The sequence below is a fragment of the Choristoneura fumiferana genome, chromosome 23 (genome assembly GCF_025370935.1).
Source record: "Choristoneura fumiferana chromosome 23, NRCan_CFum_1, whole genome shotgun sequence".
In the NCBI taxonomy this organism is placed as follows: domain Eukaryota; kingdom Metazoa; phylum Arthropoda; class Insecta; order Lepidoptera; family Tortricidae; genus Choristoneura; species Choristoneura fumiferana.
The window spans coordinates 14,851,829-14,996,007 of record NC_133494.1 but is presented as its reverse complement, the minus strand read 5'-3'; the positions used below and the strand labels follow the sequence as shown (position 1 = coordinate 14,996,007).

Below are 144,179 nucleotides of genomic sequence, written 5' to 3'. Positions count from 1 at the left end.
ATTCACAAAATTACTCTAATGAGGGCTATCGCGAATGAATTCGCCACTAGCGGCGCTAGTGTAGCGTGAGGTCTCCGAAATGTCAAATCTCATAGTTTTTGAGTGAGCTACGCGGGTTTATTTTTAATTAGAAAAATTTTGTGAATATTTTGTAATATCTATAAAATGAAATCTAAATATGAAAATCGAAGTACATGTTGTATTGTTTCTCTCATACTCCTCTTGAATTCTACTGGCGTGAGCGGGACGGCATAATATAAGGCGAAGGGTCTGGGTGGATATTTCGTCCGTTCGGACAGGCTAAAGTCAGGGACCATGTCGCCTCGTCATCAGTTTATGCTTGTATTTATTATTATTATTTTAAATCTAGTGTAAGTATATTTTATTTCCATGTCAATTCAATAAAACTTCTTCAGTATTTCTTTCAATGTTGCTCGAAAATACTATTTTGAATGTGGCGAAGAGCTATACCTATACTTACTGCATTTTAAATAAGTACAATAAGACTAACCTAAGCTGAACAACTTAGAAATAATGTAGTTTATAAACCCGCTCGCTCTTGTAATTTCAAAGTTCAAAATCTCAAAAACGGCTGAACCGATTTTTATCAAACATAGTTAAGAATCACCACAAAGAACTATTTGTGTACCGAATTTAATCTCAATCGGTTCTGCGGTTTAGATAGAGTTAGACGTGAACACACATTTCAGCATAACTTGGTCACAGGTAACCTGTGCTATGTTAAGCATTCAATTTCTGCTATTCATGCGGAAATGAGAACAGCAAGGGAGATAAGGTAGTTGGCAGAGGGTTGCGCATTGATCACATTCTAGGGTTGTCTGGAGGCGGATGTGGATGTTTCAGTTATTGTTTCCTGGATGTTGAATGTTGCAATTTAATTTGGTACAATTATGAAAAAAGAGGGTTTTGTTAATTCAATTTGAGTGTCAAATAATACGAGTACATATATCTTCTATACGAAAAGCTAGGATCCGGATGCATTGCAACTATGGCATGCATTGAGGGTTGGCGCGCTAGTAATTACCTACTTACCCTGCTTCGGGCAAACTACCAGCTGCCTACCCCTGCAGGGGGTAGCTGCAGGGGGTGGGGGGCAAGTTGATATGGAGAATGAGAAAAAGTATGAAATGTCGGTAAAGCTTTTGTAGTACGAGCCTTACATCTACGGTGATTGTAATAACTTTGGTTTTGTTGCTTTGCATTTGGCATCCTTTTAGGGAGGGGGGGGGGTGCTGCTCCTAGGCGACGCCTTTGTGTCTACCCTGGAATGAGGGCTATCGTTTTTTGTCTTACTAGATGGCGCCACTGTTGCGTGAGGTTTTTAGGTGTGGCTTTCAAAGTCTGTTATTACGGGCGTAAAGTTTAGATTAAAATCATATTTAATACACCTTAAAACCGTACAATAAAAATATCGAGCAACCACAGAGTTGCGTAGTCCCGTTTTGTTCGGAAAAAAGGGAGGACAAAAGTTTCCGTAAGACAAAACTGTCTCATAACGCATAATTCCCATAATTAATTTCAGGTAATGCAACATATTCACAAAATTATTCTAATTATAAATAAACCCGCGTAGCTCACCCAAAAACTATGAGATTTGACATTTGGGAGACCTCACGCTACACTAGCGCCTCTAGCGGCGAATTCATACGCGATAGCCCTCATTGACTCACTGCACGTCAATGGTAACAAACAAAACACACACACACATACACATGCACACACATACTCACAAACTTTCGAATTTGTAATATTAGTAGGGCTATTGTTATATATATTGTTATATACCTATATTTGCATCGGTAAATAAAGCCGGAGCCTCACTATTATCGACCGGTTGCGGCGCCAATCTGGCGGGGTCGCACTCGTGTCTCTAGTGCAAGTTTTTGACACAGGAAAGCGTCTTGAACGCGCTTGTATTAGCATCTCACTTTTTGCATTTCATCTAAACCAGGGTTACTCAAAGTGGGGTACGCGAACCCCTATTCGACGGTAGGGGGTACGCGGCAAGGTTTACGTGACTCCAAAAACCACCAGGCTGCAAGACTAGCAAGATGATTAAGATTGGTTTTGGAGTCTTTTTTATTTTTAGTTTCTCCAACAGTCAATTTTATTACTTTATTTGGGGGGGGGGGGGGGGGTTCGCTATCGTCCAGAAACTTTAACAGGGGTACGTGGAGCCATAAGTTTGAGAAACCCTGATCTAAACTTCTGCATTACGCTGAGCCAGGATCCGATTCACAACCGCAACGACACATACTTTCCTTCGTGTTGTTTATTTTTGTACTTAATAATACTATTGTTGTCTTGTGTTGTGGATAAATGTAGGTAGGTATTTTTTTCTTACTTCTATCTAAAAAATGAAAAGAAATGAAAAAAAGTTTTTATCCCGGAAAAATGCACAGTTCCCGAGGAACAGCGCGAGATAACCGAATTCCACGCGGGCGAAGCCGCGGGCAAAAGCTAGTTCTATATAATTGTTAAGTTTTTCATACAAAAAGTGACAATTATGTAGATGCACTTGTAACTTTTATTAAATAGGAGCCAGCTACTGAAGACCAAATAGCTGGCAGCTATCTCTTTAAGGAATGCAATTTAGTTTTAAGTTTTTTATGTAGGTAGGTGTAAATATGTTATGTTTGGGATAGTTTTATTTTATAATAGTACATTGTGTCTTAAGGGCGGTAAATAAGGAATTACGAACGAGAGTCTATTAGAAGCCCGAAGTCGAAGACTGAGGGCTTTAATGAGTCGATGTTCGTAATTCTAGTACCGCCCGTGCGACATACAATGTTTTTCATCACATTTGCGAGTAATTTTTTATTTCTAAAAGAAAAAATATAATTGTTCCAAATATTGGCGATACCTTAGGCTGCGCTCTTGGCAGCGCTGCATGCCCTCCCCCTCCCGCAGCATGTGCCTGAGCCGCGTGTGCGTGTGGGCCTGCAGCAGCGCGCGCAGCACCATCAGTACGGGCACTGACTCATTTACCGACCTTGGGCTTCATGACAAGAAAATTTGTACGCGCAATGACTCATTTACCGACCACGGGTTTCATGACAAGCACATTAAGGTCGAGGGTTTTATTTGGGGGATTGCAAGCAAGGTAGCCTGCATGTTACGACACTGTTTACGAGCAAGTGTGATGAAAAAATATATATATTCGAAATTACCAATGACCATAAGGCTGGTGCATTTCTCGCCCAACGTTCTTATTGGGATCACCACGGGATCACGCACGATACAGCGCGAAAATGCAGCCAGCAGGGCTACTACGAAACTCGAAACTCGAAGTTCGTGTCGTGCGGTCCCTCTGACACTTACACTATTTAATACGAGAGCGAGAGGGACGGTACGATACAAACTTCGAGTTTCGAGTTTCGTAGTAGCTAGCCAGCCTTGTGGTCACTCTTCCGCAGGGACAAGACTTGGGGGAGTTGTATTATTGTTAAGTTATTTTTAGGATAGCTTAGTATAAGTACTTCAATTGTACTGTTACCATTTTAATTTAATTTAAGTATTATTCCTACTGTATTCAATGAATAGAATTAAAATATTATAAAAAAGTTACTTTTTCAACTCAATATAAAAAAACTGCCTACTGTACTTTTAGAGAGCATACACGAATGAGAGGAGTATTTCTTAATTTTCGAAAAATGACGGAAGTCCTCTTTTTTTATTTTTGCCGTCTGCAAGCTGTAACTTATTATTACCTAGTTCAAACGTTTAATTTTTTTCACTAATTTTTACGTCCGCAAATTACTCCAAGCTGGCGAACCGAAATTGCCCCGAAACAAAAACATCAAATGGCAAACATTTCCTCCCAATTTTCGGACAACAGCGATGACATAATTGCCAGGGGTCTATTATTGAGATCAAGTGCTCGGAAATATTATCGAATGGTAAAAATTTATGTTTTTTTTTAACTATATAGAGGGTTATTTTCTATTACTTGATAAGCTTTGTAAATACGATAATTTTTTATTTACTTTTTTTAGATTTATTTGCAGAAAGGATTTTTAAACATCGTACCTACCTATCGTTTAAAATAAATGTTTCATCGGAACCTTATCAGTTTTAATTGTATTCATGGAGCAAACCGTATGAACTTTTAGCTTTTTTTTTGGCTTATTTATCGGCATACTTAAAGTATTTCATTCTTCAATATACAGTGTCTCTACCCCGTGGAAAAAGATGAATAGAACATGTTGCTTAGAGTATTTCTAACCTACGTAGAAAGCTTCATAGCAAACGCCACAGCAATCAACGGAGAAATTACAGATTTACATTTACTTAGGAACATAAATTAATTTGAAAAACTTTTTTATTCATCTAATCAAATAATTTACAATAGAATATTCCTGAGAAGTAACTTTACTCGAGATTTCGGTCATTGCCCAGAGAGTAGAGACAAATTTTATGATTTAAAATTCGGGTTTTGTTCCGCGTACCTACATTTTAGGAAGCTCGATATTTCAGCACAGTTGTATGCGCATGAGCAATGAAACATTGTGAGTAGAGACAAGTTGTATAAAAATACTCCTTATCAAATGTAGGTAATTGAAATTGGTGCAGTGGTCTTTTCGTTAACTCCTTTTGCCTCTAGCGGCGAATTCATACGCGATAGCCCTCATTTCAGAGTGACAATTACTTTCGCTCGATCTGAAGTATCGCCCCCCAGGAAGCTGTCGGCTCACCTGCGCAGGCGCAAGGTGGCGCGCGGGCCACCTGTGGGCTAGGCCACGCGTGGGCATCAGGTGGCTAAGACGTTGCTAGTAGAATTAGGGGGGTCGTAACGCTTTTTAAGCGTTTACTTAATAATACTGTCTCAAGAACACATTTCAAAAACGGCCACAGTGAGTGTTCATGCGGCAAATATTCAATACTGGTGCTTCGCGCACGTAAACCATTAGATTCAGCAGTTGAATTGAAATTCTTGAATTATACCTACAGTCAAGGGCAAAGATATCGACACGGCCAAAGTTACAAAAATATGTATACACGACTTTATGCACTTAACATTAAGGCCATGTATACTTTAACACGACGATTAATGCATTAATAATGGCCATGATGATACATATTTTTGCAACTTTGCCCGTGTCGATATCTTTGCCCTTGACTGTACATCCAATTAAAATTTTCATAGGATTTCCCAAAAAATCCAATCGAGATTTTACCCCGTTCCCGTTTGAATATCAGGATCAAAGGTAGCCTTTCTGTATTCTGATATATTATTTTAAAAAGTTTTATTAAAATGCATTTAATAGGTTTTTTTACGTGATTCAAATATCCATACAAACTTTTGCATTTGTAATATTATCGGGATAAAGTTTTTATCGATTATTCGACCCGCTAAGTTGTGATAGTTCTCCTTTTTTTACATTTTTCATTCAAGCCAACGGTTTTGCTAGCAGAGGATAGGAAGGCAGTTCTTGACTCTAATAAAAATTGACACTTTAAAGCTTACTTTACAAATTAATTCATAAGCCAGTATTATAAAAACCTATCTAACGATACTCTACAGTCTACACCTTTGCCAATACTAAGACAGTATTTGATGATGAATATAATGTAGAGAGCTATGCATGTTTTACCATTTTTAAGCTGACAATTAACTCGGCTTCTTGGACCCCTCAGAGGACCATAGACACAAATAGTTTAACCAGAAATTCAGCCGCCTACTTAAAATACTGGCTGCCATCTGTGTCATTTGTTGACACAATGTCTGCAAGATGAATAAAAAAGTATAACTAACGACTTGCGGCAGACTGCACATGTGTGATCCGTGCCTCGAGAAAACAAGACTTCTGAAAAAAAGTTGAAAAACTACTTGAACTTGCGACTGACAGTCTACGGCATTTCAGTTCAATTTGAAATGGGTGTTTTACCCCATTTTTTTGCAGCTTTTTTTGCAGTGGATCCTGAGCTGTTAACTGTAAATTTAAGCTAAATATTTCGTGTCATTAGGTGAAGCCATGTTTTTGCTGCTGTTCAAACGAAATTCACTCGATTTTAGACCCGTTTTTATCAAGAATAAGAGTTATTCACGAATGCCTGTCCTAGTTATAAGTTTGCCGAACGCGCGGTAACATTTTGACCCCACAAACATTAGTTTAAAATTATTTGCCGAAATGTCAACATTTCTTTTGTCGGAAACCATTTTACTTAACTAACCTCCTGTTAATTAATTTTACAACAATCAGCTGTAGTGGTAATGAAGTTTTATTTCCTTTACTTACGCAAAATGATTTTTTTTTAAAATAATAACCATTTCTTAACGGCAGCGTTTTTTATGTTAGAGAGGCCAGACAAACGAACTGTAGGTTGATGTTAAGTGACCACCACTGTCCATAGACACCCGCACTGACCCGCAGCGCTTTACCGCGATGCCAGTGCATTGTCGGCCCTATAAAAGTCGGCGTTTATAAAAGTTGAAAAAATAGTAATATGAAGATTAGATATACTAATATACAATACAATCGTAATGTTAACATCACTCGGGACTCGTTGGTTTTCTTCGTTTTCCTGAAAATTCAAATGAAATAGAAAAATAATACCGATCTTTTGTTTAGATAGATAGATAGATAGATATAATCTTTATTCTTCAAAACAAAGACATGGCTTAGTAGCTAAAGAGTAATAAAACTAACAATTAAATAAAAACATAAATTAAATAACAATTAAACAGATCAGACACATAAATGAGAAGCCATGTGATGCACTGAAGAACAGGCGCTGGCTCAGCATTGTGCTGCGGTAAGCCGCAGCGCTGGTATTCTGCCAGTACCCATACTGAGTAAGGACGCCGACCAACGTGATAAACTCAGCCCAATCTCGTCATCAAATGAGTTTCGAGTTCCGAACGAAATTAACAAACTAGTTATACCAGTATCGTTATCTTTTCCTCGGTTGCCTAAATTTTTTACGTCATTGATGTCAAAATATGACAAAGTTGGTTATCACTAAGTGTCAAGTGCTACGTTCGAGGACACACTTAGCTTATGTTTTTCTCACTGTCGAGCTGCCTGGGTCGAATTTAACGAGAATGAACTATAATTTAATTATACACAATAGAATTCTCCGAGTGTAGAAATAGTTTCAAACATTTACACTTATAAGGTCATACAAATATTATTTGCAGCATGCAATCATTAAAAAAGTCGTGTTATGCCTAAAATGAGAATAGACAAATAAATAGCAATTAAAGATGTAGGTAGTGAATAATGTTTTGCCGTCGTGTTTTGTCGGAAAATTTCGTATTTTTCTTGCTTTTTAAACTGGCTTACTGAAGTTTACTGGAGCTAATTGAGGAAGCAATATAAATAAGAACATATTAAATGATATTGAAGCGGATAACTCACGTCTTAAACCGAGTTTAGCTCGACATGTTTCGGGCTATTTCGTAGCCCTTCTTCTCAGGAGCACGCGACTCGGCGGCTGCCGCAACACGCACACTACGCGCCACCGCTCTGCTCGCGCGACACCAAAATACGAACATATCCGACAAAATACAATCGAAAAACATTATTCAATAGATCTATAATAGCTAATTTGCTATTCTTGGAAAAAGCTATCTCTATGTGTTTACAAATTTACAATACAATACTCTCTATTTCTATTATTCTATGACTCTTTATTTTACACTAGAAATATGTGTTTATTCATTGCAACGTAATTTTTTTCGAAGCTGATGGCCCTGGTAACTCAACAAAAAATCCTTCCCATAATTTTTTTTCTTTAGCACAGAAAAAAGTAGTCAAGTTTGATTAACAAATCGGACATGGTGTTAAAAGTTTATTTCTACACGTAAAACGTTAATTAGAACGAACCCACCGCGTGCAATGATTGGTTTTCATCATTACCTCTTAAAATACCTGTGGTTGATGCCGTCTATAATGTATTGAGAATTCAACTTTGTGAAAAGAAAAACTGGGTTGAATGTAGAATACAGTGGAGATGGTGTTTAGGACTTTGAAACACTGTTTTCTTTACTTTAGAGATGGCGCTTGGATTTGTGCTGTTATATTTGGTGAATAATGCTAGCGTTTGTCGATTGAACATATAAATGACATAATTGGAGTATTGCCTCTCGAAACGTAAGTGGAAAATTTATGATAGAAACAAAAAACCGGTCAAGGGAGCGTTCAAGTAACGCAATTTTTGGAGATTTTTGAGGACATTATAGTATATGAAACTACCGTGAGACTCACTCATATTAAATATAATGACCCGGATAACTCACGTCTTAAATCGAGTTTAGCTCGACATGTTTCGGGCTAATCCGTAGCCCTTCGTCTTCGGAGCAACGCGACTCAGCGGCTGCTGCAACACGCGCTAAACTCGATTTAAGACGTGAGTTATCCGGGTCATTATATTTAATATGACATTATAGTATGTACTTGTTACAAAAAAACTGTGACGTAACGCGTTATTTGAACCCAGTACAGAAAACACAGGTACCTATGTAGAAATTTTCCAATGCAAGTATTAGCGGCCTTATTGCTACAGAGCGATCTGTTCCGGGCAACCTTTACAACAGACAGAAGTAATTAATAGATTTTATATAGCAGGTGGTACAATTTACAGTACCTAGATCCTAGATTAGAGAAATATCAAGAACATATCATAAACCATTCATTCATTCATTCATTCGGTCAGTTCTCCTGTGACTTGGCCCGCTTACTTGTGCCCGCGACGGGCCAATTTCACAGATTCGTCACCGATTAGCACGCGTCAGCTAGTACCGCTGCATCGCATTGGCTCAATCAATGCAATAATGAGGCCATATTGTCAGACGCAGTGTTTTTGAAACTCTATTGGTCGCTAGCCCCAGGGTCCTTTAATTATAGTAGAAACACGATCATTTGAACTATTTGGGACACAGATTAGTATGGATAATCGAAACGTGGATTTTTGAAGCCAGATCATAGTCATTACCTTTTTATATAAAAACAATACAGTTTTATAAACATATTAAAATTATAATATGTTTTGAAACAATCTTTCGCGCATTCAGTTAACTGTTTGGATATTTGAGGATTCACCCGATAGGTGTTTCGATAGTCGAGAATCGAAATTCAACTGTACTAGAAGAAGTTATCCCGTAGCTACACCTAATGCGGTTGTAGTGGTCAATTTCCGCTGGTGCAACTGCAGCGATCGCAGTGGCGCCGTGCTGGCGCCGCGAATGCATCTCGACCGCTCTGTGTGTTCCCAACCTACTCCCCTGTATGTGTGAATGTTACCACAGCAGAATAATGTTTCTTTTTTACATTGCGGCCTTACGTAAGGACGCGATAGATTGGTACCACGATACTCAATGCAGCCGGTAAAAATCGACGATCGTCATACAATTTACGATAATTTAGCGACAGCGCGATTCTGAAGCGTTATCATAATATTTATCAACTTTAGGTAAATAGAAACTACGATGCAGGAAAAGTTTGCTGACCAGAGAGACAGCTCAGCGAATTAATTTTGAAACCACAATACAAGAAAATAGCATTCCTAACAATGGAAGAATTTGAATTTGATTACAACTATTACAAGTAGAGCAGCAGAAAATTAAAGCTTTGATTAACCTTGTCAGTTGACTTGGTTTGGTTGATGGGATCGGGCTGTCAAAATTTTATTTGAGTTGAAGTTTTGTAACACAGGTTTTTGCCAATTTCGAACAGTATTTTCGAATGATGTGATCTCAAAAACCGACCCTCTTAAAGCACAAACCTTATTCACACTAGTTTTGCATGACGACATAAAATTAACGATAGCTAGATCTTATCGTAAATAAAATGAAATAACTTATCAAGTTATCACATTAAACTTTAATTCATTCATCTCCAATATCGTTCACTTTGTCATTCAACAGTCACTCTAGATTGATGAATGCGACATGAGTGACAAATTGCGCTCGGCGATGCATTCCAAATTTAAAAAGCCCGGTGCCGTAGCACCTTTACCTTAAGCTAGGCGGCCATCTTGAAACGATAACTTTTTAAATGTTTTTGTAAATTGGCACTGGCATGCAAGGACACGGCCAAAGTCGCAGTTTAATATGTGAAAAGCAGATGCAAACGTTCCATGATCCATTATTATTATTTTATACCATAAGTCTTAGGTACACGCAGACGCAGCTGTTTTATCTAAATGTTGTTGTTATCCTTTAATAGGCTTTCGCGAAATAATACTTTATTTAATAGACGAATGATTATGGAAGGACTGCTTCGTTTATGGTTGAGCGAAAGATATATTATCAAGTTTATACGTGTGTATAAGTATAAGTACAGTCACTTTTAAGTGACTCAAAATGTAAAAGATCCTTTATAGGAGTCGCTTCTTTTAATTATGAAAGAATATAAGAAACAGGTTTGTTATCTATAATTCATGACAGATAAACAACGCACAGTCTAATTCACTGAAACTAGAGACTTGACATTTGGTGCACATATTCCTTGAGGATCACATAGGTGAACCAAAAAGGGATTTTCAATTGTTCCCAGGTAGGTATATGGAGCCAGCCGCTGTTTTAAACAAAGCCTCGAGCATATGTAATTCTACATATTCTAAGCTGCATTGCATTGTCATGTGATCTACCCATGTCCCAAATTGCAGCTCAATTAGGTATGTACATCTCTGCACTACAAGTAAGTCTGAATTAACTTGAAAGATTTCAAACGAACAACTCTTAATATTTTTTTTTATTCGGCTGGATGGCAAACGAGCAAAGAGGGTCGTCTGATGGTTAGAGAACACCATCGCCCATAAACATCAGCAACACTAGGGGTATTGCAGATTCGTTGCCAACCTAGAGGCCTAAGATGGGATACCTCAAGTGCCAGTAATTTCACCGGCTGTCTTACTCTCCACGCCGAAACACAACAGTGCAAGCAGTGCTGCTGCTTCACGGAAGGATTAGCGAGCAAGATGGTGGTAGCAATCCGGGCAGACCTTGCACAAGGTCCTACCACCTGCAAAATCGCAAGTTTTTGTAAAAATAACTATACCTATAATATGTTTTTAATGCAAGTTTGTTGTTGACAGTTCTTGTATTGTCATCTTTATACTACATACTTAGCCGCCGTTTCCACCAGAGATGTGTGAGGAACATGTTTCAGAGAAGGGGGGGGGGGGGGCGACGCTCGATTTTTCAGGAAATTTTACACTTTTAAGTTGAATATTTCCCAAACAAATTACTGAATCGAAAAACCGTCTTAGTAAACCCCTAATTATGAAAAGTTAATTAATTAAAAGACCTATCCAACGATACCCTATACTATAGGGTTGGATAAGAAAAAAAAAACACCCCCACTTTACGTCTATGGTACAATAAAAAAATGATTTTTTTTTTTCATTTTTTTATTGTACCATTTTGTCGGCATTTTTTACATATACATATATCCGTGCAAAATTACAGCTTTCTAGCATTGATAGTCTAGTCCCTGAGCAAAGCCGCGGACGGACAGACAGACAGACAGACAGACATGGCGAACTATAAGGGTTCCGTTTTTGCCATATTGGCTCCGGAACCCTAAAAACTATGGAATACCGCATTGAAAAGAATTTTTCACCTCAGCACCTCAAACAGGCAGGTTTTGCTATGAGAAATCAGTGAGCAAAATCGCATTTTGCTCACTCCGTGAGACAAAGTAACTTTTTAATTATTTTTTTTAAATGCTGAGTACAGTGTTGGGTCTACTCACTGAATTCCAAATATTTGAACTTTACTTTGATCTGTCATTTCACTTCAACTCGAAAAAAGCAAGAGATAGGATCAAATTTGTCGATTACAAACTTAAATTAAATTTTTGGTATTAAAAATATATCGAAGTGTTTCCAAAATGTAAATTTTCCCGATCTTTTAATAAAGTATGCAACCTCGTTGCACGAAAGCCGCTTCTCTTGTTTTTTTTATAAAAGAATTCCGTATACTGCCTCTACAGTATAATTATTATTTGTTAAATTGAATGATTTTTTAACAAATCTATTTATGTTTATGTATAGAAATCTTAATAAAAATCATATTTTAAGGTTAAATTGTTCAACCTTTTCAATTACCCGAGATGAGGCTTTTGCAGTATTAAAAAATAAGTGTGACATTAGTACAAGAAGTTAAGATTGCATGTTATGAGTATGCGATTTGTATTGTAGCTACTGGACTCCTTTTATGGTTTTAAAAGTAATTATTATATTTGATAATAATCGGATTCTATTTAAAAAAAATGTGTTTGTTTTGTAAACAGGTAGGTATATGTGGTTTTATTCTTATGTTACATTTAAATTATGTTCTCGCTGCTGAGGTGAAAAATTGTATGTGTCACACGAGACCAAAGTTTTTGCATCTCGTTATTTCAATCCCTTGCTGATCTCAGGATTCTAACCTAGAATCACTCGCTGACGCTCGTGATTCAATTATAGAATCCTTCGCTTACTCGGGATTCAAAAATCAACACTCGCAACAAAAAACAACTTTGCTCTCTTGTTGCACAAATAACTATTGTTATTAAACTGCGGTATAAGTAAATATATTTGTCGTGTGCAAAACTTGATAAAAATCAATCTAAAAGCTAATGGTTCATTAGGTTCGTCCCGTCCTCTCGTCAGCTGTCTTTTCGCCTGAGCAGTGGCCGGCGCACCTGCACAGATTTTTTAGCCAGACGAACTTTTTTAAACTTTTTCGTAACCGACACCTGGCCAATTTGCCTAGATACACCTTTATGGGCCGTTCGGGACACCCGGCAAAAGAATGTCCATCTGAAGCAATTTATATAAAAAGCGCTTCAATGAATATTTTGCAATATCTGAAATTAATTATGGCAAATATGCGTTCCGGGGCAATGAATGTCTGTGTTTTGAGACAGTTTTGTCTTTCGGAAACCTTTTCCCTCCCTTTTTTCCGAACAAAACGGGGACTATGCAACACTGTGGCATGCTCGATATTTTTATGGTACGGTTTTAAGGTGTTTTAAATATGATTTTAATCTAAACTTTGTTTTCACGCCCGTAATAACAGACTTTGAAAGCCATACTTAAGAACCTCACGCAACAGTGCGCCATCAGTGAGACAAAAAACGATAGCCCTCATTGATTAAGGTGCATGTTCAATTTATGATACGTCGTACAATTTAAATTTAAAGTAGTGACATTAATTTCAGCAATAATACATCTCGTCTTGCCTGATATGGCTCACACAGTCGAGTAATTGACTATCGAATTAACTATTTGCTGGATGACAAAAAATGAGGCAACACATAGTCTACTATGTTGCCAGTAGGTACATTACTTGTGCGGTGTTTTAATTATTTCGACAATGATCGTTGACAATGCCACAGAATAGGTAAGTAATACGATGATATTGGAGTTAATAACCAACAAAAAGTTGTGAAAACCTCCGACTTTGTCACTTCAAAGCTCAATATCTCAAAAACGGCTAAACCGATTTTAATAAAACATGTCTAAGAACCATCGCTAGAAAAATTCAAATAAAGGAAACTGCATTCAAATCGGTAAACCCGTTTAAGAGCTACAGTGCCACAGACAGACAGACATACATAGCGACTTATTATAATAACACCCCTCTTTTTGCGTCGGGGGTTAAAAAGGATCTTATTATACCTAGCCTAGTTTCATATAGACGAACGGATAGGCCTAGTGGTTAGAGAACCTGACTACTAGTTAATCGTTGGCCTCTCAAGCAGATAGAAGCCGGTTCGAGCCCTGGCTGGTACAGTCAAGGAAATTAATTTACGTCCCAGGGTGGAACCTTTTCATAATAACTTTAGTCTGGATTTCTTTAGCATCTGATAAAAATACATTACTTAAATGCTGTATTCCATACATTTATATGGAATGTCAATATGACATTAGTAGCACAAAGTTCCACCCTGAGTAGTGATTTAATTTTCTTGACTGCACATCTGAGTTTTTCTGAATTTATCTGCGAAATTACATTTGTAACCTGATGATGGTACCTGACCATAAGCTTTACGGTGAAAGAAAACATCGCAAGTAAGCCTGCACACACCCAAGAAGAAATTTAATGGTGTGCGTGAATTTCACAATCCGCACTGAGTGTGCGTGGGAACTACGGCTCTTGCCTTCTCATACTGAGAGGAGGTCTCTGCCCAGCAGTGGGACGTGTTTAGAGGGGGGATGATGATGAACCTTCTTTTTGGAATAGTTAATCATTTTTAGGGTTCCGTAACCAAAGGGTAGAAACAGGACCCTATACTAAGACTCCGCCGTCCGTCCGTTCGTCCGTCTCTCACCAGGCTGTATCTCATGAACCGTGATAGCTAGACAGTTGACATTTTCACAGATTATGTATTTCTGTTGCCGCTATAACAGCGAATAATAAAAACAGAATAAAATAAATATTTAAGGGGGTATATTGTATAACAACATGACATGAGTTCGTGTGAGCTAACTTTGGGGGCGGCAGACGTGAGCTTGCCTTCGGAATCCAAAAGTTTAATGGTAACTTGACCTGAAATGTAAATTTCAGAATTAAATTATTATTATTATAATTATTATTATTTTTAATTTATGACGGTGGAAGCAGTCTACACTTCCACTGAACGTAGATTATAGTTAGAGTTTAGTTTTGTAACTAAGGGACCCCATACATCCCTGTATTATTATTATTATTTTGTATTTTCTTTTATTTCATTGTATACTGTAGTTTTTAAGTATTTTATTTGTAATTATTTTATGTTGAAAAAATGACTTTCTGCCAAGTTTCTTGCGGCGCATTCTTCTTGGCAATGATGGTCTTTCCGAAAGCGCTGGTAGTTTTAAAAAATGACGTGTAAAAGTGCCCATTGCGGCCTATTTACTGAATAAATGATTTTGATTTTGATTTTTTTTTTTTTTCAATCGTGTTTTTTCTAATGTCTACTGTTGTATAGATAACGGTACGGAACCCTTCGTGCGCAAGTCCGACTCGCACTTGGCTGCTTTTTAATTTACTTTAACTTGCTGATTCTCAGAGCTATGCCGTTGACCCGATAACTTTAGTTCTGTCTCCGATAGAAGTACCGACTACACTGCTATTACCGGCGAAAACCTGTATTTGGCTTTCTGCATCTATTGTTATTTTTAATCTGTATGTTTAAAGCTGTTGGTTCTCCAGAATAAATAAATAAATAAATAAATTTATGGCCATTTAAGCGAACATAAGCACTATTTACGGCCATAACTTATTTGACTGTTGATATACGTTATTTAATTACGAATCAACTGTTTCATGACTTTTAAATTGTGGCAAACGTTCCAAAGGTGTTCTTGAAGACAAAGATACTGAAACCAACTTAGAAATGCACCTCGAAAATTGCATAGCAAACCGAATTAGTCTCTAAGTCTTACTAATAAGGAGCATTGTGTTTGTAGGTGACTGTAGCGCGCGTGTGCGGTGTTTAGGGCGTGTATACACCTGTCTGAATCCACCTGTATGACAGTTGCATCACACCTTGATACATTAGTCTTAGGTAATTCGTATTACAATAATAACGACGGGTATAGGTCACAAGTTTTTGTTAGTTAATTGGTGGCGCGACCCCTTCAGGTGCGGTGTGGGCGCACCTTTAGAAACCGTCTGAAAGTTTTTCGAAGGCAGGCTAAAAACCAAAGGTCGGACAAGTGCGTTTCTAACTTTGCTATACAAAGGTCTCTTCAGGCCCTCAATAAGCTAGACACCATAAATTTCACATACCTACTTTTTATGACCTGTCAAAACGCCTTTACCCATATATTTTGTATTATAAATACTAAACCGTGACGCTGCTTAGCCTTAGCCAACCCAAATGACTATATTTTTATTTAAAAGCTAAGCTAAGCTTTTGTTGGGATCTGCGTCTATCTTTTTCTTTTGGAAGTAATATTTTTTTAATTCCTGCTTTCGTATTCCGGATTAAATAAAGGAACTAAAAATATAATTTTACACTGAATAGTAAATTAATCTGGTTAACAGAGCTACAATAAAGTGCGTTCACTTCAATTTATTTCGATTTCATTTAATGCGTGATTTGTTATTATTATTTATTGTTGGCTGTGTGACCTATGGATTTGTCTGGAATAAATTTCATTTTATTTCATTAACGTCGCATTCGATCGAGTAGTTCGGTGTCAACTATCCTGCTGGTGTAAACAGTCCCGTGTTCATTTATTTACGGCATTTCGCGCTAATTCAATAGCTCGCGTTGCGCTTGCGCGTGCGCAGATGCCCCGCACCTGCGGCCAGGTGCGCGGCTGACACAGTTCTAGCGCTAGATATAGGTTACCTGCGGGTGGATGTGGTTTAGGTCACAGCCGGAGTAAAGGTGATTTTCCACCGGCGAGGCGAGACGAGGCGGGGCGAGACGAGAATTGAAAGTATGCATTCTCGCGCGCCCGCCGCGAGCCGCCGCGGGCGCCACCTTACAAATTTTAATTCTCGTCTCGCCTTGCCGGTGGAAAATCACCTTAGGGCTGTGTACACAAAACTGCGATGCGATGCGATGCGAATTTGCAACGCAAAAAGTTGCCTCAGAGCCGACTAACAACAAGCGACGTGCGAGCTCGCAGGTTTTTGCGATGCGACGTCGCATCGCAGTTTTGTGTACAGGCCCTAAGAGCCTTAAGCCGGGGTTATATTAGAGCCACGCCGCGTGTCGCAACGCGTGGGATTGCAATCGGTTACATACATTTTGTATGAACGTGGTTACATTAGCACAGCCCCGCGTGTCGCCGAGCGAGCTGACGCCACGCAGACCGCTCGATTTCGATCGGCGTGGGCTAGGTGATGGGGGAAGTGACGCGTTGGCTCGCTCCGCGCTAGTATAATCACCACGTGGCTACGCGCATTCATACAAATTAATCAGCACGCGCGGCGACACGATACTGTAGTATAATCACAGCCCGTTGAGTCAGGCAGCGTTGCGACACGCGGCGTGGCTCTAATATAACCCCGGCTTTAACCCTGCCGGTATCAGGCCCTCTACTACGAAGTGCAAAATTCGAACTTAGTATCTTGCCGACCCGCTGGCGCTAATATCCTATCCTACTAATATTATAAATGCGAAAGTTTGTGAGTGAGTGAGTGAGTATGTTTGTTACTCTTTCACGCTGAAACGGCTAAACGGATTTGGATGAAATTTGGTATGTAGATAGCTGAACATCTGGAATAAAACATAGGCTACTTTTTATCCCGATATTCCCACGGGATAGGGATAAAATCTTGAAATATCAACCGCTGGGCTTAGAGTCATGAAATTTGATAAGTAGGTAGCTGGACGTTTGAAATAACACATAGGCTACTTTTTATCCCACGGGATAGGGATAAAATCTTGAACTAATAACCGCTGGGCTTAGAGCCCTGAAATTTGGTATGTAGATAGCTGAACATCTGGAATAAAACATAGGCTACTTTTTATCCCGATATTCCCACGGGATAGGGATAAAATCTCGAAATAACAACCGCTGGGCTTAGAGTCATGAAATTTGATAAGTAGGTAGCTGGACGTTTGAAATAACACATAGGCTACTTTTTATCCCACGGGATAGGGATAAAATCTTGAACTAATAACCGCTGGGCTTAGAGACCTGAAATTTGGTATGTAGATAGCTGGAAATTATGGAATAAAACATAGCCTACTTTTTATTCCGATATTCCCACGGGATAGGGATAAAATCTGGAAACAACGAAATAACAACCGCTGGGTTTATAGTCATGAAATCTGGTAAGAACCACACCGATTAGTTTACGCGTGCGAAGCCGCGGGTAAAAGCTAGTTATTTAATACGAGAGTGAGAGGGGGACACGATACGCACTTCGAATTTCGTAGTAGCCCCGCAGGTGCTTGGACCGTGTCTGCATACGTGGGGGTATTACGAAGTTCAGAAATCGAAGATCGTATCGTACCATCCTCTCATCATCAGCCGGAAGACGTCCACTGCTGAACAAAGGCCGCCCCCTTAGAACGCCACTTGCATTGCATTTATTTATTAAATCCCTACTTAAAAATGCGAAAGTAAATCTGTCTGTCTGTCTGTTACGCTTTCACGTCAAAACCACTGAACCGATTTTGATGAAATTTGGTATATAGGTATTTTGAACCCCAAGGATCAACATAGGATACTTTTTACTCCGGTAGAGGGCACCACCGCGCGATAACCTAGATCCGCGCAGACGAAGTCGCGGGCATAAGCTAGTTTATTATAAAATAGGTTTCATTTTGTTATCAGACCGGCGCAGATCTTTTCAAGTTCGGATCTTAGACCAATGCGAGTTAAATCAAACCTTGCATTTGATGATCAGAGGCACCCTCTATGGTCCTTTTAACCAAACCAGGAAATCGTATAAAAATGGCCATAATATAATATATGGTATCCTTACCACATATCTCTCTGGACCACGGTGTATTAACTTGTTAAGTAGGTGGTAAGTACTGTCGGATGGGCAACTCCACCTTCCCAGGCAGCCCTATACTATATACCAGGCGTTTTCAACTTTCAACGGCACACTTTTCGTTCATCAAAGTTTCATAGTACACCAGTAAAAAACATCCAAGTGCGAGTCGGACTGGTGCGTAGTATAGGCTTATTTATAGGGTCGTGTTGACACCTTTAGGTACGAATCGCACACGCCACGCGTCAGTTTTTTTCCTATTGTTTTCTCATTAAAATAGCTATTCATGATTTCAATGCAACATACACTTCCCGGCAATCGCGGCACACTTGAAAATATTGAAAACTAGCTTATGCCCGCGACTACGTCTGCGCGGATCTAGGTTATCGCGCGGTGGCGCTCTCTACCGGAATAAAAGGTATCCTATGTTGGTCCTTGGGGTTCAAACTACCTATATACCAAATTTCATCAAAGTCGGTTCTGTGGTTTCGAAGTGAAAGGGTAACAGACAGACAGACAGACAGACAGACAGACAGAGTTACTTTCTTTCGCATTTATAATATTATAGTAGGGATATGCGGCATAGCGGTTGAAAACCTTTGCTATATACGCTCAAAAACATTTATCTTCCTTCGTATAGTCGGGTAAATATTTTGCCTTAAGAAGGCAGTATATCTAATACCTGGTATTTTGTATTACATACTTTAGTATAAGTACACTACGAAAACTGAGCAAAAAATGTATGTCTGTATAACCAATATGAAATATGGTTGCAGAGTGAATTTAATAAATATAAAGTACCCCATAAGTGATAAGTTATTGGTATATTTTAGGAATAAGATATATTTTAACTCCATCCTCAATTTTATTTACACTTGTATTTATAGATTGGAACGTAAAAAATACTGTAAAACCTCTCTTATAAGCTTGAGGATGAATGGAGCTTAGTACTACTTACTGCAAAATTTTATTGGCGTATAAACCATCGTATATTTTGTAAGACAACATTCTAATAAATGTTTAAAGAATCCCGCAATGTACGTCGAGTGGTTGGTGTATTGTGAGTTGTCGCTAGTAACTGGGTAAAGGGGAAGGGTATTTTCTGAACACCTGATCGGTAGCACAGGTGTCACTATCGGTTATTTCCTGCTGTAGGTAACTCTTATCAAAAGATACGTCTCGAGATATTCTGTACATCAAAAATTTCACTGTTCAATGTCGTAGTTAGATGTAGGTACATATAAAAACACAGATTTACATACAAAATAAGTAGGTTAATAAGAAAAAATAAAAGAATTTACAGAAATAACTTAATTATTAATTTATTGGTATATAATAAATAAATATCACGGGACAATTCACACAAATTGACCTAGTCCCAAAGTAAGCTTAGTAAAGCTTGTGTTATGGGTACTAAGCAACGGATAAATATAATTATATAGATAGATACATACTTAAATACATATTAAACACCCAAGGCCCGAGAACAAACATTCGTATTTTTCATACAAATATCTGCCCCGACACGGGAATCGAACCCAGGACCTCAAGCTTCGTAGTCAGGTTCTCTAACCACTAGGCCATCTGGTCGTCAAATTATTATTATTAATATATTTATTAATATCTTCTAATTACCATTCGACAAAGCGATATGGTAATTAGACTAAGTGCACAAATCTGGATAAATTATGATAGCCATAGGTACTCCTTCATCTGTGCACTTAAGTGTAATTACCGTGTCACTGGTACGTAAAGAGCGGCATCGGCACGGTAATTAGACTGGTGCACAGAAATGGGAATAACCATAGTGTTGTTGTTAATTTAAAATGAATCTGGGTTTTAAGGCTAAAATAAATATTTTTTTACGTACTAGATTCGCGTCTTGGAATTATTGTTTTATAATGTCATTCCCTATTTGGCCAGGGGATCCGATAACTTATAACACTATACATATTCGTTTGTGTATCTTCAGACTGGTCCTGCTGTCTGCGCTCGCGCAGGCCGTGCCATTTGCCAAAGTTCGTTGCGGCATGTGTCGCCGCCTAGGGTGACTTATACGCATAAGGATACAATAGGCACATAGTTAAGTTATTTTAGGGTATTTTTTGCGTTTGTTTCTTAATTTAAGTTGTTATTTTATTTGATGAGTAATAAAAAAGAAATTGTCACCCCGGGTACCAGCAGCTTCGTTAGCGAGCCCTGGGGCAAAAAAGAAGTGGCAAATATAGGTAAAGAAATTAGAATTGGCAACACATTTTACAGATATAAAATGTCAAGAAGTCGAACGCAAGAGGACGAAAAATTCCTTACAGTCAACCGTTAAAAAAAACAGTTATCTGTGGGGAAAAAAATCCCCGGTGATAGCTAGTTATCTGGAAGGAATGAATTTTCTTTGCAGATAACCGTTAAAAACAGTTATCTGTGGGGAAAATAAAATATAAATATTATTATATAAATATTATATAAATATTTATTTATTTATTTAAGTATTTAACTAGTTATACTGGAAGAAAAAAATTCTTCACAGATTACCAGTTATCTAGCCATGGTTATCTGTAAGGAACAAGGGCACCCGACAGCAACTTATGTCAAATAATTTGGTCAATTTCTATTTACAACTACATATTATATAATATACCTATGTATTAAATAGTAAGGTAGATGTCCAAAATTGCTGGACACTGTTCCAGTAGTGGCCATCCTCAAGTCATTAGCAACAGAGGTGACAGTGGAGATTAAACAGAACAATCTCCGTGTATGTAGATGCAAAATTACGCAATTATCCGGGATAAAAACTATCCTATCCTATCCCAGGGACTCAAAATAACAAATAAGTAAACAAACTTACAAACTTTCGCATTTATAATATTATATTGGGATGGGTTCGAAATTAGCGGTAAAAGCACCCGTAGCACGAAACAACCTGCATTCCCTTTAATCAGCTGTTAGTAATTACATTTAAATTGGCGTAGACATCTGTTAGCAAAGGTCAGGTGGCGTTCGTTTTGACACAAAATAATGTAAAAAATTACATAAAATATACTTAAGTAATGCCCGGTTCACATTATTCCAGTAAAATCGTCGCGATACATTGCGGGGTCACAATCCAAACGAGTTACACAAGATCGATCGAGCACCCTGCGGTCATGCTACTGGAACGGTTTACTGGAATAATGTGAACCGGGCATAACACAGAGGTTGATAACGTCACTACTTTTAAAAAACCTACACAAAACACTACTTTTAAAAAACCTACGAGATTTTTTCAAAGTAGTGAAGATATACAAGGTGTTAATTAAATAACTGAAAACCAGAAAGTAATTTGCTCAGAATCGAGAGTAGAATCGATTACACTATGTTTTAAATTAGGTTGTGTTTGTGTTTTAAAATCCTTTTTTATTGTGCCCAGTCTAAAAGTTACGACTGCAACATGCGCCAATTAAATATTTTAGCGAGGTTGCATACTATTTCGATAATTTAATACTGGCCGTTTTGCTGTCAATGTGTGATTTTCTTCTAAAAACGTCAAAGCGCAACTGACAAGTACAAATTAAAAGTTTAGTGTAGACTTAGAAATGAAGTAGAATTACTGACTAAGCGAAACACATGAATATCTTTTAAAATAATGATGGTATTCAAAAATAAATGCAATCAACTGACTTAAAATGAAAAAATATTTTTTGTAAAATATTTTGTGTCACTCTGAAGATGAGCTCTGGTTGAGTTCGAAACGCGTCAGTGTAGTGTGGTGGTGGTGATAGATGGGTTTGTGATTTGTGTGTGTTCTTACAGTGTGGAGGTGGAGGAACTGCATGAACACGCATATTTTGCATAAGCTTAGCTATCGTAAGGTCGCGGGTGAGCAAGGAAATTATTTTAGTTCATTACTATTTTTAAATGTACCACTAAATATCCAGCTACGTACATTCTTGTATATACTCGTACTGTACCTAAAATAATCTACATAGAGGTTCGTTTGACAAACGCTAGAGTTACAAGATATTGGCACCTGATAGTAGTATAATTAAACCGTTGCAAATAAGAATGGGAGGTTTATTTGAAAGCATAACGGATAAGGTGGCAGGTTGGCACACCCGGTGTCACCTGTGTAGCACGTGCTGCGTCTGACTATAAATAACTTGCACCGGTAGCACACTAGTTTTTGTCAGGTAGGTACATGAAGAAGTTGTCCTTTTCGCACACGCTGACAAAGGGATCGGCTCCGACCAATAAAGGGGACTTATTTTCAATTTTTCCCAGATATTTCAGGTTATTGAGTTAGATTGAATGAACGCCCCTTTAAAGGTTTTTCATTAGACTCTTTGGATAGAAATAAACTCCAAATGCTTGCATAACTCTCCCTTAGCGTCCAAAGTCCGAGGTCGGCTCAATTGGAGCCCCCTTAGCATACAAAGCAGAAATTGCTCGCCTCTCCGGTAAGTCGTAAAAGCTAGATAGCTAGTTGTAGTTGTGTGGCTGGCAGCAACAGTCCGTTCGAAAAAAAAGACTCGTATTAAGTACCTATTCAAGACTCGAGAACAAGCATTCTTATTTTTCATACATAATAGGTATATCTTCCCCGATCCCCGACTTATGATCGAACCCAGGTCCTCAAGTTCAGTAGTCAAGTTTGGCCACTAGGCTATCCGGTCGTCAATAAGGTAAATAAAGGGTTTACATACATGAATCATCATCATATCTGAATTATTACGTCCACTGTAGGACATAGGGCTGTTGGATGATGAAGGTATTTCAATATATTCCTCATGACATTACACGAGCATAGACGTGTTTTTATATCAAAGGCCACTTTATTAAAAAACCCGTAAATACATAATAACACGTCCGGCAACGAACTGGCCTCTAATTACGGCGCGGCGCGGGCGCCGATTGATTCCGCTGTCGCTGCGTATTTATTGCTCAGGCGGGTGCGCTGGGAAAGATTTGTGGGGATGGTTTAGGGTTATTATTCGATTCAATTTACGTGGGCACATTTTTGTTGACACGGTAGAAGATTCTGTTACAGTTTCCAGGTTATCTAGTGGAAGCACAAGACGTCTAAAAAATAATCTAAGATGTCATCAAATTCTACAGCCCATTCATAAAAAAATGTGACCACGAAATTGAGGTGGTTGACACGTTCGAATTTTGACTCTACATATCAAAATGCATAAAGTTTGAAATGAAATGATAATTTATTTGCTGAACATGCGAAAGCCGTGGTGGCCTAGTGATTTAACCTATCGCCTCTCAAGCAGAGGTTCGTGGGTTCAAACCCCGGCCCGCGCAATTACATTTGAAATTTACCACGAAGGAAAACATGTACACACCTGTAAAGTAATTCAATGGTAGGTGTAAAGTTCCCAATCCGGACTGGACCCGCGTGGGAACAACGGCCCAAGCCCTCTCATTCTGAGAGGAGGCCTGTGCCCAGCAGTGGGACGTAAATATGCTGGGATGATGATGATGCGAGTAAACAGATAGACAATCATAATATTCCACTTATTTGGTAGGTGGTTTGAAAGGTATAAAGGACTAAATTAGTCCCCAAGACAGAGTTCCCAGAGTTTACCTATTTTGGGGGTGCCTATATATGATAGAGAGAGAGAGAGAGAGAGAGAGAGAACACTCTTGTTGGTGTATTCGATGAATTGCTCCACTTCTCTCTACTCAAAGCTGCTTAACTTACTTTAATTATTGAGTAATAGCCTGTTGCCCGCGACTCTGTCCTCGTAGAATTCGTTTATCGCTATTCCGCGGAAATTAAAAAAAAATCCGGGATAAAAATTATCCTACTGTCTATCCCTGGGACTCAAAACTATCTGTATACTGAATTTCATCTAAATCGGTTCAGCGGTTTAGATGTGAAGACGTAACAAACAAACAAACTTACAAACTTCCGCATTTATAATATTAGTGGGATTGATGAAGATATCGCTATAATCGAGTGTACTTAAAAGTCCATATCAGGACAAAATGTACACTTATGCGTTGTAGCTATTTATGTACCTATACCGTCCTTGACATTTAAGACCTTATCCCCTAAATCCAACGTCACATCGGCGCAGGCGCCGCGAGTTTGACTGATGATTTAGTGGCCGACCCCGCGCCCTTTTTGTGCCTGCGTCTCACCTCCGATTGTTAATGTATCACCGTACACCTGTGGCGTTTTAAATGGTCCATTGGGGCAGAGGACTTATAAGATTCCTTTATAATTTTTATCGGATGTGTATTATTTATTACGGTGCTGCCTAACAGTGGCGTGAATGGCACAGTGCACACACACTCGCTCACTCACTCAAATAATATAACTAAATTGTAAGAATATTATTATGTTACCCGTGACTCCGTCCGGGTAGAATTCGGTTTTCACTATCGCGCTGGAACTATGAAATTTTCCGGGATAAAAACTATCCTATGTCCTTCCCCGGGACTCAAACTATCTGCAGGGCTACTACGAAACTCGAAACTCGAAGTTCGTGTCGTACCGTTCCTCTCGCTCTCGTATTAAATAGTATAAGTGTCAGAGGGACCGCACGACACAAACTTTGAGTTTCGGGTTTCGTAGTAGCCCTGCTGTATAGCGAATTTCATCTAAATCGGCTCAGCGGTTTACACGCGATGAAGTACCAAACAAACAAACAAATAAATAAACAAACATACTTACAAACTTTCGTGTTTATTATATTAGTAGGATTGTTCACTAGACTTAATGCTGCAAACCACGGCCTTTTAGAAAACACTATATATTTGACGGTTTTAGTTAACAAGTGGTTAAATTAGTTGATGAGTGGTAAAACAGGCCAGTAGACTTTCATTAGCCCCTTATTTCGTTAACTTTTTGTTGTTTCTGTTATCTTAGTGACAGATTTCTATGACGCTGGCTCTGTTTATTTAGTTCGACTAAAGAGGGACGGAATCACAGATCAGTCAATTAAAATATCAGGAATAATTGAAGATTAGTGCAACATGACCTGAATGTGTAAAAATACAGAAATGCCATAAGACATCATACCCCTTTTTACCAAAGGTTAAAAACTGAGGTGCTATTTCCTCAAATATTCGACTCCCAAAAATCCCACGCCTCAAAACTAGAGACCCACCAAGCCACCAAACTCCAAACACGAACCACCGGAATTTCAACACAACCCCTAACTAAATAAAGTCTGGTGGTACGGAGTAACGTTGTGATTTAAGTTGTTTTGTACCGGTTAAGTTCGTGACCCTTCACCTACTGTTGACGCTCTCGGCTCTCAAATTGGTCGGAGCCAAACAGCAGTGGACAAACACACAAACAACCAACGGGTAACACGTTGGTGTGTGACCAGTAAATACACCAAAACGTTCCCAGGACTGCCCTGCCCACGTAAAATAGGTTAACTTAGTAGTAAGTAGTGGAATTATGAGCGACGCCCAAATACATAAAACTAGTTATTAGAGAGGAAACTTTGAGTATTTTTGTGCATCAAAGAAAGCAAACAAGTAAATGATCATTTTCTTGTTCGTTTACCATAGATCTCTAGATCTATGATCTATCATAGATATAAATCGAGAAGAATGTGTTACCAATTGGGGGGACAAATCATTTTTTTTTAGGTCGGTATCCCCTCGATTTTTTTTGACATAGGTACACACTAGACGGCTTGCGAGGTCTTTTCAACAGTTAACACATGCTACATATATGGTAAAGCATACAAACTATTATTTTACACAAAAGATCGAGCGTCTTTTACCTTTACTAATAATTTTATAGCCGCCTATATCATCCATATATCTACGCACTGCTAAAGTCCCAGATTTTTAATATGTTCATATAATTTCTTACTTGCCGCCGGTGTGATCTGTTATCCATTGCAGAATTTCCTTACCGTAGGGATTTCGCAAAATCTCTCCTCATTCCATATATTCATCATAAAGAGAGGCATGTGAAGTTTCAGCTTTCTATGTTTTAGGCTCCGTTTCCACCAGAGATGTGCGAGGAATGTGTTCTCCATGAACCAATTGAAACGCTTAATTTACCTCGCCTCGCTCCGCTGAGCTGTTTCCACCAGAGATGTGCTGTGCGAGGATAGGTAAACGAAGCGTGTCTATTGGTAAATGATAAACACATTCCTCGCAACACATCCTCGCACATCTCTGGTGGAAACTCGCCCTACACGGATGATGAGTCAATCAAGAAATCTTACATAAGCTATACTTAACCAAAAGGCTTATTTGCTAGCTGGCGCGGGTGCACTTCGCGGGCGCACATCTGCGTGCAGCAGGGCTACTACGAAACTCGAAACTCGAAGTTCGTGTCGTGCTGTCCCTCTGACACTTATACTATTTAATACGAGAGCGAGAGGGACGGTCCGATACGAACTTCGAGTTTCGAGTTTTGTAGTAGCCCTGCAGGTAAAATCCGTCGCAAGCGACGCACGCAGTTAGCGCTGCTCATACTACCTACTGGTATTTTCCAGTAAGCGTCCCGTCGCCCCGCTCCATGCAAACCGCGGCAGCTAGCGTAGGCTAAGGTAGTTCAGTGTTAACAAACCCTAAGGGCTTTTTTAACACTGAACTCTAACCTTAATAAAGGTTCGATAACAAATCGACTCTTAACCATAAGCTAATATGTCCAAATGCAATTCAAAAATAGACTTTATGTTAAAGGCATTAGGATCATGGCGTGTAGTTTGTTAAATAAATGTTTGGGGAGGTTAGCGTGCGCAAGCGCGAGATGATAGCGCGTAGGCGCGTGCTGGGATAGAAGCTTCTTGAGCCTTTTGGTCGAAATATTAAACACCGGTATAGTATAAGTAATACGTATATTTTTTACAACCAGCTAAAGTTGTATTTATTGGGAAAAACACTTATTGTGTCCTACAAAAAATGAACAATTTTTTTGTGTAATTGTGACAGATGGGAAGCATTTTTTTACCGGTTAGTCATTTAATTTAGAAGTTCATAAATATCAAAAAGTTTGATGTACCTAATAAGATTTTTCTCAATAAAAAAATTATTGGCACTTTTTGGTACGGTCATTTTTTTTTGAGAATTTATTCAATAAAGAAAACTGTCATTCATTAGACTGGAGTATTACACTGGATTGTATTACCCCCTGAAGTTCTTAATATCGTTATTCCGGACATGACTTTATAATGGGTTTTATTTTACGCTGTGCAATAATAGTAATTTACATTTTTTTTACCTTAGAAAGCTACGAGCGTTAGTACCTACTTTGTATCTAGTTTATTGACATGGACCTCCGTGAAGTAATGCTTTAATCAATCAATAAATTAATAGGGAAATTCACAAAGCTCTGCGCAGGGCGCCCCCTACACTAACACAAACTGTAAAGAAACTGCCATGACAATGCCAGTTTTCTTTATAGTTTGTCACCATGACGGATCGTGACATATTTATTAGTAACAAAATAAAATGATATTTACATCGATAGTAGGATAGAGCTCTAATTCCAAACAAATAATTTAAATAATAAGATAATATGGCATTCTACGGATATTTAGATTAAAAGACATTTAGGACATTCAAAAACCATTTACGGTTTGTGCTAGTGCTGCATTCTGACGGCAGAACATTGCAGTAATATTCCCTATATATTAAATAGTATCAAGAACATTTATTCTACCTAATTGCGTACATGGGAAATGGATCTGCCTTAAGATATACCTGTTACATTTTTAACAGCAACTATTTTAGTGACCTCAGCGTGGTGCGAGAAGCAGATAAGTACAAATTTTGATATATTTTCATCCCACCATACCTACAATATTTCCGAGATAATAAATCTACGAGTTGTCCAACATACTCGTAAAGTGCATTAAAAATATAAGTATTGTACCTAATGTATAAAAACATATTTCCGATATAATATGTAATCACAAACAGCCTAATTTTTTTTTACCAATATTATATAATTATATTGTATTACTATTGTACTAAAACACATTAAATGAATAGATAACAAGACAACGAGATGTATGAAGGTGAACTCTTCCAGTAAATTGTTATTTATGTACGATGTACATTTTATACTAAATATTATAATAATATTATTTATATAAAGATACTCGTAGCCGGGATGAATAGTTTAATATGTTTTTTTGTATCTTTAAAGGATGCCTTAACATTTTTATTTTCCTATTTTCTTATCAAGTAGGCACAGTCAAGGGCATAAACCAAGTTACCAAGGCTTTAAAAATATCCATACATCTTTATGCCACTAACCCTAAGGTCGATGTATACTTATACATATAAATGACGCTCTAGCTGTATAGATATTTATGCCCTCGACTGCACATGTAAAGTAAAGGAGCTATATAACAACTCCGCTCTGCTACACTACAACACAAAATCTTAATTTTACAACCTACCAATTTTCCATATTCATGACTTACATCTTTTTGCTTTACGACGGGCAAACAGAAGTGATCGAGTGGGCGGTCCCAACCGTGGGACCCGTGGGAACCTATCCTGTAACCGGCCACCGAATAAGTGGGCATCATGGACAATGGTCTTGTTGACAAGTTTACGAACTGTAAAAATACAGTTAAGTTTGGTTATACGTCTTTACTATATTGGGTAACAAGTAACTATTGTGCTTTACTTTTCCTTCCTATTTCTACCGTTTTCCTATTCTTGATATGTTTGTTAGGTAGGTACCATCAGCCAAATAAGTGGTGTATCAATTTTTAATCAAGTTTCTATCAAATGAATATGTCGCTAAAGTCGAACTTTCAAGTTGACAGACACGTCTATTGGCATTATTGTTTTATGACATGCAAACGATTATCAACTTCAGAGCGGTAGACCACATATTTGGCTGATGGTACGGGAAATGATAAGCTAATTTCTCTGCATTTCTGACATCCCTATTTGTAGGTATTCACACAGATATTAAAAAATAATGATATTATGTAATAAATTAAAAATTGAACAACCCGACTGCCTTAAAAAAGTAAAAAGAAGTAAACAAATCTAATGTTCTCTCTAGAACTCTAACTCTTTTTGTGTAACTTTTGTCTAAAGCTCTACGCTGTCTAGGTGTTCTAATTACATAAACATTACTTAATATAGAACTCTGTTAAGCAACTTAAAGTTCAGCAGTCGTGACCCATTGGCCATTACTTAAGAGTTATAGACCACTAGAGTTATCCAAACTGAGACAGATTGTCTGGTCTTTTGTAGATATTTTTTTAAGTTGGGAGTTGTTTTCTTCTTTTTAGTTTTTTTTAAGGGAGTCAGGTTTTTGATTTTTATTTAGGTAAAGTACCTAAACCTACACCTGCAATATCTGCTACAGCGGAGCGTGCAAAAACATCTGACATGTCCTACCGGCTCTAGAAGTAGAGTCGAATGTCTGTACGCTTTGTTTGTGTCTGGTATTGATGCTGGTGAATGATCTTCCGGATGGGTCTCGTGTAAACTATAAAAGATATTTGAATTGGATTAGTATTTTTCTACTAATTAACATTCTCGTTTACCTATACTTAGAAGAGATCATAAAGTGACATTATCTCGTACACCCTTATTAATCTATTAGCATCAATTAGTCGGTTTGTCAGTCCGTCACTTCCTCCGCGACGGTTATATGCAGAAGCACACCATCAATGTTTTGCATTAGTTTCTTATACAAATTCTGCTTTAAAATTGAATTTGGAAAAGGTATTTCTGCAGTAGGTAGTTGGTAATAGTTTTTCAAGTATAATGGATTGAGATTGACAAATATTTCGGTTCATATAGTGCGTGTGAAGTTCTCAATTCGCAATGGGCCCGCGTGGGAAGTACAGCCCAAATCCTCTCAGTTTGACAGAGATGGCCCCGTAAAAATATAAAATTATGATTTTTTAAACTCGTTGCGATAATTTTTTATTTATTTATTTAGTTTACATTATCATCACTTACAGTATCATTACAGGAGTTAAACCTAAGGCGATAAAGAATATTTTATGTCTTTATGATACAGTGGGAGCATACGAGCTATAGATACTTTTTTGATGGTATAATTTTGTGAATACACTCGCAACGCAATGAGAAGAAGTAGGGCAGGTAACAATACGCATTGCGCCGTTTTTTTGATAAAATAAATCTTATTTTAGTCTAGCCTAAAGCGATATTTATCCAAATAATAAAGTTTTGTTTTTTATGAGCAAATATCCAGTTTTATGTGTTCGATGTTTTGTCTACATCGAATAAATAAAATATAAATATAAATTTACTTACATACAAAACATCGAATAAATAAAACTGGATATTTGCTCATAAATAATAAAACTTCATTATTTGGATAAATATTGCTTTATGCTAGACTAAGATAAGATTTATTTTTATCAAAAAATAAACGGCGCAATACGTATCTATACGTACCTGCCTTGTAACGTTTGTATGTAAATTTATAATTTGTAATTACAATTTATTCACTTGACTTAAATTTCAGTACGGATAGTTTCAATGACACAGGAACTGCAGTAAACAAAAGCATATTCAGGAAAAGAGCTTGTAATATTTTTTTTAACAAATAATTATTCTGGCTTGGTTCCCAATGGCATATCGCCGACATACCTTTTACTCGCCGCTTCCTTATTCTATGACAGGATGTCAAAATTACTGGCCGCCTCCGAACCAGTGTCGGTGCTTCTTATCTCGACTTGTCTATTACTTAGCATACTTTATTTATGTCCCCAATGTCTCCATCGATATTCATATTTGTAGTTTAGTTTGTACTGTTACTGTAGCTTATTCAACAAGCTTGTTTTGATTTATCTGGAAAAACAAAGAAGCTAAAATCAACTGAATTCATAACCTCTTTTTATTGAAGTCTAGCCAAAATTATTCGCTCGTGTATATCAACACCTGTCAGTTACATTAAAGTACTATGATTTTACTAAGTTCATACGTGAACCACCAAAGAATGAATCTGTGCCATATTTACCTAATGTTTTAGACTTAGCCATTGGAATTTTAGGATTTTACGTCTTTACATTACATCCCAAGCCCGCCCGAGGGAATCTCAAGATAAAAACTAGTTTAGTGAATCCAGAGAAATAACCTACACGTAGAGCGTCAAAGATTTTCGTGACAAAAAATCTATCTTCATGCTTTCATAAACTTCACTTTTTACAGATCACCGTGAATGGCGCTCTTTGTACTTTTTGTTCATGGATTTTAGTTTGTATTTAGATATTAAAGCACCAACTAAATTTTGATATTAAAGCTAATAATAATAATAAAATAAAATAAAGCTCCCTCTTGCAAACGCCACCCACGTTCATTATATAAGATCTTCGCATTGTATAAATAGATGCATCAGCGAACCAATTTCCACTCAACACACGCAATTTTCTAGCTTACAGGATACTTTTTTGGTTGAAAAACCGAATAGAAAACACAAACCTTTATTTATTATCGAATCCAATCGCAGCATTAAAAATTTAGAAACCATATAACTGACAATACGCCATTACCGCCATCTTGTTTTTTTACCCGCCATGCACCGTTCTAATGGCAGCTCGAAAGTTCAGGGGTCACCATTTTTTGGCAATCACCCGCGTTTCTTCTCGTTACTGGACACGACAAACGATAATTTAGAACAGATTAAGAACATCATGTTCTTAAAAGATAAAAATAACTAGTCATTGTGTCTGGTTATGGGAGGTAACGGCAGGTTTTTGTTGACGTCAAAAAAGGAGGTTTTATGTTTATCTAATATTATAAATCTGAAAGTCTGTGAGTCTGTACAGGATGATTCGGGAGATGTGAGCAGTGAGCAGATGGGATAGGTACTAAGTTACGAAATTCGAAAATCGAAGCTCGTATCGTACCGTCCCTCTCACCCGTATTAAATAATATTAGCGTCAGCTGGATGGTGAACCTATCCAACGATACCCCACACTATAGGGTTGGATGAGAAAAAAAAAACCACCCCCACTTTACATCTATGGGAGGTTCACTAAGAAAAAAATATTTTTAGTTTTTTACTGTACCATTTTGTCGGCATAGTTTACATATATATCCGTGCAAAATTGCAGCTTTCTAGCATTGATTGATTGATTGACAGACAGACAGACAGACAGACAGACATGGCGAAACTATAAGGGTTCCGTTTTTGCCATTTTGGCTCCGGAACCCTAAAAATGAAAGAATTTTCTTTACCGCCAAATTACGACAGTCCGGTCGGTTACGTTACGGGTTGTTCCATAGTAGAATAAAAAACATTAAAAAAGGATTCATGTGTCTTTGACTCGATCGTTTTGACAGGTGACACTCTTTACCGGCTTTATTGTTTTTTATTCTGGACTATGGAACAACCCGTAACCGACCGAACTATCGTAATTTGGCGGTTAAGAAAACTCTATCATTTTTTAAAATCAATTGATGCTACTTAAAAATGTGATATTTTTTTCTGTTAATTATAAAGGTTACTCATATCAATAAAAAAAGTTTTAAGCGTTTCAAAAATTTTCATCCATTCCCCATTGGCAAATTCCGCGATAAATGTGTAATTCTACTTAAATATATGATTGTGCATGATCCATCTCGATTTGGAGTTGTCTAAAAATTCTATATTATTTTTATACACACCTAAGTAAGTTATTAAAAACCAATTCCGATATTTTTCATTTTTCGTTTTGCTCATATTTCGGTTTCTAGATGTTTTACCGAACAACGGAAAACCCACTAGACACTGGCAAAATTGTCCTCCGATAAACAGCCATATTAAAAAAATATATATCAGTGTTTGAGTCGTTAGTTCTCATAAACCTCTTTTCCCAAGCTGGTTAGCAAGCAGTTAACACATTCAGACACAATTGTAGTATGCGATAGAGATTCATACTCGATACCATCTATTTGGAGCGCAGGATTCGGTCACGTTTTGGTACAGTCGGCGTAAGAAGCGTTTTCATTGATTTTTCTCAATGTATTAAGTTTTATAAAACTTCCTTTTCTTTTAATAAAAATAAAAAACACAAAAATTCAATAAGAATAATGTGATTTTTAGGGTTCCGTAGTCAACTAGGTAGGCTGTCCGTGTCTGTCTGTCCGCGGCTAATCTCAGAGACCGTTAGTACTAGAAAACTGTAATTTGGCATGAATATACATATCAGTCACGCCGACAAAAAAGTAAAAAAAAAATTTTTTTTAGGGTACTTCCCATACACGTAAAGTGAGGATGATTTTTTTCCACTTCCACCCTATATTGTGGAATATCGTTGGATAGGTATTTAAAAATGAACAAGGGATTGCAAACCCCATTTTTTGAACCGTCTAAAAATATGAAAAAAATCACGGAAGTTACACAAACAACTTTATAGGAAAATTATTTTCAACTTAATCAGTTGATTAGTTTTTAAGTTTTTGTAAAAAATGATTTCTGAGGCAAAGTTAAGTTAAGGGAAGGTCGGGAACTACGGAACCCTACACTGAACATGGCCCGAGATGCTCTTGACCGGTTTTTTAGGTTACAATTACAATACAGTTGATGAAGAAAGATGAAGCCCGTCAAAGTTCGGAAGCGGGGCCCGTGACATCACGCGGAAATTTAAGTGGCTATTTTCATCATATTTTTTTAAATTGACAAAATAAAAAAATACTTGGCCAGTATTTTATAACAATCTAAGGCTGCGTTTCAACCAAAGATAGAAATAGAAATATAAATATTTATTTGCTATTCGCACAAAACATAATAAAAATACATTAAAGAAAGAAAAAAAAAACAACAATATGCGAAATCGCGAAGCGATCCCAGCTCAGCATAGTGTTGGCCGTGTAGGCCAACGCTGGTCTTCCGCTGTGACCGCTTGGTGACTTCACGGAAGATGTGCGTGCAATGAGTTTTTCATGAACCAATAAAAACTCTTCATTATCCTCGTATAGCACATCTCTGGTGGAAACAGCTGAGTGGAGCGAGGCTAGGTAAATGAAGCGTTTCTATTTGTTCATGAGAAACACATCCCTCGCAACACGTCCTCGCACATCTCTGGTGGAGACGGAGCCTAATTGACGGGCTAATAAGAAATTTTTAGGGGACTAGCCTGTTACAATACAAGACGAATTTTATTAGTTATTAATTAGCAATAAATTGGACGTGTTTTGCCGACGGTACCGAGGCGTGTCGGCTCCACTGTGGGAATGTCTGCTCGTGAATCGCCCGTGGCTTATGACAATTTGCATTTTTTTGCCGACCATACCGATGGGATCGTTTAGCTGGGCGCAAGATACAGGCATAGGCATTATTTTATTTTATTACTAGCTTTTATTTAGTTTCACCTTTCCCGTTATCTGTCTGTCTGTCTGTAATCAAATCTTGCAAGCTAAATTCGACCAACTTCCAGTAGTTGGATTGACTTGATATTTGGTACACTAGTAACTTGCGTGACAATACAATAATCTGATAGTTGACATCCTGGTCGTCCTGTCAGGATCGTCTCCACTGGACGGAACTCTTTAACGGTTAATGGCATCGACTTGAAATTTGGTATGCAAATGTAGTTTGGGTGACAATACAAGTATACAATTAATAAAACATAGTCTCAGCAAAAAAGGCTTGTATTAAAAATGACTTTACCAAAAACTTATTTAAAAATCACCTCACTTAAGCTTACCAATAGCAAGTACGCAGTAAGTAACAATACAAATAGTGGTTGAAATGTCAAGATTTTATTAATCCCAATTTCCAGACAATTTTTGGTCCTTTTATCTTGTTTCTATACTCTTGTTTCTGATGTTTTATCATTCGTTCAAAGGTTAACCGGAAGAGATCCATTAAGGGATAAGTTCACCTTAGTATATCTCTTTCTGTTGTTAAACTTATTTTCATACAATAGAAAATTAAGAAATTTCATCCAAATCCGTTCAGCCGTTTTAGCGTGAGAGTAACAAACTTATAATATAAACATTCGCACTTTCTCATTTATAATATTAGCAAGATTACTAACGCACATTATATATGTCGAAAAATAAAAGCAAAAAAACACAAATCTCACTCATATTAAATGAGATAGAGCAAGAGGGCTTGGGCCATACTAACTATATACTACTTACTAATTATATACTACTACAAAACGTAGCGTAGCGTCTGCATTTCCAGCATCAAAAAACATACATAAATAAAATAAATAAATAAATATCACGGGACAATTCACACCAATTGACCTAGTCCCAAAGTAAGCTTAGCAAAGCTTGTGTTAAGGGTACTAAGCAACGGATAAATATAATTATATAGATTCATACATAAATACATATTAAACACCCAAGACCCGACATTCGTATTTTCCATACAAATATCAGCCCCGACACGGGAATCGAACCCGGGACCTCAAGCTTCGTAGTCAGGTTCTCTAACCAATAAGCCATCTGGTCGTACATATAAAGCTTTTGTTATGTTTAAGCATATTTTGGAACTTTTCGTGCATATTTGATGTTGCTTAGTACCCATAACACAAGCTTTGCTAAGCTTACTTTGGGACTAGGTCAATTGGTGTGAATTGTCCCGTGATATTTATTTATTTATTTTATTTCAAGTTTTTATGTTTAAACCGCTTGAAATGTCCCTGTTGATAAGCCTCTTATAACTTGCGCCTCGCTTGCTTTGCCCCGCGGCACCGTCCGCTCGGCTTTCTTTGCCCGCTAACTTGTCTACCACTAATTGCGCCTGCGCATTGCGTGCGCCAAAACAACAGTTATGTGATCTACTGCTCTGACAGTCATAGTTCTGGCCGCTGTCAAAATGATGTCCTAATCTTAGTAGCATTGTACACGCGACAGGAAATTATGGTGTTGTGTCTTCAATTTGGTGTTTTATTGCGAGAAGTTTTGTGGTATAATTATAAGTGGAGAGCTAGCCGGTAGTAATTGGGATTGGTAAGGTTCCTTAAGTCTACCCGCAAAACCCTCCTCGTCCATCACTAGATTATATACTCAGCCTATACCCTTCATACAAAATTACCGATTCTGTATACATTTGAGGGCCAGATTTTTTGCCGCTCTGTATACATATAAGGGATATTATGGAGCTCCGTATCCGTAACCGAAACTATCGGATATCCGAAATAAAAAACTATCCGTAACCGTAACCGAATCCGATATAAAAATTTCGGATAGTTTCGGATAGGGGCGGAGTCTAAATGCGACATGTTGTGACGTTTTTGCTTTTGCCCGGCCGAGCTGACAGAACAGCCGCGCGCGTCTTCTGCATCTATTGTTTATTATTTCTTGTGTTGCAGGTGGTAGGACCTTGTGCAAGGTCCGCCCAGATTGCTACCACCATTTTGCTCGCTAATCCTGCCGTGAAGCAGCACTGCTTACACTGTTGTGTTTCGGCGTGGAGAGTATAAGACAGCCGGTGAAATTACTGGCACTTGAGGTATTGAGGCCTCTACTCGTAGGTTGGCAACGCATCTGCAATACCCCTGGTGTTGCAGATGTATATGGGCGGTGGTGATCTCTTACCATCAGGAGACCCAATCGCTCGTTTGCCATCCAGTCGAATAAAAAGAAGTCTATTGCTAAGTCGTACTTTACGACTCGTAACTTTTACAATTAGTTATATCGAAAATACAAACTGAGACATGGATGCACAGAAAAACCAGAAAAAGAGACCAGCGCTGGGAATCGAACCCAGGTCCTCAGCAATCCGTGCTGCGTGCTAAATTCCTAAATTCCTGTCCAGCGGTGGTGTAGGGGTTATAGCACGCAGCACGGATTGCTGAGGACCTGGGTTCGATCCAGCGCTGGTCTCTTTTTCTGGTTTTCTGTGCATCCATGTCTCAGTTTGTATTTTCGATATGGTTTCACGGGATACCCGTAAAAGTAACAAATTTGGAGTTGAAATAAAAAATACAAAAAGACTCCAAATAACCAATCACAATTAGTTATAGTCAAGCCATTGATATTCTTATTTGTATTTTAGTAGGTACATGTCCTTAAAAATCCAACATCCGTAACCGTAACCGAATCCGATATTATGTTTGATTTATATCCGTATCCATATCCAGATCCGAAATGTTATATCCATAACATCCCTGTTATATTAATGTTTGCCGACCGGATAGCCCAATAGAAATGCATCATTTACCTATCCTTGCACAGCACAACGAACTAAAAACCTGCCAAGTGCGAGTCGAACTCGCGCACGAAGGGTTCCGTACAATTATCTATACAACATTAGACATTAGCAAAAAAATCAAGTTTTTTGTATGGGAGCCGTTTAAATATTTATTTTATTTTAATTAAATTATTTATTTTTAAAATGATTATGCAACTAAAGATTCTGTGAATATTTCAAGCGTCTAACTGTTGCCGTTATCAATATCAAGCAAAAAACGGCAAAACAATCACGTTTGTTGTATGGGAGCCCCCCTTAAATATTTATTTATTTATTCTGTTTTTAGTATTTATTGTTATAGCGGCCACAGTAATGCATAACCTGTGAAATTTTCAAGTATCTAGCTATTACGATTGAAGAGATAGAGCCCTGTGTAAGACGGACGGACAGACAGACAGCGGAATCTCAGTAATGGGTTCCGCAGGCACCCTTTGGGTACGGAACCCTAAAAAGCGAGCTAAAGGCCTGATGATTGCGGAAGTCTAATAACCGTTGTTGAAGGTACGGGGACTTCTGTACATACAAGTCAGACAAACATCTATTCATGGATATCGAAAATTGCTGCCCAAACAACTGTTAAACGTCGCTCATTCCACCAACGATTTCTTGCATTTTAGCCCGTTACTTTCGTGTCATTATTTCATTAATAGCCTTTCTAATGCCTTACGTCTTTATAGCCTGCAGGCGAAGTCACGCAGTAAATTTACTTGGAGAAATCAATATCATAACACCTAAAATATTGTCCAGCGTAACCTGTAATCATCGTGGCGGGTGACCTATGAGTGAACTTTGGTGGAACAATTATGAGGTGTTCGCGATCCATTGCTGCGTAAAGTCGGTTTCGAAACAATCGGTGTCGCGTTGTTTTGAGATGGGATAAAAAGATTATGATGGCACTATAGTATAGTGACTATACAGTCGGTTAAGAAGCCCTATTTATCAATGAACATGTTTAATCAAGTTGATTGGCAGGAGTATGTTCTTGACAGAGACGGAAAGAAACCGAGGCCTTTGTCCAGCAGAGAAACTTAAGTAATAACATAGATAAGTTTTGGTTAAAAGTATTTTTGTAATACAAGCTATTTTAGTTGACTATATTGGCATTGTCACCCAACCCCAGCACATATGAAAGAAAGAAAGAAAGAAAGTTTTATTTTGGCTCCATAAGTACCACCTAAGACTAAGACTAAAACTATGTTACTTGGTGACACGGCAGGATACCAAAAAGGGTCTCCACTCAGCATGTGTTGCCGCACATTATGTGCAGTAACGCTGGTTTTCTGTGGAGCCCAAACGTTAAATAAACATGTATGCATGAGCCAGTTCCTTATATGTATAACACAGTTAAAAAATCTAATTAATGAACATGTATAAGCGACTGGCAAGAGTAACTGGGCAGAGACAGAAAGAAGGCGAGGACTTTATTCAACAGAGGGACCTTAGCTATAATAGTTAATATTCATTAAAAAGTTAAGGTTAAAAGAAATTGGTTACTGGAATTGTCATGTAACAACCATCATTATGTGTACCAAATTTCAATTCAATCCGACCACTAAAGTAGATCAAAATTGCGAAAAACAAGAGCCAAGTAAAACAAGACCAGGATAAAAGTAAAAAGTTTTGTAACTTTTTTGAAATTATTTAAGCATATTCTTTTATATTTAAGGTTCTTTGCATGAATATTTAGTACTATATATAGCACATTTCCATATTCGGCAGTTATTCTTACCATTGATTTGTTCTTTCTAAAGTACAATAGGAGTCACGCGGTAAATGTCTTAATATATTTCTCAGCAGCAATGTACACGTTCCAGTTGGTTAAAATACTTTTTTTTTTCTATTTTTCCTCAGCAGAGAGTAGATCTCTGTGAGAACAGCCTGTGGCGACACTTACACGCATAAAGTCTGTACTTAGTTTTTTTAGCCATCACGTGTGTTGGATAATTTGTATACGTTGCTATTACGAGTACGTACGTGAAAGGGCATAAGGTACGTATTAGCCATTCTTGTAGACGTATGGGTTATTTGAGTACTTAAAATAGTACATTTGAGTTGGGTTTGGAAATACTTGGGGAAATTACGGAGCATGTTTAGCTGGTGTACCTATCTCTCAACGCTGATATCAACACAATGTCATGTCATGGTCGTTTTAAATGTTTATTTAGATACAGAGAGATCCGTTAATTACTATGACGTCATATTATTTACTATGACGACCATAGAAAGTCCATACATTTTTTTTCTACAAAGAGAGATGGAATGTATACCTACTTCATTCGCTCGTATCTTCCATGTTTCTCAACAGATATTGCGATGAACTCCTTCATTTTATTTTCCAGTTTAGTGTACTTTTTTATTAAATAAATAAATAAATAAATAAATAAATAAATATAATGACCCGGATAACTCACGTCCTTAATCGAGTTTAGCTCGACATGTTTCGGGCTAATCCGTAGCCCTTCGTGACGAAGGGCTACGGATTAGTCCGAAACATGTCGAGCTAAACTCGATTTAAGACGTGAGTTATCCGGGTCATTATTTTTAATATGAGTGAGTCTCACGGAAGTTTCATGTACTTTTTTTATTTATTTTTTTATTCTACTGGATGGAAAACGAGCAAGTGGGTCTCCTGATGGTAAGAGATCACCACCGCCCATAAACATCTGCAACACCAGGGGTATTGCAGATGCGTTGCCAACCTAGAGGCCTAAGATGGGATACCTCAAGTGCCAGTAATTTCACCGGCTGTCTTACTCTCCACGCCGAAACACAACAGTGAGCACTCACAATCCGGGCGGACCTTGCACAAGGTCCTACCATCTGCAAAATAAGTGAAAATAGTGTGATTAAATAGCTGGTTCTTGGCGTATGTTCGTATTATTTATACGTAGTCATTCACTTCATTCAAGGATTCAAGATATTAAAAAGAGATCTAATCAAATATTTTACACCATTTTTAACTTAACAATTAGAAGTACCTATTCATAAAATTCATTATCTCTTATAAGTACCCCCATTAAATTCTGTAAGACTCAGTTTTCTCATATAACGTTTCCGATTAAAATCTAACAAGTAACTAGGCGGCACAACGCGAGTTACGCGCAACCGGTAACTACCGACTTTTAACGATTAACTATCGGTTTTTATCGATAATGTATCGATAATCGATAGGTCGTGATTTGTGTTTCCGCTACCGTTTTGTGTGGCACTCGGGTGCTTATTACGGTGAGATAAGTCGTTATTAAGTGTTTATTTATAGAGCGAATGCTGGTTCGTTGGCCATTTTGGCGTCTAATTTCAAATTTAGGGGTCTATGTGCCTAAACTGAACCTTGACTGTTTTAATTTTTAAAGCGTAACATGTTTCAATTTTGACTTCGTGCAATGAATTCCAGCTGCAATCCGTCTGAGAAATGGACACAGGATTGGATGGAAGGCAACCCAACGTTGAAGCTTTGAAGGTTGGAGTTTCTAGAATGGAGATTCCCGTGTGGGTAAAGATGATGGTGTCAAATGTGAGTGCAAATATCTCGAAGACCTGTATAGACTAAAAAACGTATTTCATCTTATAAATCTCTAATCAATCACTATTTAGAAAGTCATTAGTTTACCTGATCTTGAAACGAATGATCTAACTATTATTTTACCATTAAATGCATTGATATTTCTCTGAATTAAGACTGGATTTTCTATACTTAGGTCACATCACTGTTAGTTCTATTCACCACACAGGTAGGCGCGACGAGCACTCGTACATTTATCTTATATCCATTATCACAAACTTTCGCGTTTATAATATTAGCAAGATTCGTATAAAAAACTAAATCTTCACCTCTCCAACGCTAACAGCTACCTAATTTAATCCAGCTTAAACGTAATTGAGTACAAATCTACGAGCTTGCAGGATAATGGCTTGGAGTGCTTGCGTGGTAATACCGAACAGCCGAAGGCACATTCACACGGTCAACCAGTACCAACATGTACTGTTCCAGGGGGAATACCGGATATCATACAAAATTTTCAACGCTGTAGAAGGCTTTCGCATTTACCCCCGCTTATACAAGGTGTTAATAAAATAACGGAAAACCTCAGACACCCCAAAAATATTTTTTCATTTTAAGTCAGTTCATTGCAATTATTTTTGAATACCTTAATTATTTTAAAAGATATTCGTGTGTTTTGCTGAGTTAGTAATTCTACTTCATTTGTAACTCTACACTCATAATTTGTGTTTATCAGTTGCGCTTTGCCGTTTAGAAGAAAATCGCACATTGACAGCAAACCGGCCAGTATTAAATTATCGAAATAGTATGCAACCTGCTAAAACATTTAATGGACGCCTGTTGCAGTCGTAACTTTTAGACTGGGCACAATAAAAAAGGGATTGAAAAACACAAACACAACCTAATTTAAAACATAGCAAACTACTTTTTGGTTTTCAGTTATTTAATTAACACCTTGTATAAATAAATGGCCTTCGGTACAACTCTACTGGGTGATGCGGGAGACGTAAGCAGGATCAACCCTACATCCTGAGTTATTGTAGTAGATCGTTCTCAAACATATGAATTATATTTTTTTTGCGTTTGGCCACAATCACGCCTGATGGAAAGCGAGGATGAGGCCTACGATGGAGCACGCTTAGTAAATGCTCATTCACCCTAGACTTGAAAGCGGCCAACGAATTCCACTCCTTTGCTGTGCGGTTGATGAAGGAAGAGCGAAAATGCTTTGTTCCACTCTTCTGCAAAAAAGACTCTTGCGACAAAAATCCGCATCGCAGGCGACGCCGATGAGTTCTATATTTAAGTAAAACTCCCACACCTTTAATTGCAGAGTGGCCATGCACTTAGTAAATAATTTAATAATTATTGTTTTAAAAATTAATAAAAATACGTTAAACTCTCTAATTATTGGTTCGATATGGCAGCCTTAACTAACAGAATCCGGTAGGGTTGGTCCTGCTCACGGTGTGCTCACGTCTCCCGAATCAGCCTGTAGTTTGATGTAGGGGTTATTTTCCGGACTATTATAGTATAGGGGTTATTTTACGAATTTTAGTATTAATTAGAAACTATCCATTATTTTTATAACCAAGTATTTAAGTGCTTACATTTGATGTAGTGTTCCTTAGAACCTAGGTAGTGTTTGCAGCCGAAAATAAAATTAAAAACCCGGCTGAAAATTCAGAGGCCTTATATTTACACACTTTACCACTTCCTTCTGTCACATGTCATAAAACGAGGATAGAAAGAGACGGTGAATGCGATCGTGGACGTCAACGTGTTAGACAATACGCCCTCTGGTCGTTATAAAAGGGAATAAGCGGAAACAAAGCAGGTGCGACGCATCCAAAGAACTACTGTTTCTATGTCTAATGCAATTTTTTTCTTTTAATTAGAGCATCTGCTTTGTAACGGTTTTAATAGTCCCGTGCATGTATAGGTTGCACTTTGCGAAATATGCACTACATATCTAGTTATGTAAAAGAAAACTTATAAATATAACCAACAAAAAGTTGGAATACCCCCACAAAGTTCAATATCTCAAAAATGGCTGAACCGATTTTGATGAAACATGTCTAAGAATCATTGCTAAAAAACCTGCTTTCAAATAAAAAAAAACCGCATTAAAATCGATCCAAGCGTTTAAGAGCTACGGTGCCACAGACAGACAGAAACTTATAACACCCCTCTTTTTGCGTCGGGGGTTCAAAATTAAACTTGTGAACAAGACACATTGACGTATGCAAGCGATAAAGATTTTCGGATGATTGGTCGGGATCGAAAATCGAACACTAACTTTTTAAATTCCCAGGTGAGCACAGGCCCAGGCGGAATGCTGCCTGCGGCGCGTTCACACGCCTTGCCGCAGATGGCCAGCCCCGAAGACAGCACGATCGTGTGTAGCTGCCTTTATTAAGCGGTTGAGATCTTGAATCATGGTTCCGTATAGTGCGATTTTTGCGATATTTCCATCATGTTGTTAATTGATTATTATTAAATAAGTAAATATAGGTAAGGTTATGGTTTAGTTAACTAAATGTTAATCCAGGTTTCAGTGGTGCCACAGTTAGTAAACAATAAAACCTTTTTATGGTCTCTTATCTAGATCAACGGAAACTTAATAACTGAAACCAAAGCCAAGTCAAAAGGAAATCCCTCAAACTGGAGTTAAAACTATCATACCCCTTGTTCGGTTTGCTCTACCTGAATTCCAAAGTTTTAAAACTTATTTAGAGTATCTACTCTATTGTATGCTAATATTTGCACGTAATTAAGGGTAGTGCCGCTAAAAATAATGTATGTGAAAATTTTCCCACAAAAATAATAATTGTGGAGGACCCTAGAAGGCCATCGCTCCTGATTATCCTGGCCACTTGTGCTACCGATCGCCACATTCCGAACAAATTAGAATTGGAATTGCATTTGAATTTGGAACGCTCGCGTGACGGCGCAGGCTACCGATTACCGAATTCTTTTGTAATGCCAGTGACCACGATTGCAACTTTCAAAATGGCTGCGGGATAGTTACCCCTTTTCCTTTTTTAAATAACGAAAATGGGGGTTTCTTGGTAGGCGAAATATCGCTAGATGGCGTTAGTATCGTGATGTTGACGGTAGTGTCACTGCGTGCGATTGACTCAAATAAATAACTATTTACCTACTATTTACCTACCAATCACAATCGTTACACAAATGTCAAAGTTGCCAAACGGACCACAGGATACAGCGCAAACTAGCCTGAGGGCCTACTCCGAAGTTCGAAAATCTTAGTTCGTATTGTACCGTCCCTCTCGCTCTCGTATTAAATAGTATAAGTGTCAGAGGGACCGAACGACACGAACTTCGATTTCCGAATTTCGTAGTAGCCCTGCTGTCATAGAAGCCCGCATTATGTGTTTAGATATATTTACTGACTGACTCATATGGTCACATGATCAAGGTAGTAATTAGTCTAGGTTTTATTAAATTTTCTGTAGGTAGGTACATTTATTTATGCCAGTACTTTTATGTACTGACTAGCTTTTGCCCGCGGCTCCGCCCACGTGGTATTCGGTTATCGCGCGCTGTTCCCTCGGGAACTGTGCATTTTTCCGGGGTAAAAAGTAGCCTATGTCACTCTCGGGCCCATAAACTATCTCTATGCCAAAAAATACTCCGATCCGTCGCTCCGTTACGGCGTGAAAGACGGACAAACATACACACAAACACACACACTTTCGCATTTATAATATTAGTATGAATTTACTGAATAAATACCTTGAACATAGGCGTTTCGCTGACTTTAACCTAGTCCTGTGAATAAGTTCTGTAAGTTCATAATAGAGTTGCTATGACTCATTATGAACGATTATATACGGCACTGGAGTAAAGTCAAGTGAACGCTAATGTGCGTTTGAGGTGGTTTGAGGCACTAAATGAACGGCGCGTGGCGAAAGTTCTGTCGTTAATTAGATACGGTTAATTTTATACTGCATTGCACATATTTGTATCGTTGTAGGCATAAAATATAATCTACATTTGCCATCTACTTCCGTGTTAACACAAATAAACGAAGCGATCTAAGCTTAGACTTTTTGTAGCCCGTTAAAGCGTTCCAATCCAATGCTGGAAAAGGCTTCCCAATTTCTTCGCCATTCGTTCCTGTCGAGTCGAGAGCATGCTTCTGCCACTCTTACTTGATGCATCCAAGTTCTCCCGCCATCTCCTCTTAGGTCAGCCTTTGTTTCGATGGTCATCACATCACAGCATTCCACGGAACCCATGGATAGCAATTAGGGCCCAGCTTAGAATAAAGTAAAAAAACATAAGCTTTAGATGCAAAAGCGTGTTTCACAAAAGAAAATAATCAAGTCTAATTTATCGGAACAAAAGCTCTTCTAAAATGTAATTACACAACCTATCATGTGAAAGTGTGGAAACTGGTGTAAACTGATCTGTTGATATGGATCATGCAATTCCGAAGATAACCGAGCAGAGCGGTCATTGTTAAAACATCCCACGATTTGGGGAAAATCGTTGCGTAAGGAGCTATTTGTTATTCGAAAGCGTATTTTTCCACAATACCATAAACTACCAATAACCGTCCAATTAGGTAAGTCCAACTTCGAGAAGGAGGTCAATCGTCGAATCCAACTCGGATGGGCAGCGTTTGGGAAACTCCGCAAAGTCTTCTCGTCCAAAATTCCTTAGTGCCTTAAGACGAAAGTCTATAACCAATATGTGTTGCCAGTGATGACATATGGATCCGAGACGTGGTGCTTTACTTTGGGCCTTATAAATAGGCTCAGAGTTGCTCAGCGAGCTATGGAGAGAGCTATGCTTGTGGTTTCTCTACGGGATCGAATCAGAAATGAGGAGATACGTAGATGAACAAGGGTCACCGACATAGCCAAGCGAATTAGCTCGTTGAAGTGGCAATGGGCGGGCCATATAGCACGGAGAGCGGATGGCCGTTGGGGCCGAAAAGTTCTCGAGTGGAGACCGCGGATCGGCAAGCGCAGCGTAGGACGTCCACCAACAAGATGGACGGATGACCTGGTTAAAGTTGCGGGTTCACGGTGGATGCAGGCCGCTGCCAACCGAAGCAACTGGAGGTCTGTGGGTGAGGCCTATGTCCAATAGTGGACGTCCTACGGCTGAGATGATGATGATGATGACCATAAATTATTCGAATCATTTGATTTTTGTTGTCACAGAAACTTCTATAATGAATTCGCTTGTCGAGCAATGCGTGGCGCGCAGTGAGAGCAGGCAGCGCCATAAGTGGCACCCCCACGCACTCAGGTACCTATGAGTACGCGTGTGTTGTGTGTGTGTGTGTGTGTGTGTGTGTGTGTGTGTGTGTGTGTGTGTGTGTGTGTGTGTGTGTGTGTGTGTGTGTGTGTGTGTGTTTTTGCCTTCATGGTACCGGACACTACCTATAAAGCAAACAATTCGCTCGCTCTACCCTAAGGCCGGCTCTATTGGGTCACCCCGGGTTAGAAAGACGACTAAGAAATGTAATACGTTTGCTTGCTTTGTTCTACAGAGAGACAGCAATATTTCCACGTGACTTTTTCCGCAATAGCCAGAGTTCGTTAAATGCGACCAAAATTCATTGAAGTGCTAGGTTTGTCATAATAAAATTGTCACACGTCATTTCAATCGATTTTCCTCGCATTTTACGTTCCCTGGAAATAACTGCTGGTTTTTTTCTGGCTAACACCAATCTAAATTTTCCACGAATTACTGAATCCAAAAGCGCTCATCATCCCAATTAAACAAGCAACAAAAAGCGATCGTTCGCACAATGCAATTCAAGCACAATAAGTGTTCAAAGGGTTCCGCTGTCAAAACACAAGTGTTCGCTCTTTTTTTGCCCTTTGCAGGTGCGATGGCAAAAAAGTTTATGGCGGCGCCTGCGCTGCGGTTTGGAGGCTCGGGAAGCTAAATCGTGGGCATTTTTAGCTGGAATAAATGGTATGTGTGAATATGTTTGGGTTTGCTCAATTTTTTTAGCTTTGAAGAAGCGCTCACAAATTTATAACGCATTATTTAGATGTTGCCGGCGGCTCCTTCCGCGTTTCGTTTATCGCTATCCCGCGGGAACTATGCAATTTTCCGGGGTAAAATCTATCCTATGTCCTTCCGCAGGACTCAAACTATCTGTATACCGAATTTCATCAAAATCGGTGCAGCGGCTTAGACATGAAACGGTAACAAAACCCTCCTTCAGGGATAAGTCCGCCTTTGTACTTAGCACTTTCCTTTTTGTGTAACATTTTTGTATTTCGTTTTTGTACAATAAAGAGTATAAACAAGTAAACAAACAAACAGACTTACAAACTTTCGTATTTATAATATAAGTGGATTTTTATGACATCTTTGATTTTTTTAATGTTTTTAGATAAGATAGCACCTATAATTTATTTCAATAAATAAGAAAAGGTTAGAATACAGTCACTCAAATATTCCGCCCCGCGTTGTACCAGGCACAAGGGTGACGATGGATCTTTGCACCAGAAATGACCCAAAGCGAGGGTCAAGAGATGGATTTTTCAAATAGGTACCTTATGAAAATGCATCGAGCACTTCCTTCATCAGATATTTATGGGTCCATATCGGCTCGCATGCCTACTTATTGGAAGTCCGAATGTAATGTTTGTCAGAACGATCGTTTGTCATAACTCTTTTTTCTCTGAATCCAATGATTGTTCAGAATTGTTATAAAACAAACGTAACCTAAAAAGCCGTGGTGGCCTAGTGGTTTGACCTATCGTCTCTCAAGCAGAGGGTCGTGGGATCAAACCCCGGCTCGCACCTCTAAGTTTTTCGAAATTCATGTGCGGAATTACATTTGAAATTTACCACAAGCTTTGCGGTGAAGGAAAACATCGTGAGGAAACCTGCACAAATCTGCGAAGCAATTCAATGGTGTGTGTGAAGTGCCCAATCCGCACTGGGCCCGCGTGGGAACTATGGCCCAAGCCCTCTTGTTCTGAGAGGAGGCCTGTGCCCAGCAGTGGGACGTATATAGGCTGGGATGATGATGATGATGAAACGTAACCTAACCTTTAGTTTTCTATGAGATCATTTAAAAAAATCAGAAAAATGTAAGGTTCCAGTGGGAATAAAATTATGAGAAACGATGATTCGTACAAAAATTACGGTATGAATAGCGAAGAGGATGCGAACTTTGGCGCTACCGATATTTATGCACTCTTTGTTGCGTCAGATATTAATGCTGGTGACTGTACGCTTCAAAAATAAACGGTTATTTGTACTGCAGGTACTTTCAACACACTTGTTAGGTAAGTACCTACTCGCATTAAAAAAAAGTCTACATTGACACTTTAATTGAAGTGGGATAAGCGATATCGCAAACGATCTCAAAAGCAATTTTACTTCGAAAAAGTCTCAAGTCCAAACCCTATTTAAAGGACTTAAGTCGTTTTCATTTCAACAGAAGTGTCATCCCTCGTCATTTTTTTAGCACCTGTCTTTTCCCGGATTGAATTTCTCTAGTCATGCGCGACTAATATGCGTTACTTTACCGTTAGGGGTATTTAGGGTTTTTATTTTACACCTGTTTAGGGGTTCGAGGTTCGAAGCGATTTGCTATTACGTAGGTGTACGCAACGTTTGTGCTTTTTTTTTATTGTGCCCAATCTAAAAGTTACGAATACAACTGCGCCAATTTAATATTTTAGTGAATACTATTAAGAAAATTTAATACTGGCCGTTTTGCTGTCAGTTTGTTTTTTTTCTAAAAACTTCGAAGCGCAACTGACAAATACAAATTATGAGAGTAGAGTTCGAAATCATGTACAATTACTGACTTAGCAAAACACATGTTTTTTTTTTGAAATAACCAATATATTCCAAAATATGTAAATGCAAACAACTAGGTACTTACCTGACTTAAAGTGAATAAATATTTTTGGGGTGTCTAGCAGGTTTTCAGTTATTTAATTAACACATTGTATAAATTATCCATTTTGTTATGAGTGTTAACACAATAAATCGTAATAATTTTTACAATTTTGATCCCCAGCGAGCAAACAAGGCGGTCACGAATCGGCGGCGATCGATAAAGCGCCGAGCGCGCCGAAGCGCCACTCTTGCGCAGGTCGGTGTAACGCGACCCAACGGGTTTGATATTTGCGATTTATATTAAAAATTAATTTGAGAAGATTTGACTTTTTAGTATAATACATTTATTATTTTAGCCATCAAAAATATTATACATTCATATAAGTAAGGTAAATATCCGAGCAACGATTGAGTAACACACTAATGCCCGCCCAATAGATGGCGCCCTGCTGTCGCCTCTATTGCCAATGACATAAAATTGAAGAAGGCAACTATTGAGACAGTGATGAGTTTTCGTACGTTTACCTTATGTTCTGTATTCAAGTAGGTAATAGTAACAATCTGGTTTAAAAAACATTAAATTAAAAGAAATTTTGATTTAACGTAATGAATGGTGAGGTACATATTTATTTTTAAATAGGGTTACTTTCTGAGTATTTATTTAAGTAGGTAATTTCATGTATGTGATCCCTTGTAGATAAATATTAATAAGACTTAAAACAGATAATGACTGAAAAAATAGTTTTATTTCTTACAAGACTTGACTCGCGACTTCGCTTGCACGAACCATTAGGTCTGGCATTTGAATTAAAGTTCGAAGATTCTCATTTTGGTAGGTAGAAGGTAATAGTAGGTAGGTAGAAGGTCCTCATTTTGGTATATAAAATTCTTTATACTACAGGTATTCGCCCGTGCAAACTTTGTAATTTTTACACCATCGATAGAAAGTATCATGTAATTTATCGAATCAGACATTAGTGAATTTGCGGAGGTCCATATTAATTGACTATGAACAATTAGATACTTGTCCTCTTGTTCTGAGAGGAAGCCTGTGCCCAGCAGTGGGACGTATATAGGCTGGGATGGATGGATGGGATGGAATTAGATACTTTGCTCACCCGCGACCAAAGGCAAAACCGCCGAACCCCGCCGCCGGCACCGCCGCGGGTGAGCAAAGTTATTGTTTATTTATATTATAGTTGAAAATATCAAGATCATCTACTCCAAGTTGCCTCTGCGCAGACGGCTGGAATGCACTGCGCAGGGCTGTCACCGGCCTAAGTCAACACGAACACATTCGAAACAAAAAGTGACCACTCAACAAAATCCGTATGTCAATCTTGACGCGAGTTCGGAAAGTGTACAATAAAATGAACACAATTTTGAGTTATTTCGTGTTACTTTTGAACGTGAACGTTTTATACTATTCTGTGCGTAAAAAATGGTGTCAAATATTGACGTGTGATTTGGGTATTTGTAAAGCTTTGGCGGCGTAGTTTTGCACACAGCGTGTTTTGTTTTCTTGGTTGATAATAATAAAATAAAGAATATATTATGAATAGAATACGCTCTGCAACAAATTGTTTTTGATGACTGGATTAGCCTAGTTAGTGGTTAAAAATCTTGTCGGGGAGCAAGAACTCCGATCATCACCGCCATAAAACAAACGAAAAGACGTGCTCTGTCTGTACCCCACAGAAAAACCAACCACAAATCAACTTGATTTTTAATTCCATCGCAGAAATATTAATTACGAGTTGAATGTTGGTCACGTATAGATGACCGTGGCGTGTGAGGCATTCCATTGGCTGTCACGGCTGGATGACTGGCGGTGAAGAGGTTAAAGTAGGATATGGTAGTTAAGACTGTGTCTATTTGGGACGAAAATATTATTTCGAATTAAAAAAAACGAAGTAAATGTCAACTTAACTTGATTACCAATATGTTTCAAAATCTGATATAAAAAAATAAGTGGAGATCGCCTTGGTTAAATAGTATAGGTATATATCCAACCGTGTTTGTTTGGTTTTTATGCGATTGAATGATAGTGACAACCCTATTGCTGCGCATAGCGACAGCGGCGCCGACGCATCTCGCCCAACTATTGTTTCACTCGACCTAATCTTAGTCAACTTGCTACCTGTTGTAGCCTCACAAAATATACTTACAGACCGACAAAAAAAGTAGCAAAATCAGTGTTTTTATCAGAAAATTCGAAGCATTTTATATAAAAAATGTACGATTGATGACGTCATTCATGTCATGATTACTGGTAACTAAACTGCATTGATGGAAATATGCATGCAAACAATTGTTCAAAAAAGACGAGCTTTCTCTTTCACTTTCTTTCAGATAGATATCTTCACTGATTTTCTTTTAGTTTTTTTATTGATTAAAAAAAAAAAACAAAATTGGGCACCGACAAAATGCTTGATTTTAATTAATTTAATTATTAATCAAAAATGTGATTGAACATTTAAATAAATATGAGATATCGGTTTTAATTTTGAACACCATATAAAATGTGTCACGAGAATTAAAATCATACTATAGCAGTAGGTGCTTACTGTCGTATGCATAGCTACTCGAATTTAAGTGCAACAAGTATGTAGCACCTAAACAGGCCCCCTACAGGGGTCATATATTGACATTTCGTCTGCGTAGGTTTAATGTGCGAAAAGCATACGCCTTTCATGCAGACGAAAAAAAAGTTGCCATCCTGGAACCGTTTTTAAAGTCAAGGTAGATACTGGCCATTAACACACGCCACAGATAACACAAGCCGCGGGTCAATATCACACTTCATATAATCCCGCATCAATGACTCATTGTTCTTAAGTTTACTCTACCCGTTAGCAGGAGGCCCAACGGAAGCAGATTTAGAGACTAATTTACAACTTCCGCTGCTTCAATTTGAAAATAGAATTTGTTTATTTCCAGCCATCGATGCCCTTTGCATGGTCAATGTTGGGAAGGGAATCTTGAAGAGGTTAGAAGCGATTTGGTTGCTGGCGAACATCGACATCAACAGTTATACCTACATAGCATAAAATTTGCAGAAAACATCAAGGTTTTATCACAAATGCGTCTTATCGTAATAACAAAAGTTAGTAAATAACTACGGAGATTCAGAGCGCTTTAATTTGAAGAGGTAAATTTTTAAAAGAAGCTAATGGAAGCTAATGGAATTAATATGGAGTGGGCATTTGCTCCGTTGCATGAACTAAAAAAGTAAACATGATGACGATCCGGTACTCAAGAGGTGGTTTGAGGAGCAGAGGCCGGAAAGTGGGAAGATGGGAAGACGAACTAAAAAAGACCTTGGGTCCTCTTTGGCGAAGAGTGGCTGCAGATAGAAAACAGTGGAAGGCGTAGAGCAAAGAGACATCCCTACCGTGAATATGACAACTAAAATTAAATAGAATTTAAGACAAAACTTTGTCGATGTTCATAATCCCAGCACCGCCCATGTGACATACAATGTTCTTCGTCACAATTTCTGAGTAAATTATATTTGTAAGACAAAAAATATATTTTTTACAAAATGTGTCGATACCGTTGGCGCAGCTCGAAGGCAGCAGATGCTCCTTCCCCCGCAGCAGGGTACTGAGCAATTAGTAGGTACATACCTTTAGGCGTAATACGCAAAAACAGGGGGGGGGGGGTAATTTGTCATCCCCCTTCTACACACTACGGGAGCAAGCTTCGCCTCATTATGAGAGCGCCTGGACTGTAATTCCACACATCGTTACTCTCACAATTGAATTAATTTTTTTGTCCTGCGTCATATTTGCTATATTGAATTCTTGCATACATCTGCTGGGCTACTACGAAACTCGAAGTTCGTATCGTACCGTCCCTCTCGCTCTCGTATTAAATAGTATAAGTGTCAAAGGGACCGCACGACACGAACTTCGAGTTTCGAGTTTCGTAGTAGCCCAGCTGTCTGTAAAGTCAATAATAAATTTATGGTAAAAACTCGTTAAAATTTCAAAAGAACTTCGCACATGCGTCACTCTGAATGGAAGCCTGTTCGTTGTATTCGTTGTTGGTGTTGCCAATTAACGATGCCGCCCGAATTCACGCAAATGAGCAGAAACTCAGGAATTAACGTGTATAATTGCCCTCATTCCGGACTAGTACCTTTCCTTGATATTAATTGAAACGGCAACGAGCAAATGATAAGGTGATCGTTTCTAATTTAATTCCGATGTTTATATCCTCTCGTTTTTAGCCCGCGGAACTTTTGTGCAGTCCTCCTGTTTATTCGTCTATCTATCTACAGCAGTCCTTGTTGCGTTCGTCTTCGAACGTAGGCCTCCTCTTCACGTTTCCACGTCTGTCTGTCCCCTGCCACCTTCATCTAGTTAGTGCCGGCTTGCTGCCGGATGCCATCCGTCCATCTTTAAGGAGGTCTTCCCAAGACGGTCATCCATAGAGTGTTTGGATGTTATACGTGACGATGTAAAGTTGCTGTTGTTTGCGGCAATTGGTCAACTCCCAGGGATTCCTTTTCGCACTCCTGCCCTGTGTCTACTGGCCACAAAGTTGTCAAACGAGCTCGCGATACTAGCGCCATCTAGCCTGTCACAGAAACGCAAGCAAAGCGAAGGGCAAGGGCATATTAGGCAAAGCTCTGCGCAGGGGGCGACACTAGCGCAAACCTACATGCATGACAACGTCAGTTCTCTTTATATTTTGTCGCCAAGACAGATTACCACAGAGTATAGTACCTATAAATCATGATATACATATTTATTAGTAACAAAATAACATGATATTTACATCGATGGTAACGATAGAGCTTTATTTTCAAAAAAATAATTGAAATAATATGATATCATGGCATTTAAGATAGGTACCTACTCAAAAAACTGTTTACGGTTTTGTGCTAATGCTGCACTCTGACGGCAGAAAGTTGCAGTAAAATATTCCCTATAAACACGGAATGGAATGGAATTTGTGTTTTAATGAAATTTAATGTAGTAAATACAATTAAATTTATTTTTAATTTAATACAGTGCTCTGGCAGATAAATTCTGACGTTCCGGCCAGGAGCGTCGTCGTGGGAGGGAATTCTTCAACGGTTTATGGCATCGACTTAAAACTTGGTATGGATATGCAGTTTAGACGACAATGCAAGTAGGTACAATTAGAAAAAACAGTCAGCTAAAAATCTTCTACTTCTTAAAAATATTATTTGATAGAAACTTGTTATGAAATAATATACCTATTATTCAATGTTATTTTATTTCTTTTCTTATATGTATATAACTTACAACTTTATATCTAAAGTAGGTACTCTAGGTATATACTTACATATCTTTTCCGATCTTATAAAAAAATATTTATAGGCTTTATACGTATTTCCAATGAGTTTTAATTTTTTTTTAGTCAAAAACATCAAGTCATCTTGAAAATAAAAATATCGTTAATTTTATTAAACCTAACCTTGAAAATATTCTTACACCGCATCAACATTCCTTTTCAACGTATTTATTTCATAAAAATAAGTTGAATTCGGTTACTTGATGGGTGCAAGTCGACGCATAACGGATTCTGGCCCTATACTTACTACGAACTGCAAAATTCGAACTTCGTATCTTGCCATCCCACTGACGCTTATATTATTTAATACGAGAGTGACAGGGACGGTATGATACAAACTTCGATATTTGAACTTCGTAGTAGCCGCCCGTACTTGATTGTAATCCGCTTTACGCCCAAACAGCGCTCAGCTGCTGACATCACAGATGTCCTGCGCAAATTAATTGGAAATGTCAAGTGCACCGGGGCCATCTTGTCCCCCATTCTTTATTTTTTATCCACGCACGTGGCTCTTATTGCCAGACAGCTGGGCGAGCACTCAATTTTTGCCCGCAATTTGACATTTGACATCGTGTAGGCGTTTCGATCGAAATATTTAGAAACTTACTATAAATACTTGGAATACGATTGAAGTCTAGTTGAAATAGAACAAGGTAACATCAGTTTGATCAGGAAGGACCAATCTTTAAATTCACGTCACTCGAAAATAAAAAAGTGGTAATTTCGTGATACATAGTAGAGAACGATTATTTTAAAACTTTCATTCCATTTGACTATCGGTGGCTGATTAGCACAAGTCCTTTGCCACGCATCTTCGCACGTAAAATAAGGAAAGAAAAGGAGGTTCTCAATTCGGTTGTATGTTTTTTATAATCCACTATTCGTTGCCCGCGACTTCGTCTGTTTAGAATTCATCTATCGCATGTTTATCGCAATCTCGCGGGAACTATGCAATTAAATGAATTAAAACTATAATAATGCCCTTCGATGGGACTCAAACTATATGTGTAGCTTACTGAATTTCATATAACCGGTTCAGCGGTTTAGACGTGATCAGGTAAGAAGCAAACAGACTGACTTACAAACTTTTGCGTTTATAATATTAGTGGGATGCATTATTTGCCCAAAACGTGGTTAATAAATGCAAAAGATAAGCCTGACTCCAGCCTGGCCTATTTACGTAATTAATTCGACCGTCTGTTTCCGGTAATTAGTTCTACGATCGGGGTTGAAATTCGTTTTTATACAAATTTTATTGAACACCTTTCTTCGGAGTCCACCTGATGCGCAGCTGATGATAAACTAAACGATAGTACACCTTGACGTTTCGTTCCGGATGATAAAGGGTATCGTGTCTGGATCGATTTTGTGGTGGCTGCGGACACCGCCGATTAAGCGGACCACAGAGATGGTTCAAGTTTATTGGATACACCATTTTGCTGTAGACGTCACGCGATATCGTATTTTAAATTAGCTGTGCAAGCGACTTCGTCTGCGTGAAATTTTACATTTATCTTTATTCAATTCACAATTTCAGCTCATTTAGACTCCAAGTGCCTGCCAAGCACCAGCAGATGTTCCTGCGCTCCGACTTCTGGCCGGAGGGTGTGGTGTTCCGTCGTTTTAGGTTAGAGACGAAGACGACGTTCAAAAACCCTAACTAGTTTTTTTCATGTTATTCTTGAGTTTTATTTAATATTGCATTTTTAGTGTATAATTTGAATTTTAAAGTGCATTGGTTTTTTAACTGTAATGCTGTAATTTTTTATTGATAAATAAATAAATCTCACTCCGTTTGTTTAAGGCCGCTTTTAGATGTCCGTTGTTTTCAACGTCCGTGCTTTTTGCGGTGTTGTATGGTTTCGTCGCCGGACAAGTGTCCGGTGCATGTACGGCCGGCCTCACACAGCCGGAATAGCTCTCTGTATCCATAATCTGAATTCAAAATATGAATTCCGGAACATTGCCTCACACGTGTCTTAATAAATCAGATTAATCAGTAGTCGGTACACATTTCTACGACGGATCCACAAGTCGCAACACGTCTTTACTGTACAAATTGTACTGACAATTGAGACAATTCATAATCTGATTTCAATATGTGTGCGCGGTCATTTAAAATATATATGGAAAGCCGTGCGTTCTGAAATCATAATCTTGAAAAATTTAGAATCGGAATTCGTAACGCTCGTCAGCGATTCTGAGTTTGTGAGTTTGAGTTTGATTTCTGAATTCATATTATGAATTCAGAGAGCTATTTCGGCTGTGGTATGTGAGGCTGGCCTTAGGTACTGTTTATTCCAATTATATCGAGTCGTCCATCCCATCACGTCGAAACGAAAACGAGGTAGATACAGTCGTTACTTACAACCATTAAATGCCAAATGCGCGCAGCCATTTCGCATCCTCCCATCTGGTCATAACGCCTCATCCGCTAAACAAAAGGCAAACACATGCGTCTGGGCAGTGATATCATCGAACTCATCGCTCCCATATGCAGATTGTTTGGCCTGTAAACACCTGCACGGCTACTCAAGAACACCAAGCTGTCCTCTTTTAAATAATGCTATGTGAAAGAGACACCAGAGTGACAAAAGATCGGCGTGTCATGATGAATTTTATCCTGAATAATAATCCTATCGATTAGTATAGGTAATAAAATAGCGAGTGTTTGTTTTTTTTAATTTTAGTTGGTTTATCCCGGGTGAAGCAAGCGAGTTTTAGAAAACCTTGGAATGCAGTTTTGTTTATTTTTAAAAATAAAGGAATTAAGTTAACTAAAATGAGCCAACTTAAGGATTTAAGGTTGTTTCCCTCCAGGGCCCAACTTATTTTTCCACACTGTATAAGTAAGTGGGAGGTATAACATTTATCAACCGCAGTTTAGTAACTCCGATGGTATTAACCTTACCACCTGTTGAAATACTCTGAATACATTTTAAGACATCTTCAGTAAACTAAAAATAACACCATGCTACTGGATATTAGACTAACACTGTTATTTTGAGGATGAACTCTGGTCGAGTTCGAAATGCGTAGTAGTGTGGTGGTGGTGCTGGTTTGGTTTATGTGATATGTATGTGTTCTTACAGTATGGAGGTTGAAGAACTGCATGAACACACATGTGTCGCATTGACAATAGCTATCATAACGTCGCAGGTGATCAAAGTAATTGTTTGTAGTTCATTGATATGTACCTCCGCAAAGTAACGCCTGGTTCAATAAATTATCAACGTCTTTAGTAGTCTGTGTAATTTCAAATTCTCTTTCTCGCAGACTGTACCTACTTGTAACGCAATAATTCCCAAAAAAATCGCACGCTTATTTATCCCCCTCCGATACCTCCGGCGCGTGCGCGGACCCCCGGACCGCGCGTGTGGCGGCCATGTGCCGGCCACGTGGCGCCATCTATTGTGCGCCACTCGTTATTTTTGGAGTTGTGGCTTTAGATGGGGTTTCGAGGGGGTTTTGTTTTGTTCGATTCGTTTTTGTATTTTTCGAAACACCTTCACTCGCAGTAAATTATTTGTATGAAAATTTTAGGAAAAAACTATTATTATTATTTTTTATTAGTATTTTCCTAAATTGTTTGCATATTTAAATTATTTATTTATTTGAATTGTTTGCAATAAAGTATTCAGTATTGAGTAGGTATTTGCTGATTTTTATTAAATATCGCCAGAAATTTGGAAATAATTCCGATCCGCATTAACGAATTTGAAGGGATTCAAATAGCAAACTTACTTGTGTTAAAAATAAAGTTGTGTTAAATACTTGTGATATCATTTAATAATATTGTAAATCTGTTTAAAAAAAATATACCTCGTTGAGTTTCTGGCCGGATTCTTCTCAACAGAAGTTTTTCCGAATTCATAAGTGCTTGTTATAGCCTAAATTGAATAAAGATATTTTGACTTTGAAATATTCAAAAATCACAATAAAAATAATTTTCAACATTCAGGATACAATAATAACAAGTATGTATTTAAGTACGGAAATTATTTTAAAAGTGGGTACATACCTAGCACTAAGTACTAATTTTTCTTGGTTTTTATTTCGGTTGTGTATGTTGCACAGCACATAGTACAGAATATTGCTAATCTTGCAATCTATTTTGCCTCTGAACGAAATTATAATGAATGACCAATTAACACTGTCCACGATCGTTTGGTCGAACATAAAGTAACTAAGTTGTTTATAATAAACATGAAATAACTTTTACGTGAAATTGTGACTGTGTCCAACATAACTTACAACTACAACTTTTAAAACTCCTCAAACTTTTAACTAAAGACTTTACAATTTTTCATTTTTTTTTGTTAATGCTTGCGTTTGTCCACAACTAGAATAGTAAGTAATGCAACCTTAAATTGGACACGCTGGCCTATTCATTAAATCTCTATCTGAGGGCCTACCCCGAAATTCGAAAATCGAAGTTCGTATCGTACCGTTCCTCTGACTCTCGTATTAAATAGTATAAGCGTCAGAGGGACGGAACGACACGAACTGCGATTTTCGAATGTCGTAGTAGCCCCGCTGTATACCCAACCCTGTCTATATCTGTGTTGCCTTTTTGTAACATAAATCATTTCTTAAGTTTTAATACTAGGTAAAAATTCAATTTACTAAATTAGAAGCCAGGTGTGGTAAACCCGACACCAAGACAATATCGGTATAAATAAACAGATACACGCAAATAGACACCAGATGGCGTGGATATCCTGCGGGAACAGATTGCCGGTAATTATAGCTTGTAAGTGCTCGCGCGTTGCCCACTTGAGGGATTTAGTTGAAACGTGAGGTATTGATTTAGTTCCTTGAAGCGTAAAGCATTGGCTTTAAGCAGATAAGGATTTACTGAAGTGATAGTGGCCGTTTTTGCATTATAATAAATTGACTTATTTACATTTTTGAAAAATTACTTTCTGCCAAGTTCCTTGCGGTGCATTCTTTTTGGCAATGAAGGTGTTTCCGAAAGCGCTGGGAGTATAAAAAATTACATGTAAAAGAGCCCTATTTGTGGCCTACTTACTGAATAAATGTTTTGATTTAGATTTTACATTCGACTGGACTTAACCCGCGGCTTCGCGCGTAATCCATTAGGTCAGGTGGTACGAAATTCCAGGAATTTACTAAATTCCACTTGGATGAAATCTCTAAAAATCACATCGTGGTTTTCATTGACGTTGCGTTAAAAAAAACTATCCCTTATTTCATAACTCTAAACCCAGTTGAAATTTCGAGATTTTCTCCCGATCCCTACCTGATATACACGACCTTACGATCTTACGATCCAAGTGCCATCAGTTCTTAGAACAATGTGCCTCATGTACTGCAATTTGCTGTGATATTACTAGGTACTTTAGTTCTGACGAACTCTTCAGTTTTTGACTTGACTCCTAGGCTTGGCTGTTTGATCATCATTGTTAGTGCATCATTGTCTCATTGAATGATTAATCGAAATATTAAATATACCTACATTTTGGTTCAGATGTATTTTGCCAAACTACTGATCTCGCTGTTTGCAATAAGCTCTCGAGTGCTGGTTACTGTCCTAGTAATTGTCATCGTTAATTTTAGGTAGGTACATACAAGAGGTGATAGCGGGTGTCATCTTTTGGGTATTAGCATGTGGAACAATGGGACATTTACCTTATTATGCATTTTAGAATTATAGGAATCCGATTTGACACCAAAAAACCACAAAATCAAAAAGTTTTGACTATGTTAAAAATATTTCTTCGTTCAACGCTCCTTAAGTTCACACCGCCGTATATATAGAAATTAAAAATAATTCCGGTCAAGTGTTGCCAGCCTGCCGCAGACAAATTTGGAGCCCAGGCTTCCGTTCGCCGCGGTTGGTAGCAGGACTAACAGGGGGTGGCAACATTTTTATGGGTGTTATTTTATAATGAAAACTTTTTTTGTTGGTGAATTATCGTTTCAGTCATAAAAAAATTGCTTGTAATAGTATAGTAGTAGTAGTATATATCTACATAGATATATACTGAGCGGCACAAAATTTGGCCCACTCTCCATACTAAATTACCTATAACTGCATACATTTGAGGGCCAAATTTTCGGTCAGTGTATATTGCTGTAGGTACAAAGTAGTACTTTTTATTGTATTATTATTTATTACAATTGTTACTCTCCATACTGTGTTTCAAAATATCTAAAAATACGATTTGGCAATACAATTATGTAGGAAATACAAAACATATATTCGTTGTTTAGAGTATATGCAATCACACATTATGAATATTTGTAAAATAAATCACAAATCGTAAACAACTAATACCTAGCACAAATAATACCTAGGTAAAACACAGTCTGCTTTACTTACACGAATATGCAAACTATAGTTGTCTCTTTTCTTCATCCAGAGCCTCACATATACAGTTACTTCCGAAACTCTACGACATCATTCTAGGCTACTATGTTTAGAAAGTGAAGTGGGTGTAGTTCTGAACATTGTGAACGTTCATTGGGCGGCAGAGTATCTTTACATCTTGTGAGAATACAATTGAAGTCTAAAGCTTTGCGGTTATTAAAACTACATTAACATAAAGTTATATGGCTCAATTGAAACTTTTTGATTGTTTTTCATTGGCACACCATATCGTTTTACACAGCAACATCGGAATAATTTAGTATTTGGTTTGTTTCTTCTTCTTCTTAATCTTTATTTAGTGTTGTTTAAGTACATATTGCAAATAAAATGACCTAGAAAGCTTTGTATTTCGCAATAATAAATTTATTAATAAACAAACAAATAATATATAAGTACAATAATTAACAGAAATAAATTAAAAAAGAACTAAAACTAATTTACTCTAATCCTAAAAAATCTATATTTACAAATATCACCCATGTTGTTGCTATTTGTATTTGTTTATTTTATATTTAGTTTTAGGTATTTTAAGGTTTTACATATGTACCTATAAATATTTGGGTATAGCTATTGTTTTGATCAATTGTAATTTTTCTATTTGTCAAAGGTTTACTGACAGAGACCCTTCCAAAATAACTCCGCTTTTACACTTAGTATTTTTCTGTTTGTAACCTATCTACTACACTATTAACATAAAAAAAAACATGACGCTTTGATTTTAAAAACAGGCCCTCTTGTAATGTAATGGCCAAAGGTTACCCACCACACGTCTTCAGGATGTCGGACTTCCGAAACAACTGTTCGTTACAGACAATGAGTGATGTCTCCCTCTAAATATCGCGGTTGTCGTAAACAGGAACATCTGTTTACTTTTCAACGTAAAGTATTGCTTTGAAGACGTGGGGTGCACTTTCCATAGGAGCGGAGGCGTGCAAAATCAACCATCGTTCATAATTAGCTGAATTCCACACCAGATCTTACGTAGCGGGGAGAGATATCGCTGACCTTTGGCTGCATAGGAGGGTGAAACCTTTTCATAATACATTTTACTATATGATTTCTTTGGCAAATGTATGGGTGTCAACATTAAATTAGTACCACGAAGGTTCCAGCCTGTAGGTACAAATCCTCACCTCTGTCAAAATAAAATAAGTAAAAATAAATTAAAAATAATAAAGTCGTTATTTATTAGTAAATGTTTATTCTGTCAAATCCGTATCAATTGCTTACTTTGGAAAATCTCTATACACCTGTTTTCTGTACTGCATACTATCCTTCTAAGTTCTAGCATTAGACAATATTATGTAGTATTTTCAAATATGAAATAAAAGCGAAGCTGGCCATTATTAATCAAATAGGTAATTCGTAAATCGGCTAATTCCATCGTTAAGTTACTAAAAATGTTAACTCCGTTAAATGTATCGATTTAAATGGCAGTTAACGTGAAACCGCATTGACAGAAATTGCATCTTATATAAATAAATAATAAATAATAATAAATAAATATCACGGGACAATTCACACCAATTGACCTAGTCCCAAAGTAAGCTTAGCAAAGCTTGTGTTATGGGTACTAAGCAACGGATAAATATAATTATATAGATAGATACATACTTAAATACATATTAAACACCCAAGACCCGAGAACAAACATTCGTATTTTTCATACAAATATCTGCCCCGACACGGGAATCGAACCCGGGACCTCAAGCTTCGTAGTCAGGTTCTCTAACCACTAGGCCATCTGGTCGTATATGGCGTTGCATTAGTGATTCACTTTGAACGTGTCATTAGAGTTAATAACAACAATTATTTAGTAATTGCAAATTTAAATTCAAACAGTCCGAGCTTAATTGTCATTTTTTGCAGCATACTGCGTTTTTGTGTCTTTTTTTTTTGGTAAATATAGGTACATAACGATTAGGTAACGGACTTGTTTCCGTAAAGTTAACGGAAGTTAATGTGTCCGCTAAAAATGTTTAAAACTTGACCTTAACGTTAACGATTGACGGATTAACGGGGTTTTGTCCTGCTTCGAGTTAAGCTTATACTTTTCTATTCATACGACCTTTAGTTTAACATTTCGTTTCATTGACTCGATATACAAATGTAACTACTAAACATCAGACGATTGTAACTGCGACCTAATTATCATAATAAATTATTGATAATATTTTAATAGCATGTTAATAACTGTTGTATTATGAGTTGTCTCAATCGTAAACAATTTAACTACTTCAATTAATTCAGATATTAATATTATCAGTACTTACTATGTTTCGAAACTAGAATAGTAATAAAAGGAATGGCGCCAACAAACTACGTACTCACTCGAAGACCGATAAAACTATGACTTCAGAGTAAATAGAAGTTAAATAACATTTTTCGCGTAAGATGCTTCAATATGGCAACTATGTATTTCGATTTTAAAAGCGTAGTTTATATTCATCAATTTCCTACTATTTTACGCCATACGAGGGTAAAGAAGGAAATGTAATAATTTAATTTTGCATTGTTTTGAAGGAACTAAATACTTATCTCTAAACATATTCAAGTAAGTAGCAATTACAAAGTAACCACCTCAACCACCTGTTTAAAATTCGAACATCCCCACACCCACGTGGCCCCGGATGAGTGACATTTAAGATTTTAATAATTTACGGCAGTTTGTCCCACGGGGCTTGGGTCACAAGATGACGAGAAACATAATTTATTTGTCTATGACGGCGCCATTTTGTTTTAATTAGGGTGTTAATAGTAGCAGGTAATTATTTAAATGTGACATGTCAAAATGTCACTACTTGATACTTTTTATACAGTTGAAGTAAGTAGTAATTGCAAGTTGCAACCTAACTATTTGTAGTTTTTCGTTAAATTTGGCGTTGTATATACATTTAAGAAGTAATATGTCACTGGCAATATAAGTTAGGACAATAAACTCTCAAATACGCTCTATCGGCTTTCCGCTTTGCTATCCTATCAATATTACTGTCGGTGCCTATATTATCGAAAATGTGACATGTGAATGTCGCTACTGATCTTTTTATACAGGTGTCATAAATTGAGGTAATTGTAAGTTGCAACCTAATTATTATTTGGACTATTATCCTCATTTCCGTCACAGCTACGACAGGCACGGCGTAGTAATACAGTACAATTTATTATTTTATGAAATTTACATTTTTTAATTGATTTTTATTTTATTGTATGTATTGCTGGTGGCTGGTTTTCTAATTAGCCAAAAAAAATCGTGATCTTAACACGTATTGTCGCGTAATTCAGACAAAAGCGCCTGATGGCTGTACTTTGTACAATGAGAGAAAAGTACTATACTTACTGAATGCAAAAACAGTTAATATGTAGACTTTTTATTATTATTACCTATATAGATAGGCAAAGATAAGGAGACCCCACATTCACTATTTAATTCACATTTGTAGACACCTACATTCATCCATCACATTTAATTGTCACCATTGTCTGCTTGTTTTTATTGACGACCAACGCTCTAAATTTAAAAGTTTCGGTACCTACTTATAGGTTTCTTTGGTATGGAATATATTTTTAATTAGTCAATAGCAATTTATTTAGCGGCATAATAGACTAGTAAACTAAACGTGGGACCAATTTGGAACTAATTATATTCGGCATCCGGTTCATTGGCTGTCAACTTGTCGCTTCCTTCGACTTTTTGCCGTGGAGATGTGTTACAGTTTAGTGGAAAGATTATGAGTAAATAAGTGACAGCAAGATTTGAGGACAGAATTGTGTGGATGCGGCTTTGTCGGGATAATTATTATAACATCGCTTTTACCCGTGATTTCGCTCGTGTGGTTCATTAGGTGTGGCAGTCGAATTGGAATTCGTATTATTAAATTCCCATGGGGATTCCCAAAACTTACTTTGTTTTAAGTTATATGAAGAACCATGCAAAATTTCATGCGGTTTAGATTGTGGGATTTCATCCCGATCCCGTAAGAATATTGGCATAAAAATTTGCCTATGTGATCCGATCACTAGACTTAAGCTTGAGATATTGAAATGTTATAGGTACACATTTCGATCCTGTGGGAACATTGAGACAAAAAATAGCCTACTTATGTGTAATGCCCAAGATCAATTATATGTACACAACATTTCATCCAAAACCCCCCATTTAAGCGCGAGTAAGAGAACGTTTTCAGATTATCCGATCCGATATCGGTATCAGACGCCGATACGATATCGGGGCAAGTAAAATGTATGAAATATGTACATGTTACATATTGTACGGCCCGACATCGGATATCGGAGCCGACACCGATATGTTGGCGGCACCATTCGATGCCCGTGGGCTGCCGGACGATAATGTTTCCATGTGTGCTATAAGTTTATCTAAATTGTCTCTGTGTTTGTGCACTAAGCTATCGATCAAATGGCCGTATCGGAATGATTTTGTCGGAAATATGTGAAAACAGCACATGGTGTCGGCTATCGGGTGTCGACCATCGTCGTCCGATACCGATATTGGATCGGATAATCATAAACGCTCTAACAATCACACTCACACACACAAACTAACACATTCGTAATATTGGTGGTATTAAACCATTTACCAAGAATATCGTTATTAACATACCACCACCGGAAACAGCCCGTGCGTTGACATGTGTCGCCTGCGCATGTGTTGCCAGCGGAATTTGCCGAAAAATTGATGACGTCATTAGTAACGCGGAGGATTTTTTTGCACTGGCAATTTTGGACCGCACAGGAGCGGTTCAAAAAGTTGATGCGTTTGTCGTTTTGGTTGTAAGTACCTAATGATGGTGAGAATTATGATTGTTTCGACTTGTTAATGTAATTCTATTTGATCTGAATTTGTATCATCAGCCAAATAAGTGGTCTATCAATTTTTAAACAAATTCCTATCAAATGAATATGTCGCTAAAGTCGAAATTTAAAGTTGACAGACACGCCTATTGGGGTTATTGTTTTATGACGTGCAAACGATTATCAACTTTAGGGTGGTAGACCACATTTTTTGTTGATGGTACCCACCTAATGAAAAATGCAAAAAGTACATTTTGAATGAAAAAAAAAGACGTGAACAAAAAATCCTTTACCAATCAAAATAATAATGAAATCAAATGTAGCCACGACGTACATTGCCTTTCTCCGAATTCTCAATTAGAGATGACAATGTGCTTTTTCTACCTCTATATTCTCGTAACCGTACACCTGTAGGCAATTTGGATGAAAAAAGTAATCGGTTCAGAATCACACCTTTTAAGTAAAAAAATAAAGTACCGACCTTCACACACTGCGTTGCAGCGCTAGAAATGTCTTAGAGTGGACATTACTTACTAATCTTTGACAAAGAGATTTTTAGTCACCATCCAAATTTTGACTGTCGTTCAGTGTCGTTAGTAAAATACTAAACTTTATTAATTTTCTTTTTTACACTTTATTTTATTAAAGTAGGTACTAGTGACTCATTTGCTCGTAAGTCTCAAATAAGAAAAAACAATAAAGAAACTGGCATTAAGTAAGATAAGCTGGCATTAATAAGAGAACCCCAAAAGACGAATACAGACAGACGAAAAAGTATTCTTTCTTTGTATTTTGAACCCGGATAACGGACTTTGCTTTTTAATGTTCTGTAAAAGTTTAATAATAGTAACACAGACACAATTAATTTACGTGTCATAAATAAACATATGTATTACAATACAAATTTAATAATGGTTTCCTAGTTGAAAATTCAGATTTGAGATAATCTATCAATTAGTTTAATTTTCGATTAACAAAACTTAATTCAAGAGTCATCTTTAACTTTTAGTCTTTACTTCTATCGGTTCTATGGGTCCCTACATGCCTACCTTCCGCCTACCAGTAAGAACAATTCTTGTTTAAAATCTATTGTTTTAATAAATACCAATATTTCTACAATAAAAGTACGAATAAAGAATACTGAATAGAATTCTCAGAGTGCTTCGTGATTGTTACCACTAGTGTTTCCTTTTTGTTATTTATAAGGCCATTTTACTCGTTGGAATTTCTACTCATTCTAAAGTCTTCTTTCTTAATGATTTATCCGGCCAAATTCAAAATATTATAACTCAATTTTTTAGGTATTAAAACGGATTATTTATAAGTATTGAACCTGATACTACTATGTCAGTTAGCCGTCCGACAGTTTCAGATTTTCCCGAATTCCTTATTCATGGAGTTTTTAGAGATTCCCAGGGGTTAGAATGCAAACCTGCGAGATAAATTTAGTCTGTACCTATACTCAAGTAACGAGACTGACTGACAGACAACGTGCAGCATGAACCGCTGGAGCTAAAGACTTCATATGAAACGTACCTACATATTATAGCGCACACATTTTACAGCGCATTGGTGTTTTAACTGTAATGCTGTAATTTTTCGTTGACAAATAAATAAATAAATGAATATTCTTTGGGTCTCCCCACATCTATCGACACAGAATCGGCTTAAGCCGACCCAAAAACGACCTCTTTTTTAATCAAACAGACCAAGTCACAAAACCTATTAATCTCACGAAACGTGTGGTTTGCCGAAATAAAGTTTCAATTTATTAAAAAAAGGCAAGTTAAATAATATCTATCTAAAGGAGTGAGCTACATTATAAGTCTACTATCGTTAAAAAATATAATATAGACCATCCCAGAAAACTTAAGGTAGGTATCCAATAGTACCTGACTGGCTTAAAATTACTGGCATCATGTAGACAGCACTAGCATGTGTCCAAGCGAGGGCAGTATTACTATATAGATATTTTTTTTTTTTTTTTTTTATTTCACTGGATGGCAAACAAGCAAATGGGTCTCCTGATGGTAAGAGATCACCACCGCCCATAAACATCTGCAACACCAGGGGTATTTCAGACGCGTTGCCAACCTAGAGGCCTAAGATGGGATACCTCACGTGCCAGTAATTTCACCGGCTGTCTTACTCTCCACGCCGAAACACAACAGTGTAAGCACTGCTGCTTCACGGCAGGATTAGCGAGCAAGATGGTGGTAGCAATCCGGGCGGACCTTGCACAAGGTCCTACCACCTGAGATATATTAGCTTGTTATCCTGGCTTTAAACACTAGCCCCGTGTATTCCGGGCATAAGTCGGCCTCCGAAGCGCTACTATTTTACTTTTATCCTACCATAAAGTGGTTTAGTATAACAATCCCATTGGCCCCATTGCACAAAGCTTTGCAGGTGTGTGCACAAAAAAAGGAAAGGATTCCACCCACCTGCGCGGGCGCCGAGGTGGCAGGTTGTGACTTATGTTACAGTTTTGTTCAATACCTTTCAACCTTTACCTCTGAACTAAAGGATGAGATACGCACTCTTACTTATGGGCTATGTGGCACTTTTAATGCTAACCCATTTTAAATAAGTTTTTGTCAATAATTTCATATTTTATACGAGCTTTTTTTGCTGACTATACTTTTTGTTGACTGTACTTTCATTGTCATCTAAATTACATTTCCGTACGAAACAAGTCAATACCTAATCGTTGACGATTTCCGTCCTGCGAAGTCGATCCTGGCCAGACTACCAGGGTGTTACTTACTGCCAGATTATTGTATTATCACCAGATTTATATAAGTATGCATTTCAAGTCAATCCGACTACTGGAAGTAGGTCAACTTTAACTTACAAGATTTGACCCGCACATACATACCTACATAGATTGAAAGTTAAATAAGAAAGAAAAAAAGAATAAATTTATTTGACAAAATTCGGCACAGCAAAAAAAACAATTAAAATTAAGACAACCTTATTACATACTCTTACATACTAAAAAAGAAAGAAAAAAAGACATTGTGCCGAAAGAAGCAAAAAGGGCCATACTCAGCGTGTTGCCCCGGCAAGCCGCAGCGCTGGTTTTCAAATATCTTTAAAAAATCTTGTAAAATCAAATGTTTGGTCAAATGTGTGTTTTTGTTTTTTTATTTTATTTTTAGTATCCCAATTTGAACGACTTCCTCTGAAAGTTCATTATTATTTTAATATTATTTATTTACGTCCAAAGGAAAAATTAAACCCTTATAGGGTGATGGCACCAGTCATGGACAAGAACCAATAAGAAACTTTTTCGTTAACCCAAATTTACAGAAAATTACCCTACTTTTTATCAAACTAATAAGACTAACGTTCAGATAACTGCTGATCGTGACCTATAAGGCCTTGAATAGTTGCTGTCTATTACTAGGTACTACTGTCTTTAACATGTCCATGATTGGTGCCGTCACCATAAGATTTTTTCTTTGGGGTACAAAGTAGATCGTGAACTTTGACGTAGTAGGTATCATTATATTTACGAAACATTATATCTTTGACGTCAACCTGATTTAAGTACAAGTAGGTACGAGTATATATAGAGATATTTGAAAAGGAAAATTCCAGGTTTATTAATTACAGGTTATCTAACGCAAATATCTTATCTTTGCACACTCTCCTTTTGAACTTTGACGGTCAAGGTTCAATTTTGTTCAGCAGATTGCAAGATGTGCCATTGCCTTGATCGGGATTGGTGGATATTATCAGTTGAGATTTTCGACCCTTATGCAAAGTACAAAGAGTATAGGTACATAAGAGCACGAATATGGTAAATAAGCAGTGGTGATTGTTATCCACTAGGTAACCTGCGTGCTCGCTGGCCCCCTATCTTATTAAAAAAGGAATACTAAAACCCTCGCTTTAATTGCCAGCATCGTGCCCATTACCATCCTTGATATGGCTCAGCCTCAGAATGCACATCTGGGAGCAATGAAGCATCCACCATAACAAAACGACACAAACACCACACTTCTCCCTCTAACCCAAACCATACATTTCACCAGACAAGGTCTAATCTCCATTGGACTTAACCCAGACATTTAACAGTTCGGACACCTGTTTCAGCTATACCGTTTATTTGAGGCGACGAAGGAGGCATTTTGTAATGCTAGGAACAGATTCAAAGTTGTTATTCGCTTGGCCATGTCTTGCATTCTTGTTAGGGATGTTCGCATAAATTATCGATGTTTCACTTCGCCAACAGGGTCTGTATAAGCTTGTCTCGCTTTACACTTGTTTTTATTTCCCAGTGCGGAGATTCTTAAGCTAAAAAATGATTTCACTATCGATCTTTGTTTGAAGTTAGAAATAAGGGTCAAATGATGACTGATTAGAAAGTGGACAAGGACGAGCTTCATGATGATTACAACAATAATCTTATTGGGTTCATATTATGTTAATTACAAGCTCAATTTAAGGAGTCAGTTCAGCCGTGAAACAGACAAGCTTCTTTTATGACATTATTTTTATTATAAGTGTTTTTTTTTGACATATTTATGAGACCCGTGGATGTCGTAAGGGGCGACTAAGGATATAAGTTAAGGTATATCGTAGGCGACAGGCTACGCAACCTGTCACTATTGAACCGTTTTCGTCAAACTTAGAACCTAAAATTCCTAAAAGTGACTCCGAAGCGGTAACGTTTCGTGTGCTCTGCCTACCACATTTGGGAATACAGGCGTAATGTTTGAGTGTGTATATTTTTGTGACAAACACGGACTTTAGTGGTTAGGTAACCTGACTACGAAGCTCGAGTTCCTCGGTTCCTAAACCTAACTTTTCCTATATATTTTTTTGTAACTTTTGAGGATTATTGGGTCTCATTAGACCTTAGCGTAAATTGATTTTTGCATATACATTCAAGAAATATTCTTACATATTTAATAGTCATAAGAAACACGCGCGAGATCATCGCTTCTTACAGGAAATAACCGGAAAAACGGTAGGTACGAGTATTTATTATGATCTATGTATATAAAAAATAAACATTTTGCTAGTAAAAAACATTAAGCTAACTTAATTAATTTAGATAAATCAATGCAACACCCTTCTTTACCACTGAGTTCATTCTAAATCAAGTACCATTTGATCGGAGTCGGGTCACGAAGCTAGTCCATAATACACGAGGTGTTGGCGGTGCGGCGGCCCGACGGCGCCAAGAGACACGGCGCCTGCTATCCTGGGTCTGAGGCTCAATTTTACACCAACACCACAAAACCAACCTTATAGAGCTGCTATACGACTTATAGTTCCGCACTTCACTGTTATACGACTATTTAGAGCTACAGAGGACATATAACCGTAATATAGAGTAGTAAGATGGAAGTTTGAGTAACCGAGCAGTGTGTCAGCTGAGGCATTGGACTGCGTTCGATTGTGTACTTTAAGCACTGGTGTTTGTGGCTAGCTTTGAGTTGTTTGATGTATCGTATTGAATTTGTTCCTTGATTTGGAATTCCGAACACCAAGTAAAGAAAGCTATGCTATAGGAAGCGCTTTATCTACGTCGACGTATTAATTTAATTGTTATGTAATGGTTGTCGGATTTGAGAAAATATATTTGGTTGTTGTAAAAGGAAGAATGACGTAGGAACCGGCATTAAAGCTTTTTAAGTATTAATAGACACTAGAGTAGCTAGTGATGGATAATTTGGGACCTTGAATTGTGTGCTTCAATAAAATATGGTTTAATTGTTTTTAAAATATTGTTTTACATTTTAGTTTGTATGTAGTTTTAGATACCTTTATTTTGTTTTATATTATACAGGCATTGTGTGATAATAATACGTAATAATCAGCAGAAGATAAGTGTTTTTAAAGATGATTAAAATAATTTGTAGCAATATAAATAAAACAACCCCATTGTTTTTATTTAAATCATAAATCTTTATTAGCAGTAAATAAGTTTTTTTAAATTGGAAAACCCTCGATTTCAAAACTCAATATGTCAAAAAGAACAACCAAATCCAATGAAACTTAACTAAGAAGCAATGCCAATAAAGTATTGTAATTTCAAAAATCCCTAATTAGTTTTTTTTAATGTAATTTTTGTGTATTTTATGTGTCTTTTTATGTACCTATTATTATTTTTTGTATAATTTGAATTTTACAGTGCATTAGTGTTTCAACTGTAATGACAGCATTCTCTTATTATTATTTTTTTTGTTGACAAATAAATAAATAGTTATTTATGAACTAAAACAATTATTTTGCTCACCCGCGACCTAATGATAGCTACGTTTATGTTCACGCAGTTCCTCCACCTCCACACTGTACCTAAGAAAGTAATTGTTTTAGTTCACTGATATCCATGGACCTCCGCAAAGTAACGCCTGGTTCAATCCTGATAAAAAAAAGCGTCCGAATCGGTCTATCCTTTTGGGAGCTTCCATGCCACACACAAACTCACAAAAGGTTAGATATATACGTTAAACTGAGCCCTCTATTTCAAGTGATAAAACCTTTGTTCCAGTAAATAAACAACGAAACGATTTTCATAAAATTTTGAACGCATTTTAAAAAATCGTTCCAAAATCAAAAGTAAAAGATGCTGCCAAATGCAAATAAAAACAAAGGCCAAACCGGCCGCGGCACTTTCTTGCGTGGCACGCCGTATATATCACACATGACATACGCGTAGCGTCTGCCAGCCAGCGTTAATTTTGGCGCCAGTGGCAACCCAGGTGGCCGGTAGAGATGTGATTTCAGCTTTAGCGCTGATTCGGTATCGGTAGGTACTTTATCGCTTTTGTTATGCTAAAATTTATTGCCAAGAGTTGGTAATGGGTTATTTATCTGATGAAATCCGTCAAAGTTCAGGAGTGCGTCCGTGACGTCACGCCCTGCTACAAAGTGGCGCACTTCGAGATGTCTTGCAAAACTTCAGTAAATATTTTCGTGACGTTCGAATTCTGTGACGATTTTTCCAACTCCTAAGATTGGTATTACTACCACGACTACTCGTAAGATTGGCTTTCTTCCACCGATGCTTGCCCTATACCACGAAGTGCAAAACTCGAACTTCGTATGTTGACGTCCCGCTGACGCTTATGTCATTTAATACGCGAGTGAAAGGGACGGTGCGATACGAACTTCGATTTGCGAGTTTCGCAGTACCCCTCTGCGACATGCACAAATCAATCAACTACTCAAGGAGCTTCGTCAGGATGTAAATTTTAGTAGATAGTTACGATTGATTAGATTACGTAGGTACCATCAGCCAAATAAGTGGCCTATCAATTTTTAAACAAGTTCCTATCAAATGAGTATGTCGCTAAAGTCGAACTTTCAAGTTGACAGACACGTCTATTGGCATTATTGTTTTATGACATGCAAACGATTATCAACTTTAGGGTGGTAGACCACATATTTGGCTGATGGTACATCACATGTGAGTTAATGTATGCAACTGCGTCGAAATATCGGGAGTTCATTATAAATAGAGCACGGTCAACATCCCGTATTACAATATCAAATTAGTATAATAATTATAACAACGTTACATTGATCGAACGGTTCATTAATAATTCCGCTAGCCTGGTTTTTTTTGTAGGGTTTTCCCGCAATTTTCTTCGCACTACGACCCAAGCTTTACTTCGCCGACGTTATATTTGGCGCCACGCGCGACCCAGGTGGCCGTAGAGATGTGATTCGAGCGCGACGGCATCGATTAACTGCATAACCGATTTAATTATGAGCGAGTTGACAGCGCGAGTTATAGGGATGTTTTGTTGCTCTGGTTACGATATTATGTTGATAATTTTAAAAGTTAATAATGGGGAGTCGTTTGTCAGTATTAGCATACTGGTTTACAATAACGTAGAAAGAAAGAAAAAAAATATTTAAAACAACATTAACACATACACAGGCTACATACAAACATAAACATACATAGATGCTGTTATAAAATGGTCCCAGCTCAGCATGTCGCTGGTTGAAAACCAGCACTGCATGGCCTTCCGTAGGCGTAAAAACTTTTATTTCATCAATTATTTTTAAAATTAAATAGCAGTTCATTCAGGAACATTCGCATGTCTGTCACTCTGTCTATCAATCCGTCTGTACAAGCCAATAAGCTCCGAAAGTATTGAACCGATGGAGTTGAAAATTGCTACACAATTACAAACATGTAAGTCCGTGACCTAAAGACGGATATGTAACATAAATAAATGATTTTTAAACATGGGGCACGTTTTGGGGGTAGATTAGCACATAAAAAAAACAAGTTATTAAAGTAAATACCTACGCCTGATTAAATAATAAATTAAGTAAATAGGTAGTAGCCAATAAAGAAAAAAATGGCATGGTTATAAAATTAGTATTAAATTCAATCATATAAAATTTAATTAAGGACTTGAAGATTACATATATATTTTTTTAGTAGATGTAGTTATAGACAGAGTTCCAAATTAAAATTATACTTTTTAAAATATTAAGTAAACGGCTATAGGTACTAATTAATTTCACACAGACCTGGCGGTCTGTGGCCTCTTTCCACGAATAATCCGCCCAACGTGCTAATTGTCAAAAATCCAGGGCACTGCCCAAATGTCACCGGCCACTATCCAAAGCTGCGATCCTCAAACAGCCAAAAAAGACGCTAAACAGGGCGCGATGATATTCACACCGGGGCTAGGTGTCAAAAGGTTTACCTGGGACGCCTACGCAGCAAGATACCGTGGATCTACGGAGTATGCAAGATGAGGCGTGGCTAAAACGTCAAATAAGCGATGTGTAGTACGCTCAAAAGCACGCATAGCCGACGTTGGAAAAAGGCTGCTAAGGGTAATACGTATTAAAAGGTTCCTTGTCCCATGAGGCACATGTGCCAATGAAAATTAGGCTATGGGGATATTACAATCCCCAATGTATTACATTACTTTATCATTTCTATAGGGACGTGTCAAAAGAATGCTGCTCATTGCTTCGGGACAGGGAACCTGTTAAAATATATAAAGTTTATAAAGAATAATGGACGTAGTACATGGTCATTTGATATAATGCAATTTTCTCAGAAATTTAAAATTTTACAGAATTGCTTTAAAATAAACACAACCTAACCTATAACAATCTGTAGATTACACGATCATAAAACTTTGACTTGTTTAAATTAAATAAGTATGTAGTTTCACCGAAATTTTTTATATCAAACGACCACTATGAATTTTGTACATTTTTTTTTTTATTCTTTTTGACACGTACTCGGCTGGGATGGGACTGGGCAGGTATGGAAACGTCTGGAGGTGGGCTTACACATTCACCTGTACCACTACCATGAGTTTACAGTGACCGTACTCGATAGCGACGGCGTAAATTATTTGTATGGAGAATTACAGCGCCTCTACAAATAATTTACGCCGTCGCTATCGAGTACGGTCACTGTAAACTCATGGTAGTGGTACTAATGGCTACCGGAGAACGGCCATCGACGGCGAGGGACACCGAAAAGGAGATGGCGGGACGATTTGGACGCGAATGAAAGGGATTAAGCCTTATATTTCGTCAGACCGGGAGGTGTGGAGGATAAGCAAAATATTATTATTATCATCGTTAATTTGTCGTATCCAGTGGCTACAGATTTAAATCGATTGTCGTGAAATTGACGTTTGGATCTATTGCTTTACTAGTCGGTGCTTTTCCCGAGATCATGGTGTTTGTTCAGTTAACCCTTCGCGCCGGGCTACTCAAAACTGTTGAGTAAATACGTGATTGGGACAGCATTGAACGTGTTGGCTAAAATTAAGAACTTTTTTAATCGCCCAATGAAAAGAACGTGTCAAAATACATAAAGTTTGAAAAGAAATGCACGAAATACAAAATGGTCATTGATGAAACAGTTATATTTTTTGGTTAATCTGTTAATTAGACGAGATTGCGTACGCGCGTGCGTAAGTACATGCGTGTGTGTGTGTGTGTTTGTGTTTTGCTAGAGAGATTTGAATAAAAGAAGGAAACACATTATTCGGTATATAAACAAAACAGTAAGTTAAAACAACAAAGCAAGACTGTAATGTCAAACGGACCACTCAGTACCAACGCCAAGCGATATTTCGCCTCTTAAGGAACCCTCATTAAGTGACTAATTTGAAAGCATTAGGTATCTATCGAACGAAATAAATGTTCCATTGGAATTTAGAAGAAAAATCGTGCACTGATTGAGCTCGGAGAAAACCGGTTTTTATCACAATGAAAGCTTATTTTAACATAGCCATTGCAATGTCATCAAACATTCGAATAATCAGTGTGATTATGATTTGCCGATTGATGGTACTGTCAGCTTTTATCTTATCTGTTTGATCCAAAGACACGTATAATGTTTTTTTTTATCGACTAGAGAAGAACTATTAATTTGTGACCTAACCGACTTAAAAAAAGTTGCATAACTAACAATAGAATACAATATATACACTGACTCTTTATTATTACCAGAAATAGTAAGCGATACAGAAAACAGGTAGGTATACAGAGAGAAAATTAGAAGGTAAACAATAGGCGGCCTTATCGCTCAAGAGCGATCTCTTCCAGGGAACATTTTTACGCAAAGAAGTAAGGACTAGATTAACAGCAGGTGGTGCATCAACAGTAGATCAGTAGGGCTACTACGAAACTCGATAATCGAAGTTCGTATCGTACCGTCCCTCTCACGCTCGTATTTTGTATTCGTACTGTACCTATTTTGTCTTTTGTCAATTAAAAAAAAAAGACCGGTCCGGGAGTGCGGCTCGTGAAAGTGAAACTAAGAGGAAACTAAGGGTGAGAGAATTGAAAAATAGATATTTTTAAAAACTATTGCTGTCGCTTCAACGTATAGCCTCCCCCCGCAGAGCGCGATAGAGACAACTGCAACTTAGACCGAAAATACCTATTAAAAATATATAAAATCAACGTTTCGTAGTCCCCTGATTTCTTCTCCAAATCTTGACCTATTTAACTTTTTCATAAAAAAATAAAGAAGAGCTTTGGTCGTGTTCTTATGCTTCCCTTTTTAGGGTTCCGTAGTCAACAAGGAGCCCTTATAGTTCCGCCAAGTCTGTCCGTCTGTCTGTCTGTCTGTCCGCGGCTACGCTCATAGACCGTTATTACTAGAAAGCTGTAATTTGTCATAAATATATACATACATATCAGCCACGCCAACAAAGTGGTGACATAAACAGAAAAACTAAAAATTTTTTTAGGGTACCTCCCCATAGATGTGAAGTGGGGTTTTTTTTTCTCGACTAACCCTAACCCTATAGTGTGGTGGTATCGTTAGATAGGTCTTTCAAAACCATGGGGGGAGGGGGTTTCCAAGATGATTTTTTGATTCAGTGATCTGTTTGCCAAGAAATTTGTTTTTAATGTATTTTTGTAAGTGTAGATAATTCCGTAACACTGATTCCACTCAACCTCAAAACCTGTGTCTCGTTTACCATATACCGGCAACAGATTTGGCGATACGGTATCCAGTTCCGCAGCTTTTTGCGTTTCCTTGGATTCGGGGAACGTAGCGAGCCGCGCGCGCATTCAGGTTTTGTCTTGAATTTTTATGTACAGTCAAGTGTAAAAATATGTAAGATTGGTTTTTTGGAATCTTTTTGTATTCTTTATTTCAATTCCAAATTTTTACTTTTACGGTCAATGTAAAACGGTACGGTACCGTAAAAGTAAAAATTTTGAATTGAAATAAAAAATACAAAAAGATTCCAAAACTCTTGTCCGGGTGAGCGGTTAGTTCCAATGGAATGCCGAAAGTTTCTCGATGAGGGCTACGGTATAGATGTCGCTAGCGTCACTGCTTAAAGTGGCTAAATAAGAAACAAACAAGCTGAGATATGTGGTGCATAGGGGAAATTCGTGTCTGTACCGTTGTCCAGCAGTGTTGTAGCGGTATAGCACACGGCACGGAATGCCGAGGACCTGGGTTCGATTCCCAGTGCTGGTCTTATTTTTCTGGTTTTTCTGCGCATCTATATTTCAGTTTGTAGGTATTTTTAATTTAAAAATATGTACTTATTCAAAATTACAATAATAAGTACCACATACTCTTATTCCGATGCAATAAGGCCGTAGTAACATATTTTTGAGTGGTTCGAATAGATACTTATTTTTGCACTTGACTTTACTACGCGTAATAAAGTCGTAATAAGTCAAACTATCTCTACCTATACCAAAAATCACGTCGATCCGTCGCTCCATTTCGACGTGAAAGACGGACAAACATACAAACACACACACTTTCGCATTTATAATATTAGTATGGATTTCGGAGATTTCGGAAACGGCTTCAACGTTTTCGGTGAAATTTGGTATGTAGTTGTTTTCGAAGATGATAAATCGATCTAGCTTGATATTATCTCTGGGAAAACGCTTATTATCTAGGATTTAACCTTATCTACGAGTATTATCTCAACTCCATGAAATAAAGTGAGATGTGGAGTGACCATGCAGTTCCCGGAGCGAAGCCCCGTCGGGCTGACTTGCATATATAGCTATATCTTAATTTAGAGATGATAAAATCGGTGTGCGTACTATCTAGAACAGTTTAAGGATTCCGTGTCTCAAAGGGAAAAATAACCCGTGTTAACTTCTTTGTCCATCCTGCCAAGACCTTTTATAACCCCTGACGCAAAAAGACGGGTATTTTAAGTTTGACATGTCTGTTAGGTCAAAAGTCAAAGTCAAAATATCTTTATTCAATTTAGGCTATAACAAGCACTTATGAATGTCAAAAAATCTACCACCGGTTCGGAAAAACCTCTGTTGAGAAGAATCCGGCAAGAAACTCAACGAGGTATATTTTTTTTAAACAGGTCTGTGGTATTATTCAGGTCATTCGGGAGAAGTGCTCAGGACCAATCATGCACCCTAATTGATAATTGGATCGTTCACAATTATATATGTATAAGTAAAACCCCACAGTTTTAATTACACAAATAATGCACTTAGAAAATAATTTGATACTTTTTTGGGTGCAACATTTAAAAAAACCAGCCAAGTGCGAGTCGGACTCGCGCACCGAGGGTTCCGTATAAACCTGTAGGTAGTAACTTTAAAATTATTAAAAATGAGAGATGTGTGCGTATTTTAAATGGCATCCAGTCAAACCGAGAGTCATGCAGAGCATCTTTTAAAAAACTAGGTTTGCCCACAATTCCAGCACTGTATATTATATAGAGCTCTGCAAACTAGTCTTTCGAAATGCAAATAAATTTCCTCCAAAAAACAATTTTAATAGCATCAGACTTAATTTGAGGTTTGCTTACGATGTCCGGGCCCCTATTGCTACGACAACCATCTACCAGCGCAGCGCTACTTAGGTGGCTGCAAAAGTGTTATAGCACATTGCCTGTAGAAATTAAGTCACTTAAACACACAAAATTTTTGCCAGCTCTGAAAAAGTTTGTTATCGAGTTATGTCCCTATAGCTTAAATGAATATTATAATTTTAACTGTTAGTTATTAAGTGAAATGTATCTAGCTACACCCACTGGGTAAATGCTGCTGATGTTATGCAATACAGGTAGAATCAATATATTCTACCTGTATTGCATAACATCAGCATGTACCTTATACATATAATTTATGGCTTTATTAAAAAAAAAAAGAATTAAGTGTGTTATTATATGATGGAACTAAAAATTTCGGTTTTCGCTGTTTTTCCTTTATCTGTGCTATAAGATGTTGCTTCGTACCAAATTTCAAGATTCTGAGTTCACGGGAAGTACCCTGTAGGTTTTGATTCCCTTGCAAGTTTCGAAAATTTGCGGCATAAACGACTGTATCTTTTGATTGCGTTGGCTTAGAAAGAAGTTTGATTTTTTCACAGCTCCAAGGGACAATAGACCTGAGTATTTATACTGTATTGATACCTCCACAAGTTCCTGAGAAAAAGGGTCTTGACAGACGGATGGACGGACAACAGAGTGATCCTATAAGGGTTCCGTTTTTCCTTTCGAGGTACGGAACCCTAAAAATAACGTTAATCTCACTAATACTGGTACGATGTAGTAGCCCAGTGTCGGTCCTGCTCACGTCTGCCGAATCACCCTGTAGCTCCCAAACGGATGGACCACTCAAGTACCAAATACGTAATATTGCGCAGGGCAGGTTGTAGATAATCGACGCCACTACGAAATATTATGTAGGACTTCCACAATTATTTTTTTATTTTCTAATTGGTGCCAGGTACACCGATTGCAAATTAGACCCTCATCTTGGGCACTCAGTGTAGTGGGTTAGCTACATACCAGCGTTATGGTATCCTACGTTTTGAACATCACCAAAATCTAAAATCAATAAAGAGCAAAAAATTACTGTCTTTTTTATAGAAACCTCTGCAAAAACTTTTTTTGCTGGCATAAAAGTACAGAACACTCATTGCGTGAGTTTGACTCGCGCTTGGCTGGTTTTAATATATATGGATGGATAATGAAACAAAAACCCTGAAAAGCGGAAACATCATGATTACAGATATTCCGTAAACTTTTCTATCACTATCTATAGAAGATAAATATTTTTTTGTCCTGATGTGGTGCGCAATAAAGATTATTTGTAATGTATTGTATTGTATAAGTTTAAACAGCACTCTTCCTATGTGACTTACAACATGTGATGGTACTTTTTTATGGGTGAAAAACGAGCAGGTGGCTTTGATGATGAGTAAGCACCACCAGATCATCCATGGATATCCGCAACACTAGAGGATAGCACATACGTTGTGAGTTTAGAAAACTAACGTATGATACCTTTTGTGCTGGGAGTTCACCAGCTTTCTATCCAGAACACAGCAGTGCAGGCACTGCTGCCTAACGCAACAATTAGCGAGTGAGATGGTGGTAGCGATCCGGACGGATCTTGAACATTCTCTTTTCGTTACTGACGAAGTTGCTATGACACATAATTATTTTTATGATTTCCTAATTTGCTTTACGACTCTGTGACATAAAATTTTCCTGTTACTATTATAGATTAAAATTATCAGGTCATTTATGTACTTAATAAAATTTAATACCCCAAACAAAACCCGTCTCTCAAAAAAGTTTTAATCTCAGCTCTATCATACGATACAGGATACCGCTAAAACTTGTCTATTGCGAATTCAGATTTCGAATTTCGAATGCAATAGTGATGCGCCGTCAATTGTCGTATAATGCGTGCGTGAGTCACGCTCACATGTGCATAGCAATAGCAACTGCAAGGAACAAATGTCCGGGCGCCGGTGTGTGTGTGATACTCCACGACAAGTCGCCGCCGCCGGTCAGGGAATGCGACCGGCTCGCCTCTAGTGAAGGGGTGTATCGATAGATTTTATTTTCGGTTTTTTCTGTTGAGAGTTTCTTATAGGCCAGTTGGTGCTAGTATCGTGAGTTCGTTTGACATTTGTGTCACGTTTGGTATTAGTTTATAACTAAATAAGCCCATCTCAAGCAAAACAATAAAGTCACACGGATCTCACCACACTGACGCCATCTAAAAATATTTCACCTGTAAGAAAACTCTTATCACGAAATGCTAAAAAATAAATAATGCAGAACCTTAAACTTACATCAAACAGTCCATTGCTGAATGATCGAGTGTAAATTTTATTTCTTGATATGTGTCGCACAAGCGTAGCAGTCCTGCGCGTGTAGCAGAGTATCAAAATAACTTGTTGTTGTTGACGTCTACAAAATAAATCTCGGGTCAATAAATATTTTAAAGAAACATAACAATGATATTACATTACCAAAAAAAAACATTAGGCCATACATATCAGTTGCTAATCACTAAGCCGCCTTTCACCCCGGAATACCCAACAGCGATAGCTAAAACGCTCTACCATCCAAGCTTCTAAGCCGATAACAAACAAACCACTCAGTTTAAACCACATCTTAGGTACCAATAAGCAAAACTTACGATAAAATTCCAATCATATCAAGTGGGGCGCATCTCTAACGAGGGAGACCAGGCTGGCGCCGCGCTTTTTACCCCGGCGAGGCGCGGGCCAACTTATATTATAACACACTCGTCGACAGTCGAACGCAGTGCGTCGATACAAACGCACGTACATCACTCGTCGTAACAATTGAAACACGCGCGTTCGAGAAAAAAAAACGAAATGACATTTCAGTGTTCCGTTTTTATTTTTTAAATAAAGTGTCTTAACGTGCCAAGTTGCCTTTAAAGTGCCGACGGAGTTCAGTTCTGATTTTGGATTTGAAGGAGTTTCAGAGATGTCAGCTTTTACCGCTACAGGAGCGACACAGGGTGAAGTCAAAGGTTTGTATTTTCGATTTTTTTTATTAAGTTCATTTTCTTTTTTATAAAAGAAAAATTCGCGTGAAAAAAAATGTATCAAAAAATAAAACAAAAGAAACAGTTTGAAACTTTTACGTTAATTTTTAAACCTGGAAACTCGTTTATTAAAAAAATATATATATACTAAACTATTCGCACTTTTACTATCTAGCAATAAAGTTCACCTTATTGCAGAATTTTCCTCCCAGCTTTTTGTCGTACACTTCTTGTTTTACAATTATAACTAGCATATAAATAATTGCTTTTTTAATTATTATTCATGGTTAGTAATAATAACTGTACCTAGACGTAGTTTCTTCTTCTTTTAATGAACTCTCTTTGTTTATTCCTATCTTCTTTTAATATCCAGGTTTCAATATATTCATAATAGTTTTTTTTAGTATTTGTTTCACAATTTTAGTAATTTCTTCGGTAATCAGATTTTATATACGTCACCATGACGTTCTCGTACAGCTGGTAACTACAAAACAAAACAAAACTGACTTCCTGCACTGAAAAAAAATAACTCACTCACTCATAAAGTCCTAGAATGATTTGCTATCGCTAAGAATAACATCCGTCCTTCGCGCACTGCACGCTTTGAATTGCAACTTTTCAATATTCAATAATTGCCTGCTTACTAAAATAAGTTACGTTGTTATTATAACATAATTTACGCGATGGTAACATACAATGTAATAATGTCGCCACAGCAGAAATACCTGACAATCGAAGAAATAATATTAAGTAATACTCTATACTCTAGCTCTACTAGACTGTCTCTACGTCTTAGCGTCATAAAAGCAGCAGAGTCATTATTACAGATAAGAAGGTTCTAGCTCTACATAAATTATACAGAAAACTTACAGCATATTAACTGAAGAGACACAAACATAGAAAATAATAACTGTAACTTTTTACCCTGTTACTCCGCTACCACACATGCAAGACAGCTGCGTCTGTTCGACACGTATTTTCCTACATGGACAGATAGAGTGTAGTTCATTAATAGGAATATACCTTTAAATCATAGAGATGCACTAAATAGATAATTACCCAGTTTTTTATTCTACAAAGGGAGCGAAACCGCGGTATAAATCTAGTTACCAGTACAAAATTACAGTAGAATACATTTAATTAATTCCTCACATAGGTACTTAAAAGCACATTAGAATCGCAATTAAGTTCCGTGGTGGAGTTTTCAGTCGTCATTGTTGAGTTTATATGTACGTACAGTCGAGGGCATAAATATCTATACAGTTATAGCATCAAATATATGTAGATAACGACCTTACGGTTAGTGGTATAAATAAAGGTGTATATATATTTTTGACGTCTTGGGAATGTATATATTTTTATGCCCTTGACTGTACTTAAGTTATAAAACTTGTCATAGGTTTATGAACTGACGTTTTACTGCTACGGAAGCGGAAGTTATGCGTGCGCATTGTTCAGAATTATTTTTCAAAACTGTATGTATAACTTAGTAGAAACTACGGCCCAAGCCCTCCCATTATGAGGAAGGCCTGTGCCCAGCAGTGGTCCATATATAGACTAGGATGATGATGAGTAGGTAAGCTACATACACAATTGCTAGGCAAAATAATTATAAAATAAGTTATTGGTAAAAACTTCATTTTTAATTTAAAAAAAATTGCTGACTGTACTTTTTCTCATTTTACTTGCATTGTCACCCAAACTACATTTGCATACCAAATTTCAAGTCGATGCCATTAACCGATGAAGTCGAGTTCCGTCCTGCGAAGACGATCCTGGCCGGACTACAAGGATGTCACCACCAGATTATTGTATTGTCACTGTCACGCAATTTACATAGTACCTATGCCAAATTTCAAGTCAATCCGACTATTGGAAGTAGGTCGAATTTAACTTGCAAGATTTGATTAGACAGACACAACGGGACAGGTGAAACTAAATAAAAGCTTGTAAAAAAACATTAAAGTAACACAAATAAATAAAATGTACACGTAATAACACTGAGGTCTTGTTTTAAATGGAATTGAAAACATGAGAAAATTTAATTGAAAAATCTTAACTACATATAAGTATTTGTACATTATGAATCATCCTGTTGAAATGTAAAATCCGAAATTCACCCGATAACAACTATGCTATGCTATATTATAAATATGGACTTGCACTTTGGACTTATAAGTACAGTAACCAGCATTAATATCTGACACAATAAGCGTGCATAAATATCTGATACGACTTTATTTCTAGGGCCGGAAGGACGTGTCAGATATTTTTGCACGCTCCGCTGTGGCAGATATTAATGCTGATGACTGTACATAAGCACTGCGATTCACTTTTGACGTTAGTTTCTGCTGTAATTATGTTGTTAGCACTGTTTTACGATATCAACTCATTATCTCGCCGAATAAACGGTTCGGTGCAAAAACAGTGCATAAGTACTCAGGTGCTTATACCTAATTATGATTATTCGTAATTACTCATATAAAACGATTTTATCGCTGGGGAATGCTAACAATGTTCTTAAAATTTCATTGAAAATAAATCCTAAACTTACCTAATATCAAATGCAATAAGACTGATTAAAACAATTCCAACTTTAACTGAGCTAACTAATTTTACACCACGTTTAAAACTTCGCCTAAATATAAAAGTCGAAAAGTATAAAGTATAGCAAAAGTAGTCGGCTACACGTATTATCTCAACAGACCACGTAATATCGTACACTATTTATGTCTAGTTAATACTTTTTTTTAAAGCGCGTACTGGTGTCACTAAACTGATATCGATATGCGTACAGCACTATGCATCTGTCAATTCAGAAACTCAATATCTGCGTGTTGAAATGAGGGCTATCGTTTTTTGTCTTTCTAGATGGCGACACTGTTGCGTGAGGTTTTTAAGTGTGGCTTTCAGAGTCTGTTATTACGGGCGTTAAAACAAAGTTTAGATTAAAATCATATTTAATACACCTTAAAACCGTCCCATAAAAATATCCAGCAACCACAGTGATGCTTAGTCCCGTTTTCTTCGGAAAAAAAGGGAGGACAAAAGTTTTCGAAAGACAAAACTGTCTCAAAACACAGACATTCATTGCCCCGTAACGCATAATTGCCCTAATTAATTTCAGGTAATGCAAAATATTCACAAAATTATTCTAATTATAAATGAACCCGCGTACCTCACCCAAAAACTATGAGATTTGACATTTCGGAGACCTCACGCTACACTAGCGCCTCTAGCGGCGAATTCATACGCGATAGCCCTCATTGTGTGAGAATATTAACAAAAAAAAAACTGTCAGTTGACCTCATTCATGCTGGCCAGCTAGAAAAAAGGATACCCTTACAAAAATATTGAAAATGTAGAGTCTTCTAAACTTCAATCCACGAGTGCGCATAAAGCGATCATTACTGTCGCGACTTCTTTTATAGATACTTATGCGCGTTCATCTAATCTAATTTATTAAATGCAATCGTCCCTTTAAAACACACAAAGAACAATTAATATCCATAACTCCAACAGTTTCTTTAAAGAAATCCATCAATATTAATATATTAGTACTATCACACGGAAAAACAAAGGGTTTGGCAAAAAAAGGGTCACGACTCAAAGGGTGCGTTGCACATGTTCGCCTGTGAACCCCATGGCAAGCAAGTGCGAAGCAGCGGTTCCCAAACATGGGGCAGCTTCCGAATATGACTAAAAAGTTATCATTTACCAATAAGATCGCTGGAATCGCTGGATAGTGGGTAAAGTTCTGAAAATTGGTAATTTAACATCGATCATTAGGTACAATAACAAATTAATGTAGTGAACGTTATTAAAGTGAAGTTATATAAAATTTTTGTTATAATTGATTATACTTGTATCTCATGAAACGTACCCGATCATTAGCAGTACTTGCGCTACAGTATTCTGGCGTGGAGATTAAGACAGCTGCGCTATATGGTTTCGTGGATATCCATTGGGTGTTGGTTGTTACTTATTACAATCATACCGCACTCCTAGATCAAGGGTGTACGAGTATCAACTGAAATATCCCATTTTAATTTAGACTTCATTCAGTTTCTGGTAACTCAAAGGAGCAAGTGGGTCTCCTGATAGTAAGAGATCACCACCGCTCATAAACATCTGCAACACCAGGGGTATTGCAGATGCGTTGCTAACCTCAAGTGCCAGTAATTTCGCCGGCTGCCTTACTCTCCACGCCGAAACACAACAGTGCAAGCACTGCTGCTTCACGGTAGGGTTAGCGAGCAAGATGGTGGTAGCCATCTGGGCGGACCTTGCACAAGGTCCTACCACCTGCTAAATGTCGGATTATTTTGAGTTGATATACTCATATTTTAGAAATGCGTACCACTCGCTCGTTGTCCATAGGTTCTACGAGTATGTTATAAAAAGTAGGTACCTACATACATATCAGATGTGAGACCGAGATTTTTATTATTTTTGTCACTATGGATAAGTACCGAATAACGAATAACGAACGAATAACGTCCAAAGTCCGAAATGGTCCAAAGTAAATCTCCTTGTCGTTCTTTTCTTATTGCGCCACACTTTGGGAACTCCTGGCAGCATTACAACGCGTATTTGTCCTCCGTTTAAACCAATTTAAACCTTATGTAAACGTTTTCAAGGATATGGCTAACGAGTTAACTGCCCATATGTTCGAACAAGTGCATAGAACTACCAATTGGATCTATCTTCCGTTTAAGCGAATAGAAACCCAATTTTGTAGCTAGTAAGGAACAGGTGTTTGTACTTGTAAATGTTTGTTTGTTCATATGTTGCTGGGGTCACATGTGATTTTGAAACCGTTCTTTTTACTTTTTTTTTCTGGATTTGAAAGGACTAAAGAAACGGCTTGTTCAGAGTTTGTTTTAATGTTTAGTCGAAGAATAAAATATCGTGGCGTATTATAATAGGTACCTATGCTATCTACATAAGGTAGGTAAGTACTTACATGAAATTTTTCCTATTCACGTACACGAATTGCACTAGCGATTACTTTATCTTAATTTCATTATAATAATATTATCAATAAAGAACCGGTGATTCAGTTCATTTTGTAAATTTAATTAATAAGTTCCAAATAAATATTTATACTTTCAACCAAGGTTCAAAAAAATAGTCCAAAAAAAACTTCAGTAAAAAGTATTCAGTTGTTTGCCTCAAGGATTCGGAAGAACCACATTCGCCCATAAAGAATACATGCCTCGAAGAAAAAAAAACATTTATCCCCGGCCGAATAAGCCCGTTCCAAATTTAAAACAGAAAACAAAAGAACAATTTAAAAAAGCAATATCGCAACGCCAGTGTCGCCACATGTCAATTGACGTCGGGCCCTGTTGGGGGCCAGATGTCCCGTCCGTGGGCCCAGATGTGGCCAGATGTGGCCCGGCGCAGCGTAATGACGACAATAAACGCTCGGACTGTGTCAAATGTTTGACATCTGTATCTGACTACTGGGTACTGTGTATCTAAAGGGTGGTTTAATTTTATTTTGGTATTATTGGACTCGACGTAAAGATAGATCGTACGGAATTGAAATATCACTTATGACATCTTTGCGATATAGTATTGAAGTGTCAGAAATTATGTCAGTGAGAATTTTAATGTTGCAATATCTCAGATGGTAACTCCGTCTGCAAAAAAAATGTTTATCGCTATCACTCGGGAACTAATTTTCTGGGCTAAAACTATGTCCTTTTCAGGGTCTCAATCAAACTTCATATCCATTTAAATAAGTTTAAGCGGTTTAGACGTAAAAAGGCGAACAGGTAGGCGGACAGACAGACTTAGTAGGTACTTTCACATTTATATATATAGTTTGGATACCTAGTTAGTTAGTTTGGATTAGTTTTTTGAAGTTTAGATTGAAAATGTTCACGGAATTTACATACATAATATTCATTATATCAAAGATTCCTATAAAAATTCAAGCAGTTTAATGCAAGGATAGGATTAGGAGTAGGTAGATATTACTTTTTATTTTTACGTAATGTGTTTTGTATGACATCAAAATTATTCCAGTCACGTAATGCACTGTCATTACCGTCGAGTGAATATTCGGTACACACCTACTAAAACTGAGCTCAATCGTATAATATATATCTAGATAGAGATAAAAACGATTCAGATAAGAACAGGACATATGAATAAAAAAAATCGATAAAGTAAAATTATCGTCCAAGATTTGTATTATGCATGGTTCCGTGGGCGAACCTAAAAGGGGGGGCTACTACGAAATTCGAAATTGAAACTTCGTATCTTGCCGTCCCGCTGACGGCAATATTATTTAATACGAGAGTGAGGGGGACGGTACGTTTCGAATTTCGGTGCGATCGCATTCACCATCTCTTTCTGCCTCTATCATTTAACGTGTGACCAAAAGAAGTACGATTGTGATTCCGAGTGTGTTAATAAGCCCTTCAACTTGCTTTTGTCGAGTTTAGAACTGTAGAGTTCAGGAATATAGAGTGTGAGACTTTAGAGTTCGAAACTTACGAAGTGAGATTGGAGAACTTGGAAAATATAAAGTCACAGCAAATTCGCATACGTACTTACTCACTGAAAGGAAAAGGTGGATAATAAAAAAACAATACAATACAACAACTTGGCCCTGGTGCATAGGAACTCTTCAGTATGATTATGAAATAAAATATTTCCTTAAAAAAATACAACAACTTCTATATTGAACACCAACACATAGTAGCAGTAGGTACAAAAAACACAGGTATATAGAGATTTTCCAAGGTAAACAATAGTACTAAATTTTTAAGTTTTTAAGCGACCTCTAAACACAATAACAATAATATGTTGAATCAGGTGTTACTTTGCGAAGGTCCATAATGTCCATGTTCATCGTCAGAGCGAACAAACGATCATCATAATAAGGTAATGTTGCTCTGATGATGAACTCTGGATGAGTTCGAAACACGCCAGCGTAGTGTGCTGGTGGTGATAGTTGGGTTTCTGTTGGTGTGCTTTTACAGAATGATGGCGGAGGAGCTTCGTGAACATTAGTTACATAGATGTAGTTATCGTAAGGTTGCTGATGAGCAAATTGTTTATAGACTACCTACCACATATCTGTGCTACCTACAATGATGCTTACATAGGTTTTTGTCTTCATTCAGATAATAGTGTACAGTCACCGGCATTAATATCTGCCACAGCGGAGTGTGCAAAAATATCTGACACGTCCTTCCGGCCCTAGTAATAGAGTCGTATCAGATATTTATGCACGCTTGTTGTGTCAGATATTGGTGCTGGTGACTGTACCTGCCTACATACCCCTAAAATTTTAAAATATAAGTACATACTTTCGTGACGTGGTCGCAGATTGATTATTACAAAACAGTCGTTAAGGAGAAAAATTCGTCAACTTAGTAATTAATCATTACTTTTTATCATTATTATGTATTATTATTTCATCGCAATTCTGTGATCAATCTTTAGCTGTTAGCACTCTTGACGGCGACATTCTGATTCAAAACTTTATATAATTACGCAAGGTTGTAATTTCTTTATGAATATTTCCTAATTTTTATTATCTAAGCGCAATGAACTAGTTTATTTATTGCTATTATATCGTGTATTATTATTGTAATAATAAAGAATTATTATTTTTCATCATTATCATAAGTTAATATCGGGCTATTGTTTTTTAGTTGCTTAGTTTAATTACACGTTCAATTAAAATAAAGAAAATAATATTGTTTAGTTTGAAGAAGTGCTATTTTTATAGCTAGAAAGTTACTACTTACTTATTATTAGTGTACACTATCAGGATGATTAACAAAACAATCGATATTTTTTTATTGCCTGTAGATTATCTTAAAACTATAAAGAAGGGGTTTCCACTGTGCTGTGATTCATTGACTTGCATTAGGTAGGTATCAAAAATTATAGGACTATAGTTTTTTGTACAGTTGCCATCTGATATTTCGGATCAGCCAAGGTGATCAAAAATATCGGAGTATGAACTCTAATGCCTTGAGAATAGAGTGCATGCTCCGATATTTTTGACTACCTTGGCATCTTCGAAATATCTGACGGCAACTGTACGTTGCTGAAAAAATAAATTTCGACATTAGTCGTTAAACCAGGTTCAAGCTGGTCAGTTCTTTACTTTGACACTAGTAAACTAAGTTCAACACTAAATTGAGATTTAATTTGTACCAAGATTAAATTATCTTTGCAAGAAATATACCAATAACTACTTCACCTAAAAAGTATAACAACTTACTCAATATTATAGAAGATTACCTAAAGAAGTTAAATAAAAATAACAACAGTGACTACATACTTATTATTACTTAGTTTATGCCATCGAATTGTTTCAGTGTATCATAACCAGGTGTTTTATTGCAATAAAGTCCGTTGATAATATACTTACGAACTTATCTCTAACCTCTACGTAAAGAGTTTTGTACAACTCATGGCATTATTTGCAAAAAAATCTATCCCTGAATACATAAACTACGTACTTTACATGACAAGATAACAATCTGGCATAAAATTTACGTAACTATGCTGTCACCATTAGAAAAAAAAAATTACGATCGATTTACGATTCATAATTTCGAAAGTGGTGAATCGTGCTGAATTCAAAATACTAGTGGAGAAGAAGAAAACTGTAGCGCTGCTTAATTAATTACATGTTAAAACATTATTTAAGCTTAACTTTTGTAGCAATAGATACACAGATTTTTATCACTATTGAATTGTAAAGTGACGTCTATTTCGATTTTATTTTTTTAATAATGTATCCGCAGCTTTGCTTTGTCTAACAAAATCATCAACGAAGATAGAGTTAGAACGGAGTTCAAAATTTGAATTTGCTTCAAATGGTAGAGGAAAATAGCTGTTCGATAAAACTTTGAAATGCGGTTGTTTTGAATGTCCACATGTCCCGATTGTGTTTGCTGAAAGTCCTATTAGAAGTAAAAGATAAAGTTCAATATCATGATTGCATAAGTATTAAAAACCTAACCTTAATTATTAAATCATGCTTAGATGTTGAGCGGAGATCAGGATTTTGTTTATACCGATTGTGGGATTCCCAATGTCGTAATGCCAAAGGCGTTGACGCGATGGTGACAAAAAATGTGGCCAACGTTGTTCGCTAAAGTTTACGAATGTTAAAATATGCAAAAAAATACAATTAATAATTTGCTTTGTTAGGAAATTTGCAAAATATTTTGAGGTTTGCGAGTAAGCTCTGCTGCTTGAATTTCTACAATTCATATGTTTTAAGTTTTTTTTTTTTATATTTAAATCTTACCTAGGAATACAAATGACCTGTAAGCGTAACTGTCAATGCCAATATTGCTTACGCATTCATAATTGCACAGTGTGTATAGTTTAGGAAATAAATATTGATACTTTGCATTAATAACGGTTTTTTGCACTGGCATGTTTACCGAATGCAGTAAAATGCAGACCCTTATCTGAGCAACCTGTTGCAAACAAACGGATCGCATCCGGCGCACGTGTTACCCCACACGTGACTGTTTCAAAATATTTCCAGTCGTAAAAACAGCGAACCAACAAAACGGAACTAATACCGGTGAAATATCAAACACAGCGACGCGACACTTATCGCACTTAAAATGCTTAATTAATTTGCAATGTTATGGCCGCGGAAGTGATCATGACGTCAATTTTAGACTTAAATTTGTAAGTAAATCTATCAAATTTAAATGTTGTCATGTCTATTTTAAAAATGTTTATATAAATCCTTAATATTCATTTGAAGCGTGGGAATAATTATGTAGGAGTTTTTTCCGCATCCATAATAAGGGACGAAAGGAAGCCTAAAATTTCTTGGCAGAGACAAAGGGAGGAAGCGATCGGGTGGCCCGACGCAAAAACAAAAGATTGTCCATCCGTTTGAAAAAGTTATAGACAAAAACTTATGCAGAAGACTTAAAAGCAGCGCTCAGCGTGCACTGATAGGTATATAGATCCCGTTATCAAGCGGGCAGTTTGGTGGCTACCTAACATTATTGATACGCAATGTTAATAAAAAAACTTTTTTAGATTGAGTTTTCAGATAAATTTTGGCGTTCCCATGCCTATAGCTACAACGCCTGGACTTGGATAGTTTGTATTGCGCATCACTAAATGTTAGGTAGCCACCAAACTGTCCGCTTAATAACAGGGTATGCTGATAGGATAGGTGGCAACAGAAAGTAAAGAATTGTGTATGTAGCTTCTTATTAATATTGTGTCTATATTTTTAACGCTTCATTGTTAAGAAAATTTCATATGGAATTGGTGTCCTTCTTATTTACAATTTATTTAGGCGTCATAAAACGAATTTTTTTTATGGATGTCGTGTAGGAATACTCAGTTCAAAAATTACTCTGTTACTCCAGGAAACAATTTTTTTCACTACCTAGTTTTAACACTGCCAAAAATTTTGTTTGGTGTTTTCATATCGATGAAATAATTGAAATTCTTAAAATATGATCTTTACGGTATAATAATTGCAAGCTAATTCTACTCGACAATTTAATTGAAACGCAGTTTCTAACTGACTGTTCTATCCTAGGTATATAATTAAAATGTCAACCGCAAAAGGTCAGGTTCATGCAACGAGCGAGTCAACAAGTGTAACGAAACGTCACATGTCATGTCATATTCTGCATGCAGCGATCCGAAGTGAATGAACGACATGGCCTTGTAAGGTCGTCGGATCGCATTGAAACGGTCACATCCTTAAGCATATTAGTTAGTAATCAGGACTGATTGTTTAAAAATTATTAAAATTATCTATAGTCACTAAGTATAGTATAGAGTCCTGTCTTGATTTCACTCATTCATCTCATCATAAATCTGTACTTTAAGTACTTTTACCCGACTCCGTAGGTACGTCATTGAAACACGTATTCTTGTAATTTGTCTAATTTTACTTAAATAGCTTAGCTACCATGCGTTTAATCATATGTAATATTTCTCATGAATATGCAAGCAAACAAGCAAAATTTACTATACTTTGGTTGGGATCATAGAGCCGCATTATTTCTGGCTATACCTACTTATAAAGCCGATTTTTTTTTTCAGTTTTCCTCAAATCTGTTACACGAGTTTTCAGAAGTCTTACAATTATTCAGGCATTTTATTATCTAAAGAACTTATTAAATATCAACAAGGAGTTATAGATTGAATGTAATATCAAAGCAACACAATACGTTAAATAGTGACAGCATTTCTAATACATATTTGTTTTGGCTTTATCAGGCTTTATTAAAAAATAATTGCGCAAATAATGTAGAATTCTATAATATCGTAATAAATAAGTAATGCTCTACTACGTTAGCGGCTTCGCTAGTATAGGTAGTGCCACGAGATTAAATGATTACACACACAGGTTAGTGAAGAACTGATTGCATAAGAGGAATAAATGAAATGAATGAGTAAATGTCAAAATCCCGCTGTCATTACATGACATGTTCTTGTGTGCGTGACCTGAACTATGGTGGCACTACTTATACTCGTACATGCTTCAAAGAAAAAATACTTGTTAATAATAAAATATGTAACAAAAATTATAAAATGCGTAAAAATATATCAGCCACAATCAATACATGAAGATTTAATGGTTAAAGTAATTTATTACTAACGCTTAATAATATTTTCATTTTCAAATACCACATTTAATAAACAAATAAAGAAATGTTACGAGAAAGTCATTATGAGAAATCGGAGAAGTATCTTAATAAAGAATTCTCGTGTTTATGTTTATGTTTAATGTTTATGATTGGCGACCGCGTGTCGCATTCCGTTCGAAGCATTTGCATAAGTTTACCGGCTGGATTTAGATAAAATATCTTGAATATGAGCATTAAATTACTGTCTAAATTAAACGGCGCTTGGCGCTAACCTGTTTTGGTTTTTATTTCGCTCTTAGTAACACATCCTTAACAGAGAAATCAAATTTGGTGCGCTGTTTTTGAATTACTTATAAAATATGGTTACAAATTCAACATTTTTTAAGTTATTTTAACTAAAAAATATTATTATTAGATCCTTAAAAGAGATATTTGTAATTTTGTTTTTTTTAATAGAACAAATATTTGCGTAGAACTCAAATAATGGTCGAGGGCCATGTACTTTTTTTTCAAAACTACACCTAACTACGTGCTACGTGATACATTTATTAAAAAGTAGCAAATTTAGCAATCCGCATAATAGCAATCGGACGATTACATGATACCAGATGGAAGCATCAGGATCTGCCATGTGGCTGCGAGTGCGAAATTAACATTTTATTGTGATTTATATTATCGACATGACGACGCCTGCCGGCGCGAGGTCACATCGCGCAGTGCTGTTTTGGCGCCAAACGCCATATTGACATATTGATTTTCCTAACATCTCAAATGCACAGATTATGCTCCTTGTTGCTAATTAGGCGATTAATTTTCCCAACTGTTCATTTTAATTCGATTGTATCTTAATTTATGACGAATTTTAATATTTTTATGTCGTCTTGGAATCTTAATACCGACAATCAAGTAATAAATAAATAATAGATACATCCTTGATATTATGTTGCAGTATTGTGTGAAGAACTCTCCTTCGCAAATGGCAGTAGGTTAATTTTTTTCTTAGATTTTGTTCAAAACAAGTTGCAGATTTTAACGTCAGTTTTTGGAAATCATCTTAAAGATGCTATTACCATACATATGTTTGCCCCCAGTTGCATAAACAGGTATAGTCAGCTTTAAAATGCACCTTGAAGAAAGAGGCAAGATGCAATTTCCTCGTGCACTGCGGTACATAGTAGAAACAAAATCTATTTTAGAGCCCATCGACTATAAAAATAATGTACCTAATATTCAAACCCTGTTATAAAATATCTCAGTTTGATAACACATCTTAAAAAGCGCCGTTATATTTTGTTACTTCATTACTTACTGAACCATTTTTAATACATATAGGTATATACTTCCTTATACCCATACTTCCGACGCAATAGATTGTAAAATACACAAGAAAATACATCAATCAAGAACATACGACACTTTGGACACGATAAATACATAAAATTACATATTCAATCTAGTTTCGCAAATTTATGTGGCCAACTGTACCGCATCTAGCATAACATTAGGCGAAAAAACCTAGGTTTTATTCATATCCTAGGCATTGGACATTCGAAACAAATGACTTCTGACAAAATGTCAACCGAGCGCAATTTTTCTCTTTCAGCCAGGTGGTTCTATCCATTAAACATAGCGCAGATCAATGCAAAAGCGTCACACAAAAACTCATTTTGAATTTGAAAGCGTTTTCAAAATAAAAACCGTCTGACAAAGACATACTTAATTTACCTACATCCTAGACAGTTTGGTAATAAGCACAGATGATCACCATTATTTAATAAAAAAACCTGTTTACTTTTTAATTCGGTAGGTATGGCCATTTTTAACCAAAAAATATTATATAAAAGGTGTTAATTAAATAACTGAAAACTAAAAAGTAGTTTGCTCAGAATTAAGTGTAGAATCGATTACATTATGTTTTAAATCCACGTTGTTTCGGTGTTTTTAAATCCCTTTTTTACTGTCCCCAGTCTAAAAGTTAAAAATGTATACGTCGATTAAGGGGCTGTTTCACCATCCTTTGATTAATGTTAACTGACGGTTAAATGTGATGCCGTCTCCGTCTATTCGAACAAAACAAATAGAGACGGCATCACATTTAACCGACAGTTAACACTAATCAATGGATGGTGAAACAGCCCCTAATTGTTACAAACTACACTATTAGCGAGGTTACATGCTAGTTAGATAATTGATTCTTGCCGTTTTGATGTCAGTTTGACTTTTTTTTTAAACGGCGAAGCGGAACTGAGATATATATAAATTATGAGTGTAAATTTGGAAATTAAATAGAATTACTAACTTAGCCAAACACACGAATGTTTTTTTTAAATAATGAGGTTATTTGGAAATAAATGCAATCAACCAATTTAGAAAAAAAATTGGGGTGTCCAAGGTATTCAGTTATTTAATTAACCTTCTACCTATATAATAATCGTATTTACCGCGCTGCAATGTTAAAACGTGCACTTTTAACAACATAAGTTAGTATAATGTAAACCAACCAGCTATAAAATATAAATTCCACCCGTAGTCTCACTTTTGAATTTTGAAACTCAATTCGATCGTTTCGGATTTAAAAGAGTTTTTTTTACAGAAAATAGCACAGATGCTTTTAGGACTGGTTTCACTGGCAGTTTTAAAATTGTTTGGGTTTTTCCGCGACTTTATTACTGGCAATGGAATGTGATTCTGTGACACGGAACTGTACATAACACCAACGTCCAACACGCGACTTATAAATTCTAAATGAAAACAATTCGATATTTGAAAATCCCTGTTGAAAAGATAATGGGTTTTTAAATCTCGAATGTCCACAGATTCATTAAAATAAAATAACGTCTGGGTAACACTGGGTTATACATGGATAAAGATATGGGTCAGACAGACAACTTATTATATAAAGTATGTTTTGTTAAACAGCTTCTTTAAACCGGCACGTGGCACCCAGGTGGTATAAGCAGACTTATTGAGTCTATGGAAGAACAATGCTTTATTTTGTCTTCAGAAGACAATCTGTTTCAATGATTGAACAGTTGGCAACAATGACCCTTTTAACGCGGGTAAACATGCGGGCATATGTTAAATTTATTTTATCTTTGTATTGTCAAGTTTTAAATCTGTTTGTACGATTTAACAAGTTCTTTAGGCGATGTTTTTAACCCCCGACGTTAAAAGAGGGGTGTTATAAGTTTCATGAATTAATATCATACAATAATGTTTTTTTAATGTAATTACAGAAATATCGATAAGCAACGAGTAATTCTTACTTTTTACAAGATTCAATTTAATTTGCAGTGTTTGTTGTTGCTATGTTAGTTAAGGTCAAATATTGCAAGTTAAATTTGACCCAGTTGCAGTTGTCGGATTTAGTTAAAATTTTGTTTATGTGACACATGGAAGAATGACAATACAGGTCCAGGGAGCAATATAGCTTGTGTTGATGTTTTTTTAACAAAAACTTAAGTACTTAATTGAACTTATCAGTTTCAACTTTATTCACTCCATTTGTCGCAAACTTCCTTACGGTTGACATTATACCAACATAACCAACTTAACAAAAATAAAATCGTTATAAAGCCCGTGCAGATGGCTAGTCGATCGATCGCACGAATTTTCCGAGAAATGCAATCCGGTGTGAATATGTAATCGACAGTGGCGCCGCGCGCGGCGGCACGTTTGAAAAAACACTCGAAGTTGGAATAAAGTTGAATTTCGAATTATTTTAATGTACTAGACGTTGTTTTCCACAAACGTGAGTAAAATTAAAATTTGAATTAAAAGCTGGATGGAACGTATTATTTGTACGTACGTATTTAAATTTTGCAGTCGTATTTCTTGAAGTTTAATAAGAAAGGATTTTTCGAAATTATTACGAGATAGGAAGTCAGTCTTTTTAAAATTTTCCACAAGCCTCGGCCTTAAGCTAAATTGTAATATAATGACATAAGGTTCACTGCACATCAAAAAGAAAATATATAGAGATATTAAATAATAATTATGTAATAATAAACACACAAGACACCCTTCTCACTAATGTATGAAAATAAACAGTTTATTTCCAAAAGGATGGCGAACATTGTGTCAAGTCCTTATGAGAAACAAAAGCAACGTTCACAAAGTCTCTTCTTACATAAATATTCGCCGACTCCGAGGCGCCTCTGTTCCTGCGTTCTAAATCCAAAAGAGTCTAAGCGCTTGCTCTGAACGGATTAAGTTGCCAGGAATTGATTACATCTTTATGCCATATTATGTAACTACTGCGCAAAATAAAGAAAAATCTACTCTCAAATAGACATAGCGTGGTCTGATTTCGAACTCGATTTTAATCGATATTTATTGTGTGAATTTGTATAAGGTATCCTTTTAACGGGAAGTTTTCGGCCAAGTCATGTCATGACGAGTTAAAAATGCCGCAAAAGATAATTGATATGTGTTCGCCAAAGATTTGCCAAAATACACGTGCTTCAGCTGTAGAAAAATCGTTGTGATAATTAATAAGACCAAAACATTAGCAAGTTTATTATAAACAATGTACATAAGAATATTATTATTATCAAGTTAAAATAAAAATACAATAGAAACAAAATTAACGAAGGTAAAACCGCGTCGAAACGCTTCTGTCATAATTTCGTATGAAAAGATTTGAATTAAGAAGGAAATTGTTATAAATTTATCCCATTCCCGTTTCCTCTGTCACTGAGTACTAACGTCGTTTGATTACTAAAATCTGATGTATGTATGAATATAATGTACGACTTCTCGTATTAGCGAGCCGGTAATGTTCGGTGAAAGTCGTCGCATCACGACTTCTCATACATTAGAGATGAGCGACCGTGCGAACCACGACATTGCCTTTTATGCCTTTTTACAGCGCTGACCGCTCATCAGTTTCTCATTTCGAGCATTTCGGCAATCGCTGGCAACACATTTTGTTCGATTTCGTCACAAACATCGGATCTTGTAATAGGGATCCTGATAGAAGGCTAGGTATGTGGTAAAAAGTGACAAAAGCGTCGAAGAGTTGATGTTCGATTGTAGAGTATATAAGAAAATTTTACAGATGTACGTAAATATATACAGTCCGTCCTTTTATCAATGTAGCTGGCAGTAATGCGACTTATATTTTGCGTTTTTACATAGCCAATATTCTCTCAATAACCAACGAACTGATGCTCCTTTTGCTTGCACGCTTACGAGGGACGAATCAAAATTAAAAAAACCAAACCTGTTCTTGTTTCCCGAATCTCACCGCAGGGCTTAATAATGTATAAAAAAAAACAAGAAAATACATTATTATTTCAAAAAGCCGCATTTGAAAAAGGAACTTTCCTTAGGCGTCGGCGTTCTGTGAAATTTGGCGCCATGATTCGTATCTTAACGTTTTATCTGACATCGGGATCCGGTCTCGTGTGCCAGGGACAAATTTTTTGTCTCTGTCCAACTAGTCTTGTGCGAAAAGGATAGTTTCTGTATGTCCGACGGTACGTTCTATGGAGTGTTAAAAAACATATCGTATTGTGCAAGGAATACAGAACTTTACGAAGGTGTTAAGCTTTTTTTCTAAGTATATGTTGTGGTTGCGGGCCCTTTGAGCCTCCTCTTTGTTTTAACATGTCCCTGTGAAACGCCGTAATGAGCTGTTAAAAATCAAGGGTCTGAAAATACTGCTTTTTCATTAAGAGCTATAAATTTTAGGTGTCGATGGTCTAATTAGAAACTTGCAGTAGGTATTCCTCGAAGAGAAGTTTAAAAAAAAGTATGGACAACACAGATATTTAGGAGCTGTTTCAAGGTATATTACCTACATAATATAAAATGCATAGCGCAAATTGAAGAAAAATAGTTGAGGTGAAAAATTATTTATGATTCGTTTCCTTTAAATTTCAATTGTGTTTCATAAACTAACATAGCCTAACAGTGTTCTATGTTTGATAAGAAATTTTCAATAATTCTAAAATCACAGGTATTTGTATTAGAATGACTATTAAAATTAGGAATACTTATCTAATAAGTTTATGAATTAAAAAGGAAAACTTTAAGACGTTTTTGAAAAAATAAACCACTATTCGATTAAAGTATTTTACGTATGATAAATCCTCCTGCGATCCCTGGTTTGTTACTCCCATGATATATCTTACACCATAAGTCGTTTATCACCGGCAAGCCGTCTGTTTTTTTTTTAATTTTTCGTTTTGTATGGGGACCGACTCTACATGACTCTACCCAAAAGGAAAGGCATGTAAAAAGCTGGGACCCAGAAACTCTAGCATACTATATCTACAGCAGATACATCTATGATCTTTGTAAACATAATGCGCCATCCCTGAAGTTTTTTTTTTATTGTTTTGTTTTCCAAAAGCCGTACCTAGTTACCATATTTTTTGTGCGCTTCACACTAATTAACCGATTATTTTTAATTGCTACGTAAACATAATGGTGTGCAATATTTTTGTACTGCTTAAAGATTTTGCTCTCTAAATAAAACCATAAAAGTAACTGGCCGTTATTAAAATCTCTATCAAGCAAAGGCGTTTACTCACAAAAAAAAACACCTGTAGTGTGAGAAGCGCGCCCCGTGAATGCTCGCATCTTATCTACCTACTTGTTCCTGCATTATTTTACAGCCAAGTAAGTGCCATGGGAATCTTAATGCGAAGGTTTAAAGTTGGTATTTGCATTGCTTTAAGTTTACTAGCTATCAATGTTGCATTAAGTGGGAACGCCTCCGTGGCGCCACGGCCGCTCGATTACGACTTACGAGCCATAAACTAATTCCGGTAGCTAAACCATTATGGACACGCGATTATCTATGATTATGAATGGCATTAGACTTTGAATTTCGAATTCTAAAATACTGGCTGGATGAAGGCCGTGTTGCAAGTGCGTTTTATGAAAAAAATCTAAAACTAGAGTCTAGTCTCAAAAACGTCCAGAGGGTGGTCTATCAGTTTAAAAATTAAATTGTTTGCATGTACAATCACATATTTTTTTACATTAATTTTGAAAAAGACATACCAAACGACTCACATTACGGCAGTTAGGTTCTATTGACAACAAATGCTGATTAATTAACAGTTACATTTTGTACATGAAACCAGGCCGACCATCAAAACTTATCTTAAACGCTTTGTTGAGTCGTGATATCGGATTAAATTAATTAACAGCCGATTTAACCTTTTTATGTCTGTATTAGAGAATTAATGTCGCCATCACGACTTCCGCTCTAAAAACTCCGTTTATTTCTTAATAAATTGATTTTAGATCTCATTTAGTTGCTATTTCCGTTCGGTTTTGTGGCTTAATTTCTATTCCTTATCATTATCAGTTACAGTTAAGGTCTTTAAGATAAAGTGAGATGTCAACTGTCATTATGGGTTTAATGATTACTGATCGTCATGCGATCGAATGAACTTCCTACTCTTTTAAAATGACAATGCATTACTGGCCGCTCTTTATTCATAAAAAATAATTGTCTATGATAGAAAAGCGGCCAGACTCATTTAGAAAAAAAAAACAAATTCGAATGTTTACATTACACTAAATACTAATGCATATTAATTCTATGAGTACGAGAGAAATCCACTTGAATACGAGTAAAATGGAATGCGGATCATTATTCGAGAAAAATAAAAGCATTAATAATAATCAGAAACGTCGACCATATGGCCGCAAACCTGTTCTGTTCATCTGGGTGCTAGCATGTTGTTTAATTCGACTTCTTGTGAACTTTGTCTCTTACGTGGTGACAAGTTGACAACACATGCTAGCCCATTTTTGTAACGAGTCGACTGCCAGACCATTTTTCTTCAACTTCCTTTCAGAACAAGAAGGCTTGGACCGAAGTTACCACGCGGGCGCAGTGCAAATTATTAACTTCACGCATACCATTGAATTGCTTCGCAGATTTGTGCAGGTTTTCTTGCAATGTTTTCCATCACGATCCTCTGCTTGAGAGACCATAGGTCTGCTGACCAGTCAACTTGACCAATCTTTTTAAACAAAGATCACACAAGTATTCAGTTAATTCTCACAATTAAAAAAAAAACATTGTATACTCATTATCATATTAGATAAGGACACAGCATAGTTTGTATCACTTAAGTTTAACTGACGTCATGGCTAAAGCATTGGCGCCGGCGCCTGCGTGGCCACAACTTTTTGCTGACCATAAATTCCGTTTACAAAACATTGCAAAATAATTAAAATTAATATCTAATTTAAATGCAAAAGGACACCAGTGGCACTATGACTCGACCTTGGTCCCATTTTGTAAAAAAAAGTCGTTCACTTTGTGGCAGACGCGAGCCGAGATGTCAAATGGGTTTAAAAATCGAACTTACCTAACTGCACAAAGTTCAGAAGGTACTTACTTTCAAAATTAACTGGCCAGAGTAAAATAATTCTCAAAGAGGCGATGAATTTTCTCATTTCAATTAACTTGGATTTTCTGCAAAAATGCCTTTTTCTTCTGTTGCTTCATCTCTTATTGCCTGTATTTTACTGTGCAGTTCTATGAATATTTCATCTATTGGGTGACCAAGTTCAAAAAACACCCCAAGAGTTTCACTAGAAATTTTCATTCATTTGTTTGACGCGTTATATGTACTTTGAATAGCCCATGGTTGAAATCATCTGGGCCGATATACGTTCCACTACAGGGCAAAAGCTTCCTTTCAGAATGAAAAGGTTTTTATGCCGGTATAGTTTTGGGGAAAGGGAGATGAAAAATATAAAATTACCGCCTTTGATTATAGACTTTTTTTGTCTCTTTTTCAAAGTCTACTTACCTATGCGAAGCCGCGGCGGGTCGCTACTTAATAATATCGTACATTTCCCGGCCTCATATCTGGCCTCATTAGTAAGCCAGTCATGCCCCGCGCATGTCGACTAGCGCTGCGTACGCGCAGCTTCCGTTGTTAGCGAGATCCTTTAGGATAAATCCTTTGTTTAGTATTTCCATCTATCCATGGCAAACATGGTACTCTTTTTTACATGTACATTGATTATGCTTCTCCTATTTTCTGGTTTCATCATTCGAACAAGTTAATATTTATTCATTTATTTATTCTGCGATAGTGTAAGTCCGTTTGCAAACTTTAACATTTGCGTTACGTTTGTGATTGGTTACATAAATGAGCCAATCACAAGCAAGACTGTAACGTCAAATGGATCTCTGGATACTAACGCCATCTATCGATATTTCGCCTGTCAAAAACTCCTCATTCAACTTAAAGCCTCACTAATAGGTAGTTCAAATACAAGGACTAGTCTTCATTTTATGTATGTATGTACACTCTTTATTGGACATAAAAATAAAATAAAAATAAATAAAAGTACACAGAAAGGAGAGAAAGGCGAGCTTATCCTTAAAAAATGATCTCTTCCAGCTAACCTAGTTAAGAAAAGACAATTTTATCATCCAAGTACAAAGACAGTTTAAAGAACATCATCCCATAAGACCCTCTTAACAGCTTCTAACTCTTGCTACGATGATACTGCATATCATTAGTATATGCATCATATCATATCTTGAACTGACGAGTCTCCTTATCACTTCTCTACCATTTGACAAGTCAACAAGATACTGCAATTTTTTAACAAATGATGTAATAAACACACTTTACATAACATAAAATTATAAGTAAACTCCATTTCAATGGAATTTGAAAATCTCATAAATCATCATTACCTAAATACGAGTACCTATATACCCGAATGGTCAAAACGCACAAATTTCCACCTAAAGCATTCTGTTTCAAGTAGATGATGGTTGTCTCGTTTGTTTCAGATCGCATCGAACGAGATGCCGGATTCGTGTCAGGCGGAGACGACGACGACTCATGTTCCGGCCCCGCTCACTCTGACGACTCAGGAGTCAGACTGGTTGAGTCGGACCGACTCAAGAGAGACCGCACCCCACCGCGCCTCCCACCACCTAAGAAGAGACGGTTAGCCTCAACCGATGATCTCACCAGCCCAGAAGAAACCACCAGCCCTTTCCGGCCCTGGTCATTCACAGAAGAACCGCAAAGAGAACCCTTATCCTTAGTCAAAAAAAGCGAAACGAGCTTACTAAGGCAAAGAAGGAGGCCACTCGAACCACCGCCACCTTTACCACCCCCAAATAAAGAAGAACCACGACCTGGCCCACCAAGAGTGCCCCCTCATCCTGGAGTGGTCGAACCATTCCCTGAAAAAACTAAACCACGTGAACAAAGGAACTATAAAAACATGACAAGAGAACGAAGAATCGAAGCTAACGCTAGAGAAAGAACAAGGGTTCACACGATAAGTGCTGCCTTCGACACGTTAAGAAAATCAGTGCCTGCGTACAGCCATAACCAGAAATTGTCAAAACTGTCGGTTCTCCGAATAGCATGTGCATACATTGCTGCACTTTCAACAGCAATTGACCCAGAAGCGGATCTCTCAGAAGCAGTGGAAGCCGTCACGCAAACGATACACACGGAAGGCAAACTAAGAAAAAAGAAAGACGATCCATAGAGTTTTCAAGACTACAAATAATGCCGTCCCTATGCCAGTTCTCAATTTTAACTCTGGTAGTACAAAAATGACAATAAAGTATGGGATAGTGAATAAAGTATTTATTGGAGACTAGAGGATATTAACGTGCTTTTTACCACATTTTAAAATGTAGTGACTATTAAGCAATTTTAATTGATCCAATGTTCCGATTCTTAAATTGCTGAGAAGCCGCTACAACTGTCTGAAAAATCAGTGAAAGCAATGGTTATCTTTATGAATCTCGTCTTGGTCGGAATTTATTGTTGACTTGTTTTTCTTCCTGATTCCGGGTTTGGTTCCTATGTTCACAGTGAGATTGGCCACCTTATAAGTTGTTGCATCTCACGAAGGCGCTAAACCTTTGACTGTAGGAAGTGTATCTAACCACACTGATACATGTTCAGCACAAAAGGGTATTTAACACCATTACTCCAAGACGAAACTAAGAAAAACATTTAATTACATTGATATAAATAAATAGACAAAGTTGGCAAATGAGCCACGTCACATTTCACTATTGCCATACTTAAATATGAAGGAATCGCCTTTTATCGGCTCATAGATGGTGTCAAATTTCTTATCAAAGGCGCGCACTTTTTTACCCCGGGCCACAGTGCACAAACCGTGCGGGCCATAAAAAAAAAAAGGCGCGCACTCGTGAATTGCAACAAACTATAACGCCAAATATTAAGAATGGCATTACCGTGCCTAAAGGAGTTGCCAATTGGTGTTAGACTGAAATGGTGATAGTTCCAATATGTCAATGTCCATTCCTGAGTCCAGTATTAAGATAAAATTGACAATCTACCTTAATAAAAATGTATTTGGGCTTTAAATATAATTTATTACAATCGAGTCAGTAATTTTAAGGCGATACTGTATATTTTTTAGTGTAAGTTTTGTAATATAGTGGAGTATAGTGTAGTAGGTACATGGAGCCAGTTGTTAATTATAAATTTATTGGAATGTTTTGCAATTGAGATTTAGAAAAATGTTGACTAAATTGAAGTGAAGTTGACCATTTGAACATACGTCGCATTTCGCCTCTTATTAAATAAGTCACACAAGAGTGTCAAAATGATTTACGCCATCAAATTTGCAATTTCCACTCAAGAATATTTCTTGATTAATACAATTTTTTTGTCACATCCAAAGCTCGGCTCAAGACAGTTAATCGGTTAATCGTTAATTAAAGACATATTTAAAAATTGTTAATGGGCTCATTAAGTTCCTTTAACATTCCCTAATTGTTAACTAAGTACGATTTGGCAATAAGACACCACAGATCGCACCACATCGCGAAAACAATTTTCTGATCTGACAACTACGTGCGGCCTGTTATCATTTGAATTTTATGTTTAAATAATTGATTGCTATTACCAACTTTACTCAAATTAACGCAACAATAATGACTATGTTAAATCTTCCAAGATGCAACGCCTTAACTTTGACAAAACCAACTGTTTTAGTAATAGATTAACCGATTAACAAACGGTTAACGGCGCCCAACTTTGGAGACATAGATTTTTTGCAATTAACTATCAAGAAAATATTGTTTCTGCGATAAGTATGCCAGAATGATTTTAAAACTTTGGTCTAACGTAACAAATTTGAACTAGATTGCCTTGAACATATATTGTGATATAAATAATGTAAATAGATAGGGTAGAAAAATATTTAACGCCTCAGTCCGATGTAGAAAGATGACGTTCGATCAAACTGAAAGAAAAAGACTATTGGACATTAAAACTATAAATATAATGCAGCTAATTAAAAAAAAATCTGTACCTACATAATTAATTAAAGTATCGTTAAGTGGGTTACATTTCAGCACTAGCTAGAGGGTAAGTATATCGAACCAGAAAGAACTATTTTGTTTTAATACAGCTTGGTCAAGTAATAGACCCAACAAACAAACTATGTCTAAGTTCAACAAAGATTGATTCAGGTGTTACTTTACTGAGAGAGAAAGCAAGGTTTAAATAAAAGAAAGTAATTTCAATAAAAAATAGTATTGATAAAGTTACCCTCCAGGGTTAACGTTACCCAACTTTACAATAAATAATTCCTAAAATAACGAAACTAACTGCTATCAACCACCGGTCCTTTTATCGTTATTAAGAAGCCCATGAATGGTAGCAACCATTCTTGTGTCTCATTGGATCACATTTTGATTATACGTATCTAACAGCCAAACGGAAAGCTGCTTTGTATTCAAACCCGTCTGGTCTGTTCCAATGAGGGTGTCTTGACATGCGAAATGTCCGTAGATGGCGTAAGTTCGTGGGGTCCGTTTGACGTTACTGGTCGTGCTTGCGATTGGCGCATTTAGTTATTTACCCAATCACAATCGTGCCGAAAATGTCAAAGTTGTCAAACGATCACGATAGTAGCGCCACCTAGCCTAGTAACAGAAACCCTTATTCTTTGCCGTCATTTAAGTAGCCTTGTTTTGGCAGAATTGTCCAAACGGACAGAAGCCATTTATTAAAAAAAAAGTAGCCTTGTTAAACTTTTTCTAACATTGATCGAACGTCCAAGGAGGATCACATTTGTATAATTTTAGCGTATCATGTATGACAAAGCGTATCGTAAAATACGAAAAAGCGGATGGTAGTTTGGACACCAAAAGATACGCGATCACCCAGCACGTCTTATCTAGGCTGACATGTTGCTGTCGATGATTCCCAGCGTATCTCAGAAACTTAATTATTTTGATTATTTTTAGATTTCCATTCCATCAATTTTTAATTGCTTGTCTACTCTTATTTCCGATATCCTACCAATCGCTTTAAGATTAACTAGTAGAGATCCATTCTAGGGATAAATTCGCCTTTGTACATCTTTTTTTCTTATCTGTTAATCTCATTTGTTTTATGTTAGTACAATAAAGAGTTCTGAGAATGGTGCTGAAAATGGAAAAATATTGGAGTTCGTAGTTAACTACTTTTCTTAAAGAGCCCAGTTAAATTAAATGTCAAAGTGAGTGTCTATATTTAAGATACCTACAAGTACTCGACCCGATACGCGTCATACGCTAAAATTATACGAATGTGAACCCACTCCGACATACTTATTTCTCTGAAATACAATGTATTTCAAAAGACCCAAGTGCATTTTTGGATATAAATAAATAAGATTCGCTTAAAAATGGGATACCTCAAGCTGTATTTTAAACAATAAAACGTTATAAAACAAAGAATAAATGATGGGAAATACGTGGTTATTTTTTGTTTTATTTTTAAGGTCCTTTGCCAATTTACAATACAAAAGGTACTGTAATTTGGCTATAATTATTAAAATAGTAGTTTTTTTTAACTTACTTTATTAATAACGTGCTTTGTCATCCAAACCACATCCAAGCCGCATAAGTAAGTATCTATCGTACCGAGTGTGTCATTGTACTCAAGTCGATGCCATTGGTCTTCGACGAGTTCCGTCCTGCAGACGATCCCGACTCCACCAGAATTTCACTACCACAACCAAATTGTAGTATTGTCACCATAGTTACAGAATTACAGAGGGGCTACTACGAAATTCGAAAATTGAAGTTCGTATCGTACCGTCTCTCTCACTTTTGTATTAAATAATAAAAGCGTCGGTCGGACGGCAAGATACGACGTTCGAATTGTGCACTTCGTAGTATAAAGCCAGGAAATTATCGAAAAATGGCTTGTAAATTTTGAAACCACAACGTACCTCACATACTCGTACTTACTTAGGTAGGTACATTTATACCTGAACAAATCAATTCAAATAAAGGTTTGTAAAAATCAAGCTGCAGTAGTGTACCATCAGCCAAATATGTGGTCTACCACCCTAAAGTTGATAATCGTTTGCATGTCATACAACAATAATGCCAATAGACCTGTCTGTCAACTTGAAAGTTCGACTTTAGTGACATATTCATTTGATAGGAACTTTTAACCCACGGGAAATGATCCGCCCTTATCTGAAACTAGATTTTCAGCACGGCTTTGTTTGGTTAACACGTGGTCCAACTTTTTGACATCTACCTGCTGCGAATAGTGACACTCGCTTCGCTTCGCTATCCTTGTTCTCTTATTGACGATAACAGAAGATGGAAAAGGGCCGGTCCACATCCACAAAGTTTGAATTTGGGTGTTAACTTAACTATTGTAGTACTGGATTTGAAACAAACTGAAATATTGCAAATACGAGTATGTAGTGAAAAAATATATACAGCATCATAAGACTTTGGGTAAAATATGTAGTAAATATAATGACCCGGATAACTCACGTCTTAAATCGAGTTTAGCTCGGTCGAGCTTAGTGTGTGCACGTGTTGCAGCAGCCGCTGAGTCGCGTTGCTCCGAAGACGAAGGGCTACGGATTAGCCCGAAACAGTCGAGCTAAACTCGATTTAAGACGTGAGTTATCCGGGTCATTATATTTAATATGAGTGAGTCTCACGGTAGTTTCATGTTCAAAATATGTAGTATTATTAATCTATGAATTTGGGCTAAATATGCAAATGAATATGCAATTGCTGGTAATCCCGTCTCCGAGCTATGACTCTACCATAGGGACAGGCCGACAAACAACTTCAAATTTATGAACCCCCTTGACGTGTTAAAAAATAGGAAGTGACAGTTACAAGGAAGCTACGGGAATGACATCTGTTCATATTAGACTACAAAGCCGCTTTATCCACAGGGTGATAAGAAGCACGTGCCGAAAAACAAACACCCTTATCAGATAGAGCTTCTTTATTTAAAAATGGGGAAGGCCATCTGCATTCTGCAGATGTGGCCTTTAGTCGATGCTTTGTTTTATGTTCGTCTTTCTAGACTAGATGCACAAACAACTGAAAAAAACAAGTGAAAATGTTATAATTATAGAAGAAGGCTTATCTTTTTTGAGCGTAATGTCTATTTTTTTGCTCCTCTCTGCAGCTCAAATGGCTGAACGAATTTTGATAAGTATATAGGTAAGGTATCTTATATTCGTCATAAATCTAATGAGTGTCTGACTGACATTAGGTTAGGTACCGTAAACTCAGGTTTCTATAGTCCCAGCGTTCTGCAATAGTCCAAACGGACTTTTTAACATTTTGAACAATAACGGGACTGCTAACGTCATCTAGGAGGTTCATCGCAGCCTAATCCAATAGAAAATGCACGATGAACCCCCTAGATGACGTTAGCAGTTCCGTAATTTTTCGAAATGTTAAAAAGTCCGTTTGGACTATTGACGAACGCTAGGACTATAGAAACCTGAGTTTACGGTACCTATACAATATTTTCAATATGGCGTCCGCAAAAATATTGTATTGTAACAATAATAGGTTTCAAATGGAAGCTAATAATAATATAATACTTTTAAGCTATCATTTACATAGAATATCAGAAAAGTAAAGTATGAAATGAAGTAATAAAAATAATAGAAAACATACACTCAGAGTAACTTACCTCTATGCTTTCGTCCTTAAAATATCACCTAGCATTTGCTTATACATATGTATAGAAAGACGTTCGATAATATTATATTTATGTGGTCACCGACCATATTCTAATGACCAAAGTGGCCAAATATATCGGAACTCACATTCGCTCTTAATCTTTAGCTCTTGATGTAAAGCTTCGTACTGATATCTTCGCTACTATGTTTACCTATGCCTATGGCAGTTTCTAGTGCTAGTACAGTCAGCATCAAAAGTAGGTGGTTACTTTTGTACTTTGTCGTTTTACAGCCACGTACTTAGCGCCGTACAAGATTAACAAATGTGCTAATGTGACAGGGTAGAAAAGTAACCAGCTACTTTTGATGCTGACCGTACAAGTCAACGTTATAAATAAGTGATCATTTCTGTACCTTGTCGCTTTCAGTCGTTACATAATTTCGTATGGCTTTTCAAACATGACGTTAAAGTACCATCAGCCAAATCATCTCGGATCATTTCTATCATTTTTTTTTTTATGGTGTAGGTATCGTTTTTTAAAACAAGTTCCTACCAAATGAATATGTCACTAAAGTCGAACTTACAAGTTGACAGACACGTCTATTGGCATTATTGTTTTATGTTTATGACATGCAAACGATTATCAACTTTACGGTTTTAGGCCACATATTTGGCTGATGGTACAAAAGTGATCACTATTTATGACGTTGACTGTACCAGTAGTTCTAGTTAGCCGTTACCTATGTACTTAAATATAAAAGAGTGCCTATAGTTACTGAATAACTGACTGACAGATCAGATAGCGCACAGCCTAAATCACTGGAGCTAGAGATTTGTTTGGCAAACACATTCCTGGCCCGATCGTGCACTAGGAAGGGATGTTTCGAAATTTCCGCGATATAGAGACAGCTACTTCTTCAGTCCAGATATTATTATATTCACGTTCGTTAGTGACATTAAAGTGACAGCTGTTGCCACATTAAATTATCGCAACAAATGTGTCTAATCGACCCCAACTGAATCCACTAATCATGTATTTGCTGTGGGGACCGTGGGGTGTATCGAAGGGTAGGTAAACATGACATATAGAAGGGTGTAACGATGGTAATTATTGCTATCTGACATTTATGTGTGTATAGGTACATTAGAACTATTTGCTACTTTACAAAACTATTAAAATTTTGGTAACGCTTAGCCATCTGGTGGCTAAGTAGTGACTTTACTGTCCTTGCTGTTGAAAGCCTGATCCTTGTTGTTACGCTATTCATTCATAGATGGCAGTAAAATACATTTAGATACTAGTTCAGCCAGTCGACGCTAGATGTCGACTGCAAAAGTACTGCAACAGGCAAGGCGTCTACTCAAACTTACCAAATCGTACAAATAAAAATAAAAAAATGGCGGGAAATCACTTCACTACCTTGAACTAATTAATTGAAGCGACTATATCAGTCTTAAATTAAACTAAGTTAAATTTAGTAGCAATCTTTATTAATTATTGGAATCTTAACAACTAGGTACAAGAGAAATACGTAATTCAAGCAGTCCATTTGAGACATCGTGTGTCTAAGTGAGTTCCCAGACATCGGACGGAGCAATATCTCGCGCCGCACGGAATACAGGTATACTTTGATAGGAAGCCACAGATTGCACAAAAATGTCGCTCAGGGAACCTGAAACACAATGATTATTTAACTATGTACTATGTACCAATTACCTATTATATAAAATTTGATATTTAAATATCAAATTGTATGTTCAACCTGAGCAAGCTAATACATAACTTTTTTAACGCCATACTAGAACATTTTCATTGAGTGCAGCAAGGGAATGTCTAATTATTACATGTGCCAAAGTTTGTCTGTGTGTGTGTTTGTTATTCTTCGACTGTAAAATGCTTGGATGCAATTTGGGTGACATTAGATAGCTGGATATCTGGATTATCCGAAATAAGAAATAGGCTGCTTTTAGTCCTGATATTTCCATGGGATCTATGTAAAATCATAACAGCTAAGTAAAGAAATATAATTCAGCGTTTCCCAAATAGTGAGTCATAACTAGCTCCAGGGTATGAAAATAAAATAACAGTGCGATGGTGTATTGTAGCATTGTCTTGTTGTTTACAATCAATGATACTTGCTCTTGACCAGTTTTTTCTTTTTTACAATATAAAGTGTTTACAAAAAATACTTATTGCTAAGACGCGCTACAGAAACCTGTTAAAGGTTTATATGAGACGCAAATGTACTGCACCATTCACAGCATAATTTGTTGCTATTGTTTGAAACACTTGCACATATTACGTGGATATTGAAATGCGATGTTTTTTATTATCACTGTGTGCACCAGAAAGGTATAAAAACATTAAAATAACGACATAGGACATAGTTTGGAAAACGCCGATATACTATGTCAGGAGATTTGTTATTTTTTTTTTCATTACAACTTACTTAGACGGGGGAGCCTGTGCTGACAAATAGTTAGGAGGCTCTGGTCTAAAATTAGCATCTTCTTCAACTAGCTGAGCAAAGGATTTCCTGAACCTCATCTTATAGTAATCTGCACTCCTTGCTTTCTTCTTCCTTGTTGGTTTCTCATTTGAATCTGCAAACTTTGGTATCTTTTTTGACATAACAAGATCTGCATGAGGATCTTCATGGAAGTTATCCTGTTCCAAAGCTTCCACGGCCTTTCTGGCCCTGCGTTTCCGTGCCGCATCATCCAGCACCCTTGTTTTACCTCCATCCTTGACTCTACCAGACTCTCTTGCCGACATTGTGGACAATTATAGATATAACAAGTTACAGGCCTTTATCATGAACAGGGATGCTCATCTGGTCCATTAAATCGTCAACTCGAGCTTGTAAAGTTTCAACAATGTCTGCTGATATGAATAAATGTGTTTCGTCCAAGTCTTGCAGGATAAACTTCCGTCCAAGTGCGAGAGTCTCATCTAAGTGAAGGAGGAACTGCTTCATAGCCGGATCGCTGAAATTATAAAAGCATGTCTAAGAAACGAGGGGTCAGTGCTGAGGAGAAAAGAACCAGAATGTTGGAAATATTTCATAATAGTAAAGATTTCTTTCAATTAAAGGTAAATTATACTTCATTTGAATTGATAAAGAATCATCAGAACATTTTAAGAAGATCACATTCTCTAGTCTTTTCCATATATTTATTGCAAACAATGTTAACAGTAAACAGTTTAACAGTAAAAAGTAATATAGTAATTAAATATTGAACAAAAACTTTTTAATCAATCAGGAAAGTTCTGAAAAAATTACTTGGTTTTATATCAATTTGGTTCCTTTACTTTTTAAATGATTTTTGTTTTTTTTTTTTCAGGAATTGGAGAAAATAGCACCAAAAGAGAAAGGCATCACAGTGCAATCAGTGAAAGAAGTAGTTCAGGGTTTAGTTGATGACCATCTGGTGGATTCTGAAAAGATTGGCACATCTATATACTTCTGGTCCTTCCCCAGGTAAATTAGTTTTACGTGAAATTTCAATTAAAAAATGCTCAAAATGTGTCTCTGACTGTGCACTGAGGTATACAAATTTAAAAGCAAGCAAAAGATAATATATAATCCATATTAATATTATAAATGCTAACATGTGTATCAAAACGGAGCGACGGATAAACATGATTTTTGGCATAGAGATAGTTTATGGGCCCGAGAGTGACATAGGCTACTTTTTATCCTGGAATTCCCAGTTCCCGAGGGAACAGTGCGCGATAAACAAACTCCACGCGTGCGAAGCCGTGGGCAAAAGCTAGTTGTTAATAAAAAGTACTCTATAGGTTTTTTCTTTTGATCATTTATGAACGCACACACTTTGTGGTCATGTCAATTGCGTTATGTATGTGCTGGTGAAATAAATAAATAAATATTGAGGGCTTTTTTTATTCACAGTAAAGTCAAAAATGCTAAGAAAAGAAAAGTGAATGATTTGCAGAATGAATTAGCAGAGTGCAGTAAGAAACTAAAAAAAACTGAAGATGCTATAACAAATGAATCAGTAAGTATTTGGATTGAAATATTAGGTATGTTTTAATGTTTTGCATTAAAATAATTTCTATCTCAATAGATGGGTCGGGAACCCTGTGATGAAAGGACAGAGGTATTGAAAAAATTGGAGGCAATGTCAAAACAGGAAGACGCACTGAAAAAGGAATTGCAGAAATACAGGGACTCAGACCCTGAATACATAGCACAGTTAAAAACAGAGATAGAAGTAAGTATTTCAATTTAATAATACATATTTGTAAGTTTAAGAATGAATGGGTATTTCAATCTTATTTTAATTCCAAAGGACTTAAAAACAGCAGCAAACCGATGGACTGAAAACATCTACATTCTGAAATCCTACATGAAAAACACTTTTCAAGTGGAGAATGAAGTTATTGACCAAACCTTCAATATTCCGCAAGATTTAGATTATATTGAATAGTTCTATAAAACATTTGACCCTTTGTTCTGATTGATCCATTATAATAAAGCGATTTAACGACAAATGTTCATTATTTGAAAGGAAATTAGGTTATGTTAGGAAAGCCAAGTACCTACTAACCACTCAACAAGGACTCCTTTCATAACATTCACCATTGTCAATAATTCTTACCCATACTATGGGATAAAGAAATTAGTAATTTCACTTAAATAGAGGGGAAATTAGATTGTTTGTTTTCTATTTGAGCAAGATCAATAACAACAAAAAAAGCGTTTACAGCTCAGCTCAACCACAGCAAACAAAATTCATCGACTGACTGACATTGACACTGACGTTGCACTGACGCATTCTGCGCTTTGATTCGCGCAAAGATATTCTGCTTCATTATACGCATACATTATACGCTATAATTGAGGCTATAACTTTCAGTATTTTATATACTAAAGAATTTCACTGGAACGAAATTAAGTGAACGACGTTTATTTTATTTTATTCTCAAAGACAAAAAAAAATTACTGTCTGCTACAGTTTTATAGTACATTACTGTATTACTGTAGAGGCCGGGAAGTAGGGGGTTGCCGGCGAAGTAGATATAGACGGATAGGGATGCGAGGCCTGCAACCCCAGGTTCCGGCCGAGGCTTGTATAGTGCTTTTCTCAAACATTACATGAAATAAAATAAAAAAAAAACAAGAAATGAAGCTGGCGGGACGCTAGTCTGGTCGCCCTGTTGTGTGGCTGCTGGCGGCGGGCGGCTGCGGGCGGTGGTGCTGGGCGTGGGCCGCGTGCGTGTCGCAGAGCGCGCGCTGATACAAAAGACGGTCGCATTGCCGGCCGGCGGCCTGCAAGGTTGTATGAAATCTCTTTGCAGGCCGCTAGAGTGACCGCGCGCAGGCTGCTGAGTCACAGCGCCTGCAGCGCGATACTTCTCAGCGTATTATTTGTGACACAACGTCAATATTTCATGTCATATTTGAATTTCTTTGCTCACCCGCGACCCTGCTGATCCCTGCTGATTTGCTGCTCGAAGTCGCGAGGTCGCGGGTGAGCAAATAAATTATTTTTAGTTCATTAAAAATACGTTTTATTTTTTATTTTTTTATGTAATATTTTAACGATGCTTAAGTACATCAAATGTGCAGCTCCTCCACTCTGTAAGAACACACACTTTATGTATTTCACCATGGTGAGTGCTCCGAAGAACTATTTGACCTGCTACCTGCTGCGAAATCCCATCAACATCATCTTGATGAATGGCGATCTACCACTGTGCGTTTCCTTTGACACTTCCTGCCACGTACAGTGAAATAGTGGAATGAAATCAACTTCCGTCAGCACTGTTTCCTGACAACTATGACAATGGGGTCTTTCAAGAAAAGTGCTTAAACTTTCTTCAAAGGCCGGCAACGGACCAATGACTCCTTGAGTAGTGGGTACACATGGACGGTGGCAATCATTTCCCATCAGATGACCTGCTTGCTCGTTTGCCTCTCTCTCATAACAAAAAAAAACACACATGCACAACTACCACTAGAGATCATCTTCAGAGCGACAACCGTGAAACGACCGTTGTTCGCGCACTAAAACCTTTTTGCAGCTGTGCTCTCTGGCACAAGAAAAACCGGCCAAGAGCGTGTCGGACACGCCCAAAATAGGGTTCCGTAGCCATTACGAAAAAAATAAGTAATACTTTTTAGCAACCCCGTAATGATATAAAAAGACCTATCCAACGATACGCCACACTACAAGGTTGGATGAGAAAAAAAAAATCACCCCCACTTTACGTCTATGGGAGGTACCCTAAAAAAAATTTATTTTGAATTTTTTATTGTACCATTTTGTCGGCATAGTTTACATATATATCCGTGCAAAATTACAGCTTTCTAGCATTGATAGTCCCTGAGCAAAGCCGCGGACGGACAGACAGACAGACAGACATGGCGAAACTATAAGGGTTCCGTTTTTGCCATTTTGGCTTCGGAACCCTAAAAAAGATAAACCGTCTTCTCTTCATGGCCGTCTTGCGAAGCCGTCTTGTCATTCATGTCATTCGTATCTACTTCGTCTTCCGTGTTACATGTTGTTAAAACCGCACCGCAAGAACCCTCGCTCATCCATCAGCATCGGCCGGAGCCCTAACCAGGTAAGTGCTTCTGCACTGTTGGAAAATCCATTTGGGACTAGCGAGCTCTCCGCCTTCCGCCACCCCTAAAAATTGGCTATTTACACGCCATAATACCAACCGTTGAGTTCGAAACGCGTCAGTGTAGTGTGGTGATGGTGATAGTTGGGTTTGTGTGTGTTCCGACAGTGTGGAGGTGGAGCAGCTACAACAACACACATTGTTTCATAGACGTAGCTATCGTAACGTCGCGGGTGAGCAAAGTAATTGCTTATAGTTCATTGATATGGACCTCCGCAAAGTAACGCCTGATTCAACAAATTACTAATTAAAGTAGGTACCATCAGCCAAATAGTGGTCTATCAATTTTTAAACAAGTTCCTATCAAACGAATATGTCGCTAAAGTCGAACTTTCAAGTTGTCAGACACGTCTATTGGTATTATTGTTTTATGACATGCAAACGATTATCAACTTTAGGGTGGTAGACCAGCTATTTGGCTGATGGTACAGTCACCAGCATTAATATCTGCCACAGCGGAGCGTGCAAAAATAACTGACACGTCCTTCCGGCCCTAGAAATAGAGTCGTATCAGATATTTATGCACGCTTGTTGTGTCAGATATTGGTGCTGGTGACTGTACTTAAGTTAGAATGAAATTATAAGCACGCTCACCACCATAAGGTAATGCCACCACAGTTGAGGTTACGCACACAAGAACATGTCATGTAATGACAGTGGGATTTTGACATTCACTCATTAATTTCATTCATCCTCCTTTTATGCAATCAGTTCTTTTTGTAGCTGTGTGTGTAATCGTTCACTTAACTCTCGAGTGAGTGGCATCACTTCTAAAACTCAACGATCGCGTGAAACGAGTGACGTCACTTAGCATATCACACGCTGTCCAAATTTCCGCAAGGGTCCTACCTCGATACTATCTGATAGTAAATAGTATGCCCATCATAACGGATATGAGGGGTTGGGAATTTCAGGAAATTGCTGCCTCAGTGTCGCATTACAGTAAAATGTAAGAGCTAGAGAATTACATTTTGTACGAGGTGCGCAGTTTAGATAATTTGGGGCCAAACTAATTTGACTTGTTAATGTTACACGGATGTGCGGTAGTGGTAGGTATATCTAATTAAATGCTAGACTAGATAAGATAGATATGGAGCTAGGTAAATTATATTTTAAACTAGCTGTTGCCCCCGGCTTCGCCCCCGTTGTAAGTTTTCTAAATTTTCTTCCATAGAAACCTCCTGACAATTACGAACACAACTAAAAAATAATTAGCGAAATTGATCCAGCCGTTCCCGAGTTTTGCGCTTAGCAACACATTTTACGATTTATTTTTATTTTTACAGACTACTTAGATGTTGCCCACGACACCGTCCGTCCGCGTGTAATTCTTTTAACGTTATCCCGCGGATTACCGCTAATTGAGATCAAAACCGTCACTAAACGAAATACCTATGTCAATTCGCAAAATTAAAGTAAGTATGTGTATAGTGTCATTTTTAAGAGGTGACAAATGTAGTTTAGTGACGGTTTTGTTCTCAAGTAGCGATGCATCCCTGTATTTTTTTATGTAATTTCTATTTTAATATTATACTCAGCGGCACAAAATTGCCTATTACTGAATACATTTGAGGGCCAGATTTTTTGCCGCTCAGTATACTTTGTTAGGTCTAGATTTCATAGCTATGATAGGTACCTAATTGTAATTTTAATAAGGTATGTTGTTTTGAAAAAAAAACTTTCTGCCAAGTTTCTTGCGGCACATTCTTATTGGCAATGTTGGTCTTAAAGAAAGCGCTTGTAGTCTGAAAAGTGTCATGTAAAAGAGTCCTTTGCGGCCTGCTTACAGAATAAAAGTATCTCTTATTAATCTGTGTGGAATAACCGTTTTGATTTCTATTACGTTTTTAGGGTTCAGTAGTCAACTAGGAACCCTTATAGTTTCGCCATGTCTGTCCGTCCGCGGCTAAGCTCAGAGACCGTTACTACTAGAAAGCTATAATTTGGCATGAATATACATATCAGTCACGCCATCAGTGGTAAATTAAAAATAGTAAAAAAATAGTTATTTACTTTTTGGTGCGAGTGTTGAATTTGAATGCCGAGCAAGCGAAGGATTCTATAGTTGAATCACGAGCGTAGCGAGTGATTCTAGGTTAGAATCCTGCGAGCAGTGAGGGATTCAAACACACGAGATGCAAAAAAAACACACATACAACTTTTCACCTCAGCAGCGAGAACATACTTAGGTTAGAATAAAATCACATACTTACCCATCTACAAAACAAACAATATAAAAATATATAAATAATCCGATTATTACGAAACAAATATAATTATCACATTTAAAACCTTTACTCAAAAATATTTTAAGATTTAATCAAACATTTGAAGTGTAAGTACCTCCAATAGACGTAAAGTGGGGGTGTTTTTTTTCGATTAAGTAACCATAATAGTGTGGGATATCGTTGGATAGGTCTTTTAAAACCATTGGGGGCTGCTAGGACGATTTTTCTATTCAGTGATCTGTTTGCGAAATATTCAACCTAAGTGAAAATCAGGATGGTAATAAGTACATCAAATTTACAAGGAAAATATTATAACGGCTCAGATTGCTTGAGAATTATTAGTAGTTTAAGAGTAAATAGCAGCCTAAGGTTGGAAGATTCGTACACAATAGGTACGAAATCCTTAGAAAAATATTACTTGATTTTTTCGTAATGCCTACGGAACCCTATCTTGAGCGTGTACGACTCCGACACGCTCTTGGCCGTCTTTTTATTTTTGTTATCTATTTACCTACAGTTTTTAACGTTGCGAGAGGCAACAAACATAAAACAAAATCATTAGGATTTATGCGCAACACTTGGCACTAACTTAAAGCAAGTAAATAAGTACTTATGGCCTCTGTCTTATACCTCGTGTTCTATTACAAATACACTCTCCACTCACCCAGGGTTGAATTGTTAAGATCAAAGACTATCTTTCACAGAAATTGTCTTTGTTACAATCCTAACACGGATATCCTTCCTTCGGATTCGTGAGTGCTTATTATTTATAATGAAAATGTGTTATATTCAGTGATTTTTCTGCCTTTGTTTGGAGATGAAAGCCGTTGGGTGAAAGTGTTGCAGACCTTTTCGCATTGATGTACATTATTTACCTACTTATCAAATATAACAACTTGTATCTGTATATCACACGGGACGAAAGCCCTCAACTTTGGGCTTCTCATACTCTCGTTTGTAATTTCTCATTTACCGCCCTTAATCCACAATGCACTATTAAAAATTTGTAAGTATCTAATGGCAAGTGTAATTGGTCCTTTTAATCTTTGTCTCGCTGCGGAAACTGAGTCCATGTTCATTTCGTTTAATTGAATGCTTCTAAGAATGGCATTGTATCGGGGTTTCTACGATTCATTCAACTACAGCCTGATGTTAGATTGTTTTTTTTCGACTGGATGGCAAACGAGCATGTGGGTCTCCTGATGGTAAGAGATCACCACCGCCCATAAACATCTGCAACACCAGTGGTATTGCAGATGATTTGCCAACCTAGAGGCCTAAGATGGGATACCTCAAGTGCCAGTAATTGCACCGGCTGTCTTACTCTCCACGCCGAAACACAACAGTGCAAGCACTGCTACTTCACGGCAGGATTAGCAAGCAAGATGGTGGTAGCAATCCGGGCGGACCTTGCACAAGGTCCTACCACCTGCACCTGCTTGTAACGTAAAGTCTTACCCCCTTATTCATAAACGACAATCAAACCTATTTTAGTTAAAATGCCGCTAAAATTCGTTTGTCCTTATCTGTCACTTCGAAATTTGTATTTGTTAGAAAGGGACAAAGCATTTGTTAGTTAACATAGGCTTGTTAAGTTTTATGAATAAGGGGGTTAAAGTTTTACTTCATTCGACACGAAATACGGTCGTATTAGTTACATTATCCTTATTAAGCTGCATTTCCACCAATCTGTGCAAGGCATGTGTTTTTAATTAACCAATAGAAACGCTTCATTTACCTCTTTCCACCACACCCGCTTTCCACCACAGATGTGCTGTGCGAGGCGAGGCAGGTAGGTACTACTTAACATTTCTCGCAACACACCCTTGCACATTATTGGCGGAAAGCTTTAGTTAAGCTCTGGTGAGACATACCTGGGTCAATCAACAATTTCTTGTTTTTGTGTGTCACTACTGGTATATCAATTTTATTTCAAAAAATATAAGACATACATTGATTCTATTATGTTAATAATTTAATTAGACTATCATCCAACAACTGAACAAAATATAGAATATTACATTTTATAATTTATAGATAAATTATTGGTTTTCTAGGGGACACATTTTCACTTCCATACAAAAATTTCGTGTCCCTGTGCATACATTCAATGTTTAATTTCGTCTTGGTGTAAAAAAATCGTTCACTGGTATTTAATGTTATGGGTTATTTAAATAAAATACTGCATTTAGTATCTTAAAACGTTGTGCCAATCTACAGAACTTGAATATTTAATTTTACAGTACAGTTTAAAAAAGTGTCCCTGTGAAAATAAAAAATACTAAGTCCCCTAACTTACCATTCTAAAAGTAGGTGTAAATGTAATGACGTCGCATGACCTTGGCTAGTACAATAGACAACCTATCTGAATGTCACATGACTCGGTCCGCCATTGATGCGGCATTTTTTAGCATTGTTCAACTTAAACTAACTATGACAGATTATTGATTTAACGAATAAACACTAACAGGTAACAAACAAATTATACTGGAACAGTAGAACATCTATCGTCCATCGCCTCACAGTAAATTGCCGCCCATCGCCACGCAAACAAATCGCACTCAGGTGTCGATGCCAGGAGCGCATTGAGCTGTGTAAGGGCACGGGGCAGCGGCGAGTTTCTGCACGACACGGTGCGCGATATTTAGAAGTAAGTACCTACTAAAACTTCCTTCAACGTGCCTTCCCGCATCGACGCTAGAACTTCGTCCTGTGGCGTTCTATTCACTTCAGGCTTAATTATATTGTTTGTTCCCAGTAGAATGGATATGGAAGCACCGTAAAGTTGTAGGTCATGTCCCTGTGGCTCAAACTGGCACTAATTTAGTTACTATTTAACTGTGCTCTTTGAACCGAGAAAACGACCTGCTTGTATTAAACTATAACTCTCAAGCCAATAGTTATATATAACTACTATGTATGTACCTAGGTATGTTACGTAAACAATTTATTTTTGTACAATTGTTATTGTACAAAAATACAAAAAAATAATAATAAAATAAAAAAAAATATTAATAATAATAATAATAGTATTTTTTTTTCTAAATAATATTTAATGATTTTTAATTAAATGCAGACAACCTTCCGAGTATATCAACGTGTTCACAATTAAAAAAAAACGATTACGTTGATATACAATTTGTTCTATTATCTAATCAAGTGAAAGTAGCTGGCATCGACATCTGTATAAACCTGGCAACCGAGTAGTTCGTCCAGGTAAATAATAGCAAACCCAACGTCAACAATTCTACAGGTTTCATACTTTAAGTCAATATAAAGTTTTCTTATTATCTCGATGATGCAATTTTTTTTATTAAAAGGATTTATTTAGCAAACAAAATATATTTTCTAATATACAAAATTTATTATAAAATATATTTCATTCTATTAACAGACCGGTGCTGATTTTTTCAAGTTCGGATCTTAGACCACACTGTTCTTATTTGCGAAACCATTTTTTAGTTCTGTAGGTAGTATGGTTTTCATATATTTTGTAAAGTAAGTAAGATTGCGGAATCTGTACTGCTTCGAATGTGATTCTCGGGAATTTCCAGGAACTTCCCTGGAATTGATGTCTACTGGTGGGCAATGCAACAAGTGGTCATTAGATTAATAACTCTCAGTAGTAAGCATTCTGTTGGCGGTAACCACTGGTTGGGCAGCTGTGTTGTTAAGAAAGCCCTTTCTTTTATAAAATAAAAACCTACTTAATAAAAATATTTTTTTCTTCTAATGCTCATCGATTTCCTATTTATGCTGAATCTACATAGACGACATAAATTGAGTAAAAACTTCGTCTAAACTAAAACAATCATGCCAACAGCCTCGAACAAAAAATATTTAATTAATTCAGTTTTTTTAATAATGTGGGTTTTATATCAATCATAACCCATAGCCATATATGATATGTCCCACTCCAAGGCACAGCCCCCCTTCTCTGAACGAGGGGCTTTATAAATATAAGTAATTAACACAATTTGGTATAAAATGAAAAAAAGTGAATACCTAGCAATGCATGAAAAATAAAAGGTATCAACAATAATAACGAATCCCAATAGTTTAATTTCAAAGCACCCCTGTATACGTCACAGAGAGCTCAATGAAAAAACTTAAATAACAACCTTTTATCTCAGCCCACGCACCCTGTACACACGAAGTTCTATCACGCCTTTCACAACGGATGGAAGAAAATCCAACGAAAGAAATCAATATCCACTGCAATCTATTTAGGTGCCATCAGTCCTGAAGATTGTTCGTTTTTCTTTGATACTGTTAGTTCAGCGATTTTTTACTTTTGTACTTCTGCCCTACAGTCAGACAGTATAACGTATTTGAGGCTCTCTCTGAATTATTTGTTAGAAGCTGCAGGAAATTAGACCATCAGGCTGGAGGCCATTTGCTGGGTAGCTGGGGTTCCGTGACATATGCTCTCATATGGTAATAAGCGGTTAGGTATTAAGTAGGTACAGTAAATTGACGACCGGATGGGCCAGTGGTTAGAGCTGACTATGAAGCGAGGTCCCTGTTCGCTCTCCGGTCGTGGCAGATTATTTGTATGAAAGATGCCAAAGTTTATCCTCGAGTATTGTATGTATGTATGTAAACTCTTTAAGTATTGTACAAAATAAGTAAACAAACACAATTGACAAACATTGAGAGTATAACGGTATAGAAAACTTCGTGAGGAACCTAAGGGCTATCAGTCTCTCAAAGGGCTGATAACGCACCTCGATACCCCTCGTGTTGCGGGTGTCCATGGAACCAGCGCGGGAGCTACGGTCCAAGGTCTCCCATGCTGTGAGGCCTGTGCCCAACACGCGTGTGGACCTACATAGGGTGGGATGATTAGATTAGACCTAAATCCGCCAATTTCCCACAGAAACGTCTACCTTTCTAACGGCCTGAAATAATCTCAAAGTTTCCAAATCAAATTTAATTTAAATTCCTAAAGGCACAAGTAAACTAGTTATGTAGGGCAGGGGAAAGGAAACTTTGACCCTTGACTGTACTTCGATGACACTTTGACTTCGATTTGGGGTGAATTATCGACTTCGTTCAAATTACACGTTTCCTTTTTCAGCTAAAGAATGAAATTGGTACTATGATGACAGTGAGACCCTGAAAAGGAATAGGATAGTTTTTATCCCGGAAATCTGGTTTTTCAGCCCAAGATTGCAGCAATTTTCATCTACTTCTACTCCAAGTGGCTTCAATTTTGGGATTTTATGCCGTTCCCGTGGAAATTTTAGGATAAAAAGGCTTAAGATGGCAAACGTCGAGCTATTTACGTACAGTCGAGTGCAAAAAATATGGACTTATCTAACCCTACAAAATATGTAAGTACCACAGACTTATTCCGACGTAAAGAGGTTGTGGTAAAATATATTTGAGTGGTTCGAGTAGATACATATTTTTGCAGTTGACTGTACCTACTAAAAAAAATTCATCTAAGTCAAATTAGTTGTCTGAAAATAAAAACTTTTTTTTTTTTTTTTAAAGTAAATCTTCCAGCGGTTTTAACATCAAGGAGTAGGTAACAAACGCACGCACGCACGAACATACCTATCTTATTGCAAACTTTCGTATATTTATAATTTATATGTATATTATGTACCTACATAGGTACCTGTAGGTAAATGTATTATAAAATAGACACCAGAAATAATCACACCAGAACCTACCTATATTCCAACTTGCTAATTTCAAAACTAAACACGACATCGCGTGAAATCGCGTCGCGACAGTATCGACCACGACCGGCCTTGCACGACACGGCAACGTCGCAGTCGCACCGCAATGTCGTGCGGCAAACGGCAACGTCGCGTCGCATAACTAGTCTGTTACATTCTGTCGCTGCAATCGGTCATGGAGACCAAAGTGAGCGTGACATCTTTGATTAACGAAGTGAGAAAAAGACAATGCTTGTGGAATAAGAAAGACGATTATTATAAGAATCGAGTGTATGTTGATAAGGTGTGGGATGAAGTTGCCGAGGCTTTGGATAGAACAAGTAAGTTCATAAAATTGTTAAATGTAGTCACGCAGACACAGTTAGTTTTAACAAGTTTTTTTTATACTTACTTACACTTAAATACTTACTACTTCTTTTTAGCGATTACTTTTTAGGAAAATAAACGGAACCCCTTTTCGTATAACATAATACTTAATGATCTTTTAATTTGTTGTCCGATTGTCCGTCGGTCCGTCAGTCAAGACCGTTTTTCTTAGGAACGCGCGAAGGTATTAAGCTGATATTAGGAACCTAATATCACTACTCAGATCAGTAACCCTTGAAACAAAAAAAAAATCGTAGTAAAAGAAAATTATGTAGGTTTAATGTTTAGCAATGAATGGGGCAGGATAGCTTGCTAATAGATTTTATCAGGCGCCAATGTGTAGTGCGCATAGTAGATACTTTCCTTGACTATACCTACACACACGTTCATACCTAATGAACGGATCGGTACAAGTAAGATAACTTAAGTCTTATAAACGCACAATCGAACTAGTTTGAAAGTAATCGCTGTGGGACCTTTTCGTAGATAAGTAATATTATAAACATTTTACCCGACTGCTCGAGGGAGAGTCAAGTTTTTCGAGGCTCCGATCTAAAACGCGCTTGCGCCAACGTTTGTCGTGTCGTCTTAATGTACCAACAGTGCTTGATTGAGAGTTCTAACCGCCCTAGGCTAACTATGAATATTATGCCCCCCCCCCCTAGCAACAATAATTCCTCACTGATCTACTGACCTCTCTTTTTCTCACTCAATCCACCTATCCCACTATAGCACTCTCATCTGAGTGTCAAATGCACGAATTTTCCTAAAATTACCAGATATTAAGTTGTAAGTAAATCTCAGCTTAACTTGTGGTCCCCGTGGTCCTTACGCCCTACTAGGCTCTCGCCTTATTAGCCTGTGGGTAAATCAGGCCCTGGCGACCGAGTTTGCTCTGGCTATAGACACCTCGTAAACACACGTTTTCCCAGAAATAAGACCCAAACATCCCCACACGTCAAATGTTATCGAAATCGTTAGAGCTGTTTCCGAGATCCACGAAATAAATAAATATGCAAGCATTGCTCGTATAGAGGTCTACACTACACCGTGTCAGGATCGGAATTAGGGATGTTATGGAGCTCCGTATCCGTAACCGAAACTATCCGATATCCGAAATAAAAAAACTATCCGTAACCGAATCCGATATAAAAATTTCGGATAGGGGCGGAATCAAAATGTTGTTAGAGGTTTTTGTTTTTGCCCGGCCGAGCCGACAGAACAGCCGCGCGCGTCTTGTGCATCTATTGTTTATTATTTTTCTATTGCTCAGTCGTAATTTACGACTCTTAATTATTACAATAAAATTAGAGCCAAGCCATCTATTTTCGTATTAGAAAGCAAACTCTTTACTGTACAAAGGAAAATATATAAAAATACAATTAAAAAAAAATACAAAATTATACGAGTAGGTGTTTAAGGCTTAGTTTGTAGTTTTTAGGTTTGTTGTTTTCGATCGACATATAGCTGTAAAAATATGCAAGTTGAAGTGGAAATGGGCGGGCCACATCGCTCGAAGAATAGATACGTTGGGGGAGAAAAGTTCTCGAGTGGCGACCGCGAACCGGAAGACGAAGAGTTGGCAGGCCTCCCACCAGGTGGACTGACGGCATCGTGAGAATCGCGGGTAACATGTGGATGCAAGTGGCGAGTTGTCGTTCATTGTGGCGTTCTGAGGGGGAGGCCTTTGTTCAGCAGTGGACGTTTTCTGGCTGATGATGATGATGTTGATTTAAGCAATACGGTATTTGACTATTTTGTATATGTTTTATAAATTAAAAATATACAATGCCTGTTATCGAATAGAAAAACAATTTTTAAGCTACCTTTACATTTAAAAAAGTTATGAATGTTTGAAATTCAAGATTAGACAGAGAAAGACATACTGGCATGTGACGTCACACGCCAGTACCGCCATACTTGCTGCATAGAGAAAAGCGTTTTAGAAAGAGACAGGTAGATTTTTCAAAAAATCACTATAAATCCAATTTACAACCGATTTAAACTTTCTCTTCGCTAAACACTATCTGTATATCTCTATTTTCATAATAATATTAAAATATGACAATATCAGGAGTTGTCAAATACCGTATTATGTCTAGTTCTAGCCTAGGCTAACAATGTAATTTATATTAGGTCCGTCTATTATGTTCGTACCAAAGCAATTAGCACAAGCTCCTATATTTGCCTAAAACGCGCACAATTATCTGCTAATTATAGACTGAAGCACATCAGCAATACAAATATTGCTGAGTTATTCCATAAAGCAAATATTGTGTCAGGTTCGCTAAGCTCAGATATCATTCCTATTATCTGTTGTACAGTCAAGGGCAAAGATACCGACACGGCCAAAGTTGCAAAATAATGTATACACGGCCTTAATGTTAAGTGCATAAAGTCGTGTATATGTCGGCGGCCGATCGTTAAATCCACTAAATCACGAAATTCTTATCGCATATCGCATATCGTGAATTGGCGCCATTTCATGAATTGGCTAAGGGACATCCGCCATATCGTTGAAAACTCATTTGTCTAGTGACGTTTAGGCAGATCATGAAATTCCTAGGCATATCATGAAATGCCGCCATTTGCCGTTGTGGTCATAATTCAAACTAACTACCTACTCCTCGCTTCGCTCGTCGTGCCTAAATTTTTCTTTTTTTCGACATATTGCGATGTGCCTGGTATAGAGCTAGGAATATCGACGAATGCATTGCTCTAATCGATCTATACCGTATTGTTTCTCAGGCACATCGTGATATGCCTAGACAACTTTTAGGCATATCATGAAATGGCGCCATTTCACGATATGCCTAGGAAATTCGTGATCTGGCGGATTTTACGATCGGCCGCCGACATATAAATATTTTTGTAACTTTGGCTGTGTCGATATCTTTGCCCTTGACTGTAGCATTAGTAATTAAGATCCGCAGTAGTATAAACAAATCTCTGGGATATGACCTACGAAGATACCTATCCATGACCAAATCACGCAGGGCATGATGTTGCAATGGCGAATCAATTTTATCATTTACCTAGAAATATCAGTCATTAGATCAAGTCCCTGAATCTGTTTAGTGAAATGATAAAAACAACCGATAAAGGCAACTCGTTTTTTTCATTTCACCAGATTTGTTTAGTGATTTGATGAAATCTCTGAAACACGTCAGTGAGTTAACGAAATGAACTCGCAAAGTCAACTCGTTTTATTACCTATTACATTAGACACGTTCAGTGATAATGATGAATCTCAAGTCTAGTCGCTCGTGCGTTTGTGTTACCTCCTTGATGATTTAAGATGATCAATATTGAACTTTAATGCCTACTTTTGACATTTTATTTTACCATTTCACTAAATGTGAGAGACTGGATCAAACTTAATTGTAGAGTAAAATGTTATATTTAGTACATCCCTACATACCTACGCCATTTCACTGAACCATTTCAGAGATTTGATTTGAAGAAATCACATGTACCATTTTACAGTAGAGACCCCTAAGCCTATAATTTAAGTTTATTTCCAAGCTTATGTCACTTGTCGAAAATTAAAATAAGTGGACTTAAGCGTGATCCATGATATCATAATAATTTGACACCGTTTATTATCCGTTTATTACACCGTTTATTACTAACACTATGGATACTCTGTTTGTCCGAAATAAGGAATTTGAATTGAATTGAATTATATTCAAGCGTCTGTATCTAAGTCTCAATATTAATAAAGGTAATACGTACATTAATTACAACGAAACGCGCAGGGAAAACCTTTGTTTCCTCCAAGGAACATTACAGGCTTACAGCACACTTGAAGTAACAAACCTACGTTCGTGAACTCACGCATTTGAATAAATGGAGGTAATAGCATTACAGAATAAAGTTTCTTTTCGAGCGCTCACCGAGGTATAATAACTTCCTCAGAACTAACGTTCAAGATAATTATATTCATTATTTTGAAAGTATTGTTAGGCGCTGTTGTTCAAAAGTATATAATACCTATCCTATACCTATACTGCTGTCGTTTTTTACGATATTCATACAGACAAAACTGCGAAAACCAAAATTTATAATGTATAAAATTCCTAAGGATACATGTCCGATGTTCAGTTGATCTACGTTTAAAATTAAACGTACAAAACTACTTTATTATTATTATTATATTTAGCCTATAACTGTGTCCCACTGCTGGGCAAAGGCCTCTCCTCTCGTCTTCCACATCTCCCTATCCAGAGCTATATTTCGCCACTCACTCAGTTCCGCGTCCAGGTCATCTCGCCATCTCCGCCTCGGCCTGCCTTGCCGTCGGTGCCCGTCATGTGGTACCCACCATGTGGCTTTATGCGCCCATCTTTGTGGGTGCATCCGGCAGACATAAACTACTACTACTAACTACTACTAGTTCACGAAAATCCTAACAACTTGATTGATATATATCATGACAACTTGCAACTTGGATTACCCTATTGTCGTGCCTCACTTCTTAACAATACATTTTTTTTTATTGCTACCACCATCTTACTCGCTAATCCTGCCGCAGCTCCTGAAGCAGCAGTGCGTGCACTGTTGTGCTTCGGCGTGGAGTGTAAGACAGCCGGTGAAATAACTGCCACTTGAGGTATCCCATCTTAGGCCTCTAGGCTGGCAACGCATCTGCAATACCCCTGGTGTTGCAGATATTTATGGGCGGTGGTGATCTCTTACCATCAGGAGACCCACTTGCTCGTTTGCCATCCAGTCAAATAAAAAAAAAACAAAAAACATATCGCCACTACTTTGAAAAAATCTTGCATTTCAAATCAATATCAACAAAATTAACCCTTGAAATAATGTTCATAAAGTTCTCACAGAAAAATCATCGACTACATCACATTCTACACTACATACAGCCAAAGTCACAACATTTTGATTTTGCAAGAAGTAAGATACTTTTGTGGGCCAATCAACTATTTTACCCACACTTTTGGCGTCTCCTGCGTTACCAAAATTGTCTCTGCGTTACCAAAAAATCGTACTTCCGACAAGATATTTCACGGTTTAATAGGTTGAACTTACGTAGGATGGCATGTATTCATGTACACCATCTATTAAATTATAGAATGGTAAGGCCACAATTCTCTTTTTATGGCGTTAATAATTTTAACATGTTTTTTTCTGATTTCTTTCAGAAGATCAGATCAAGGTGAAATGGCGGAACTTACGAGATCAATTTCATAGAGAACTAAAGAAGAATCCAGTTTCTGAGTCTGGCAGTCCAGAAGTAGATAAATACGGCGGTAAATGGGCTTATTATGACATGCTCACGTTCCTCAAAGACCACATAACTGTCAGACCAGCCGAAGACGTTAGAGCTGATGCAGAAGATGACGATTCCTTCGATAACGTCGGTGATACTCGTGTTGTCATCAAAAGAGATATTGATTTTGATGAGGAAATGCCTAACGAAGTAGATTTTTTAGATCCCCTTGATCATAACGATGACACCTCAGATTCTATGATGACGCCCCTAGCACAGCAAGGAAGTTCTAAAAAAATTAGACTAAATAAGAATCTTAAACGTGTTAAAATGATGAATGTTCAAAGACAAATGGAGATTCCAAGGAGAATGCACAGAACGTCGGTTGGTAGGGAATTGGATGAAGACTTGCATTTTGCGTTGTCGATAGTACCGTACCTGAAACGATTAGATCCACTGAGAAAATTGATAGTGAGGAATGAGATACAGAACTTGCTTATTGGTGAATTGCTTAGTGACTCTCAGACGACATCGAAACCGTTTCATTCGAACTGAGACGTATGACGACGATTTGCACTCCTGTAAATATGTTCATGTTGTACCAAAAATGTTTTCAACAAGTTATAAATTTAATTCTTGGGTCTGCTCATGATCATGGCTACTGTATATGGTCGAAACATTGAAGTTATTTTAGCAATATTTGATTTATGTCATGATTAGTTTTTCGATAAAATGGTGCTTAGCATCTCTACATAGTTGTTAAATCATACCATGGACGTTTTTATGAACAGTGTTGTTTTAGTATTTTTTAGAAAAGTTTTAACAAGGATGTGTGATACGATTTGAAGATTTTTTAGTAGAGTTCAATCGTTTGTTTTATGAAGGCTTTGTTAAATTTTATAAATGCATAATTTATTTTGCACCTTTTATCAGAATCTATGCAATAGGTTTCAACGACAGGTTCTACGAAAGCAACCTTCACAGTTATTGTTAAAAGTAAAATTGACACATAAAAGAGCCTTAAGAATCTGTGTGAATTAAGAACACTTACAAAAAGCTCAAAAAACTGATGTTCCATAGATACAGGAGCAAAAAATTTATAAATTAAAAAATTAAAATCCAGGTTCTGCTACTCAAATGGAACTACTTTAGTTCTGCAACTTTCAAAAATCCAAACAAATTAAATGATTTTCAATGTACGGCATCCAATAGCCTAAATGACATCGCCTGTCACGTAGCAAATGACGAATTTCGCAATACATTGCTTGTCTAATTAAACTTTAAACTGTTATATAAATCATAATACAAGTTATCTTCAAAAGTTGTAGAACTAAATTAGCTCAAGATGAAGAGTGGAAGCTGTGGTTTAATTTTTTGTTCCTGTTACAGGGCCCACCTTGTATATCTCACCTAAATTGAATAAAGATACATATTTTACCACTATAGTTCCGGTTTTTATTATTAATGAACTTTACGCTGCGCCGTTTTATTATGCATAATTAACTATGTATCTTAATTCTTGGTTATTTCAAGCAGTAAGAGTAAGGTAGACTATTGTAGGTACTATATGGTCTTGAATTTTTGAAAAAAAAAACATCGATTGTGTTCATATTTCAAAATGTTTATTTCGTAAATCAGCGTATAAAATAAATGAAAATGCAGTAAATTTTGCATAATGGTGTTGAAATTTCCTCGAGCCAATTGGGCGTAATTGAAAAGGACGTCGACGTCGGCAAGTCTTTTATTTTAGTGGATGGCTTTAAAGTGTGTTTAAAGACCTAATTTATAAGTATTTCATACTAGACTTTAACCGCACATTAGATCTAGCATTTAAATTGAAATTCCGGGATTTCTAAAAGAAAAACTCATGGAAATACTTACACAAAAGTTATATCATGGTTTAACTCGCATATTCCCATACTTTCCCATTTATAATTTATTAGCAGGCAGGATGCCGTTGACCCGGCGAAGCTAGCTACGGATTTCTGATTACCATTTACAAGAATAACGAGCGTAAAATCAGAGTCTTGCTTAAAACGCGTAGGATAACTTAGACGCAAAAATACTAAACAAAACTCTCAGGCTAAAAAGCCAATTTCAATGCTTACTCTTGTGTGTTATTTATTCATACAGTTTTGCCTCAGAAAGGTGATTATCCTCATGTAGATATGAAGCAATTTATCTATTTTCAAGATATTCACCGCGGGTAAGGGATTGAGCGCTCTGCTGGATATGTTAGCGAATATATTTTGAGATTTCATAGGCTTGATACGGAAAGTGTATTGTAGTTATGTTGTATTTGTACCTACTTATTTTTGATCCCTAATAGCATCATATTTTTAAGGTTAAGTACTACAATCGGCACAAACGGTACCCTTATAATAATGTCCATCCGTTCGTGAGTCAAGAACATTTATCTCAGGGACGCGTGAAGGAATCAAGCTGAAATTAATAACAAGTAGCCAGGTCTGCTATTGCTTGAAGTAGTGTAAAAATCAAACTTTCAAATCAATACAATCAAAAGATACAGTCATTAACCTCTTCACCGCCAGAGTCATCTAATCGTGCCAGCCAATGGAATGCCTCACACGCCACGGTCATCTATACATGACCAACATTCAACTCGAAATTAATCCTTCTGCAATGGAATTAGAAATCAAATTGATTTGTCGCTGGTTTTTCTCTGGCGTACACAGCACGTTTTGTGTGGCGGTGAAGAGGTTAAAAAAGATTTAATTTTCCAATTTTGCAGTCAAATCGCTAGAGAATCAAAAGCTATGGGGTACTTGTAATCTTCAAATTGAGCATGAAGGTAGCTCCTATAACAGTCTTATAATCGATCATATATATTAGTAAGAAAAACCTTCAAATCTTAACTTTTGTATGTCGGTCTGTCTGTGTCTTTAACCAATTTAAAATGATCTAACTCTCCGTAAATTTTGCTTAGGCGCAGGGTTCTGCTAACATTGCGTATTTATGGATACCTACCTACAATGCGGCCAGTATCCTAAACATCGAATATATGTAAATAAATCTATCCTTTCTCTCTCTCTTTTCACATAAAAATACCAGTTTCATCTTTGCTTCACAATCTTCTCAAAACAGATATCAAAAATTTAATCGCAGTCCGTTCAATGTTGACCATAACCCATGAAGATTAAAGGGCGTATGGCACAGAATGTATTATTAATCATGTGTAAATTCGGCCTGTCCGCGCCATGGCGCAATTAAATCCTGTTTTTCATAAATTTACGCTTTTAAATTTATTTTTTTGCGAAAGTAACCTTTTTTGTACAATACAGAGTTCGGTAATACTAGATGATTGATGACCAAGAAGTATGGGGGATTGTATTGTTTACAGTTTTATAGTATTATGAAGTGTGGTGGTACACTCACCAGTACCAATATCTGACACAACAAGCGTGCATAAATATCTGATACGACTCTATTTCTAGGGTAGGAAGGACGTGTCAGATATTTTTGCACGCTCCGCTGTGGCAGATATTAATGCTGGTGACTGTACTACACGAAAGGTGCTCGGTTTACAATTCCCACATAGGCTCGATAGATACACCTAACAACATTAAATAAATAAATAAATAAATAAATATCACGGGACAATTCACAACAATTGACCTAGTCCCAAAGTAAGCTTAGCAAAGCTTGTGTTATGGGTACTAAGCAACGGATAAATATAATTATATAGATAGATACATACTTAAATACATAGTAGGTAAACAACCAAGACCAGAGAACAAACATTCGTATTTTTCAAAAAAAATGAAAATACAAACTAAAATATAGATGCACAGAAAAACCAGAAAAATAAGACCAGCACTGGGAATCGAACCCAGGTCCTCGGTATTCCGTACCGCGTGCTATACCGCTACACCACTGCTAGTCAACAGTACAGACACGAATTTCCCCTATGCACCTCATATCTCAGCTTGTTTGTTTCTTATTTAGCCACTTAAGCAGTGACGCTAGCGACATCTATGCTGTAGCCCTCATCGAGAAACTTTCGGCACCCCATTGGAACCAACCGCTCACTCGGACAAGACATGTCGTTACTAAGCAATCTAATTAAGATTGGTTTTTGGAATCTTTTTGTATTTTTTATTTCAATTCCAAATATATTTGAAACCAATCTTAATTCGTATTTTTCATACAAATATCAACCCCGACACGGGAATCGAACCCGGGACCTCAAGCTTCGTAGTCAGGTTCTTTAACCACTAGGCCATCTGGTCGTCTCTAAATATAACTGAACTAATTGAATCAGGGAACATATAAAATAACTATTACATTTGGTAGGTATAATTAGGTAAATGTTTATTTTATCAAATAATCTCAGAGAGTTGACTTTCCGAGTAAAGTGAATTATATCAAATGTACCATTAGGTATATTATACTAAATGTTAAATTTTTGCACAAAAGTTGTAAAGCACAAAAAAACAAATTAAGAAATTTTCGGTAGATCGCGAATTTTTCACAAAAAACCGTTTATGTATGCTTGGTAACTGTCTCTCAAAATTAGGTATAATTTTTAATTGTCACTTTCGTAAGCTAATTTTAAGTAAACTATTGTATGCCCTTTTATGAGCAGATTTTACGGAGTGGATTTTCTAAATCAAAATATAAAATATTTGAATGCATATTATAGCACAAAAAATATTCAAAAATACAAATTAAGACTATCGAAGAAAGGTACAGCTTTACTAGACGTCGCTTTGAAATTTCGCTATTAATTTACCGAAACCCTGTGAAAATCCTTCTTCTTTACAGAGATCGGCTCATCGGCTAAGTTACTCCACGAACTCCATCGAGCTAAAACTTTTTTAATTTTTTCGTAATCGGGGCTCAGGTAAAGTGACACTTTGCCCAATCCGTCGCCTACATCTGCGTTATAAATTATGTCGATTCAGGGTTCGTACAAAATTTACATATTTAGAGATATCTACAGCTATGTCTATACTTATCTTTAGCTACATTGTAGTAAGTGCTATTGTTTCTAGGGCAGGCGAAACAATGCAATACTCGTAACCTTTGCGCCTACCACACTGATCAACACCCTCTTTGGTGAGTTCAGAAATGATCAGTGGCATCAATGTAGGAAATTAAAAAAGAAAATTATCACCATTCTGAGTATATCGAAACAGGTTTGCTGTCTCTAACTGAGCGTCACTCATACCTACCACGAAACGCGAATTATTAAGCGGAAACGATAAGAAGGTGCATTATTGCCGAAACACTGCGCTTCCCATCTAAAGGACGTAAGTGCTATAGAGATACGCTCTTTTGCTGGTAAACTTTTTTTGCGTCGTGCTTGTTTTAAGAGGTAAGTATCCACTCTTCCTTGGCTCAGGTATTTTATTTTAACAGCTACGGAACTCTACACTGAGCATAGCCGGTTTTTTATTTTAACTTAGTTTATTGCATTCATTTTCAAAGAACATAGTTATTTAAAAAATATTCTTACGTTCAGCTAGGTCAGTTATTTTAGGTACTAACTTAATTTCTAACTCTACATTCGTAATTTGAACTTTTCAGTAGCACTTCGTCGTCTTTAGAAAAAAATTAAACGAACAGGCCAGTATTTAATTACTTATCTAAATAGTATGCAACGTCGTTAAAACATATTAAGCCGGTGTTGCCATACAATTTAATATTTATTTAATTTTATTTTTAATTTTTATTTTAAGTTAGTTTTAGATAAGGTCCTCACTGAAAATCAGCGCCACGGCTTGCCGTGGCATTATGCTGAGTGGGGACCTATTTAGCGTCATTTATGTCATCATCTGTTCTGTGTTTGTTTTTATGGCGTTAAATAAATGTATTTTCTTTCTTTCTTTCTTATATACCTCATTGGTGTATGCTGCATTCGCAACTCTTAGACTGGGCACAGTGAGAAAGGGATTAAAAAAAAACCTTTAATTACGAGTAATCAATTCTAATCTCGATTCTGAATAAACTACTTTCAGGTTTTCAGTTATTTAATTAACAGTCAAGTTCATAAACTTGTGAGCAAAAATATCTAAACACGCTTCTACGCCGTTAGCCATAGAGTCGTGTTCAGATATTTTTGATCAAATTTTTGCTCACAACTTTATGAACTCGACTGTATAATATTCTTAGGGCTACTGCGACATTTGCAACATGTAATATTGCAACTGTTCCACCAATCTAGACAAATAATTTACAAAGTATATTTGTCCCTATTTCATGCTTAAGTTAATCCGTTATTTGTTTATCTCCCGAGGCCATTACCCGTTACGTGTTGGGAATTTAGCGCACGGCTCAATCTATGGCATAATTTACGTGTAATTAGTTCGGGGATGGTAATTATCATGTTTACTTGTTGTTTAGTGATACGCCATGGTCGCACGATTTTGTTTTCGACTATGTCGACCACATATACTTGTATTGCTTGTGGGTTGTAAATCTTCTTGTACATTTTATTTATTTCAGGGATTTCGGAAATAACTATTTTGATAAATTTTCTATGTGGGAGCATCTAGCTATAAGTTAAAAAGGGGAATCTAACAACGTTTTATTTTAAATTAAAAAGGTACAATTGAAGTTACACTAAACTATCCTAAAAATAAATTAACTATATAAGTTCCCCCAAGTCTTGTCCCTTAGGAAGAGTGCCCATAAGGCTGGCTGCATTTCCGCGCTGGATCGTGATTCCAATACGTTGGGCGAGAAATGCACCAGCCCTATGGTCATTGGCAATTTCGAATAACTTTTTTTTTATTTGTCCAAAAAGTTTGTGAGCGTCCGAACTCCATGATCTTAGAGGAAACGCGTGTCGTCTAGTTTCGGATTTAAACTCGGTTGCCCAGGTACAGTCAGCAGTAGAAGTAGATGAGCGGTTGTGGTGCTCAAAATGATCTAAACACTCTTATTACCTTGGCAGTAGAGTCGTGTTGTAGATCATCGTAATCGTTCATTCACTTCTGCTGCTGACTATATTAAAACCTAAATTATCATGTGATTTTGTGTGGGAACACAAGGTTACTGAAGACTTTGAAATTCCTTGAACAAAAAAGTACCTACATATTTTTCCTTTATTTCTCCACTTTTACCCCAAACCGAATCGTACAATGAAAAAAAACATCTCGTATTCTTTCTAACGCTTCTGTATTGTATTGCACTTCGGAAAGTATTCTTCCTTATTCGAACGAAATACAATGTTTGGAGTTTTGACACGTATTTCCCATTTTTCTTTCAGAATCTTTACAATAATTTTTAACCCCCAACGCAACGGAGTCTTCTAAATGTGATGCCAATATCTGTCTATCTATGGCATCGTAGCTCTAAAACGGACGGATCGATTTCGATGCGGGGGTTTTTTTCACGTGAAAGCGAGTTTCATTGCGGTGGTTATTACTTATGTTTTATTAAAATCGGTACAGCCGGTTTTAAGATATTGAACTTTGAAGTGACAATGTCGGGGAATTTACAACTTTACAGTTGGTTAGATTACATGTATAATAATAATGCATTAGACGAGTACTAGGTGCGAGTAGGTATATACATATAGGCATGTTCGATGCTACAGATTTAATTGTGGTTACCTATAATTAGATAAGCATCTACCTGGAATGTCATATATCTATTTGAAGTAGCCTATATGTTAATCCAGGGTATTTATTACCTGTATGGCAAATTTAATGAAAATCCGTTCAGTAGTTTCTGCGCGAAAGAGTAATAAATATCCATCCATCGCCCTTAAAGAAATGTGCCCGCCATATCTCGTGAAATATTGATCTCAGAGAAAAAAGTATAGAATCTTTTTTGCAGATAATTTTATGTAGATTACTTATGTCTCAGAACATTTTTGGCTGTGGGCTAGTGTTTACGAGTTATTTACGAACTATGCCCAAATTCGCTTGCACACGAGTTTTTTCCCCTGAGAGGCAATATTTGGTCTTCGTTGGGTAGGCTTCTGCTGATGATCCTTAATAAATAAATATGTGACTGATATATGCCATGCTTGGTGTGACATTTCGTTTATGTATTAAGTACTTCGGTATTCCTCTTTTCAAGTGAAAGTTCCCATGATCCATTAATGAGATATTTTATAACTTACACGATTTAATAACGGAGGTATATTAAATCCTAAATGTGCGTTACACAACACACGATAAATCAGCGTTAATATTTCTAATAAGATTTTAGTTCTTGGTAAAAGAATATTGTAAAGGAAAACCGGTCAAGACTTTGGGGCCAGGCGCGGTGTAGGGTTCTGTATTAACTTAAGACGCGGAAATATTGAATTTTCAATTTTATTTTTTTTTAAGCCTACGGTATCAATTAGGGGAGAGAGGAGACACTTGAATATTATACATACGAGTATAACAAATGTTAGTACTTTAAAGTTTAATATTTTGCGAATGTATCATTAAATCGCGAAATGATCTTAGCAAACCTGCAGTGTTTTTAAAAACCTTCAACTTCTACTATAAAGTTTGGCTGGAAGACATCACTTAAGCGATAGGATTGCCTGGGATTTTTTTCTCAATGTACCTTTAATTTTTGTACTGCTTACTAAATTGACAGAGTCGTTGTACCTATTGTATTTTGTATTGTATTTGGAGTTGATAGCGTTCGAATACGTTATGTAGTAGTAGTGTATTGTCAATTATACTGCAATTTTCCGTCGTCAGTGTCTATTTAAATTCACATCTGCGAGTTAGATTCGAGTTGAATTTCAAAACTCTACCTGAGTTTTCTTTAAAAATAGAATTGGTATTCTAAAAATACCGAAGAAATCGATTTATTGACTTTAAATGAAAAATCTAAAGCACTTGTTCACTTTTCTCTTTCTCACTTGATTTATGGCGCCAGGTTATTTCGAAGATATTGATTTCAAATTTACTTTTATCAAATATCTAAAAAAAATCCAAGGTAAAGATGCAATTTGGAATAAAGAGAATCAGTAAAAGCCGAAATCAAAGGTTTCGCTTTAACGTCCTTTGTGGCTATAAAAATACTTGAGAGCGACACTTATTTGTAGGGGTCTTATTTTGCATTTTAAGCTAGTACCTATCTTGTCTACAGCCAGTGGGCACATATTTCTTTTTTAAATATTTTCTATCTGAGCTTCGGGCTAGGATTAAGGACGTCTCTTTTGACCAAAGGTCGGCGGGGCTGAGCTTTTTTACGTCATTAATGTCATATACATAGATGTGTATTTTAGATTTTAAAACGAAAATGCATTACACATCGAGTATGAAGCTTTTTCTTATTTAATATAAATTGTCTGTGCTGTTGTAATATAGTATATTTTTTATCGAGGGACTAAAATACGCTAATATATACCCGAGGTGGTACGCCACCCGAGCTTTAGCGAGGGTGTCTATTTATCCAAGGGTTTATAGGTATCTTGGATTTTAATCTCGTGGTGAAAACTCTATTCTTCACTTCGATTGCTTCGACAATTTTAGTACAAAATGAAAAATAAATCTTTCTAGATTTCGGCGACAAAATATTATCAATTAAGTCTTTTGCCCTTTGCACGACATCATAATTTTCACTATAGCGATGACATTGTGAGAATAATCAATTTAATTTAATCGCTTACGATTTACGCTCTACAACAATATTAAAACTTTCGCGGTATATAGGTTTTTCCAACCAGACACAGATATAACAAAATCGCTTCGGCGAAATGGTCCATACTACTGGAAAAAATAGAATGGCGCCACCTTCTATGCGGAAAAAGCATAGAAGTAAGATCACGTAGATTAAGAACGTAACATTTTCGCCTGGAAAAGGGCCCACACACAATCTTATTTTTGGAAGTACTAGCTGTTTGAGTTTATCTAAGCACCTACTCGAAGTAAATAAAAAAAAATATTACTTTTACTCCCTAGGGACTAAAGTACTCACTTTACTCCCGCCTCGTAAGTCGACCAACTTTTAGAGCATGAGAAGTGAAAAATAAATAACTATAAGTTTACTATATTTAAATTTGTTTTATGCGTTTTGCCTTGTATTTAATATCCATTTATAGATAGAAACTTATATTATCTACTTTGTGAAGAAACAGATCTTTCTACATACACTGAAATGAGTTGAGTGAAATTGTACATTAAAATGATGTCCGCGTCTGTTGCTTCCGAAAGTTTTTCAGCATACTCCCTATACAAATCTAAGTCAGGGTTTTTAGAGATGACGTCTTCTAATATCTGACTGAATTAAATGACAAGATATGTCCATCTTGTGCAAAAACTGAAAATACATTACCCCCGCCAACCTCTGCTTATAACTTCTATTTATTGTTAAAATTACGAGTTGACTAGTGATCATTGCTTCTACAATGTTGGTCGAATCGAAACGTCGAGGTAAATTTTGCTATAAATTGTAATCATGATTAAGTTACGTTAGTAATGAGTAGAAATCGCGACAAAACATTGCAGTAGGTTTATTAGGCCTAATAATAGGTATAATACTAGCTTTCGCCCGCGGCTTCGCCCGCATGGAATTCGGTTATCGCGCGCTGTTAGCTAATGTTGTGATGACAAAAATACGAAAGGTCGTCTACATGTGCTTCATAGATAGAACCAATAAACTTAATATGCATTTCGAGTCCAAGAATTACATGACGATAACGTAGCTTCGTCTATAGCTGTGACAAATTCAGCGGCTTCGTTTGACCTATATGCCGCCGGTTCTTACCCGACTGCTTGATGGAAGGTTATATTATGAAGCATAATGTATGTAACTATGTATGCATGTGGTATGTATGTTATGTCCATTCTTTGGTCCTCTCTGCAGCCTAAACGGCTAGACGGATTTTAACATATGAGGTATCATTTAGATTCGTCATAACTGGCGAAGTGACATGGGGCACAAAATATTTCAAAATGGCGGGAGAATAAAAAAAAACATTGTATTGTAACAATTGGGTGTCAAATGAAATCGAATAATTAGCCCACTCTTAATATTGCTGCAACAATCTGGCCTTCAAATGTGTGCAGTAATAGGTAATTTTGTCCATATGTAGTTTGTGCATGATATAATATGATATAATAATACTGCGAATCTATTTTACCATACTATATGCTAAGAGAAGGGTACACTGTTCCAGATTAACATAGCCTATATGTTACTTTATTTTGCTCTACGGCATACTTTTATCCCGTAAAGTGTAAAACTCATACAGAACGATGCCGAAGTTGCGGGTAATAAATCTAATAAGTATGTATTACATAAATATTAAATTGCCCATTAGGTATTTTACCGGATAGGCACTGCAAGAGATGCTGCGATTTTTTTCCTACAGCATCAAATTAAGCAAGCGTTTTCACAGACAGTGAATTTGCGTTGTGTTCTAGCTGCACCAATAAGCTGTGGCTACTTGGGATGAAGGAAGAATTTGGTCTGAATGAGCAAATTCCTGAGCTGGGGCGCATTCCACCTTCGTCTGGTCCAGGCGGAGACATCGCTGGTATTGCCGCTTAGTGGTCGCTGACCCTCTGATGCAACTCTATTTGTCATTTTTATATGTACGATAAAATATATACATAAAAATCCTAGATACTGCCAAGCGCGTGGAACAAAAATATATTTTTTTACTGAACTTTTTGTTGACTGTAATTGCATTATCATCCAACTTACACACATGTATACCAAATTTTAAGTCACTCCGATCAGTGGAAGTCGGTCAAAGTGAATTTGTAACATTTGGCCCAAAATAAACAACGACAGCAAACTAGAGCAGGGGGTCTATTGCGTAACGTTTCTGACACTCGCGATCACAATCAAATGACAATTTTTGTATGCGAAAACTGTCATTTGATTGTGATCATGAGGGCCGGAAACGTTAGACAATACGGCCTCAGGTTATAATTTTTTTTTTTAAAGACAAGTGGAAGTGACATGCCCACGACACAGGCTGATCAATGATCATAAATACATAAGTTCAAAACTAGTCATCGTCCATACACCATTACCTCTGATATTTCGTTTTCTAGATTTTTTTTACCGTTCAACGGCAAAACCTACTAGACACTGGCAAAATTGTCCTCTAATGGACAAAGCCATATTTTGCAAAAAAACAAACAGGTTCAAAATTGTACGTAAGTGTACATAGGTACGTCACCTACCTACTTACGTCAATTTAGTTGTCCAATTTAAATTTGACGATTCTACTAGCATTTGTTAGTTCTGTAGCCTTGTATTCTGTCGCGTTGAAGCTAAATGCCAAAGCATAGAACTCATTTTGCAATGCAATATTTTAGAGGTCCTCGGTGGTCAACATTTTTTTATAAACAGCTTTCTGAAAGCTAATTGGCACGAGGCGCTAAATCTTTAATACGCCTTTACGTTTTACTATTTATTTCAAAACTTCTATTGTTATTGCAAAGTATCGTGAAAAACCATTAGAGATAGGTACAGCAACATTAGGGGCAAGAGTTCTTTTACACAAGCATTAGCAGGTTTTAGGCATTTTTCCCCACGTGGGCAGTGATAAGGGTCTCCAGGAGCCCCATCAATCAACGCCTTACTTAAGGGATAGGTAGGTAGGTACGGGACTTAGTAACATCCGGATAATTATCGTTATGTATGGATTTTTATTGCATTGCTTAGAACGCTGAACCTGTGCTGACGCGAAAGGGTTAAATTTACGAGTATCTGGAAGTTTAGCATTAGCTTATAATTCTGTCATGGGTATGAAAAAAAAAACTATCTACTTGCTAAGATTTCACGCTACAATGACTGGCTGTCCAGTTTGGATGATCTTTTGTATGTAGATAGCTACAAAATCTCGGGAATGGGTATTTATCATTTTTGTGCCCAATCGGCACTGGGTCCGCGAAGTTCCCAGTCCCTACTAGGCCCGTGTAGGAACTACGGCCCAAGCCCCCTTATTCTTGCAAGAGGCCTGTGATCAGCAGTGGTACGTGTATAAGCTGGGATGCTTATTTTTGTGCACACAGCCACTTTCATGAATATCAGCGGGGCTACTAAGAAATTCGAAAATCGAAGATCGTGTCTTTCCGTCTCTCTGACACTTTATTACACTAGAGTGAGAGGACGAATACGAATAGAATACGAATTTCGGAGTAGGTCCTCAGTGCCGTGGATGTACTCGTAATTACGCTTTCTAATATTGCGAGAATGTGATTGGATTCACAAATTATTTTATAATACGTGATTATTGTTTTTATGAAATACTAGCTTTTACCCGCGGCTTCGCACGCGTAAACTATTCGGTGTGGTAGCTGCAATTGAAATTTTCGGGATTTTACAGAATTCCCCTGGAAATTTCCAATATTTATATCGTGGTCTTCATTGAGGTTGTGTTGTGAATAACTGTACAAAATTCAAGACTCTAAACCCAGTGCTGAAGTTTCAAAATTTTTCCCTATCCAAATTCAAATGCTGAATTCAAATTCAAATCATTTATTCAGTAAATAGGCCGCAATGGGCACTTTTACATCTCATTTTTTAAACTACCAGCGCTTTCGGAAAGACCATCATTGCCAAGAAGAATGCGCCGCAAGAAACTTGGCAGAAAGTCATTTTTTCAAAATAAAATAATTACAAATAAACTTCTTAAAAAGTACAGTATACAATTAAAGAAAAAAATACAAAATAATAATAATAATAATACGGGTATGTATGGGGTCCCTTAGTTACAAAACTATCCCGTGGGAATATCGGGATAAAAGTAGCGAACTTATGTGTTATTCCAGACATACGGCTACCTACATCCAAATTTCATGCCTCTAGCGTAGCCTAGCGGTTGTTATTTCGACATTTTATTCCTAGGTATCCCGTGGTAATATCGGGTCAAAAAGTCATCTATGTGTTTTTCTAGACATCCAGCTTCCTACATACCAAATTTCATGACTCTAAGCTCAGCGGTTAATATTTCAAGATTTTATCCCTATCCCGATGGAATATCGGGGTAAAAAATAGATTATGTGTTATTCCAGAGGTCCAGCTACCTACATACCAAAATTCATGGCTCTAAACCCAGTGGTTGTTATTTAGAGATTTTATCTCTAGGTATCCCGTGGGAATATCGAGTCAAAAAGTCCCTTACGTGTTATTCCAGACGTCTAGTTACCTACATACTAAATTTCATGACTCTAAGCCCAGCGGTTATTATTTCAAGATTTTATCCCTATCCCGTGGGAATATCGGGATAAAAAGTAGCCTATGTGTTATTCCAGAGGTCCAGCTACCTACATAAATTTCATGGCTCTAAGCCCTGCGGTTGTTTTTTCAAGATTTTATCCCTAGGTATGGTAGGTTGAGGGTTGTGTTAAGAACATCATCATCATCATCATCCCAGCCTATCCTAGTTCTGCTGGGCACTGTTGGGCACAGGCGTCCTCTCAGAATTAGAGGGCTTGGACACATACCATTGAATACCTTTGCAGGGTTGTGCAGGTTTCCTCACGAACAACTGTCCAAAATTTCAAGACTAAACCCAGCGTTTGAAATTTCAACATTTTATCCCGTGGGAATATCGGGATATAAAGTAGACTACTTATGTGTTATTCCAGAAGTCCAGCTACCTACTTACCAGATTTCATGACTATAAACCCAGCGGTTGTTATTTCGTTGTTTCCAGATTTTATCCCTATCCCGGGGGAATATCGGAATAAAAAGAAGGCTACGCTTTATTCCATAATTTCCAGCTATCTACATACCAAAATTCAGGGCTCTAAGCCCAGCGGTTATTAGTTCAAGATGTTATCCCTATCCCGTGGGATAAAAAGTAGCCTATGTGTTATTTCAA

General features: G+C 37.0%; 5 protein-coding genes across 5 annotated transcripts; 3 read left to right on the top strand and 2 right to left on the bottom strand.

The window, feature by feature from the left end:
* Positions 1-81,424: 81,424 nt before the first annotated feature.
* LOC141440710 (uncharacterized) lies at positions 81,425-107,050 on the top strand. Its single transcript, XM_074105254.1, has 2 exons — positions 81,425-81,661; positions 103,088-107,050. The coding sequence occupies exons 1-2, from the start codon at positions 81,616-81,618 to the stop codon at positions 103,801-103,803; spliced, it is 762 nt and encodes a 253-aa protein (XP_073961355.1). The 5' UTR covers positions 81,425-81,615; the 3' UTR covers positions 103,804-107,050.
* Positions 107,051-110,715: 3,665 nt separating this feature from the next.
* Positions 110,716-112,022, bottom strand: LOC141441350 (zinc finger HIT domain-containing protein 1). Its single transcript, XM_074106053.1, has 2 exons — positions 111,697-112,022; positions 110,716-110,919 (listed from the first exon to the last, which is right to left on the bottom strand). Exons 1-2 carry the CDS (start codon positions 112,020-112,022, stop codon positions 110,784-110,786), a joined length of 462 nt encoding a protein of 153 aa, XP_073962154.1. The 3' UTR covers positions 110,716-110,783.
* A 25-nt stretch (positions 112,023-112,047) lies between these two features.
* On the bottom strand, positions 112,048-114,044 carry Tfb5 (transcription factor B5). The gene is made up of 2 exons (XM_074106054.1): positions 113,819-114,044; positions 112,048-112,234 (listed from the first exon to the last, which is right to left on the bottom strand). The coding sequence occupies exons 1-2, from the start codon at positions 113,851-113,853 to the stop codon at positions 112,048-112,050; spliced, it is 222 nt and encodes a 73-aa protein (XP_073962155.1). The 5' UTR covers positions 113,854-114,044.
* On the top strand, positions 112,241-113,801 carry LOC141441348 (meiotic nuclear division protein 1 homolog). Its single transcript, XM_074106052.1, has 5 exons — positions 112,241-112,340; positions 112,592-112,728; positions 113,161-113,266; positions 113,336-113,482; positions 113,561-113,801. The coding sequence occupies exons 1-5, from the start codon at positions 112,251-112,253 to the stop codon at positions 113,696-113,698; spliced, it is 618 nt and encodes a 205-aa protein (XP_073962153.1). The 5' UTR covers positions 112,241-112,250; the 3' UTR covers positions 113,699-113,801.
* Positions 114,045-123,939: 9,895 nt separating the features above from the next.
* On the top strand, positions 123,940-130,860 carry LOC141440816 (uncharacterized). The gene is made up of 2 exons (XM_074105367.1): positions 123,940-124,139; positions 129,348-130,860. The coding sequence occupies exons 1-2, from the start codon at positions 123,995-123,997 to the stop codon at positions 129,968-129,970; spliced, it is 768 nt and encodes a 255-aa protein (XP_073961468.1). The 5' UTR covers positions 123,940-123,994; the 3' UTR covers positions 129,971-130,860.
* The last annotated feature ends 13,319 nt before the right edge of the window (positions 130,861-144,179 follow it).

Excerpts from the sequence above, each read along its gene's own strand:
- LOC141440816 (XM_074105367.1), top strand. The coding sequence starts at position 123,995 with ATGGAGACCAAAGTGAGCGTGACATCTTTGATTAACGAAGTGAGAAAA. Across the intron at positions 124,140-129,347 it reads CGAGGCTTTGGATAGAACAA|AAGATCAGATCAAGGTGAAA; the intron begins GTAAGTTCATAA and ends GATTTCTTTCAG.
- LOC141440710 (XM_074105254.1), top strand. The coding sequence starts at position 81,616 with ATGTCAGCTTTTACCGCTACAGGAGCGACACAGGGTGAAGTCAAAG. Across the intron at positions 81,662-103,087 it reads GACACAGGGTGAAGTCAAAG|ATCGCATCGAACGAGATGCC; the intron begins GTTTGTATTTTC and ends CGTTTGTTTCAG.
- Tfb5 (XM_074106054.1), bottom strand. The coding sequence starts at position 113,853 with ATGGTGAATGTTATGAAAGGAGTCCTTGTTGAGTG. Across the intron at positions 112,235-113,818 it reads AAAGGAGTCCTTGTTGAGTG|CGATCCGGCTATGAAGCAGT; the intron begins GTTAGTAGGTAC and ends TTATAATTTCAG.
- LOC141441348 (XM_074106052.1), top strand. The coding sequence starts at position 112,251 with ATGTCTAAGAAACGAGGGGTCAGTGCTGAGGAGAAAAGAACCAGAATG. Across the intron at positions 112,341-112,591 it reads AAGATTTCTTTCAATTAAAG|GAATTGGAGAAAATAGCACC; the intron begins GTAAATTATACT and ends TTTTTTTTTCAG. Across the intron at positions 113,483-113,560 it reads AGTTAAAAACAGAGATAGAA|GACTTAAAAACAGCAGCAAA; the intron begins GTAAGTATTTCA and ends TTAATTCCAAAG.
- LOC141441350 (XM_074106053.1), bottom strand. The coding sequence starts at position 112,022 with ATGTCGGCAAGAGAGTCTGGTAGAGTCAAGGATGGAGGTAAAACAAGG. Across the intron at positions 110,920-111,696 it reads GCACAGGCTCCCCCGTCTAA|GTTCCCTGAGCGACATTTTT; the intron begins GTAAGTTGTAAT and ends ATTGTGTTTCAG.